Source organism: Mauremys mutica, chromosome 3 (assembly GCF_020497125.1).
Source record: "Mauremys mutica isolate MM-2020 ecotype Southern chromosome 3, ASM2049712v1, whole genome shotgun sequence".
Lineage (NCBI taxonomy): Eukaryota > Metazoa > Chordata > Testudines > Geoemydidae > Mauremys > Mauremys mutica.
This window is the reverse complement of record NC_059074.1, coordinates 157,501,904-157,623,799: the sequence shown is the minus strand read 5'-3', so window position 1 is coordinate 157,623,799 and position 121,896 is coordinate 157,501,904. Positions and strand designations below refer to the sequence as shown.

General features: G+C 43.9%; 2 protein-coding genes and 1 long non-coding RNA gene across 6 annotated transcripts; 2 read left to right on the top strand and 1 right to left on the bottom strand.

The window, feature by feature from the left end:
- Positions 1–4,176: 4,176 nt before the first annotated feature.
- On the bottom strand, positions 4,177–53,533 carry TMEM63A (transmembrane protein 63A). Of its 4 annotated transcripts, none has more exons than XM_045008342.1 (24): positions 53,444–53,533; positions 49,329–49,608; positions 47,920–48,114; positions 42,291–42,370; positions 40,853–40,913; positions 38,869–38,906; positions 37,381–37,523; positions 35,572–35,623; positions 33,888–33,996; positions 33,387–33,457; positions 32,040–32,120; positions 30,925–31,048; positions 30,428–30,561; positions 26,097–26,234; positions 20,465–20,618; positions 19,333–19,439; positions 16,678–16,764; positions 15,917–15,979; positions 14,806–14,968; positions 13,647–13,752; positions 12,372–12,539; positions 6,461–6,576; positions 5,981–6,043; positions 4,177–5,291 (listed from the first exon to the last, which is right to left on the bottom strand). In XM_045008342.1, the coding sequence occupies exons 3-24, from the start codon at positions 48,100–48,102 to the stop codon at positions 5,139–5,141; spliced, it is 2,394 nt and encodes a 797-aa protein (XP_044864277.1). In that variant the 5' UTR covers positions 48,103–48,114; positions 49,329–49,608; positions 53,444–53,533; the 3' UTR covers positions 4,177–5,138. The 4 variants fall into 4 exon arrangements, with proteins under 4 accessions (XP_044864277.1, XP_044864275.1, XP_044864276.1 ...); XM_045008340.1 differs by having other exon boundaries at positions 53,336–53,462; XM_045008341.1 differs by lacking the exon at positions 53,444–53,533 and adding an exon at positions 53,251–53,362.
- Positions 53,534–53,765: 232 nt separating this feature from the next.
- Positions 53,766–60,733, top strand: LOC123365859. The gene is made up of 4 exons (XR_006577796.1): positions 53,766–53,860; positions 53,957–54,156; positions 59,501–59,567; positions 60,139–60,733. It is a non-coding gene; the product is annotated as an uncharacterized LOC123365859 (long non-coding RNA).
- An 11,020-nt stretch (positions 60,734–71,753) lies between these two features.
- On the top strand, positions 71,754–76,757 carry LOC123365858 (left-right determination factor 2-like). The gene is made up of 4 exons (XM_045008842.1): positions 71,754–72,018; positions 73,046–73,292; positions 74,346–74,585; positions 75,544–76,757. Exons 1-4 carry the CDS (start codon positions 71,754–71,756, stop codon positions 75,881–75,883), a joined length of 1,092 nt encoding a protein of 363 aa, XP_044864777.1. The 3' UTR covers positions 75,884–76,757.
- Positions 76,758–121,896: the final 45,139 nt, after the last annotated feature.

The following is a 121,896-nucleotide window of genomic DNA, read 5'->3' as shown; positions in this document are numbered from 1 at the left end:
CGCTATCATGCTCTATCCACTGGACCATGCTGCCTCTTACCATTTTTTAGTCTAATAAATACAGGTAGGTAAATACCTACACGCTGCATAAAACTAGTAGTGGGCCTGACATTTAAAAATAAGTATATTTTTATACATGTAAAAAAGGAAATTCTAAATTCATCTAAATCTAATTGCCAGAATTGAGGCTAAATTGCACTGCTGCTTTTGCCATTTCTAAACAGGACTTTGCAAATCTATATTTAGCTTCTTTAAGGCTGTGAAAGCCATACTTAATACTACAAAAAAAGCAACATACTACCCTCTAGTTATAAACCTGGTCTCCAGGAAGGGATTTCAGTGCATTCAGGTCTGTGAAGATCAATGTTATGCTGTAGCAGAGCTTCAGGAAAGAAGGGAATAAGCAACCACAGAAGAAAACTAATTCTAGCCCTCCAGGAGAGGGGCTAGCTTATTGCATCAGCCAGGAATCCAGATGCATTGAACTGAGGATTGCAAGCTCCAAATTGGAAGAGATTAGTAATGGAGACACATTAAATGTGGAAGGGTAGTTTCAAGTACTGGGCCAGCTTATTCACAGAGCCCCATTCTCTATGTTCTGTCAAAGGATTAGAAGTTAATGCCTGGTGCAGACAGCAGAAAGACAGCTGGCCCCGATTCATGCCCTTCCCAAAGGGCAACTACTTATAGACTGTACTAACAAAGACCAATTCGAGATCATCCAGAAATTCTCTACTTGAGAGAACAAAATTGGGAAGTCACACGTGCTGCCGCTGAGATCCGAGAGCTCTGCACACAGACCTGACCAATTTGATGTTAGATGTTAGCAAGAGTCAGGAGACATATCAGCAAGCCAGAGACTTGACCTAATAGGTCAATTTTCAGTGCATCTGCCATTAGTGGTTTGTTCATTGTTATGACCTGGGGAACAGCTGCCCTCAGGATACAAAATACCCAAGCTTTGCTAGCTTTAAACTATCTGAAGCACACACTTGCAGCTGTTAGGGGCAGAGTATGAGCACAGCTGCCTCTTAAGTCACTTCGGGATCTAGCAGAATCAGGGCACAATAGGAAAATGGACATTGGGTTAATAGAGAGGGTTATAGATCATTAAAAGAAAAATAGTCTCTCTAGCAGAGGCAATCCATCCAGTAGAGATAAAAATCTGTATGTTTCCAAGTATTGTTCCATCCAAGATTAGGCAGAGACCCTGCTTCCACACTGCACAGACCGTATTTCATAGCCTTTGGTGTGATCAGGTTACTGATGAAATGTAGGCAGGAGAAAAATCTTTCACATAGATCCTACCCACCACACTTCAACTAATGGCTGAGAAAACTCCCCCCTCCATGTCTCTGCTTCTCCAAGAATGACTCCATCTTTTCGCAATACGTTCAGTTGTCAGTGCTTGCACTTCACTTTTTTCATCTTTCTAAACAGAATTCAGTCCTTGCACAACTGCATGAAGGAGAACAGAAGTGCATCCAGTTCCACAGGCTCCATACTTCCACTCTAGCTTCAGTCTAGGAGAATGTGGTTTTTGCTGTATGTACAGTATGTAGCATCTCACGCTTTCTAGCTTTTAGTCACATTTGAATGTCAGGCTTCCCCAAAATTCAAGTTCCATAGAAACACCAAGTTCCAGGCCACAGCTGCTGCTCAGAAAGCAAGTAATGACTTAGCAAGAAGTTAGAGGGTGAGGCAGTTGTTCTTTCTGAGCTATACCAGGCAGGTTTGCAGGCCTCGAATCTCAGGAAATACAGCTTCTGAGAGTTAGGATCGGCAACTCCAGCTAGGTCATTGCTTGCCAAAGTATTTAGAAGAGGCTCAGTAAAGAACGTACAATGCCTTTAAATATGGATTTCACATATGGTACAGTCCAATATCCATATTTGCTGAAGTCTCCATCCTTTACTGTGAAATGCTTTTTCTCTAAGGCTCATCAAGGAATGTGGGGAGTACCTATTACTTATCTAATTTTATCCTCTTGGAAACTTTCACCAGCACAAAAGAATGAACTACAATGAGTGCAGTTTGTGAATTTCTTCCAGCTCTGAAATAGACCCAAAGGACAACATAGCAAACTTAGTTATGTCAGAGCAGCCTTTATTCTGTGCTGCTAGGTAGGGATCTTGTAATTTACTAGTGGATGCTTCCATCCCCCAGCCAAACGGAGAAAGTGAGTGCACTAGGTCATGCTACAGTGGATACAAAAATGGAAAGGGACAATGGCTCAGGGAACTGGTAATGGATACAGAGCCTCTCACAGGTACAGTTTGTGAGTTCAGCATTATCATAGGTTGGTGGTGACCAAGAGTGGTTGCTACATGGTGGTTTGGTGGCATAGGTAAAATAAGCCTCTGCATCAGAGCCCTTGCTAGCACTCAGCAGAGGCCACATAATGACTACTCAGTGAGATGGAAATTCCTCCCCGCTTCAACTCTTGTTTTTGGTCTAGAATCTAGAGCAGGTCTGAAGCACATTGACAGGGCTGCGTGTGGAAGCTGGCACTATTATTGCCACTGTCCATGATGAATCTGTCCTGAAAATAAGAAGCTTCATTGTCAAGGACTGTCAGCCTCCCGCCTTTCATGAGTGCAGAGAAGACAGACACCAAAGGAAATTAAATACTAAGCTAATGCTTGTCCTAGATATCAGACCCAGGACCTCAGTAGATCAGTGGCAACAAATGTGAAAGAACTGAGTTTTACTGTGGAAGACAAGGATTCCTGACTGGTGTCCAGCCACAGCTAACAGGACAAGTGTGGGAGTCAAACCCTTCAGCATCATGATTACCAGTGAAGGTGCCTACAAAAGGGGTGAGAACTGCTTACACAGATGCATGTGAAGAGGATGTTAAAGTTTAACTTGAACCAGACAATTGAAAAGTCAGTGGGATGGCAGAAATTACCAGGCTTCCTTCTGGTATTGCCTCTAACATGGCCATGAATAGAAGGATTCCCAAAACTAGGGCCCTACCAAATTCAAAGCCATGAAAAACACACCCTAGGGCGTGAAATCTGGTCTTTTGTGTACTTTTACCTTATACTATACAGATTTCACAGGGGAGACCAGCGTTTCTCAAACTGGGGGTCCTAACCCAAAAGGGAGATGTGGGGTGAGGGTGTCAAGATTTTTTAAGGGGGTCACGGTATTGCCATCCTTAGTTCTGCGCGACCTTCAGTGCGGGGCAGCTGGAGAGCGGTGGCTGTTAGCCGGGGGCCCAGCTCTGAAGGCAGCGCCGCCACCAGCAGCAGTGCAGAAGTAAGGGTAGCAGTACCGTAACCCCTGCTACAATAACCTTGTGACCCTCCTCGCCTCCTTTTTGGGTCAGGACCCCTACAATTACACCACCATGAAATCTCAGATTTAAATAGCTGAAATCATAAAATTTACAATTTTTAAAATCCTATGACCATGAAATTGACCAAAATGTGAATTTGGTACCACGTCTTACCTGCACAAGCCAGAATGTGGAGTAGAAGCTGTAACTCAGAATATCCTTTTTTACTTGGTTTCAGTCCAAACCTTAAAGTAGTGGTTTGCGTCCAATGCACATTTCACTTCTGGCAATTCTATCAGTTTTAAAAAGGAAAGGGTCAACATATAATGACTTAAGAGAGAAGAGTCTGGCACAAATGCAGCCCTTTTTAATAGGAGGGTCCCTTCACTTACTTCTGTAGAACTAGGTGTTTTTATGTATCTTCCAACTCACAGGATAGGACTCTTCTCCAAAACTGCCAATTTGTTCCTTCCATCATCTCCTCTGACATTCTCAGCATTAGTCCAGCAAGAGAGCAGGAAACAGATCTTTGGGAATATAGAGCTAATCCGGCAAGACACTGAACACCTTTATTTGTGGTACCACTCAAGCCATAGAATGGTTCGTCAGTCATTTTTCAGACATTGAAGAAACAACAGTCCTGGCCTGAGGAGTTCACAGTTTAAAGAGAGACAAGTAGAAAACTCAGAACAAGAACAAAAGGATTTTCTATACAAATCAAGATTCATTCTCAGAATGTCAATGGTCCTCACTTTCTCAGCAGCCACTTAGCATGTTGCAGGATTGGGCCCTAGAGCTCCACTCACTTATTAGTGTCCCAACAGTGGTAGGTCTCTGAGGTGGCACATGAGTGTTTAAATATGCAAAGAAAGTCAGTAATGACAGCTCTCGAATTTCGCTGAACTCAGTGTTTTATTGTTATGTGATTATTGCTTAGTTACGTTTTGACACAATGTAGCTTTAGGATAAATTGGCTCCTACTACATAATTTAAAAATGGTATAACATCTTACAGTTCATACGATTGGCACTTACCAGGGAAGTGCAGAAATTTGTCACTGTAACCAGAGAGATTAAAAAAAGAAAAAGATAAAATGTTTACATCCTTTATTGCTGGCAGGTGAATGTTTCTTGTGCAAGGCCCCTAACATAGTCACCAGAAAGTAACTAATGCATCCCCTGCAAAAATATATAAAAGTTATAGCAGATTTAATCCCTTATTCACAAAAGTCCTCTGGGTTTGGTACATTCACAATCAAAGTGCACAATAAAGCCCTCACCTCTTTCAGAAAAGTAACGTTGTGTGGACTGGGTATTTTGGGGTGGTGGGAGAGGAGACATCACTACACCACAAGCCTTTTTCCTGGCTCTCACCAGTAGGGGTAGTATTTGCTTTCAAGTTTTCATCAAAACTGACAGTTCGGGATTTATCAATCCCAAGTGGTTAATAAATCCTTGGCGCTGGTTAAAATTAAAGGGGAGTCATTTCAAATAAATTGACACCTGCAATTGTGGGGCTGCTTTGCTTCAGTGACCTTTTATCTCTGTGAAGAGTGAAATCTCTCCATAAGGCAAGTGATTAAACAGTAAACCCAAAGTAGTAGTCCCTCAGGATTGTCTCCTTCATACTATTCAGCACACTTGTTTCACAATGTGTGTAGATGGCCTGTAAAACAATCGGTCCCACGGTGGCTGCTTTTTAATCTCCAAGCAGAGCTGCAGATCACACACTGAATTATTTCTGTGCCTCTTTGGCAGACAGGGTAAATAAATCAGAATGCTTGAGGGATCAGTTCTATTAAAGCTGGACCAAGTGCACCACCTTGTGTTAGTCCTGGAGATCAGCAGAAATACTTCTATGCCTCTTCAATTGCAGCAAGTCCCCCAAAGTAGGTCATGCTGTCTTCTGCCTGTGCATCAGCACCCATGGTGCCATATGATTGCTGCTCCTTCTGAGCCAGTGCTGTCTTTTCCGTAGGATAACTAAGCAAGACCCGTGGGACATACATCTGAAATTGCAAACAAACATTCGGAGTTTTATTATTTAGTCTCTAGTATAATTTTAAAATATTGGGATAATTTATTATTTAAAATCTTTCCCCCCCAAATTCCTCCTTTTTACTTTTGTTACCCCCACTCTGTCCCCTTCATCTTAACATTGCCCTTTGTCCCTCAAAATAAATTCCCTAGTGCAAAACTCAAGTGTGCCTGCATATCACATGGGCTCTTGCACACCGAGGTATCTGTATTCACCCAAACAGTATTTCAAAACCTAGTGCAAATATCAAAGGCTTGTGGTCATTTTTTGGTGACATGACATTGACGCTCTGCTGTGAATATCACACCTCGCATAGTCTCCAAGCAGTGTGATTGCATAGTCAGCATTCAAATGCAACTAATCTTCTAGTGTTTGGTGTGAGACCCAGCTAATCAAAACACAACCCATGTAGTTATTGGAAATGAAGGGTATTTAAAATCTCTCTCTGTTATTCCTATCACACTTAAATCAAAAGGTATTTTTAGAGCAACGCTTTCAAATAGGTACGCGCAGTGTTCTGATCATCTGACCCTCAAGTCCGTTCATACCTACCCTGACACCATTCAGACTAGCAATCTCCTACACGATCCCTTTTCGGGGAAAGGTCAGGAGTTTGTTTTCCTAGAAAGGGTAAAAAAATACTTTTTGCTAAGAGCTTACAGCAGATCTTGGAGCTGTTTCTGCATCACTGTCACTTCCTCTTCCACTTGGCAATTCTTCTATCTATATAAAGACACCAAGGACGAAGTATTAAACTGGTAAATCAGCCAGTTACATGGAATTGATCATAAACATCAGGTTATTAGTAAACAGATTTAGTACAATGTCCCCATTATACATTACACTGAAACCTCAGCTGCTGCCTGTGCTCCTCCAAAGCCTCCCACTTCGTACCTGCCTCCCATACCGCTCTTCACGCCTCCTTCCCTCCCTCCTTCCCCTTGTGCGCAAAACAACCTGCCTCTTTATTCAGCAGCATGTTTTCACCGTCTCAGAGGACTGAACCCTTGTGGCTAAATCCTGCTCCTACTGAAGTAAACATGAATTTTGCCATTTGTTTCCCTGGGACTAGTTTGTGCAGTACCAAGCACAGTGCTAATGCTGGTGGTTATTTCCCCAATACATTCAATAGGAGTTTACCTTGTAATTCAGTGGGCTCAGGTACTTGAAGCAGACAAAACAAGTATAAGCTAAACAGACGAGAATTGTGATGCTGACAACTAGGAACGTAAAGAGGGTCGTGGGAGCTTTAAAACCTTAAAAACAAACAGAATGCAACACTGAATGTATCCATCACTGGTTCAAGTAGGTAAAAGCAACCAAATAATAAAAAAATCACACTGATCACAAAATAGCTTATCTGAAAAGAGCGCTCACTTTCTGGAGAATGGAACAAAATAGAAGAAAAACCCTACAGAGGAAAAAAAAATAGCTAACAAAGCACCATATGGGACACACTGATTTAATGACCTGCTCATTACATACAGCACGATAGAAGGATATTTTCCTGACCCTTATATAGAGGAGCTCTCCAAGTCCACATCTTAACCTATAAGACTTTTCCCAGTTCTCTCTCCCCCATCCTTCAGGCATCATCCTTAGGGTACTAGACAACGCTGCTTTCAGTGCCAGTCAATACCACCTGAGAATTCACAGCAACCGTTGTGGAGTGATACAAAACACTCTCTTGAGCCATGTGAGCTGCTGTCATTGCACTCTCAGGCCTGGTCTACACTAGGCGTTTAAATCGGTTTTAGGAGCGTAAAACCGATTTAACGCCACATCCGTCCACACTAGGAGGCACCTTATATCGATTTTAATGGCTCTTTAAATCGGTTTCTGTACTCCTCCCCGACGAGAGGAGTAGCACTAATATCGGGATTTACATATCGGAATAGGGTTAGTGTGGCCGCAAATCGACGGTATTGGCCTCCGAGCGGTATCCCACAGTGCACCACTGTGACCGCTCTGGACAGCATTCTGAACTCTGATGCACTGGCCAGGTAGACAGGAAAAGCCCCGCGAACTTTTGAAATTCATTTCCTGCTTCCCCAGCGTGGAGAGCTCATCAGCACAGGTGACCACGCACAGCTCATCTGCACAGGTAACAATGCAGTCTCCTGAGAATCGAAAAAGAGCCCCAGCATGGACTGCACGGGAGGTACTGGATCTGATCGCTATATGGGGAGAGTGCTAACAGAACTGCGTTCCAAAAGACGAAATGAAAAAGTATTTGAAAGAATTTCTAAGGCTATGACGGATAAAGGCCACAGCAGGGACTCAGTGCAGTGCAGAGTGAAAGTTAAGGAGCTCAGACAAGCCTACCAGAAAACCAAAGAAGTAAACGGAAGGTCCGGGGCAGGTCGAAAAACATGCCGCTTCTATGCTGAGCTGCATGCAATTTTAGGGGGCTGCGCCACAAGTACCCCACCCCTGACCGTGGATTCCGAGGTAGGGGTTGTAATCTCTGCCATGGCTGAGGACTTTGCGGACGGGGAAGATGAAGATGAAGGAGGAGGAGGACGACCTAGCAGAGAGCACACAGCACTCCGTGAGCCCCAGCAGCCAGGAGCTTTTTCTCACCCTGACGGAATTACCCTCCTCCCAGCCCTCCCAAGCAACTATCCCAGACAATGACGCCATGGAAGGGAGCTCTGGTGAGTGTACCTTTGCAAATAGCAAACATTGTTTTTTAAGCAAGCGTTTTTTAATGATTGATTTGCCCTGAGGACTTGGGATGCATTCGCAGACAGTATAGTTACTTAGAAAAGTTTGTTAACATGTCCGGGGATTGAGCGGAAATCCTCCAGGGACATCTCGATGAAGCGCTCCTGGAGGTACTCCAGAAGCCTTTGCAGAAGGTTTCTGGCAAGGCAGCCTTGTTCCGCCCACCATGGTAGGACACTTTACCACGCCATGCATGTAGCAAGTAATCAGGTATCATTACATGGCAAAGCATAGCTGCGTATGGTCCCGGTGATTGCTGGCATTCAAGAAGCATCCGTTCTTTATCTCGCTGTGTTATCCTCAGCAAAGTGATATCGTTCAGGATAACCTGGTTAAAAATCAGGAATTTTCCTACTGGGTTCGTGGACTGCAGCAGCTTAAAAAAAAAAACCTTTCCTGCACGTAGCCAAGAGCGGGGAGGGGAGGAGTGAAATGCCGATGATCTTTTTCATGTTTGGTCAGCGGGGATCTTCCCCAAGCTACCAGCCACGCAGTGGGTGGGGGGGTGGGAAGGGTGTTGATTAGCAGGGAGCTAGCGTGGTATTAGCCATGCATTGGGGGGAGGGGTAAATCACTACAGAAGCCGAAAGACAGTGGCTTACCATGGCCGCATGCAAGCTGAATTCTGATGCCCGGACCTGCGTCTGTGAGATCTGTAACTCCAGAGCTGCAGGCACTCAGTATTAAGATGAAAAATGCGACCTTGTAGGGAAATCACATGTGCTATGTAAGGTGAATAGTGCTGTTCACTGTGAAAGAGTATAACCATTGTTCTGTAAAATGTATCTTTAAATATTTCTCTCCCTCATGCAGCTGCAAATTTTTCAAGCGTCCCTCCTCCATCCCAAAGGCTAGCACAGATAAGGCGGAGGAAAAAGAAGACGCGAGATGAAATGTTCTCGGATATTATGGAAGTTACACGCAAGGAAAGAGCTCATCTGAATGAGTGGAAGGACGTGGTATCAAATTACAGGAAAGAGGCCAGTGAACGTGAGGACAGGAGGGACACCCGAGATGAGAGGTGGCGGCAGGAAGACCGGCAGGAAAATCAGCGGTGGCGGCAGGAAGATCAGCAGTGGCGGGATGCAACTCTGGGGCTGCTGCGTGATCAAACTGACATGCTCCGGCGTCTGGTGGAGCTTCAGGAACGGCAGCAGGATCACAGAGTGCCGCTGCAGCCCCTGTATAACCACCCTCAACCCTCACCATGTTCCACATCCTCCTCACCCAGACGTGTAAGAACGCGTGGGGGGAGGCTCCGTGCACCCGCCCACTCCACCCCCGTGGACAGCCCAACCAGAAGGCTGTCATTACTGTGAAATTTTTTAATGGCCTTCTCCATCCCTCCTATCCTGCTCCCAAACCACACCCTTACTTCTCTCCCTCTTTTTATAATGAATTAATAAAGAATTCATGATTTTTATACTATAGTGACTTTATTTGCGTAAGTAAGCTGTACTCGAAGGGGGAGGGTGAGTTGCTTACAGGGAATGAGTCAATCAAGGGAGGGGGAGTGTTCATCAACAAACACAGCAGTCACAGTGTACCCTGGCCATTGATGAAGCTCGTTTTCAAAGCTTCTCTGATGCACACCGCTTCCTGGTGTGCTCTTCTAATCTCCCTGGTGTCTGGCTGCGCGTAATCAGCGGCCAGGTGATTTGCCTCAGCCTCCCACCCCGCCATAAAGGTTTCCCCCTTACTCTCTCAGAGATTGTGGAGAATACAGCAAGCAGCAATAACATAGGGGACATTGGTTTGGCTGAGGTCTGAGCGAGTCAGTAATGTGCGCCAGCGCACCTTTAAACGGCCAAATGCACATTCCACCACCATTCTGCACTTGCTCAGCCTGTAATTGAACAGATCCTGACCACTGTCCAGGCTGCCTGTGTATGGCTTCATGAGCCATGGCATCAAGGGGTAGGCTGGGTCCCCCAGGATAACGACAGGCATTTCAACATCCCCAACTGTTATTTTCTGGTCTGGGAAGTAATTCCCTTGCTGCAGCCATTTAAACAAAGTAGTGCTTCTGAATACGCGAGCGTCATGAACCCTCCCTGGCCATCCCACGTGGATGTTGGTGAAATGTCCCTTGTGATCCACCAGTGCTTGCAGCACCACTGAAAAGTACCCCTTCCGGTTTATGTACTGGGTGCCCTGGCGCTCCGGTGCCAAGATAGGGATATGGGTTCCATCTATCGCCCCCCCACAGTTAGGGAATCCCAGTGCAGCAAAGCCATCCACTATGGCCTGCACGTTTCCCAGAGTCACAACCTTTCGTAGCAGCAGCTTAGTGATTGCTTTGGCTACTTGCATCACAGCAGCCCCCACAGTAGATTTTCCAACTCCAAATTGATTCCCGACTGACCGGTAGCTGTCTGGCGTTGCAAGCTTCCACAGGGCTATCGCCACTCGCTTCTCAACTGTGAGGGCTGCTCTCATCTTGGTATTATGGCATTTCTGGGCAGGGGCAAGCAAGTCACAAAGTTCCATGAAAGTGCCCTTACGCATGCGAAAGTTTCGCAGCCACTGGGAATCGTCCCACACCTGCAACACAATGCGGTCCCACCAGTCAGTGCTTGTTTCCCGGGCCCAAAATCAGCGTTCAATGGATAGAATCTGCCCCATTACCATCAGGATCTCCAAAGCGCAGGGACCCGCGGTTTGAGAGAATTCTGTGTCTACGTCCTCATCACTGTCATCGCCGCGCTGCTGTATCCGCCTCCTCCTCGCCTCGGTTTGAAGGTCCTGGTTCAGCATATACTGCACGAGAGTGCGCGAGGTGTTTAAAACATCCACGATTGCGGTATTGAGCTGAGCAGGGTCCATGCTTGCTGTGTTATGGCGTCTGCACAGTTCACAAAGCAAAAAAGGCGCGAAACGGTTGTCTGCTGCTTTCAGGGAGGGAGGGGTGAGGCTGTACCCAGAATCACCCGCGACAATGATTTTTGCCCCATCAGGCACTGGGATCTCAACCCGGAAATTCCAAGGGGCGGGGGAGGCTGCGGGAACTATGGGATAGCTACGGAATAGCTACCCACAGTGCAACGCTCCAGAAGTCGACGCTAGCCTCGGACCGTGGACGCACACCACCGATTTAATGTGTTTAGTGTGGCCGTGCGCACTCGATTTTATACAATCTGTTTTGCTAAACCGGTTTATGTAAAATCGGAATAATCCCGTAGTGTAGACATACCCTCAGTTACTGCTGCACTAGAGACCAAAACTCCAAGACTAAGAATGTGAGCTAACTGGAGCAGGGACCATCCTTCTAAGAAAGTGCTTCGCTCAGAGTGGGTGCTATCCTAAGTCAACGAACAGGATCAAACTGAGGTATCCAGCACTGCAGGGCAGATCGTCACACCAACAGACAATTTGATTAATCAGCATTTAGCTTCCTAGCTGCAAAACAAGACAATCTCATATCTTTAACTATTAGCCAGTGCATATCGTGGGCATTTGCCTTCCTCTGCAACATCAGGAATAGGCCTTTGCTAGAAGCAGGATACTGGCCCTGCTAGATCATACAATACTTTAACAGTAATTACAGTGTCACAAGTGGTTATGTCAAGGGAATGGAATCTCAATATTTTCCAGCTAGACTGAGGCATTTATGGACTATCCTGAACACATCTTTAATGAACAGTACAAACAAATTATTAATCAGGCTCTAGATTTAAAAAGTCACCTCCATCCCCAACCTAAAGGGAGAAGCTGGGGGAAGAAAAAAAAAAAAGATGCTGAATCTCCTTCACAGCATCAAAAGCCTCAAGTGCATCATTTGTAAAACAAAACCCCCAAACAATCTCCCCTACTGTTCTGGGTGCCCAAAGGTCAAGCCACCAACTTCCCCCAGCAACTCTGTTAATACAGCAAGTTTGTGGCACAATGAACGTTTATAATTTGAGGCCAATGTGAGTGGGGATCAGTGAGAGAATGTGTCAATTAACAGCTTAAAAGTTAAATGTAATAGAATCATAGGACTGGAAGGGACCTCGAGAGGTCACCTAGTCCAGTCCCCCCGCACTCAGGACTAAGTATTATCCAGGCAGGTGTTTGTCTCCTTTGCCCTCTCCTATTAGCTCCTGTTAGATGATCTCCAAGTACTGTGAAGACAGTAAAGCCTTGCAATAGCCCCATGAGGCAGGTAAGGATTATTATCCCTGTCTTAAAAATGCACAACTTGAGGCTCAGAGAAGTTAAGAAACTTCCCACATGACTCTAGACAACTTAGTGACAGAGCTGGGAGCAGAATCCTGGTCCCTCTGCTTTAACCACAAGATCATCGAGCAATATTTCAAGCTTATCACTGTTGGAGAACCCTTACCTAGTCGCAAAAATGAAAAAAAATAGAGCCAAAACAGACAGAGGATCGGAGCTGTAAGGGCCTGATTCACAGCTGCAAAGTGGATCTTCTTCTCCAGTTTAGCAGGGAGAAATGCATAGTAAAGATTGTGGCGATCAACCATATGCTTCAGCAGTATATATATTAAACCTGAAGAAGAGGATAGAGACAGGTTACTGAAAACTGTGAATATTTAAAAAAATAATAATAATAATCACAAATTGGTAGGGCAACCCAGACATATGTGATTCCTAAAACTACTATTAATTTTTTTAAATGACTATTTCAAGTCAACTGGGTCCCTATAAAAGCCAAAATGTTCCGAGTTCCAGTGGCAGCTAGGAATTGCAGCACTGTATGCAGTAGTACCCTCAAATCTTTCCAATATGGAGCACAGAGAATTGAGAGAGAGAGCCAAAATTGTCTTAAATCTATTTGTGTGGGTTTAGGCCAGATCTTACATGTTTCCCACTGCCGTTTAATAGATACAAAGGTTATTTCACTAACTTCCCCCCAGAAAATAGTTTTACTTTTATGTTAATTTGTGAGCTAGAGTAATGCCACGTTTGTGCAGCTGTATATTTGTTCTGTTCCTATCAGCGTTCAGGATTCCGACTAGCCTTTTCTTCTTTTATTATTCACCTGGGACATAAAAACATTCATAGATACCAGGACCAGACGCGCAACTGCGATCTGGTTTGCACTGTGTTTATTTTTATGTTGTATTTTATCTGTTTTGATGGAACTCGGGGGTGAGATTTTCATAAGTGCCTAAGGGATTTAGCAGCAAAAGTCCCCTTGAAAGTTTGGCTACTTTGCCGAACCTCTTTGGCTGAAAGTCACATGTAGACACCCTCTCTGAGAGCACAGAGGAAAGCAGAAATGAAAAGCTAATATGGTTGAAAAGCATGGTACTAAACCTTTTCAACTGAAAATTCCATCCTTAATGGTTAAAGCTGTACAGAAGTCAGAGTTAATATATTCCTCAAGCTGTAGAAATAGAATCATCATCATATACGTAGTGCTTTTCAGCTTCCAAACACTGTACAGACATTAATTCACCCCAACACCACATTGTGAGGTTGCTATTGCCCTATTTTTCACAACAGGGCAGATGTGTGTTTTGGTCCAAGGACACAGAAAGTCACTATCAGAGCTGAGATAAGACCTCAGGAATTCCTGTCTCTTGGTCATGTGCTCAGACCAAACCTCTCCCCCCTTCCCTGCCCTGGGCACACAACTCATTGGCAAACTTACCAAATGGGACAATAATGGGGCATGTAATGCTGTAGGCCATGATGACAGTGAATACACACAACATCCAGGCATACATTGCTCCAAACTCAAACTCAAATGCTTGATGCTAGGGAAAAAACAAACACAAATGTTAGCTTTCCAAGGAGTAAACTACATTCAAAAAGGGAACAATTCAGTTTGCCCCTTCTTTATTCTCGCCTCACAACAGAGGGACATGGTTTTTTGAGACACCCAGGCAAACTAGTTACAGATGCACAAGTGGTATGTATATTAATTACGTGCTTTCAACATTGTTGTATGCAGTGTTGTAGCCACATTCTCTCATATCCTGGGACCAAAGAAGTTGAAAGCTTACACAGAGCACGCTTGCAGCAAACTGATATTTCTGTCAAGAGAATTCCCCAAGGAGCCTGTTTTCAGTCTCCTCCTTAAATTCAGCTATGGGGAAATGCTATGCCCAACCACAGGGCAAAAAGTTATTGTGCCTGTGCTGTCAGCACTTTGATCTCTACAGCGATTATAGTTTAACCTCTGTGGTGCTGTGTGCATTGGCTTTCAGAGCAGACAGAGCTCTAGAGGTTCAGAGGTTGCAGTTTGGTTAGGTAAATATCTCAAGTGTTTGAGTGGTCAACTGATCCTCTCAGGCTGGAATCCTAGTACAGAAAGCCTCTCGCACACCCTCAGAGCACAGCAGAGATAAACAGAAGTGAAAGCTAATGAGCCAACTTTTTTCAAACCTACAAAGAGATCAATTTCATATGAAGTTTTAAGGAAAGAGGGGAAGAAAGTGGTGGCTACGGGTGGGCTTAAACTAAGCCTGTTTGCCAACTCCCTAATTAAAGTTCTCATTTTCAGGTGGTGTGGAGACTGAGAACCTCGTTTTTAGGCCCCAAGTAAGGACAAATGGGCCCTAAATGGCTTGTTTTAATCAGGCATGGACTCAAACTGTACAGTCTCCTACATATCCACACTGTGCTGCTCAGGGAAGGGACATGTACCTGTTAGTTTGAGCAAAAGAAAGGCCACAAGGAATGACCACAGCGGATAGTTAGCAGCTGTGAGGGAAGAGGGCACATACAGTTCTTGTGTAAGGATTGTAGTTTCTTATAGGCTGCTTAGGATTTTATTGCCCGCATGCTACTGAGAGGAGCTCTTATACCTGTTTAATGTTTTTCCTCTCAGCCGGGGACTTGGCCATTATCATGCGTATGGTGTAGAGGATGAGGCCAGGCAAGCGCAGTAGCTCCATCCCGTTGCCAATGAAAGCTGAGGCAATCACATAGTTCACAAAGAAGGCTCCCTGGTCAGGCAAGAAGACACATCTACAAGGAAACAGAGTCAGTGACTAGAAGGCAACGGGTTTGCTTTTGCAATGGGGACAGGTTACATTTGGAAAATAGCTCCTCTTCAGAACAAACACTGCAAAGCTTTACAAAAGATGGGTTGCAAAATCTTTGATGCAGTGGTTTAATTACAAGTGCCTACTGCTGAATTCTCTACATGCAGTTGTAAGGGCATATTTTGTAGGATGCCATCAAACATGGCTCTATAAGAATATAAACAGCATCTGAAGTTACACTAATTTTAAAAGAATATACAGTACAATCTGCTAGGTGGCTTATGTTGGATGAGGGAGTCATTTGATACTTCAAGTCACTGTTGGCGGCAAGATGCTAAACTAGTGGTTTCTTTCAGCAGAGACGCCTTAAATATTTGTTTTGTGATCATGCCTAGGAGCCCTAGTCATTGACCAGGCTCCCACTGTGCTAGGTGCTGTACAAAAACAGAACAAAAAACAGCCGCTGCCCAACATCTGCAAATGTTGATCTTCGATACCACTATGCCAAACAACATGAAGATTTCTTCTCCTCTTCTAAATCAATTTCTGTAACAACAAGATCTTAGTGCGGTTCTAGGGAAGATTCCTGTTCCAATGATATGGCACAACCTTCAACATACTGTCTTACTGTGCTCTCTCCTTGCCCCCATCTGTTTGTTGCATCCATCTTCTGTCTTATATTTCAACTGTAAGCTTCTTGTGGCAGGGACCATCTCTTTGTTAGGTGTTTCTCTACAGTGCCCAGCACAAAGGGACTCTGATCCATGACTCTTCTTCCTAATAACCTAGAAGGAGCTCACATCCCACCATTCATTCTGAATCCCCACATTATAGTATAGGGCATCCATAATGATGCACATTCATTATGCACTAAAAAAGGTTAGTTGGCAAAAAGACTACAGTGAAATATCAGAGGGTAGCTAATACTTACTCCAACCTGACTGCAGATTCAGCCGACTCTCTGTCAAACAGCCAGCGGAAGAAAAAATCAAGACTAGAAGAAAGATAGTTAAGATCATTCACTCTCCATAGTTCAACAGAGTGGTAACAAACAAAATGAACCAACCAAGGTCTTCTAAAATGGAGAGAGTTGTAACTGTATAAACTGCAGTTTGCTCTAGCCTACTGTAATGACTGAACATTGTTTGGTCAAAGGTGGGAAGGCAGACTTGGAATCCAATAAAACGGAAGTGTTTCATTTAATGCTCATGTTTCTGTTTTATCTTCAGCAGACAGTGTGCCGGAGGCAGACATTCACAGTGCCCAGGGAGACAGCCAGATGGGAGTTACAGGAGCAAAGAAGGTGCGCAACGAAAAGGATAATTTTGTGGCTAAAGCACAAGAGTGAGAGTCAGGAGGTCTGGGTTCCTGGCTCTGCCACTGACTTTCTATGTGACCCTCAGTGCCTTAGCCATTTAATCTCTCAATGCCTAATATTGCTTAGCTACAGAAAGCAGCTGGAAATACTTCCCAATCTCACAGGGGATTTGTGAGGCCTAATTCCTTATGTACATGTCAGTGCTTTGAGATCCTCAGATGAAAGGCAATTTGGGGTATTATGACTACAAAACACAGATTAAACAAACAACAAGAACAGCTATACATCTCTAGGAGGGCTGGTTACAGAAACAAAGCAGACCAACTCCAATTATAAAATATTCAAACTTTAAGATACAAGAACAAGGTGAATACCTGGTCAGACCAAGAGAAGGCAAAATCAAAACCATGAAGATCAAAAAAATGTACACTTTGTGCATCATTATTCTGTTTTCTCCAGACCTACCAAAGAGGAAAAGGTTATTGAGTAAGAGACTGTTATTGCTAAACACAAGCTTTCATCCTCTTCCAACTCCACTAGTTCTTCTGCCAGAAGTGGAGGAATCTATAATGTTTTCTGAACACAAACTAGTTTAGTTATTTTTGAATTTCCCCCCAACTTTTAGTTCAGCTAATTGAGGTCTCCAAGTATTCTCCCCTCCCCACCTCGAATAAATATATCTTTACATGGAATATACTACTACTCCTGAAGGACCTTGGCTGTAAAACGTTAGCTGCTGTGAGAAGTCTGAGTGCCCTTCACTGAGAGAAGCAGGGTCGATTTAATTTAAATCAATTTGATTTAAATCATGATTTAAAATCACTAGTCAGGAAGACTCAATTTAATCATGGTTTTCTACATAAAAGTGCATTCTTGTTAGCTGTTATAACCTTAATACATATTCTTCACAACTCAGAGATAGATGTAGGTTTCATTTTTAGAAGGTATACACTATACATTTTTAAACGGTGATTTATTTTGAAAACTTTTCTGATTAGTTTTACAGCTATATCAGAAAATTGGTGATTGTTTGGTTATTTCATTTACCAAAGGTGACTGAAGCAGATATTTATGAAGTCATTGGAAGGTGAACTATCTCCAATTCAACAGGTTAATCATTAGTACTTGGAGGATTTTCTTGTCATGCTGTATTAGATCATCACCAGACAGACATTTAATTGTTTTATTTAACTAAAACAATGACGTTAAGTAGTCTGGATTTTTTTCTTCAATAGCAAACATATAATATTTTAACAAAACAAGCATATGTCCCTCGCTTCTCACATTTACCTCCAGACTTCTTCTCCTTGTCCAGATCTATTCTGCCCCCAACAATCTTCTATTCATTGAACTTTTTGAAACTTTGCACTTTTAGAGAGGTAAGGGATTGACTGCGTGTACACAAATTTGCAGAGGGACAATAGGGTTGAGAGGTCTTATTTCTCACCTCTATAATTTATTTATTTATTTAAAAACATTTTTGCTGTTAACAAGCATGTTATCTCTGGAGACACAAATCCAGTTTGAGACCTGCAAAACTAAGCATCTCTGATGGTATCTTCTAGACTGAGCACCGAGTCCCATTGGCTAGATATAGAAAGATTGACCTAAATAATCTATACAAAGCCTGTGGAACCCCATAAAATTGGGACCCTAATTCCTGTACTATTGGAACTCATTTACAAAACTTTTCTTAAAAATTACATGAATATACTGTCTCATACTACAGAATTAGAATTTATAATCCCTATTCCATGATGAGATATCTCTGAGCTATAATGTATCTTAAGTAAAACTATCTTTAGATAGGTTTTTTTCCTCAAAAAGCATTTTATCCGATTTAAATTTAAAAAAAAAAATCAGATTTTTTTTAATTTAAAAATCATTGATTTTTATCCACCCTGGAGACAAGAGTGTCCAAGGGCCACCAGTGTATCTATAAACCTGAGCCAAGCAGGCCCGTGTCTCTCTTTACGGAGACATGGAAGTTGTTTCTGATCATTAATCCAGATCATAGCTGGATTAGTGATACCACAGCCCTCCACCACAGGCATGTAGACTTGAGACACCTGTCATCTGGATATTCAAGGCTAGTCTCTAAACACATGTGATGCTCAGAGCCTCTTGGTTGCTCGTATTCAATCTTGTCTTTCAGACAGCATTGTGCCAGTTTCACTAGAGCAGTGTGCCAAAAAAAAAACACACAGATTCAGATGGGCTGCTTGACTAACACGGTTAGTGTCATCTCTTCTGAGACAAAATGTTTTTTATCTAAGAAACATCCGTTACAAATGTTATGGGCAAAGGCAGAAAAAGAGATTGTTAATTTGGCTCCTATCCATGACAAGCCTCAGGTGGAAGTACATCAAAAAATCTGGTGGGCCAAACCCCAGGTATGTCCATTAGAGCTCCATCTACCAAAAGCAAGAACCATGCATTTCCCTTAGCACCACTGCAGCCCATTAGCGTTCTACGTCAGTGTCCCCAAGAACACTCATTTAAGACAAATGTACGTGACACTCAGTAAGGATGATTTTTCACATACAGACATAGGGGAAGGCAGTAATTTTGTAATTCAGATTAGTCTGTGACAGATCACCAGTGTCTGTAGTCAGAGGTCCAAACGAGCTGTATGGAGAGTCTGCTTCTGAATGACAGAGATTCTGTCAGTCAAGCACAAAGTTTCTCTGTTAAATAGCGGCCTTGCCAAAACAAAAAAAAAGGGGGGGGGAGAGAGAAGAGAGACACAGGGGACAAAAAAAAAAAAACAAGACAAGGCTGGATGCTATTCATTGGATCTACTACGAAACAGGGAAAATTCCTTGACTGTTTATCAAGAAGACCTATTAGGTTGTGAAATAATCTGCCAATGGATAAAGCTCTTGACAGAGGATAGACTTCCCTGTACTGGGCAAGGAATGGACTAGATGGGCCTTACTAGGTCTTTTCCAGCTATAATTTTTATGAAGTTTACCCAGTGACTCAGTTTATGGGACGAGGTTAAAAAGAGAGGAAAATCGATTGCTTACTTTGTCCAGTGGGATTCCAATAGTGTTGAGTAGTACACAATTGTTGGTAACAGAGCTGAAAAGGACCACAGGAGGAGCGTTGGGAAGAACTGACTAATGATAGGAGTCTAAAATAAATAAATAAAAAGTAAAGACTGGTGCAAATATTCTAATACCATTGTGGCTTAAGAATAGATGCTGCAGAAATTAGCTTTTATAGGTAAGCAACCCATTTATATTAGAGTTGGACAGAGGAAACTATGTCCTGATACAGATTAGGGTTCAGTTAGCAATCAGAGTTTTTGGTACAAGGAAAACCCAGAGCTAGGGTTTGAGGTTAGATTCCAAGATACTGAAATCTCAGTTTGTGTGAAATTTCAGCTGGAACTGAACTGGAATCAGATGTAGGTATCTTCCTGGTTTGGGATCCAACTTGAACCAAAATGTAAGAATGAAGTTTTATTTTAGAATTTCAGATCTGAGTTGTCATCCCCACACACACATAATTCTAAACTTTAAAAGGAGTTTGGATTGGAGGTTCTGTTTTTTGCTCCAAGTTACTATATTTTAAGTTGCAGAGTCCTGTGGCACCTTATAGACTAACAGACGTATTGGAGCACGAGCTTGCATCCGACGAAGTGGGTATTCACCCACGAAAACTCATGCTCCAATACATCTGTTAGTCTATAAGGTGCCACAAGACTCTGCTGCTTTTACAGATCCAGACTAACACGGCTACCCCTCTGATATATTTTAACTTATACAGTTTAAGATACATTTTTATTTTACATGAACAATTAAAATACAGAAAGTCTCAAATGAACTGATTTCAGGCTAATCCTTATAAAAAAACATAAAAAAACCACAAATTATGAGGACATCATTTTGAACTTATTTTTTAAAAATGTGCATCAGTTTCAGCCCTTGCTGGGGATTTGAACTGGTTGAGATTGACTAACACATAGGCATGGATGATCCTCAGCTGGTATAAATTGGTGCAGCTCCACTGGCTTCAGCTTTACACCAGCTGATAATGTTGTCCATAGTGTCTTAGTGTGAAGACATATCATCCTGGCCAGCTCACTTCCTTGTTCACTTTCTATAACACTTTGATATTGGTGTATTACTAAATTCAAAAACAAGTGATACTCACATTAAGGTAACGAATAGGTTTGGTGACATTGAACTTGTCCATGGTGGAGATGATTATGGAAGGAGTTGTCAGAAAAAACAGCACAATAAAAAGGAGCAAATTAATGCAAAACCATCTAAACCACCACCTTAGCCCACGCACTGAAAAATTGTTCCTGTTAAGCAAAAGGACAGAACAGAAAACAATCATTAAGTCTTTTTCTGGTACACAGATATACTAACTGTCAAGTGACAGGTGATTTTTTTTTTTAATAAACTGGGTTTTTCATATAACTAGAAATCATAATACAAAAAAACAAATTCACTAACCAAGCCCAAATTGCCATTAGTTATTAATTAGTAAATGAAAAATTAGCATAATTGCATGGGCTGGACTGCTGGAGGGTCACTTTTTAACCCCTATGTAATCAATAAAATGAACCCAAATTAAAAACCTTTTCCAGTTTGGGCTTTGTTTGGAGGGAGGGGGGTTTAATAGATTGAATTTTCTCCAAGTTTTATTTAACCAAATTGATATCACTGAAGGATCAGTTCCTTACAGCAATTTGCAACAGAACATCTAGCTGAAGACAATAAATGAGATATTCATGTCTGAAGTATTGCTGGCCAGGTTGCTGTCACATGCTGGCATGCTGTCACATGCACTCTGCACTGTGTCAGCCTTGGATGCTTTGTGAGCTGGAAAGCCATAGATACAGACATTGCATTAGGTAGCTTCTGTAGCTAGAGAAAACATTCCTGTGCATTCGGCAAAGTCTATGGCAAAAAAAGAGAAGCCCTGTAGTGTAGTGGTGATCATGTTCACCTAACACGCAAAACGTCCCCAGTTCAAAACCGGGCAGAAACAGGTCACTGTTCCTTTTTCTGACTCCCTACCTACATTTTTAGTCTTAGAACAGACTGCACTGCGAAATTTTACTTTGACTTATATCAATTATGAGTTAAATCATATGGAAGCTCTCTCTAAGTTATTGTCCCGGATTCCTTACCCTTTCAGCTGCTCTGATAAATTAACATTTTTGTTAGGGGCGGGGGAAAATTTTCATGAAGCCTGTTATAGGGACTAAATGCGATCTAGGACTCTGAAATAATCTTAACGTGGCCCATAGAGTGCAATCCTTCGTTCTGGATTTGTCATTCCACAAGTTGAACTGCTCCTTACTACTGTCCAGGCTTCATGAGCCATGGGAGCAAGGGGCAGGCTGAGGTAGGTGCGACCGCGCGGTGCTGCCGGCTGGGAGAGCAGCCTGAGGCAGAAGCCTCCAGCTCGCATGATATTCCAGGCGAGACTGAATCTCCATGAGACGAAATTTAAAGAAGAGAATGACCTGGAGTCACTCCCATTCGGTGCGCTAAGAGGAGGATAGCCATGTCTGTCCAGGCACCCCTGATTGACCTCACCGAGGTCTGCCAGCTGAGCGGGACCCCGGCTGGCAGGAGCCGGCGGACGGAGCCCCAGATCGGCAGCAGTCTGAGCTCTCAGCCTGCTGCCTGCCTGAGGCGCCGTCCGTCGGCCCCGCTCAGCCCGCTGCCTGCCTGGGGCTCCGATCATCCAGGCAGGCAGTGGGCTGAGCGGGTCCAGCAGATGGGACCCTGGAAAAAAGGTGCAAAAGGATTGTCTGCCATTGCTTTCATGAAAGGAGGGAGGGAGGGGGGCCTGACACGTACCCAAAACCACCAGTGACAAAGTTTTTGCCCCATCAGGCATTGGGAGCTTAACCCAGAATTCCAATGGGCAGCGGAGACTGCGGGAACTGTGGGATAGCTACACACAGTGCACCGCTCTGTAAGTCGATGCTAGCCACGGTAGTGAGGACGCACTCCACCGACTTAATGCGCTTAGTGTGGACATACGCAATAAACTGTATAAAATCAAATTCTACAAAATTGACTTCTATAATATCGACCAAATTTCGTAGTGTAGACATACCCTAAGGGTCTTTAAGGTGCTCAGCTGCTATGGTGATGGGGGCCATATAAGCAACTAAGTAGATAATTGGTAAGGTCTTAAATGTCCATGCTATAAAACAGAAAAACGTAGAACACCAGCTAAGAGTAAAATGCAAAAGCAGACATGGCATCAGCTCAGGAAAGTCTAAAGTGTTAAAGAAATATAATTGGTAATGTGGAGGAGGAATGGAGGTGGGAAGGAAAAACAGTAGCCCTTTCCTTGAATGAAGTAAAGTGCACTTTCACCAAATAAAACAGAATTAGAAAGCCTTTCAGCACCTGAGAATCACTTAGCCCACCACTAAAACGCAGCCACCTCTGGGATGAAATGGTATTGCTGTTTACCAGAACACAGCTACAATACACAGGAGTTTAACACAGGAAGTGACTAACTCCAGGAGGAATTTGAGTAGGCAGAATAATTCTGGAATCTGGAATCTAGAAATTGTGGTCAGAAATCTTATGAAATGAATTATGGGATCTTTAATGACTATAAAAGTCAAGAGCTTAGTTTTATGTGTTATCTGACTAACATGGCACATGCAACACCACCATGTCTGAAGTCAGTCACAGTAGCATTGTCTAGTAGTTAGAACAGAGGTCTGGGAAACAGGAACACCTGAGTTCTAGTCTCAGTTCCAACAATGACTCACTGTACAGACACGAGTAAGTACTTAACCTCTGCACCTCACCCTGTCCTTCTAGGAAAATACTTCCCTACCTCACAATGGTGTTAGCATTTCAGAAAGAATACTCCTATGTATAGGGCAGGGGTGAAAGTAACTTAAAGGACTTACTGGTACGCCAGAGTCCTGAGTGGGGGGTGGCCTCAACCGGAAGAGGCGGGGTCTTTCAAGATTTAAATCACCCTGGAGCTACCAGCTACAGAGGCAGCTGGGAGCCCCAGGGCTCATGGGCAAATTAAAGAGCCCAGGGCTCCAGCTGCCGCGGACTTCCGGGCCCTTTAAATCACCGCCGGATCCCTGCTGCCGCTACTCTGGGGTGGCAAGGCTCAGGCAGGTATTTAAAGGGCCTGGGGCTCCCCACAGTGGCAGGAGCACCGGGCCCTTTAACTCCCCGCTCAAGCCCAGCTGATGGAGCTCTGGTGGTAATTTAAAGGGCCCAGGGCTCCCTGCCATGGCTGGAGCTCTGGGCCCTTTAAATCACCGCTGGAGATGCCGGTCCAGTCCGGCACGGTATACTGGCTCTTGCCGGTACGCTGGACCGGACTGGACCGGCTTACTTTCACCTCTGGTGTAGGGCCCCTACCAAATTCAGGGTCCATTTTGGTCAATTCCTTGGTCAAAGGATTTAAAAAAAAAAAAAAAGTAAATTTCATGATTTCTGCTATTTAAATTTGAAATTTCACGGTGTTGTAATTGATGGGGTCCTGACCCAAAAAGGAGTTGTGGGGAGGGGGGTCGCGGTACTGCTACCCGTACTTCCGCACTGCTGCTGGTGGCCACACTGGGCACTGGAGAGTGGCGGCTGCTGGCAGGGAGCCCAGCAATGAAGGCAGAGCCGCCGCCAGCAGCAGCGCAGAAGTAAGGATGGCTTGGCATGGTATTGCCGCCCTTACTTCTGCGCTGCTGCCTGTAGAGCCGGGCCCTCAGTCAGCAGCTGCCTCTCTCCGGCCGCCCAGCTCTGAAGGCAGCAGTGCAGAAATAAGGGTGGCATGGTATGGTACAGACATCCTTACTTCTGGGCTGCTGCTGGCGGGGTGCCACCTTCAGGGCTGGGCACCAGGCCAACAGCTGCTGCTCTCCAGCCACCCAGCCCTGAAGGCAGCACAGAAGAAAGGGTGACAATACTGCAACCCTCTCAAAATAACCTTGCAACCCCCATGCAACTCCCTTTTGGGCCAGGATCCCCAATTTGAGAAACGCTGGTCTCTTCCATGAAGTCTGTATAATATGGGGTAAAAGCGCGCGCACACACACACAGAGATTTCGGGGGGGAGACCAGATTTCACAGTCTGTGGCGTGTTTTTCATGGCTGTGAATTTTGTAGGGCCCTAGCTATGTGAGTGCTTCCCCACCAACATCACCACTGCCGACTCAGAGGGAAGAATGTCACCTACTTAGCCATTAGTGTAACTATCTGCAGTACTGAGGTATTCCTTGGGGGTCTCCACTCCAAGTACTGACTAAACCTAACCCCACTCATTGCAGCTTACCAGAACTGCGTAATTCACATCTCAAGGTACCATGGTTGCAAAAATGAAGGTACAAACCACACTGTTAAATTATAAGACGCTAGATTCTGTATTTTATCCTGACGGTAGAATTGCAGTTATGGAGAAAATAAACCTCTGGAGCACCAGAATCAGATGGAACAACACTGCATTTTTTAAATAGATGCTCCAATATTAGAGAGGATTCAAACATCGGAAAGAATCACACAAGTTAAAAGGGAGTAGACTACTGGTATTTAATAAGGATATTTGCAATAAATCATGGCTCAACACTTCTACAGTATTATGAATAAATGTGTTATTGAAAACTCCCTGTGATTTTGTGGTGGACAGGGAGGAAGTCACACAAAAAATCATCAGTGTCTCATGATTAAGGCTAAGATTTTGTCATGGATATTTTTAGTAAAAGTCATAGACTGGTCACGGGCTTCTCCAAATTTTTCTTTATTGCCAGTGACTGGTCTGTGACTTTTACTAAAAATATCCATGACAAAATGGGGAGCTCAGCTGCAGGGTCCCCACATCGCCTGCAGAGGCTGGGCAGCTCTGAGGTTCTCCTGCCGCCTGAAGCGGCCAGGAGCTCCAGGGGGACCCCCACTGCCGCCTCTGAACTGCAGCCCCGCCGTCCGTGCTGGTCAGGAGTTCGGGGATACCCGCATGCCACCCATGGCAGCCAGGAGCTGGGGCTGAATTCACAGAGGTCACTGGAAGTCACGGATTCCATGACCTCTGTGAAAAAATCTGTAACCGGCATTATGAGTAAGGCTACATCACATACAAGCCACTTGCAAGGTAACTGGAAAGATTTCAATGATCTTTGGTGTACTCCTCTAAGCTTTTGAATGTGAGAGGAAGGGAGAAAAAAAGCAATTCAACAACATTTGCTTATTTTCAAAAACTTTCCCCCCGTCGCATATAATGGCTGGGAAATTTACTGTGACAGCAATAAGATTTTAAAAGACTGTATACTGAATACAGTGGGTTCAGCTATTGCTATAATGTGGCAGCTAATACTAGAAGTCAGATACTTTTATAATACTTAGCACTAATATAGGGCTTTTTCATCCATACATCTCACAAAAATAGGTATGCATTATCCCCATTTTGTAGATAAAAAAGCTGAGGAACAGGTATTAAGGGGATGATTTTCAGAGGTGCTGAGCAACCACAGCTCCCATTGATTTCAATTGTCCCTGAAGTCCATAGGAGATACAGGTACCCACAACCTCTGAAAGATATCAGGCCATGAGTGACTTGCCCAACGTCAGCTAAGCATTTCAGTGGTAGAGGTGGCAACAGGACCCAGATATCCCAACTCCCAGTCTTGTGTTCAATCCACTAGACCACAAGTGTTCAATGTGACAATGGTTCAAACTCTCAGTATCTGGGCAAAAAATAATTTTCTTCTGAGGAGAAAAATAACCCAACCCCTCCAACTCCAAATTTATATTCTGGATTATAAATTGATGTAAAGTGATCAAGAATTTACCAACAAATATTCTCTGGATAGGTGGCATATGTAACATTCCAGTTTGAAATGCAGAGTTCTTTGCTGTAGGCTGATGGCTGAGGTTCCCCTTTACATTTAAAACTCTGGCATTTGCAGGCATTGAAGTCTTTCAGAATACTGCAATAAAGAAAAAACAATGTAGTTTTGCAGTTGGAAATGTCATATATTTAAGCAGGGAGATTGCCAGTAAAGGGAAAGGCTTTTATCACATCCTCGAGACAGTATTTTGGACTTCACCATAATGTCACACATGCATATAATTGTCATCATTTAAACAATTACCTAAGTCTGGCTCGATCAGAGCTTATGGACACCTAACCAGTCTTGCTTTGAGCTGCACAGCACTATCATGAAAGTAGAGTTTGTGATGATGATTAATATAATAAATATATTTTAAAAAAACCTCTTCTCTGTGTTCTATATGCCTTAGTAAAAAGCTCTACAGGCCAGTAATTACAAAGCAGGGAATGTGTCTGCATTCTTACTGATGATTCTGAAACCAACATCAGCCACCAGTTTAGAATAGCACTTTTGAGCATGTTTTTACTATGCTGATTATTCTCACTGCCTGAAACCCCTTCTTCCCCTTCCCAAAGTGTAAACTTAAGACTTGATTATATCGTCTAGAGTTATGATTTGATTCACACCCAATCCAATTATGGCCACAAGCAGAGTGCTTATAACCTTCCCAAATGCAATAGTCTTAGGCACAAATTTCAAATGGTATGACTGTTCGTTTAATTGTTAAAAAATGCATCTCAGATGAGTTATGATATGTAAGCATGGCAGTGGTATGCATTATATTTAAACTGCATGCCTCTCTGAAGTTAGTGAATGTAATCATGACTATTTTTCATTTACATAAAAGGATACAGGGCAACACATATACAAATATCAACCAGGGAAAGAGGGATTTTTTTTCCTTACTGCAATAATAGTATTACCATAAAACTTCCACATCCTGCAGCAGAAGATACTTAATTAGTGACTGCTCTTGTACTTGTTTTAAACAATGCAAGCAACATCTGAAGGAAAATTTAGTATCCTCAGTATGTGATGCCCAAGCATCACGATGAAGCTTCCACATTAAAATGAATCAAAGCATCTTAATCCTGGCTTGCAACACCTTTGCTATTCCACTACTGTTTTCTCTGGAGCAGTGACTGCCACTGGTACTCAACTGCCTGGTCATTTGATGTGGAACTTTTATTCACGTATAATATAACCCAGGTTCCAGAAGAAAAAGTCCATTGCATCGACCCAAAACTAACTGAAACCACCAAACAGACTGCAACATCTTTTTCAGTTCCTCTTGATAGGGCTAATCAGAAATTCAAGTGCAAGCCCCTTGACCCCTCAAATTCCCACAAGAAACCCCACATCCTACACCTCTTCACACCCACATTCACGACCGGCTTTACAGCATGCCCCGAAAGTCAAGAGGTTATGGATATTTTTACAAAATGGGGCATGTATGGCAAAGCTGAGGGGCCCACAGAGAATGATCTGTTGTCCTATAGGAACCACATTTTTATAAAAGAAAGACCTTGATCTCCTTCCTTAATCATCTTTGTGAGCCTGTTAATAAGAGATAGGCAGACAGCTAATAGCCCACTAAGAACAATGGGACTAAGTTAATTATCCCTACCAATGACCCAATTCAGCAATGCTGAGCACGATCACTCCCACTGCAGTGCCGTAACAAGGGCGAGGCGAGTGAGGCACTTGCCTCAGGCGCAAAAAGTCGAGGGGCGCAGAAAGTGGTGGAGGGAAAAAAAGCCGCTGGCTGGCATAAATATTTTTATAACCGGGTGATCTCCCCCCACCCCCACCTGCCGCCCCCCGGCACCTCCCCCGAGTGTCCCCCGACCCCGGCTTGCTTCCCCCAGCCCCTTCCCGGCCCCAGAACAGAATGGCTCCATGTTGCCTCCAGGTAGCAACTGCTGCCACAGGGTCCTAGCGCCCCTGCATCTCACTGCCAGGGCAGACTGACTCTGAGCCTGCCCTTCCCCCTCAGACCCTTTCATGTTCCAATGGGACCCTCCAGCAGCACAGGGGGGCCCCCCACCTGCAGTCACTGCTCCTGCCCCATGCTGGGCAAGGAGGCAGCCCTATTCCTCACCCCCAGTGAGGCTACAGTCAGGGGCAACAGCAGGGGAGGAGGCGCACGCAGCACCCCCTGGACCCACCACAGGGGAAGTGAGGGAGATTCCTGGACCTGAGAGGGGCCCTAGGAACACATGCAGTGATGACTGTCGTGTGTGGGGGGGGAGTGTGCTGCTGGGGGGGTCAGGAAAGGGGGGGGCTCCTCCCCTAGAGTTCGCTGCTGCCGGCAGGGAAAGGGCTGGGGGAGGGGGAAGGGAATCCTCTCTGGCCCCTGTCCCAGAGCAGCCTGCCTGCACCCCAAACTCATTCCCAGCCCTGCTCCACTCCAGAGCCCACACCCCCAGTCAGAGCTTTCACCCCCCCCACCGCATCCTCAACCCTCTGCCCAAGCCCTGAGCCCCTCCAGCACCACAAACCCCTCATCTCCAGTCCCAGCCAGAGCCCTCATCCCCAGCCCTGAGCCCCTCCCACATCCCAAACCTCCCATTCCCAGCCCCAGATGGAGCCCTCACCCTGACTCTCGCCCTGAGCCCCCCCACACTCCAAACCCCTCATTTGCAGCCACAACCCACAGCCCTCACTCCTGCACCCCCTCCCTCTGCACCCCATCCCAGCCCCAAACTCCCTCCCAGAACCTGCACTCCCTCCCTCTGCACCCCATCCCAGCCCCAAACTCTTTCCCAGAGCCTGCACCCCAATCACCTACCCCAGCCTAGGGCCTGCACCCCACACCGCCTCCCTCACCCAAACTCCCTCCCAGAGCCTTGGGCGGGTCAGGGGGTGGAGTTTGGGTGGGGGCAGGTTCTGAGCACCACCAAAATTTCTACAAACCTGCCACCCCTGATCTTGCCCTGCAAACCTGAACTCCCAGCGTTCTCAGGACACATGCTGATCCCCAGTGGCCATGCTGATATCCAGCACCTCCCTCCTCTCTTAACCTGTGAGCCCCTCTCTGGATTGGAACTGGACTGGAACCAAAGACCATCTTGGAAGCAACATTACCAGCCCAAGCAGTCAAAAATCATGAGTTGACCCCCCAAAAATCACAGGCTCTACCACCACCCCAGTCCCTTCATTCATTCTTCAGCGGCAGGCCCTTCCCTCCGAGAGGGACTGAGGGACCTGCCGCCGAATTCCCGCTGAAGAGCCGGCCCTGGGGGAGGGCGCAATTTTATATTCTTGCCTCGGGCGCAAAAATACCTAGTTACAGCTCTGTCCCACTGAACTCAATGGGAGTTGAGGGTGCTTAGAAACTTCCAGGATCAGGTTGATAAATATCTAACGCTATAGTAAATGTCAAGCATATATTGAGTGAGAAAATGTAAGCTGCAGAGCTGAACTGTGAGGGCTGAGCAGTGTGCTGCAAACAGAAGGGATTTTGAAAGAACATGAAGTTGTGTCAAGTAACCGTCTATCCTTTCATCACAGTTAATAGTAACATCATTACTTAACAGTATTATATTCAGCCTTTTGCCTAACACTGGCCATTGTACATTTCTGTATCTTTAGGGCTCCCTGAATTGAGTTTATTCATCATCGCAGTAATCTGGATATTAATAACTAAAAAGAAAGCAAAGTTGCTATGTATGTAAATTTGGACACACACAAATATATACTTTAGCACCCCGCATCAGTGCAAAGTTCACTGAAGTCCTGTTTATCCACAGAACAAATGTAAGACAGCCAGCACAAAAATCTCCATGCTACCCTGCCAATGTTCCACCCCCCTAGCATGGACGGCGTACCTACAAAAGACAGAATAGTTTGGCATCTATGGCCAATTCAATTGCTGACTTCTCCTTTGTTGAAACTACTAACAAGGCTGCTAGTTTGCACCACTGTGATGGTGGGTTGGCGATTGGGTCATCTGCTCACTAGAAAACGAATGGAGATCAGTAACTCATTTCCCATAAGCCACCTATTCACCTAGTCCAAGATTCACTTAGATTGGAATCCTGACTGGAACTGAAAGGCTCTTTATCCCATGAAGTCCCAGACCCATCCAGTTCCTTGCTACGCTGATTTCTAATTCAAAGTCTGGGGACTATGTGCATCTCTGGGAAAGCATACAAGTGAGCAAAATAAACCAAATTGAGAAAGTGAATGAAGAGAAACTGACCTAAGTGTATAAGTTACACAAGTAGGGGCTTGCTCAGTCATAACTATGGTGTTCACAAAACAAAAAGACACTACACAAAACTTACTATGTTGCCATGGATTTCTCCTGGAATGTTACGAAAGCCATTCCCAGTGGGCTGTCATGAACAGTTTGTTCCTCTTTCAAGTACTCATCCTGCAGCCTATTTGTTACTTGGGTATAGTAATCTATAGCATCTACCTGTTGGAAAATGGATTCCTGTTACATATCAATACCAAATGGCTCATACATTCATCAAACACAAGCTCCACAAACTACAGTCCCTCCTCCCATTCCATGGATTACAAATCACATTGTGGTGTGGAATAAAAACAGGAAGTTTTTCTTGAACTATAGTAAGGTACCAGCAAAACCACACTTCAAATGTTCTTGGCAATTCGAGTTGCCACTTGCCAGGAAGGATGTTGCAAAAATTGAAACATACAACAAAGAGGATGCTAAATTCTTTGCACAAATCAGGAAGATTCCGTTAAGCTTTGCAATTTTTTGTTGCAGTTTTCCATTGTTCTGGCTAATAACTCAGTGATAGAAACTATCCCTTACCCTTTCACATCCTCTGATTTCACAGCAGCAGAATTGACCACATGGCTTTGGGTTGATTCGGACCCGCCTGCCATTCTTCTCATGTAAGTGCGTAAAGTATAGCAGACTTTTTTCTGCCTTTTTTCTGGATTAAAAAAAATACATATATAAGATTTTGCAATGGAACAGTAGATTTTTAACAACAAACCTAAGGAAAGTATAATCCTGGGAGAAACAAAGTTCGCCTAAGGATTGATAAAGAAACATCGTCTGAATAGAGGAGACAAGGAATAAACCTACACTCCCTTTTCCCACCCCCCAAAAATAAATAAATAAAATCTCCACATAAAACATTCTGGCTGCTGCTTTTACACATAACAGGGTTCTCCTTCAGTGCTTTTTTTCACTAAAATAAGAGCTTCTTCAGTAATACTAGTGCTTATTTTCAGAATTACGGTTAATTTAGAATGCCAGCCCAGATCTAACCTAGAACTGCCTAAACTGCACTCTGGACATTCACTATAGATTACCCTGGGTTCACTGTATTTAACAAATTCCTTCCTAAAATACTAAGAAGTACCAAGGATTATTATTTTGTGGTGCAAAACTATGTGCCAAATTTTGGAAAGATACTTCCAGGACGTGGCTTTTTTTCCTTTTTCTTTTTTAAAAAACACCAGTATGAGTTCTGTTCTAGTTTTCCCATCCAGCTACAAGTTTCAGTGGATCCAGCACTGCTTACTCAAGAGTTTTCAGTATACACAAGTTTAAATAAAGTTACTTCTCTACCAGACCAGGGCCACCTCAGCGAACCTTTCCACAAAACCAAGGTGTCTGGAGGACAATCTGGCTTTTGTTACTGAGTGTAACCCCCTCCGTGTGCACCCAGCCTCACTGTGCTGGGAACCAGAGTCCCAAAGTTAATAATTCAAAACTAAGATTTCATACCTTGACAATCACTATACTGCCTTGTCAAATCACCAAGTCAGGGCACTCATTCATGTGAAGCATGTAGCACCTACTGGAGATGGCCCGGTCAGGTTCATCTCTGGTATCTACAAGCTTTCTGCTTTTGCCATGTTTTCAATAAAGCTTGGCATTGTTTCTATAGCACTATAATAAACGTAGCTGGGTACCTTTCCTTGTGCAAACAGATAAGCCTAGCTACATCATAACACAGCTGGACCTCTAGCACATTACAGGTCGGATATGCAGCACTGGAAAGGAAAAGAGACATGTTAGAAGAGAGTGGACAATATGGAGAATGTCTCATAAGGTTATTATGATGTAAAGCCTCTACTCAAATGCAATTGTAAGATCTGTAACTTGTATCATTAAGTTCTGCAATCTTTTTGCAGACTTTGTAACTTCAGTTATTGTTAGCATAGTCTTTTAAGTTTTGTGACCTTTGCAAGCTCTGTAACCTTTTCAAAACCACTTGTATGAACTTCCAAGCTGTGTAATATCCCATCTCACAATCAGCAAGTGTGTGAACAAGGGAGTGTGTGGGGAAGATAAGGGAGAGTGAACAAGGGAGTGTATGTGGGACTGGGCGGAGAGGAACTGTAAGGAGAAAGGAGCCTGGAGACACATGTGTCTAATATAATCTGCCCTGAGAAGGCAATCACGGAGTGCAGTAAAGAAAAGAAGAACCTGGTATGCATGAAAGGAACTGGTCGGGGAATGCTTCTCGGTGATGGACACAGAAGGAAAACTCAGTGTACGTGACAGGAGCCGCCCAGTTCCAGCAAAAGGAAGCAGCCATGCACACAAGCAGCTGTTGCTCCTTGACCTGCTCAGCAGCCTGGATTCAGGACCGCAAGCGGACACACCAGATCTACCACGCTTCGGCTTCTCGGCCTCCATGCTGTCTCTGGTAACTCTCTGTCTGTGTAAGTGTGTGGGTGCATGAAGGTATGAATGCAGTGAATGTGTGCATGTATGAATAAGCTCCATCTCTTTTCTATCTGACCTAACAGTGGCATTGTAATAAAACTAATACAAGTGTGACCCTGGGTTGGTTTTTAGGGGAACAGAGGTAACAGTTATCACTGATTTCTAATTAACATCAGAATCAATCATTTAGCTCTCAACACAAAGTCCTGACAAACAGATATTGGAGAACTGGAAACAGTTGCTGTAATTTAATTTACAGAGATTATGATTAAACAGGACACAAACTGCTCTGCTTTCAAGCAAAGGCCAGGTGAGAGCATCAAAAAAAAATTAGTGTGAATATCCAGCCACTTCTTTGGCATTAAAATTAAAAACAACTAACTTTGTTTTTCCTTTGAAAAGCTGATAATTTGCATTCTATCCTCTTAATCTGACAAAACCAGATTAATAAGATTTTTCCAGATATGGCAATTAGAATACAGGTTTTAAACAGTTTAAAAACAAAGGACACATCTAGTTTGGATTGTTAAAACTGCCATGACATTGCTTTAAACCCCTTTCCCTACAAACGCTAGTTCTTAACTTACATGAAGTGGTTTTCTATAGCCTCTTTCTTTGCATTTTTGGGAAGGCCAGTTATAAACAGTGTGCGCCTGACCTGTAGAAGAAAAACATCTCAGTTTCTCACAACAAAAAGGAAGAGAGCCCAAAGGAACATGGGGTAGGGGGGCGGAAACTATGACACAGCACATCAAAATATCTTTATTAAATAAACAAACAGAATAGAAAACAGAAGACCACCTTCTGACTTCAGTGGGTGTTGCATCCACTTACAACAGCACTGAATTTGGCCCTATACTGGCAACAGGCCAAAACAAAATCTCAGGTTTGTTTTTACTCCTCTTGTGATTTACTCTACCTGGTCTTTCTGGCTGTGATTAGAACCTATTATATAGAGTGTTTACCTTTTATGGAGTCCTTCACATCTATTGACATTTTGGCAGGGTGGGAAAGTATTTTTGTATTTTATTTTTCAGCATTTTCCCCTTTCAAACGTGCTGCATATTTCTTCGAGTAAATGAACTTACTGTGTTTTCCTCTTTATACTTGATGTATGTGGTGTGATGTCTCATGAAGACAACAGTCAGAATCAGGTAAATAACAGCAAAAACAGTGTGCAACCACAGAAGATTGTTGCTGTGGAACAAAACATTTAAGAATATTAGAAGTGAATGGAATTTAGAGCCACATCTGCATGGGTAACTATTAAAATGCTATTAAGAATACAACAGTTCATCAGGCATTAGGGGAGGAAAACTGGTCTCTGATTGGTTGATGGGTGGTTTTGCCAATGCAGGTATCTGGTCTAACCACGTGACTTAACAGCCCATCATATAAAAATAGTAGCTCTCCAAGGAATGCAACTATTCTAGGAGCGACACATTTTTTGGGTAGCCTTTGAACATATGCCTTCTTGTCCAGCTGTGTATAGGCACACTTTGCCACACAGTTGATTTACAGACAATTTTTCTGTAGATATTACAATTCACTGCACTAAGTAATTAGCTGAATTCTCCGTGGGCCCAATCCTTACCCAAATCTAAAACATGATTTTGGTTGACCAGAAAAATTAAGAGAAACAGAATGAGTTATGGTCTGTATTAGGTTAACAACTGACCATTTGAGGAAAGATGAGTGAAATGGAATGAACTGAAAAAATATACATATTAATATACATATCTAATGTGACAGCCTATGCAACTTTAACTCTACTGAACTCCATTACCTTCTGTGTTTGTCAGCCTCTCTTTCAAAACGTATATAACAAAATGTGTATTGTCAACAATCTGCTTATCTGTAATAGGATCAGTAATTAAAATATGGTTTCAAAGCCTCTATTTGAAAAAGGATAAGAGACAGACAGATTTTTATATTTTAAACCTTTTAAAATACCCATTTACTAAGTATTATGTTACTAAACAAATATAACAAGTTGTCAATTACCCTAGCTGGGCTTTTTAGGAATGGGATTTTTTTTTAAGATGAGATCAATACATAGAATCATAGAATATCAGGGTTGGAAGGGACCCTCAGGAGATCATCTAGTCCAACCCCCTGCTCAAAGGAGAACCAATCCCCAAATCGACCCCTCAAGGATTGAACTCACAACCCTGGGTTTAGCAGGCCAATGCTCAAACCACTGAGCTATCCCTCCCCCTTCGCTAGCTATCCCTCCCCCTTCGCTAAGCTATCCCTCCCCCTTCGCTGAATTATGTTTGTATTTAGTGACCCAACTATTTTTATGGCATTTCTTCAAATGCATGACTGATTTTAATAGTCTTCTCAAGAGAGACAGGCACATAGGTCTGGTGTAAGAAAGAATTTTAATCAATTAAACCATACATTGTATTAAAACTGTGAGATCAAAACAATACTGACAAGTATAGTTTCTTCTAGCGTGGAAATTTCTGCCAGCAACATTGCTACATCAACATCTATTATTCAAGGGAAGCATGCGGTTTAGTAAAAGCAGATTGTAGAAACCAGGACTCCAGATTTCTCTTCCCCGCACCATAACTGTCTTGCTGTGTAGCCTCAAGTGAGTCGCATAACTTCTGTTTCAGTTTACACGCCCATAAAATAGCAATAAATAATACCATCACCAAGCATGTTGTAAAATTTTATGTTTTTAAGACTAAGGTAAGCCTCAGAAAGGCATAATATTTCCAACAAATATAAAATATCATCTAATACTTTCCAATATTTACATACCCAGTTTGTAAATTTGCTATAGTTGTTCTCCCAAAACTATAAGGATCTTTATCTAAAAAAAGGACAAAATACATGGCATATTTATCTGGTGCACCATTCATATGAAAAGTGTAAGGAAATAAAAAATAAAACACTTCAAAAATAAATTTATGTTTATTGTTAATGTTCATCACATTAAATGTTAATAAATATTCAAAATAAGACAGATACTTAATGCTGACCTAACCATGGTTTTATTTTAAAATTGAATAAAACAAGAAGATATTGCATTCAGACTGCAAAGGGAAACAGCAGCTGATTTTTTAACATTTGGACGCTGGCTATCTACAGGTTTGCAAAAAAAATCTGTTAGGGGACTAGTCCAATTTCCCATCTTTAATGATGTTTTATCTCAAATATTTGTTCAAATTACAGAACTATTATTTCCACAACTGTACTGACAGCATAGCTAATCATGATAACAAGGAAGCAGACAATCCAAAGAAACACTGGTTTGTCAGGGAAAAGAGAAAAAAGAGTAATAGTAATTCTGGAAAAACAAAAATACAATCCCATAACTAAGGCTCCGTGTTTGTCACAGAAATCATGGATTCCATGACGTTCCATGCCTTCTGCAGCAGCCTGCTGTGGCTGGCTCAGGAGCCGCCTGAGCAGCTTGGGCTGCCCCTGGGCCAGTCACACTGGCTGCTGCTGGGGCAGTCTTGGGCCCTCCAGCAGCAGGAGTTTGGGGGGCGGGGGGGCTCAGGGCTGGGGATTGAGGTGCGGGACGGTGCTTACCTTAGGGAAGCTCCCCGGAAGGACGACAGGAACTCCCCTCCCCCTAGCTCCACGTGCTGCCTCCACCTGCAGGCACTGCCCCCGCAGCTCCCATTGGCCGTGGTTCCCAACCAATGGGAGCCGCAGAACTGGGGCTTGGGGCAGAGTGGAAACAGCATTTGGAGCTAGGGTCACTGCTTCCCAGGAGCTGGGTATGGATCCTGCCTCAGCCCCATCAGCCCACACCCATGGCACCCTCCCCCCCGGGCCGCATCTTCGTGCCCCCCCCCGAGCACCCGCAGTGCCCTCAGGGCCACCAACCCTCCCCGAGCTGCTCCCCGCCTCCAAGTTTTAGTGAGGAGTATATATTAAAAGTCATGGACAGGTCACAGGCCGTGAATTTTTGTTTACTGCCTGTGACCTGTCCATGACTTTTACTAAAAATACCCATGACTAAAACGTAGCCTAACCCATGACCTTCCACTACAGATTGGATAACATACTTAATCACATCAAAGGTTGGCTACTCTCTAAACCACCAGACCAAAAAGCACCACGAACATACAAAAGTGACAAAATTTTGTCCACCTAGTATGCTACACATTGTGGCTACTCAGAACTTAATGCAGCAGCATGACCAGAACTTGATCCTCCTATTCCAGAAAGAACAGGCCCCCTGCCACTTGAGCTAAAAGAGAATCTCTGGCAGCAGTATAGGGCATATGACACAGTTGAGCAGTTCCAATTCCACCCAATGGAGGGCAGTAGTGCGCGTGTGCACGTGCGCGCACACACACCCCAGCCAGCATATTACAATATGTTTATTGAGGCATACAAACATAGAATTGCTACACCAGAAGAGGGAAATAAACCAGGTAGTCTGTCATCCTATTTCTGACAGTGGCCTTTGTCAGATGTATCTAGCTGCACAGTATTACACTACAGACTGGGGGACTACGTTTATCAAGTTTATCACAATAGTAGGTATCCTAAGAGCTCTGACAGTAACACAGAGTACACCCCTGTCTTCAGGAGATGAAAAGATTTTCTTACCAAGTAAGTCACCTGAAAGATTGACAGGCAATATGACACAAACAGACAAAATGCTGACAGCAACCAGCAGGCAAATTATGTGGCGCTGAAAGGCGAGGTAGTGCATGGCATCATCACCACATTTGTCACGAATCTCTTCATCGCTGCACCATAGACAAAAAGGCAGCAGGTCAGTCTGGATGCTTTACCAGTTGGACTGTGCTTATAAATACTGACTTCTAAATAAGCCCTCTAACTTCTACCTTCTACTAAACTCTGAGAAATGAAAGACCTACATGGGATGGTTTATTAAAATAAATGTGAGAAACAAGGTAGGTGAGGTAATATCTTACAGCACATACCTTCCACCAATAAAAGTTGGTCCAATACAAGATATTACCTCACCTACCTTGTCTGTCTCATATCACGAGACCATCACTAATGAGAGGTTATTCTGAAATCCAAATAGGCACTTACAGCAACATTCACATGTACATCTTCATCAACTGAATACACAGCAAAAGACGCAGAGTACTAGAAAAATGCTTTGTGCCACCAAAGGGGAAGAAGGGGTTTTATTTTGACTGCCTTCTACTGACCCATCTGGGGTATGAAATACATAAAGAATTAAACCAGGTCAGCAAAATTCTATTCCTTTGGGCTGGCAATATTTTTGACAAGTAAAATTCTCATTACCAGCCTGGAAAAAGAGGAGTAAATATATTTTGCACCGGTGTTGCTTTTCCATGGCAGTTTTGCAAGACTGAATTAAACTCAGACCTTAATATGTGGGATGGGGCTCCTATAGCAGAAGGACACTCCGCCCCAGGGAAGACTGAGGAGGAAGGTGACTACATGTTAGTCTTAGACCCACTCCCAACCAATTAAGGAAAGGCACTGAAGGGCTTTGCAAGAAACCACATCTATTGTCAGGAGGACAAAAATCAGTCCAGCATGGGTTCTTGGGAGGGGGAGAATAAATGGGAAAAATGGAGGACAGCATGGAAAAGGAGTCCCAGAGAATTCCCTATTACCTACCCTCAACAATTTCCTTTAAAAAGATCTGTTTACTCAAATAGGACAAAAAAATTAATGATTTCCTAGGCAGATAGGTACTAAGAATCAATATCAAATCTGAAATATTCAATTACTGAGAAACTGTTCTGGGGACAGATTCATTCCCTCTTTACTGAAGCACCAATTCTGCAAGGAGAACCCTGTGGGCAGACCTCTGTGCCTGCTTAGAACCCCACTGGCTTTCCTGGGGGTCTGCTTACACGGTTCTCTTTGAAGAATGGGAGCTTACAATCTTAGACCCACCTCATGCTCCCAGACTTCAAAGGGAGCCAGTTTGGGCTCATATACTGTCAGTTCTATCCCTACGCATTATGCCGCGATACAGTCTATCACTTTCCATCTTTGAAACTGCCTCCCTATTGTAAAAATATATACCCGGTACACATCAGAAACAGTAAACCATGGCTCACTGTTTCTGCTTCATATACTTACTGCATTCGAAAGGCAGATGTCATCCAGGAACAAAACCCCTAGAAAAAAAGAAGAAGTATGTTAGCTTCTAAATGTTGATTGCTTCCAAGAGACAACAGTATCTGTAATCTTTACAATTAATAGGAGTGTTTAATATAAACTAATCTCTTACTAGGTTAAAAAAAGAGCTGCTAAATTGGTCTTGATAATTTCAGGGCATCATATTTGATTTATAGTCTATAAACACAGAGAACATATGCTTTAAACTCATCCCAATAATCAATTTAAAATTAGCAAAACATTAGAAAGTCCAAGGGATGAATATTCGAGTAATTAAACAAGTGCAAAATCTTAGATGTGATAAATATAGGTTTTAGTTCCAATCCTGTTCCCATTAACTGCAATTCAGGATCAAGCCCCATAAGTAGAACTGGATTTAACTAATAGTTTCAGAACAAAAAAAAAAAAAAGATATTTAAAGACCTTTCAAACAGGGGCGGCTCTAGAAATTCCGCAGCCCCAAGCAGGGCGGCGCGCCGCGCCACTCGCGCCACTCTTTCCCGGTCCCACGGCCGGGGCAGAAGTGGCTGCGGATGGTCCCGCGGTCCCGCAGCTCCAGTGGAGCATCCGCAGGCATGCCTGCGGGAGCTCCGTCCGAGCCGCGGGACCAGCGCACCCTCTGCAGTGATGCCTGCGGGAGCTCAAGCGGAGCCGCGGGAAGAGGGGACCCTCCGCAGTCATGCCTGCGGCAGGTCCGCTCGTCCCGGGCTCCGGTGGACCTCCCGCAGGCATGACTGCGGAAGGTCCGCCGGAGCGAAATGCCGCCCTGCCAGGACAATGCCGCCCCACGCGCCTGCTTGGCGCGCTGGGGTCTGGAGCCGGCCCTGCTTTCAAAGGTCCTTCACAATTTTAAATAAAATCCACATGGATGAGTCCTATATAATTTAATAGGGATAAAGCCAGTCTTTTGATGACTTCAATTTTAACCATCTATGAAGAAGGTAATAGAAAATTACATCTTTCATATAAGATTTTGAACCATCCTTTAGAATTTTATAGCAGAGATATAATTCTCTATTAAATTCTATATTAGTGTTCAAAAAGCTACAGAAAAAAAAGTTATTTTTATTAAGTTCCCTAGGCCTTTTCCATAATAGAATACTCCCAAGCTAGATAAATATGTCTTTATTTAACAATTTAAATTATAAAGTTCCTCCAGAGCTGAAGAAAGATTTAAAATAATACATATTAAAGAGCAATCTTCAGGTAATAGCAAGATGCTCAGACAGTGATTTAGTTTCAGGGATTTTTTTTTTTTAAATTAAGCAGATGGATCTTTCAAACAACATTAAAACAGTAGCATTGCTTGGACAGCACTTCCATAGTTTGATTTTGTAGCCAAACATAGGATAACTAAGGCACTTTGAATCATAGCCGTTTAAAGAGTCCCTCAAAATCAATGGCCGTGGATGAGGCCAACTGAAAATTTGGCCTAAGAGTTGTTTTCCTTCTCTGTCCAGCTTCTCCACCAATTATATATGTCCTTATTACATGATTTTCCCATATGTGCCCCAATTTCCCGTTCTGTAAAACGTGGATAACACCACCAGGTACGTTGAGATGATTAGTAAACAATATTTGCCAAGTGCTTTGAACATAAAAAATACTGTGTACGTGTAAATTAGCATTTTATTTCTTCAAAATATTAATATATCTCTCTCAAAAATAAAAAAATATTTAAGTGATAACAGGATGTTGGTTTATAACAGTGTTTATCGAGGGCTGGACACAAGATGACATAAAGCCATCAAAAGGTTCCAGTATAAGCACACCTTTCATAATGTGTTACCGCGTCCTAAGTTGGAGTTGTAGAGATAACCCAACTCTGCTCAGAGGCAATCTATGCTAGGTGCAAGACTGAATTATGGCAGATTCCATTGTACCTGCATATTTTTACATACATACACACACCAAAATGCTTCATGTGTCTAATTCAAATACTGACACTGTCATATTCAGGATCATGTATCGATGATGAAAAAGACAATGGGCGATATCTTGATTCACTAAAAAAAAAAAAAAAATACATTTAAGTGACTATGGAAATACTGCAGTTACTCACTAGCTCTTAACCCAGCTTTTACAATTCTCAAGTCACCATGTGAAGCAACTTGAATACAAAGTTTGTATTTTCTTCCAATATTGTAGTATACAGAATTATACTTAATTACAAAAGCTTGTCCCTTTATTCAGCGTAAATAAAAGAGCATGTAACTGAACAAAAAAAAGGATAGAATACTTCACGGGACACTAATGTTAATACAATTTAAAAAACAGGTAGTTTGGAACCTGGTAGGACCAATTCTGCAGGCTTCATCCCTGCACAGATTCAGGTTACAGCTTTACCAGAGTTCCTCAGCTGCTCTGCTCCTCAGCTCAGACCTGTACTGCAACGTTACAAAAGCTAATCTTTTCTCCCCATCTCCTCTCCTTTACCCCACAACAGTTTCAGCCTCTTAGCTCAGACTCCCCCTGCAGCATTGCAATAATTCCTATGATTCACCTCTCTCCCAGGGCTCTACCACCCAGCTCACTTCTGTTCTGTAGTATTGCAAAAGCCATTAGAGAGTCTGGTGTCTTTGATGAAATGGGAAGTTACTGTTTTCAGTTTGTTCTTGAAAAACAAAATTATTTCATAACTAACACACACATAAAACGCACATGCCCTTCCTTCAGATTCATTTGGGGGTATGTTACATTATGTTACCCCTGCTTTCAAGGACAAATGCAACAGTGCTCAAGTTTAACCCCATTTTCCAAGAATAGTTAGATCACTAGCTTCTAAGTGTCCTAAGAAGACATCAAGAAATTTAAAATCATAGGCTCAACCTAGCTTCCATTAAAATCAATGCCAAAACTCTCATTGACTTCAACAAAAGCAGAATCAGGTCCTTTGACTGTAAACAGTAGATTGAGCCATGACAAGCTCTGTGGAAAGCTGCATCCTCTATATCAGCATGGGAAAATCTTGGGTTTGAACCCAGCTAAATATAGTAGCTCACATTCTTACACTGTATTTCTGTAGCAGAAGCACTAGTAAGTGTGCAGATGACATGTTAACAGACTTGAGCAGACTATTGCTTTTTCTTCTTCCTGACACTTCCTTCACCCATGAGAACTGAGAAAGTCTTAATGACAACTGTAAACACACAGCTTTATTTACTGACAGTGTCCTACAGTGAGAGACTGTTGGAAGGAGAGGTGTGTTTCACACAGTGAAATCAGGAGAGAATTTTAAACAGGAAAGTAAGTAAAGAAAAATACATGATTACAATAACACCTTATTTACGCAAAGTTCAGTTACCTAAAATCCCATTTATCTTACTTAATTCTATACCCACCAACTGGTTTCAACAAAGGGACTTGACTGTGCATCATTTTACCTTTCAGTTTCCGATATCAAGGCAAGGCGACCATAGTCCCAGAATTGCTTCCTTATAATGGAAAACGCTAATATTAAAATCTAGAAAATAAAAATAAAAATAAAAATCATTTATTTCAATTTTGAAACTGAAAATACCTTTCTTAGAAACATAGACTTTACTGTATCGGATTAAGCCAGTGGTCCATCAAAGCTGGTATCCCATCTCTGGGACTAACCCATACTGTGTAAGAGATCCAGTGGCCACAATGCCACAAACCAGTTTGTTTGGGACTACAGAGTCAGCAGGCCTAGAACTCCAGTCCTCCTGCTCTCATAACACAGGCCTGAAGTTTTAGCTAAAGACAAATTTCTCAACTAGACTTGTATTAATGCTTATGACAGACTAGGAACAGTTCTGACACAATCCAGTGGCAGGCAGTAGCATACATACACAATCAGTATGTTACAACTAAATATTTCAGAAGAAGCTAAAACTTTCATAATGGACCATTACTATTATTTAACAGTGCCCAAATGTATGATGAATGCTTCATAATGGCAAGTTTTACAGTGATGCAGATAGTTGTGGTGGGAGCAAGACCTTGTGCAGGTAAAGTTTGAAATCTGCTTACATCCCCTTCAGTGTAGATAATAACAATCATTATTATGGCTATAAAAGCCATCACCAAGGCCTTTTTTAAATCCTGCCCTTAAATTAACTCCTTTGTAGCAAGACAAACAATTAGGACCATGCAAGTTAGAAAACAAGCCATATTTCATAGATTTACAGAGACCTTTTAAAAAAAACAACTCTGAGAAGCAATCAGATGAGAGATGGAGTCCTTATTAAAAGAGGTCTGCAAATGTCTTTGTCACAAACAGAGGAACACAGGAGTTGTCAGATGAGTTCAGGTCATTGGACCTTCAAGTCTGGCATCAAGAGGCAAATAAGTGATAGCTGGAGAAAGGCAAAAATGCTCCACAATGTGCCTGGCTCACTGTGCAATGTTGTTCATGGAGGGAGAAGATACCTCCCTGTCCTCTATGGAAAGCAGCCCAAAAGCAAAGGCTCAGCGTTTTAAAAGTCAAGTGTCAGTCAACTGTACCCAAACAATGGCCAGCACAGAATTCTACAGGGTGGCTCACAGTCACCTTCCTATTTAATAAGGACTACAAGTCCAGGATTAAGTACTTCAGATCCAAACTGGCACCCATGCACACAGGGCCGGTGCAAGGATGTTTTGCGCCCTATGCGAAACTTCCACCTTGCACCCTCCCCTGTCCTCGAGCCCTGCAGCAGCTCCCTGCCCCACCCCGCCCTGAGGCCTACCCCCCTCCGCCCTGAAACGCCCCCCCTGCAGCAGCTCCCCAGCCCAGCTCACTTCTGCTCCACCCCCTCCCCGAGCCCTGTGGCAGCTCCCCACCCCGAGGCACCTCCCCCACGGCAGCTCCCCTCCACCCTGAGGCGCCCCCCCGTGGCAGCTCCCCCCCCCGGCCTGGGGATCCATGCAGCAGCTCCCCGCCCCAGCTCACCCCTGCTCCGTCTCCTCCCCGAGCATGCCGTCGCTGCTTCACTTCTCCCGCCTCCCAGGCTTGCAGTGCCTAAGCTGATTGGCACTGCAAGCCTGGGAGGCAGGAGAAGTGAAGCAGCAACGGCGTGCTCAGGGAGGAGGTGGAGCAGGGGTGAGCTGGGGCAGGGGGGAGTTCCCCTGCGTGCCGCCCCACCCCTTACTTGCTGCAGGTGGCCCTCCCCGCGCCCCCTTGCCCCAGCTCCCTCCGCCTAAATGTCGGCGGTGACCGGGGCGGCCAAAGATCCAGCCGCCGTGGTCACTGCTGAAGAAAATGCCGCCCCCCAAATCCTAGCGCCCTAGGCGACTGCCTAGGTCGCCTCATAGGTTGCACTGGCCCTGCAGGCACAGCATTGCACATTGGACTGTGCCTCCATACTGAAAATGAAGATAGCCACTAGCTGTTCCACTGCGTTTTATTTTAAACAAGTTAGGGGTGTCCTCTGGGTTCCTAGAGAATTGCCAGCACGGCCTTCAGATGAGCACAGTTTGGACTACTCTTCAGTACAGTTTCCTAAACTCAGTAATTGGATGATTCCTTGATTCTCACTTTACTACTAGGAACCTCAATTACCAAGTCTGTTTGCTGGTTTTAAATTTCTTTTCCTGGTGGCTTAAAACTATGTTTATTTAAGATATTGTAGCCAAATTCATCCCTGGTGTATATCCTTAGCCTTCACTGGAGTTTCATCAGGGATGGATTTGATCCTCTGTGTTCAACACACTTCCTATTAACTTTCACTGGAAAACTTGTTCCCAAACAATCCCTTATAATGCTGCTTATTTCTTATCAGAGGCTCTTAAATGAAACTCAGCATGCAGTCAGCATAAGTTATGCTCCTGCTTTGGAGGAGGTGAAAGGACAACAGTATTTTATGTCAAACCTAAAGAGCTCTTCATTGATGTTCTAATCTACTTTGCCACGTTCCAAAGGGGATCTGGAGCTCTCCTTCTTGGCTGGGAACAGGCTACTGTTGTGTCTTTTCAAGCGGCAATGATCTTAGCTTAGGAGGGGGGAAGTGCAGCCTGCCACAAAGTGATGCAGCTCAAGCATTAAGAACTGTAGTCACTGACCCCCCCCTCATCCTTGACCAGATTAGCCCAACAGAAATATGGTGAGGACAAAGTAGGTAGCAGCTTTTGGTCAGGGGACACGGATGCTAGAGTGTGGAACTTGCACCCACAAGTTTCTGCCTCAGCCCATCCTCCTCTACTTCCAACAGTCATCATCTGGGAAATATTTATAAATATTAGACATGCCATTACAAATGAAAGAAATTACAGCCAGTGTGGAGTGATATAAATCACTTTATTATTTTTAATCCACTTATTTAAATCAGGGTGAGGTTTTATAAGACTAAATTTAGAAAATTTTGCCATTGCAATTTTAGATTAAAATGCATAATAAATTGAATTGTAACATTGGTTGGTTTGTTTTTAAAATGCTACTGCTGGTAGGGTATCATATTTGAGTTCTACAAAACTGCTATAAACAAAAAACAAAATATTGAAAGTTAAGGCCCAGATTTTGCAAATATTTAAGCAGGAACATAATTTTACTCATATGAATTAGTCTCACTGATTTCCAGTGGAATTATTCGTGTGCTTAAGCATGTACATAAGTGTTTGTGGCATAAGGGGCTAACATTTTATTTTTATTAAAACTTTTTAGTGGCATAACACCAGGCACTTCAAAACTCCTTCAGTGTTAACAATAAAAAGTTATTTAGACTTCTAATACATTCAAAATGTTATTGTGAAAAATATATCAACAATTTCAAAAGTACTTTGGCACCTATGGGCGACATTTTCAAAAGCACCCCAGTGACTTAGGAGCACAAGTCCCATTGACTTCACACTGCAAACCCTAATGGAGAAGCGCAGCCCGATTGAAGTATTTAAGCTTTCTTGAATAGAGAAAGTTCAACAGATTGGGAGATGGTGCTGGTTAGCAAATAGCCTACAGCAGTGGTCTCCAACCTTTTTACACCCAAGATCACTTTTTGAATTTAAGGGCAACCCAGGATCTACCCCACCCCTTTCCCAAGGCCACACCCCTTCCCCAAAGCCCCACCCCACTCACTCCATCATTCCCCCTCCCCGTTGCTTGCACTCCCCCACCCTCACTCACTTTCACTGGGCTGAGGTAGGGGGTTAGGGTTCGGGAGGGGGTGCAGGCTCTAGGCTGGCTCCGAGGGGTTTGCAGTGTGGGAGGGGGCTCTGGGCCGAGCCTGGAGCAGAGGGTTGGGGTGCAGAAGGGGGTGAGGGGTGCAAGCTCTGGGAGGGAGTTTGTGTGCAAGAGAGGGCTCCGGGCTGCAGCAAAGAGTCAGGGTGTAGGAGGGGGTTCAGGGTGCTGGCTCTGGGAGGTGGCTCAGGGCTGGGGCAAGGGGTTGGGGTGCAGTATTGGGCTTGGGGTGCTGGCTCCAGGAGGGTGCTGGGGGTTGAGGTGCGGCCTCCTGCCTGGCAGCACTTACCTGGGGTGGCTCCCAGTTGGTGGCACAGCAAAGCTAAAGCAGGATCCCTGCCTGCCCCCAGCCGCTCCCAGAAGGGAGCAACACGCCCCTGTGGAGGGGTGCGGGGGGGGACGACGACACATGGCTCCGCAGGCTGCCCCTCTGCGAGCACCACCCTTGCCGCTCCCATTGGCCACAGCTCCCCGTTCCCAGCCAATAGGAGCTGCAGGGGCAGTGCTTGCAGGCAGGAGCAGCGTGCAGAGGGAGACCCCAGCTCCAGGGCCACACTGGCCGCTTCCAGGAGTGGTGTCAGGCCGAAGCAGGCAGGGAGCCTCCCTTAGCGGGAGCCACGCTGCACCACCAGAGATGGCGGTCGACTGGTTGATCCTAGAGGATCTCCTAGTGGATCGCGATCGACCAGTTGGTGACCACTAGCCTACAGGGTATTGCAATCAACAGTGTGTTTCAATTTTGTGCTGTTCTCATAGTAAGGATGCCAATGAGGCCCTGAGTGTCACTTTTTCAGCACCGATGAGCATTTTAAGTATATTTCTTAACAGAAAAAAAAAAACCTTTAGGTAAAATCTGAAATTCTGCTAACAATTAGGAAACTAGTTAAACAGGGACAAAATATCCACTTTAGCAATTTAAAAGCTATAAAATAAGAAGTAAAGAAAAGAACTAGCAATCAGTAAATAAACTATGATTTAAATTAAATCATATGTAGATGTTCAAGGAAATTTCTTCCCAATTGTATTTTAGGCCTCTCTTTGAAATTCTAGCACCATGCCTTGTCATCTTGTTCCTCCTTCTTCTAGTCCAGATTGTTCTGTACATTTTTTTCTCCACTGCTTTGTACACTCCAATTTGAAGGGTCTAAAGTGATTGAATTTCCACCTTCTGCTTCCTTTAGGAGACTATTTCACCATCTAGTATTTCTCACCATTAGGAAGTTTTTCCTCAATACAGTAACAGTATTCAGCATTAGCTTTCATTTCTTGAGAAATTTTCAAATGCCAGCTGACCCTCACATCCCATAAGAATGACGAATAGGGAGGAAGGATGTTCTTGTGGCTAAGGCACAGAACCAGTAGCTTACGGTGTTATTCCTGGTACTACCATTGACTAAGTATATAAACAGTGGCAAGTCCCTTAGCTCCTCTGTGCCTATCCATCAGAATCCCATCACATGGATATGGTGAAGCTTAATTCATTAATACTTGTGAAGTGTTTTGGAGTTCCCTGATGAAAGGTGGTTCAGAAGAGCAAAAAGCAGGACAAATGAAACTTATGAGGCTAGCTTGCAGTTCTGTCTCTCTAGCAACCTCCTAAAATATTTCTGTTCTAAAGATTCTGGGAAACAAATCCCTCTTTCCTAAATCCCCATCAGACAGCGAGAGTATTCTACACAATACAAGACTGATTCTTGCCTGCATATTTATACCTGCCTCTGGAAATGTCCATTACATGCGTCTGACGAAGTGGGTATTCACCCGCGAAAGCTTATGCTTCAATACATCTGCTAGTCTTAAAGGTGCCACAGGACTCTCTGTTGCTTTCTACACAACTCTAAGCTTCTGGACAGGCCAGAAGTATTACAGCTGCAAGAGTTAAAAAGAAAGCTTACCAAAAAGCAAGTAACATCAAGCAGCAGGACAGTAGGGATTCCACCAAAAGTTACTCCTTGGAGCACAGTACTGCCCTGTGCAGTGCTGTAGCAGTAAGTCTTATCTGCCTGGTGAGAGCTATTGCTATTCCTGAAGTAAACCTGACGGGAATGTCCAACATCCAGAAACAGGAAAGGAATCATCTCGTATCTCCCCTGAAAAAGGAAGTGAGCAGTCACATTAACAGCCTGCCTAATGGGTCAGGAGACCCATATTTGCGAAATGTGCAAACAGAACAAGCGTCCAAATCAGGAACATCCCAGTGCAGAAAGATTCAAAAGTGTCCTCATACAGAATGTCAAATATCAGAGGGGTAGCCGTGTTAGTCTGGAGCTGTAAAAGCGGCAAAGAGAAACTGTTGAGCTTCAGTTCATCTGCAAATTTGACACCATCAGCTCAGGATTAAACAAAAACTGTGAATGGCTTGCCAACTACAAAAGCAGTTTCTCCTCTCTTGGTGTTCACACCTCAACTGCTAGAAAAGGGCTTCATCCTCCCTGATTGAACTAACCTCGTTATCTCTAGCCTGATTCTTGCTTGCATATTTATACCTGCCTTTGGAAATTTCCACTACATGCATCCAACAAAGTGGGTATTCACCCACGAAAACTCAGGCTCCAATATGTTTGTTAGTCTATAAGGTGCCACAGAAGTTTTTGCCGCTCATACAGAATGAATATTTTACCATCATCCCCAATGACCACTGAGAAAAGATTTCGCAATAACTCCACTGAGCAGCATCTGTTACCAAAATATTCTTTGGTGCAGGATTTCTATCCATGTACTCTAAACATCTAACAAAAACATAGGCCTCCTAGAGATGAGGCATCAAAGCTCAAATGCTTAAAATACAAGTGCAGTCTAAGGAAGGTTGCATGAGACCAATGTGTAAATTCTGCTATTCTCCCATCTAGAATATTAAAACTACTAAGTATTTGAGCTTTGATTCCTGGTTCTTGGAGTGATATAAGAAGTTAGCTATTCCAATGATCTATGTTGGTTTGAAGGACTTTGCCTCCTGTTGAGGGCTCGTGGACATATGAAATTGTGAATTTTAGACTTATCAAATGTAAAGGCCTTGGAACTTAATAAAACTGACTATAAATTCCACAAAAAGCCACAAAACAAACCTACAACAGACATGTTGTGAGGTTTAATCAGTGTTTTTAAAGAAGTTAGAGATTGTTGGCTGACAGGGTAAAGTGTTAGATATGCGATATCTAACAAGAAAGAACTGTGCATGTTTCCGAGTTCTCTACTTTTGTAGAATTATTAAACTGCTCAGTTAACTAAGCAACATCTCGAAAATGGCAAAATTATTCCAGTCATACAAAGGTGTCTTTACAAGTGGAAGAAATTGCTCACTTACTTCTGGGTTTGCTGTTTTTAAAAGTTTCTTTTCAAATCTTCTAAACTTGATTCCCAGTAGCTCTCAATTACTTGGAATAAAAGAATATCATATGGAAGGTGTCTGTAAATGACAAATTAATAGGGAGAATACACCCTAGAGAGCTCAATTTCTTGGGAGCAAAGATTGCAAGTCTCTGAACCCGTGCTGAGGACGGTGACATCCAGTACATCCGATTGCAAGCATATACTTCTCACAAAAGTATTTCCCAGATTTGACAAAGGAAACACTGCTCTGGATCCTGAAAGAAACAAACAGAAATTATTCTTTCCCCCCCTCTTCCTTTTCTTTGTTTAGTGCTGGTGAAAGGTCCTGGCTTAACAATCTTGGAGAAGACTTCAGTGTTCTCTATAGAGCAAATACAGCATGAGCAGAGGTTTTTTTAAAATGTGCAACTGTGTCCACTAGGGTCCTCGATGGGGACCTCCAAATTCATTGCATATAGTCCCTTTCATAACCTTCAACTTGTAATGATTTTTAGGTCACTACAAACTGGTCTGAATTTATACTGGTGGCCAAAAGGTGAAAGGCTCTATAGCACATTATCAATACCCAGAGCCTCCCAGTACCCCCTTATAACGTTAAACGTCAGTACTACCGCCTGACCCATGAGCTACAGATGGTCTGCAAGATACCGTCATGCAGACAGTAAAATGTACAGCATTTCAGAACAAGTGACTTTTAGGCCCTATTTCTAGTAATTCTCTATTGGAGTTTGTAGGCCCTCAGTCCATCACAGTGCAGTGACATTTTCAACAGAGAGAGACGTGATTACCTCTGTTACAGATCATCAAATACATAAATGTTGCCTTGAGTAGCCTTAAGAATTCAAGTCAGAGTGTAACATTGTCATGGCATAGGAAACAGGCTGGATTGATTTAAGTGATTCAAGTGATTTACATCACTAATTTTAATCATGATTTAAATAAGCAAGCCAGAAACCTTAAATAATCAGTTTTAACAGTTTTGCATTTGTAGTGTTTAGTTATTTTTCTAAAGAAAGGCTGATTTTAATTGGCTGGTAACCATTAAATCATGTTAAATCAAGGCAACTAAATATAGCCTTTACTCCACATTACATACCACTTTTTTACTAACCAGGAAGATACACTATATCTATACACATTTATTTAAGCAGCTATATAGCTTAATGCATTTATTCAGATTTTTAATTTGTACATTATTTTACATTTGAAATTATGTTAAAAAATTGTAAGGTAGCCATCTAGCTGGTCTCATCACAGGAAACATGAGTTTTCTGCCATGAGATTGTCCATGCTCCTACAAATTGGGATTTGCTGCTAGACAGAAGGAAGTTAGGGCATTTTTTAAATTTATTTTGGGAATGAGTGCTACGGCAACTGTGAAGACTACCTGTCTAAATTAAAATACGATACTAGGTCTCGTCACAGATGGCAACCATACTGGAAAACTTGCCTGTCTGGAAACAGTAGCTAGCAGAAAGACCAATGGAGATGGCAAATATAGTGGCATTGCCCACAGGAATTCCATTGGGTTACAGCTGCACCATATTTTCACTGGGAATCTCTGCTGGGTCTGTTGATCTGTCAGAGCCTGAGTCCACTGGGTTCTAGAGAGAGAGGGCTGGCAGCAGCGGCTCTGAAGTACTTCTCCGGAGAGCTGCAGGGTTTTTGCACCTTTTGCTAGCTTCTCCAGTCCTGCCTGCCTCCTTTTCTGCCCAGGCAAGGCAATCCCGTCAGGAATGGGCTACTGAGATGGTGCCTGCACCTTCCCCAGCAAAATCAGCCTCTCCTTTCCTACCCCAGGAAGCAGGGGCTGAGACAACCCCACACAACCTGCACAGTGAGGGGAAAACTGCCCTCTGACCATGGAGCTGGGTGAGCTCCAAAGGGGACACTCTCTAAGGGGCGGGCAGCAGGAGACACAGACCTTTATTTTTGCCTCTGGCTTTCTCGGCCTAGCTCTCTGCCCGAAGCCTGTCGGGGCACCAGCTACTCCAACGCCTCAGCAGGGAAAGCGAAGCCGAGGGGACAATCTCCCCACAAGGCAAACACAGCCCCGGTCGCGGCTGGGGATTTGATGGGCAGTTCCGGATCCGAATGGCTCGCCAGCAATTAGAAACAGAAGGGTGGAGGCTTCCTCTGAAAAGCCAGAGCAGGGAGGGCTGGAGAGGCCTCCTGCCAACCTCTGTGGAGACAGAAAACTGGAGGGAACTGCAGGGGGCGGGGCATTCCCTTGCAGCTGGTGACTGACAGGACTGGCTCTGCCCCAAGCTGCAAGTAAGCCTAAGCACTTAAGCCCCAGTGAATTGTGGGAGAACTTGTCTGTCCTTTCTGGGCACAGGGTGTATTGTGGGGAGGCACTGGGGAACTACTAACACTCAAGGGGAGCTAGCCTGGATCCACACTACAGAGCGGTCATGTTAGCAGCTGACAAATTGCACTAACTTGAACACTAGCCTATGCCTTCTGCTAAGCCAGTCAACTTGAGTCAAAAGCACCGCTATATTCAAGGTAAAGGTTTGTGTGTGGCTGGGCCTCGAGCTGGGGCCAATGCAACTCCAATCAACTTAGCAATGAAGACAAGCCCACTGAGACTATCTCCTGCAGAGGGCAGTAGGGAGCCAGATTTGTAGCCAATCAGCCAAGTCCAATATGCTGTGTTTTTACCAGGAGAGCCCAAGTTTTCTGCCATGATGAGTGGATGCATAAGCAACCAAAAGTATGTATATTTGCATACATTTTTCTGTGAATCAAAAAAAATAAAAACACATTGCTAATATTTCCTTATGCTTTTACCTGCCCAAGAGAGACAAAGTGGGTGAGGTAATATTGGACCAACTTCTGTTGGTGAGACACACAGCGCTGACCTGAAGAAGAGCTTTGTGTGGCTTGAAAGTTTGTCTCTCTCACCAAGAGAAGTTGGCCCAATAAAAGATATTACCTTACTCACCTAGCGTCTCTAACATCCTGCAACTAATACAGCTACCTTTACCTGCCTTGGCAGATGACCTGGAGCTGGTTGTTGGTGGAATTCAGCAGCAATGGAAAAAAACAAACTCCCTAGTGCATGCCCAGAAGCAGCAGCAGAAGAATAGCAAATTTGGTATCTGCCTAGCTAGAAGTATTTGTAGTTTTCAGGGGCTTTATTTCCCATATAGGGAATAGGAATATACCCACAGACTGACTTCAACAAAAATGGCTCATTGTACATACACAACTTGAGAGCCACAGAATTTCACGAAAAAAGCTTGTTAAAATGGTGTGCGCGCACACACACATTGTACACTGATAATACTGAAGAGCCATACAAGAGCTTCTCTGAAGTGTTCTATGTTGACCAGTTAATCTACACAACACTCCCAGGAGGTAGGGAAGTATTACTGTCCCCATTTTACAGATAGGAAAACAGAGACTACAGGGAGGTGAAAGGTCTTGCTCAAGCTCACAAAGCAGGTCCAGGCAGAGCCAGATTAGTGCTCAGGGATTCCTAGCCCCTAACCCCATACTGTGTCCACTGGCTCCTTTGCTCCCGATCTGCACAATACAGTGGAGAGAGGGCCACCATCCCCCAGCGGCTCCCCCTGGGCCGGGAAGAGGGGCCAAGCAAGGCATGGTGGGCTCTGAGCACACGTACTGGGCGGCTGGTAACAACCAGGAACAGGGCCTGGGGAGCGGCTGGCCCTGGGTCTCAAGCAGGAACTGCAGAAAAACTCTTCTGGCTTTGATCAGCCACCGCCACCACGCGCCAGCCTGCACGGACACCGCACCGCGGCCAGGTCCGCGGGTGCTTAGGGGCCTGGAGGGCGCTCAGTGGGTCTCCCGCCCGTAAGCTTGGGGGGCGCCTCCCGCGGCTCTCAAGGTCGGAAGCCGCCCCTCGACGGGACGGGACCGCCCCCTACCTGGAGGCTGGAGCTGGGCTCCAGCTGGCAGCTCCCAGCACAGGACATGGCAGCCCCGGGAGCTTCCCAGCCGCAGCCTCATTACCTGCAGCGGCGTCTGTCCGCTGCCTCCGGCCGCTCCGGCGAGTTCCTCCTGCCCAGGGTCGGGGCAGCGTCCGGAGCCCAAAAGTAACAAAGTCAAAGCAACAAGTACCTGGAGCCGCGCATGCGCCCAGCCCACAGCAGCGGCTCCGCGTCCGGGCCGAGCGCGGCCATTGCCCGCCCGCGTGTCAGAGCTGGTGCCTGCCCGCCCCGCTTGGCGCCACTCTGTGCGCCTGCACCGCCCCCCTCATCTGAGCGCTCCCCGCGGCCCACTTCTCAGTGCCCTCCCCAGGCCGCGCTGTCCGCTCGCAGCCCCTCTGCCCTCCCCGTCCCCACGGCCCGCCTGGTGCTCGCTCCCCCTGCGCCCCCGAGTCTGTGCTGCCCTCTCTGTCCCCCTTCCCCCCCCACTCCCTATGGCCCCCTGCCACTCCTCCTGTGTCTCCCTCTCCCCCTCCCCCTCATGTATTTCTTGTTACTCCTTGTTTTCACAACGCTGAAATGGTAGCAGTGTCGAGAACATTTGGAAGAGGTAAAAGAGTTCAGTAAATAGTTCTGTTCCGTATTAGGGAGAAAAAGAGGATGTCCAGATTTACCGTGGTGATTAAGCACTTTCCACTCCCAACAGTGACTCAAGAGGATGTTCAACAGTAGTGGCTATTAAAGTTAGACATACTTCAATCAGCAGATAACTTACATCCTGAGTTTTAGAAGAGCTGACTGAAGCACGCCCTGGACCAATACTGTTAATTTTCAATAACTCTTGGAACACTGGGGACGTTTGAGAAGAATGAAAGAAAACGAATGTTATGCCAGTATTTTAAAAGGGTAAGTGGGACAACCTGGGTAATGTATAGGTCTGTCAGCCTGACATCAGTCCTCGACAAAATAATGGAGTGGCTGATATGGGACTAGATTAATAAAGAATTAAAGGATGGTAATATAAGTGAAGCCAGTCAACATGGGTTTATGGAAAATACATCTTCCCAAACTAGGTATCATTTTTTTACAAGATTAGAATTTTGATTGATAAAAATCATAAAAGTAATAATGTTGATATAATACTCTTAGTCATCTGTAAGGCATTTGACCTGGTGATAGGATGTCCGTGCAGGCTGGCGCATGGTGGCGGTGGCTGATCAAAGCCAGAAGCCAGGATGAAGAATGCCTTACATATGAAAACATATAGTGTAGTTGTAAAAGCGGACAGCTCTGAGCCATCAATGGTGTGTGTTTCTAGTGGGATCCTGCAAGGATTAGTTCTTGGCTGTATGCTGAAAAAAATATAAAATCATCACTGATAAAGTTTGCAGATGACACAAAGACTAGGGTTGTGTGTAAGTAAGCTGAAAGGTCACTGATAATGAATAATCTGATTTGTTTGGTAAAATGGACACAAGCAAATAACATGCATTTTAATAGTACCAAATGTGAAATCATACACAATGTAGGAACAAAGAATGCAGGCCACACTTACTGGATGGGGGATTCTATGTTGGAAGCAGTGAATCTGAAAAAGATTTGGGGGTCATAGTGGATAATCAGCTGAACATGAGCTCCCAATGCCACGTGCTGGCCAAAAGGACTAATATTATCCGTGGGTACATAAACAGGGGAATCTACCTCTGTATTTGGCACTGGTGTGACTGCAACTGGAATATTGTGTCCAGTGCTGGTATCCCCAATTCAGGAAGGATGTTGATACAATGAAGCAGGTTCAGAGAAGAGCCACAAAAATTATTATGGGACTAGAAAACATGCCTTATATGAAAGACGCAAGGAGCACAATCTATTTAGCTTAACAAACAGAAGGTTAAGGGATGACTTGATCATATTTTGTAAGTACCTACATGAAGAACAAACATTTGATAATGGGCTCTTCCGTCTAACAGACAAATAAATGTATACAGTAATACAATCCAATATCCAGAAGTTGAAGCAAGATAAATTCACACTGGAAATAAAGTGTAAATTTTTAACAGAGTAATTAACCATTTGAACAATTTACCAAGTGTTGTGGTTCATCCATCACTGGCGGTTTTTAAATCAATAGTGGATGTTTTTCTAAAAGATATGGTGCAGTTCAAACAGGAATTATTTTGGAGAAGTTCTATGGCCTATGTTACAGGAGGTCAGACTAAATGATCACAATAATCCTTTCTGGCCTTGGAATGTATTAGTCTATGAGACAGTTGCAATCTCCGTCCAAATTTATTAAGATTTCCCCACCAGGATTATCACATCTGCAGACACAGCCTTTAGGAACCAGATTCATAAGGCATTTGCTTCCTGAGAGCTTACTTCAAAGCCACCTCTCTCTGCCACTGAGAGTGCTCAGGATTCTGATGCCACAGGCAAACCTGCTGTGGCCGAGAGCTGGAGTTCTCACTATAAAGCGCAGCCTGGGGCCTGCTCCAATTATGCCATTTTGGCATCTCCCAACAGTCATGGGAGCAAAGAAAACCAGCCATGCTCTAAGCAGGGGTGCTTGTGAGTCAGTAGGGGGCACTCTTCCCTCTGAGGCTGTGTTGTGAATGTCATGCTATGCTGTCAAGGGATGCGGTGCTGCTAGAGGGGCTGCATTTTCCAGACTGAGGCAGAAAATCTAAGTTCAGATAACTGGCAGCTCTTACAGACCCTGCATGGTTCTTGTTATTAGGATTCCATGACACGTGTGCTGGCCAGTTTCTAATTCAGGACGTTACATTTTGCTTATGGGTGTCAACTTGAGGTTTGCCTCTGATGTGTATCATTGTGCCCCCGCTTAGCTGTACTTCTCATTGAAGAAGGGCACTTTAACAAATGCCCCTCAGCCTTTTGCTGGGCCGTTTGATGAAGCGTGAGTGGCCTCTCTGAAGTCCTGCTCCTGCTTTGAAGCTTCCTAGTGAACACAGTAGCAGCTTTTCCCACGTGAATTTTTCATCTGGAAGATGGCCATATTAGTTAAAAACAGCTTAGAATGGTACACACATAGTAATATATCTATATTGGGAGGGGGTTGATGAGTCTTATTCTTTTCTGTGTAATTTTGTGTGGAAGGGGAACATGTTCCTAATTGTCTGGGGGCAGTCCACAATTAAATAAGTTGTCCCATGGTATGAAAGCACTGCTTTCTGAATCCCCACCTCTCCTATAGTGTCTCTGACCAGCACCCTGGTTCTGCCCACGTGGGCACAGTTAGGAGCCAGATAGTGGGGATAGCTCTCCAGGTCAGAGCTCTGAGCCCTACTTTACCACATACTTCAGGAATGGAGAATGTTGATCACAGGTGCAGCAGGAGCAGCCCTCAGTTGTTAGAGCACAATGGGACACTGTCAGTCTGGCTTGGGAGAAGACAAACTAAGGGCTAACCAGGAGGAGGATAAACCAAAGTGGAAAGGAAGAGAGATGTGGAGACAAAACTGGGAAGCACAGGGGAGTGAATGTGGAACTAAGGCCTGGTCTACACTGGGGGGAGGGGGGAGAATCGATTTAAGATACACAACTTCAGCTACGAGAATAGCATAGCTGAAGTCAACGTATCTTAGATCGAATTAAAATTACTTACTTCGCGTCCTCGCGGCGCTGGATCAATGGCCACGGCTCCCTTGTCAACTTTGCTTCCGCCTCTCACACTGCTGGAGTTCAGCAGTCGACAGGAGAGCGATCGGGGATCAATTTATCATGTCTACACTACACACGATAAATCAATCCCCGATAGATCGATCGCGGGTAGTGTAGACATACCCAGAGGCTGGATCTCCTGAACCACCACTGCAGTGTACATAGGGATTAAGTCTGCTCCCAGCTACTCAGTGGTTAAAACAGATTGAAACAAGACGGGGAGCTTTCTTTGCTCCAGCCAAGGAGAAGTAGCTGTGGGGGACCTCTTCTCAAGTCAGGGTGAAGAGGGAGGGCTACACTCCACTTTTAGCAGAGGAAAGAGGGCTGTTCCCCGACTTCTAACTCTTATGATAATTGCTGGATATACGTATGTGCTTGCCACATACCTTCCACGTAAATTTAATCCCTGTACGTGAGCTAAAATAAAGTTAAGTAAATAAAGGTGCAGTTGTGTAATCATTACACTGTACACTGATATCTGTAGATTAAGATATATTTAAAGCAAAATACTGGGAGTCAGGAGACTTGGTTCTGTCTTGGTTCTTTACTGACTGCATACTCTGCATATGTAATCTGCATAAATCTCTTAATTAGAGATGGTCCCAAGTCAAAGCTTGGATCCAGACACCCCTTAATTTTGGGGCAGCGTGGCTCCAAACTGTCCATTTCCTCTTTAATGGGTCATCACTCTCCACAACTTATATGTTCTTGTTTTTCCATTAGTAACATTGGGGTGATCATGATTACTTGTGAGGAAAGTCCTATATAATAGTACCTTTGGGACATGTTGCTATTATTTGTCCTTCACTACATCTTCCTTTTTCATAATGGTGCCCATTAGCACTGCTATCATGGCAGCTAGGAGACTGTCATCTTACAGCAGCAGAATGCTAAGTGGTTTTATTCTTTGAGTAACCATGGGCTGGGTAAGGAGTTGTATTTTTCCAATTTGTCTTGGGCAGCAAAACACTTTGTATGGGAGTTGGGAGTCTGCCAGCATTTCCTTTAAAACACCTTGAAGCAAATTTACCCCTTGTATAACATCAGTGAAGTCAGTAGCATTACACCAGTAATGGCTTAGGTCTCTTTGTTTTAAGCATTTATAGCTTAGCTATAAAAACTTTACACTGTGCTGAATCTTGTTACAAGATCTCAGACAAGGAATGAAAAGGAATGGAAGTTTTTCTAACCACTTGGCCATTTATAAATTATAGCATTATAATAATGTAACTCAACATTTACTAGCTATTTTACTGTTTTGTGCTTCCATAATTCACAATAACAACCTACCTTTCTCCTCTCTCCCCCTCAGAAAAATGCCCCCAGAAGAGCTTTCCACTACTGAGATGGCAGAAAAGAGCAGAGAGTCCATGAAGGCCACTAAAGACTTCACAATTTCCAATCTAATTAAGTGGAAACTGCTCAGATATTATGGTGGTGGTCAGCAGTGCAAAACTCTAAGATAGATCAATCAAAAATAAGTTAGATATTGATAGTAATTAATTAAACTTATATTAATAAGTTACATAATAGCACTGTTATGTCCAAGGCTCTCAAAGCACTTTGCACATGTTAATGAATTCAGTTTCACCACACAGCTCTAGGGTAGAGAAGTATCATTCCTATTTTGCAAATGGGGAAAACGAGGCATAAAGAGTTTAACTGTCTTGCACAAAATTACTTAGGCTGTCTGTGACAGAACTGGGGATAGAACCCAGAACTCTAGACTCCCAGTCATCTGTCTTATCCAAAAGAACATCCTCTCTCTTTTGAAAATAAATTCTTGCCAGACAATAGGCCAGAGGCATAGTGCATATGTTCTCTGAGTTCACCTAAAGTTCTATGGTTCCACCCCTCCCTGGATCTCCTTCTCCCTTCCTCCACAAAAAGCACCAAATCATCAGCAGTAACAAGACACATGGCAGGGAAATTTTGAAATAGAGCTTCAGCATTAAGTCAACCAGGGTCTCCATTGTAAAGGTTGTTCTAGGGGATTTAGAAATTGGCCATAAACATTTATACAAATTTAAAACTTAGCACCAAGACAAGTGGGTCAAATTCACTGCTCAAGTAAACAGGTGCAATTTATTCTAAACTGGTAATGCCAATGGTGGAATTTATCTGAATGTATGTATTCTCTTCTAATTAGGTTCCCACACCTTAACCATAGCCATGGTATCAAAGGTCTTGGCTACACGGGGAAATTGACTGGCAGAGCTACAGTGGAATAACTATTCTGGAATAATTCCCCTGTATGGACACTCTATTTCAAAATAAAAATGAATTTATTCTGGAATAATCACTCTGCTTTGGAAAAGGAGTAATTATTCTGAAATAATATTGTTCCAGAATAGAGTATCCGTATGAAGGAATTATTCTGAAATAGATAAATTATATTGGACTAGCTATAGCAAGATAGATATTCCTCTATACTATTCTAGGAAATTATATCCAAGTAGGCAAGGCCTTAGTGTATGTATTTTACATAGTCTCAAAACCAAGACCCATTTGGTTGGTTGTTTTACTGATTTCATAAGCTATTTGTGCTCTTCTTTCTTGTCTTTTTTAGGATTAAGAAGATTTGACCCCCATAACCTCCCTTTGGCTAGAACATCTGATTTTGTGGTGTAATACAGGTGATGTTCAGTTATCTTGACATTGAACTGGATCTTGTTGTTAGTGCCTTTTGCGTATGTGTAACATAGCTTTTTTTCTCTTTCACAATGGTTGGTAACTTACAGCCTTTGCATTTGCTTTTTTCTTTCCCTGTCTAGACAGGCGTTTTAGCTAAGTAGTGTGATTTTGTTTATCTCTGATTTCAACAGCAGCACCACATTTCACAAGAAGGGGGGTTCTTGTAAACAGTTTTTTGTTTGACACTGTCTGTTCTTCTGGTGACAAAAGCCACATCCTTCCACTAGTTAACAAACATTAAATTTCACTGCTGGGGACATATGGAAACCCAGTGTAGGACCTGGGGAGCAGGTCAACAAAATTTGAAATCCTTCCACATTAACTTTATTTTGGATGTTCTCCATCCACTTTGACAGCTTTTTAGCACCCAGTTCAACAAGTGTGCGAGTATTTATATTTACATGTGTGACTCTCTTCCTATGTGGTTTTTATCCTTGATCAAGGCCACTCTCTATGCAACTGCCTTCTGGCTCAACTTCATCCTCTCACTTGTGGCTTTATCCTTCACGGCAGGACTTTCCTTGATGGGTGAACTCCCAACATGGACATAGATATGCTCAGGACCTTGGGCAGCAGGTGGTCTGAGGCTTTACCATGCATGGCAGCTCTCCCTGTGGTTTTGGAGTTTTCATTACTGCTGCTCTCTGACTGAAGAGAGCTATATGCCTGGACTGCTGTTACTTACACATCTGCCTATTCAAGTCTATCTTAATGGATGTAATTCAGGTTTCTAGCCTGATGGCCCATTGCTACCTCTTAATCCTTGCTTTCATCTAGCAATCTGTTTTACAAGCCTCTCAATACACTAAAGGATTTGATATAGCCACTATGGCTATGTCTACACTACACTTCCTATGCCAGCTTAGCTATGTATTCTTCCATTTAAAGACCCAAACAGTTATATGTAACAAAAAAAACCAAAAAACATAAAAAGTTACCTAAACAAAATTGAAAGTGATTTTGCTACTCTTCCTTTGTTATGGAGCGGGAAGAAACTTGCTGGGTTCAGACTGTGTGGATTTCACAGAACTTGATTTGAATTTTCAACTTAATATAAACCAAAGGAGAAAAGGCAAAACTCAAAATGAAACTGCTACATTTCATTAAATTCTGTGCATTGCTTATGGATTTGTAAAAGATAGTATCTGTGAGGTTTCATTTAACTTAGAGTCCTACCATGTGGCCATTAGAAATAGGCTTGAACTCTAACATTCTGATTTCGATTGTACAAAAGCCAGGAAATTCAGTGTTATGGTTCCCACAGCAACAGGAACTCTTTGCTGCTTTGCGCATATGCATTACTTCAGGAAGGTGGTATGAGGTCTCCACTAATGACAGCAGGATGATCCTACTGAGCATACCCAGGGAGCTGAGTGGCAGGAACACACGTCAGGAGTGTCACAGGCAGATTGGCAGCAGGCTTCCTGGTGACAGGATGAAGAATGCCTTACATATGAAAACATATAGTGTAGTTGTAAAAGCGGACAGCTCTGAGCGAGAGCATTGTGCCTTCATCCGGAGCAGAATGTTCCCCAACCCGCAAACAGATCTGGTTTTATTAAAGCATTTGCAAAATGTCTGGGGCCCAGGCATCAAGCCACCAGTTGCATAGACCACTCCCACTGAAGCCAACTGACAGGATGCTCAGGCCCCTGGTGGGCACTCACTAACACCTTCACTTCCTTGGAAAGGAGGACGACAAACATGGAATGAAGAAAGAAGAAAAGACAACAAAGACTGTCCAATGATTCTCACACCCACATACAGCTTTCAAAAATACATGTCATTACCTAGCATAGATTGAATTGTTTTTCAATAGATTTTTTTTTCTCTGTAGTGTTCTGCTTTCTTTCAGTACCTCCTCTTTCTCTCTCCCCCCTTTTCTTTTTGTACATATCTTTTCCTTCTCTGAATAGCAGCCGTGTTAGTCTGTATCCGCAAAAAGAAAAGGTGCCACAAGTACTCCTGTTCTTTTTCCTTCTCTGTTTCCAATGTTCTCTCCTTTTTCCTCTTTTTTGTTACTTCCCTTCTGTTCCCTCATTTTTATAGTATTCTCTCCTTCTGTTTCATTCTTCCTTTCTCATGCCTACTCTTTCCTTTTACTGTGATCCTTATTTCTCTGGCTATCTCTCTCTTTTCTGTTCCCTCCTCCCACATCTGAACATAAAGGAAGGGTGCATACGTGTTTGATGCATCTCCTCCAGCCATAAGCAGCCTATTTCACCAGATTGTGAGCCATGTCTGGCTTGGGAGCAGTAGTATGGTCTGCTTTGTATAAAGGGGAAGAAAATGGAATGCAGTAATTGCAAGCTGAGCTCAAGCATCTCACTTGTCATCTGTAAATTCATGGAAGAGAATAATATCTTTTTCATAAATAAGCAATAGCAGCTTGCAAGGTGCATATTGTTTATCTTACCAGGATGCTTTGTGTGCTGTACCTTGTTAGAGTTCATTGCTTAAAAGAGCTTTGTCAACAAAAGCTGAGTTTGTTCAGCAACTTTGAAAATCAGGTTGCTCATTTAGGTGTCTAAATATGGACTTAATTTTGGCCTGCATGATTTGCTCAAGGTTTTTTCCTGACAGAGCTGGGAAAAGTGACCAAGTCTTCTAGACTCCCCATTCCCAATGCTACACAACACTGCTTCAGAAGAGCAGATGGTACTAGGGGATGCTAACTGGTTATAATTAAATTTACCTAATCAAGAAGACTTCAAGCAAATTGTGAAGACACCCACAGTGTGATTCTGATAGCCATCCTGGGGGAGAGAGTTTCATGAGTGAGATAGGCCCTAACAGTGAGAAGACATTGTCTCTAACTGGTTAACTAGTTGTCCATTATACTTGGGAATGGCAAGAAAGGATAAACCAGTCAATCTGAATTGCTTTGGGGGTATCTTAGGGTGATAGATGGGTTCACAAAATCTTTCTCCTAGATTTGGGTTTTATATATCAATAATAAGCTTGTGGCAGCCAGTGCATTTCATAGAGGGCAGTTGCCACACCCAGACACTTATATTAAGGAGTAAGCAGGCAACTGCATTCTGCAACTACTGCAGTTTCTGGATCAATTTCCAGAGAAGCCCAAGAAGTAGAGAATTTAATAATCTAGCATGATGACTGTGAGTCCTGATATAAGAAATTGTCCCTATGTGCAATATACCAGCATGTGCTAAAGTGCCTTCCTGACCCAGGCCCATAATGAGATCCACAGCTGAGCTGGCACTGTCGTGAAGGGCTGAGAGTGAATCAAGCTGTGAAAAGATTGAAGAAGACTTTTGGGGCCTAATCTCGCAAAGCTGATGCATGTGGAATTCCTGCTGAAGTCAACTGAAATCCTATATGTATTGGATTTGCCGGATCTGGATCTTATTGAAGTCACTATCTCCTGATAGCCTGTCTCAGGGGTGTAACTATAGGTCACAGCAAAAAATGGATAAGTGGCTCAAATGAATTTCCAGCTCTGACAGAGCCGTTCTGGTCTTTGGGAGCAGTGAGCTATTCCTACTTGTTTTGCAATTTTAGGGGAAGATTTAAAAAGCGCAAAGGGGAGTTAGGTACCCAACTCTCATTGACAGTCGGTGGGAGTTGGGCTCCTAACTCCCCTTTGTGCCTCTGAAAATCTCCCCCATACATCTGACTTGCTACAGGAGCACCTTTACTCAAGACTGGATTGGCAGTTATCCAGAAACCTGAGGGCTACAACAAGATTGCATAAAAGGGAGTAGATTACAGCCACAGTATCTTTATTAGAGAGGTGCTGCATGGGAAGCCCGCAGGTTCCAGCATTGGATGGATGATATTGTCTGCAGGGACTAGGGTGACCAGATGTCCCAATTTTATAGGGACAGTCCTGATATTTGGGGTTTTTTTTATATGGGCCCCTATTACCCTTGACCCCCGTCCCGACTTTTCATACCTGCTTTCTGGTCACCCTACCAGGGACCTATGGTTTCCATGGGCTGAACATCAAGATTAAGCATCAGGAACGCAGCCAGCTTCACTGTAGAACTCTCAGCTTGCAGGCTGCACTTTGGCCACTGCTGATTTAATACATTTGTATAAGCAGATGGTCAGGTAAGAAAATATTAGCAGCCGTGCTTGCATGTTTGTGTTTCACACATCAAAGGACCTGACAAAGCCTGGTTAGCTCTTCCTTTAAAAATCAATTGAGCAAGATGCATCTCCCTGGGCTTTATAGTATGGATGTTAAATGGATTAATTCTAGTGTGGGTTGCACAGCTTTATTTTTTGGCCTTGCAAGGACCATGTTAAATCCAGGGTTTTAGTCCCTTTGTTTTCACTGATGTAAGCACATGGCAGGAAATTGCACAATTTAACCTATGTCCTGAAATAAAATATTCTTTTGTGTTCTGGTTTAGAATCAAACACATAAAGAATTTTATTGTGATTCATTTATTTTATTTTTATTTCAATGAAAACAGTTTCAATTGTTGTTATTTGTTGGATATAAACACTCTGCTGAAACTTCTGCAACCTAAACATTGCAGCATTGTTCTAGGACATGAGAACCAGACAATAAAACTTCATATTAGGATTTCATTTTATTACTTATTTTTGTACCAGGCCCCAAAGTAGGTACTTTACAGAACAAAGGGAAAAGAAACTAGATATAGACAAAAGGGAAACAGGCCAAACAGTTGTCATTGTCCAAGATGAGTAAAAAGTATAATGGAAACAATCAGCATAAATAGTAAAAAGTACATTAGATTTTTACACATTGGTTTAGTTTTAATGATTTGACATGTTATTAACAGACTTAAGGTATTTTTTAAAAATACAGACTTTTTAACCAGACAATATCCTTTCAGGTTCATGGCAAAGAAAAGCTGTCTCTAAAATAAGAAAAATAAGAGGACTATTTCACATTTCTTTAACCCTATCCATTCTGAAGCCTTTCAAGCATTCATCCTCTGTATTACTTGGGTCTGTCCAGGGCTCAGACATGTTAGGTTTGGCACTATTGTTGGATCCATTCAGAACTCCATGTCATCATTCTTTTGATTATGGAGCTAATGTGCTGTTAAGAACAGGAAAAGAAGCCATGCACAAGTAATTATTTTGGTATTGAATAAATCTGGGTCCCACAATGTAAAACCTATTGACACATAGTCACATATGTTACTATAGCCACATATGTCAGAGAAAAGATGTATAAGCATATTTAGCTCACCTTCCTGCCAATGTAGGTTTATTTTCTCCAGTATACTTTCTAGTGCCTTGCCCAGAAAGTCTTAAATATCTCAAGTAGTGGGACTTCTTCCATTATTTCCCTTGGCCAACTAATCCATGGTCTACAGGGGTCGGCAATCTTTCAGAAGTGGTGTGCCGAGTCTTCATTTATTCACTCTAATTTAAGGTTTCATGTACCAGTAATGCATTTTAACATTTTTAGAAGGTCTCTTTCTATAAGTCTATAATATATAACTAAACTATTGTTGTATGTAAAGTAAATAAAGTTTTTAAAATGTTTAAGAAGCTTCATTTAAAATTAAATTAAAATGCAGAGCCCCCCCAGACTAGTGGCCAGGACCCGGGCAGTGTGAGTGCCACTGAAAATCAGTTTGTGTGCCGCCTTTGGCACATGTGCCATAGGTTGCGTATGCCTGGTCTAACAGATGTTACCATTAGTAATGTATAGCCACATGTATGTCTCAGTTCTTTTTTTCTATGTATATATTACAGTCTAACATCATCCTCTGCAATTTATCTTGATCTGACTTTTGCAGTTATCACCACAAAGAACTGCTTCTTTCTTTATTTACACTCTACCAAAGAATGCAAGTTATTTGCACATGAATCCTCATGGATGTTTAGCAGAAGACGCTCACTTAAAATTTCCTTCAGTTTGGCCTTTAATATGTATTTTTTGCTTACTGAGAAGACACCTCCTAGTAAATTTGGTAATGTAAATTATTTGCTGTTCATTAGCACGTGGTTTGTAACAGTTCTGCCATTGCAAGCTCTGTATTAATGGAACTAAATGACATCTAGCTGAGAGTCATGTGTTATACCAGTATAGAAGTATTTATATTCCAGGCCTTTTCTACACTTAAAAGGGTTTCCCAATATAGATACACTGGAAGAACTATACCAGCAAACTCCTCTAGGAGATGCAGCTTATATTGGCAAAAGGTTTTTTTAGCTGGTATAGCTTAAACTAGTTCCCCAAATGGAATAAGCTATTCTGGCAAAAGGACTTTTTTTAATGGCATAACTATGTCTATACTAGGGCTTTTGCTAGTGTGTCTGTTAAGGGTGTGTTTTTTCACACTCCTAACCAACATAGCTATGCTGGTAAAACTTTCTAGTGTAGACCAGGCCCCAGTTTGGGAACCAAACTAAGTTATACCAGTAGAAAGCACCTTTGTTTTAGTTCAACTGCATCTATGCTAGAGTTTTTACTGGCATAACTATGCCAGCAAAAAAAAAAAATCACATCCCCAATTGACAGTTATACTGTAAGGCCTTGTCTACACTGCCACTTTACAGTGCTGCAGCTTTCTCGCTCGGGGTGTGAAAAAACACCCTCCTGAGCGCTGCAAGTTTCAGCGCTGTAAAGTGCCATTGTAGACAGTGCACCAGTGCTGGGAGCTACTCCCCTCATGGAGGTGGGTTTTTTTAAAGCAAGCGTTGGTGCCGCGACTACACAGCCACGTTAAAGCACTGCCGCAGCAGCACTGCTTAATGTTGCTAATGAAGGCATGCCCTGAAACTTTTAAAGTGTAGACCAGCCTTATGTTGTTTTGAAAAAACAAAGTGGATCCCCATTGTTAAGATATAGGCAATTAAGTGTCTGCTTAGTAGACAAGTAAGTGGCACCTGCAAACCAGTCCCTCTACACAGGTACCAATTAGGGCCAGTATTGCAGTTCTTACACAGCCTTTCTGCTCAGCAAAACTCCCATTGTCTTAAGAACTGCAAAACTGAATCCTGAGAAAGAGTTTCTGAGTCATAGAGCAGTTAGTGACATAAAACAAGGTGTAATAAACAGGCTGTGGTATGCCACAGACTGTTTAAAGGTCATTTGACTGAGACATTATATGTATTTGATTTGACAGCATTCACCAGTATTTTGGCCTAGCACAGTAACAAACACAACTTCTCCAGCTACCAACTGTGGGGAATGGCTGGAGAGGAGGACACTGAAGTAAGAGAAAAAGCTGTATATTTAAACAGTTGTGTTTGTTATTGCTGTAAAAATAACAGAGAGAGACTTTTGTGCCAGGACTGTGGCACTTTGCAAATGCTGATAAAACAAATAATGTGAGCAAGCTATCTGACCTGGCTGGCATCACCTGATCTGTGGCACAGTAAGAGGCCAAACATTTCTATCTATTCCCACCATAACAGTCAACCTCTTGTCTGAGTTATTTGACTGGAGCAAGTCCATAAGGAAAAGCAGAACTCCGAGTATAGAAGCAGTGAATTCAGAGAGTCTGAATGTCAGAGTGATCTGGACAGCACAGTTAAAGGGAGACTGCCTTCATGGGAGTGCTTATGATATCCTGGAGTTCAAGGTCAGATGAGCTATAGAGCCTTTTTTACACTGAAATGTGGCTCTTGTTATATTAGTTAAATATACTTTTTTTTTTTTTTACTTTGTGGGACAGATGCAGCCCTGGTCTCTGGCATAAGTGAGCACAACTTCCATTGATTTCAGGGGCTTCACTAACTGAATATGGTGTTTTGTCTATAAGGAGGACTTGATGGGTTATGAGGCTGGCCTGGGCTACAAGACTTTCTCTGATGTAGAGTGCTGGTTCCAATCCAGCCTAGGCTGATAGTAAGTAAAGGCTGTTGTTCTCTAATGGCTCTTGGTGGCCTAGATGAGATGATTTTGATCCAGTTGTTAGCAAAGGATACGGAGCTTTTCTTTTCTTGGTCACCATTTTGAATTTGGCCCAAATCCATAATGACCTAACGTTTCTGTTAGGTGGTCTTTGTGAAATAAGCTTGATCGCTTCCCTTCAGTTCTTAGGAGCCGATCCTGGGCCCATTGAATTAAATGTCCAAATTCCCATTGACTTGCATGGTACTTTTTCTTAGTGGAAAAGTGTCACAGACAGCATTCCCAGAACTAATACTAGTTGGCAGTCACAAGAGAGATGCCAAAGACTGAATGCAAATACAACTCTGAGTCAGAATGTGAGGGGCTATCTTTACTAAAAATTAGGGGTAAAATACTGAATTGCCCCATCTTCCCCCCCCCCCAGGTCAGGGATGAAATCCCTTGATGAAGTGGGGGGAAGGGGGTAGTTTACACAGTTGCTACATGTACTGTACCTGTTCTGTGCATAAAAAAAGTCTGTTTTCAAAGGTGTAGGCCCAGCACTTACCATGAACATTACATTCTGTGGGTTTACTTGATAAATGTGTAACACTCAATGTGCTTTAAATTAAACAGAGACGAATAAGAAAATATTAGAGATGGGGATCAAACCTGAGGCCCCAAACTGAGCCCTTCTGAAATGTGGGGAAGTTTGTATATGGGCTTGAACATCACAGCTCCAGATCCATAGATCCAAACACCATATCCAGATATAATGCTGCACAGCTGCAGCCTGGCCCCACTTCTGTTCAATACACATGATGCACAAACCACACTTGGCATTTTTCCTAACATGCAGAAACTGTCATATTAACATTTTCTCAAACAGGAGCTGTTCAAACGTGGCTCTGGTTATGACACAAAATAGTTGTGTAGATGGAAATATAAATCTCAAAAAGTTAAGGACACAAATCTTCACCCACACTCAGCAAATAGACTTTCCTGCTGGGCACAACAAATCTGTTTGAAATGTCCATGTTGCTTAGGTTAAATCTGTACAATTAAGTCTAAGTCTTTCACACTTTCTCCTTTAACCCATTAGATTTATTTACAAAAGGCTTGTAAACATTGTGCAGATATGCCCAGCCAACAAAGCAGCCATGGCTGAGAGCTGCTTTGAAATGAAACAAAAATCTTGCACTTATTGACCCTTCTCCCACCAACTATTGACTTGTATTGAAACTGTCAGTCCCTCATATTTCATTCCTTGCAGCCACCTTAAATCCCCTGTCTGACATTTTAAATGCACCACGTAGGTTCCAATACACATTTAACAGAAAGAGCTATTATAAAATTCCTGACTTTTCTTGTTTGCATGACAAAGAGAGAATGGCAAATCCTGCAATTGGAGCAGATAATCACTATCCTGTGAAAAGCCTGCAATCCACATCCTTTTTTTTTAAAGCTGGGCTTCAACTGTGTTTGCTCAATAATTTTATGTTACATGTGGAGCCTATAAATCTGCTTCCAATACACATTTGACAATGAAGAGTCTTCAACCTAATAGGCTGGACACCAGCCATGAGAGAAATCACTTTCTGATGAGAAGATTTTTGCTGCTGAAGGATCTACCAGTAGCTTTCACTTTCCATAATAGTACTTTTTTGAATAGTTCTTACTAGTGACTACTGACATGAACAAGGACTGTGTGGGTAGACAAGGGTTCCAGGATCAGGCCCTCTGACTGGTTCAAAGAAAATCAGAATGCATGGACTATAACTATTTTACAACTGGTGACTCTTCTCACTCCCCAAACTTCTCCAAATTCAAGGTTATGAGTTCATCACTGGAAATGATTTGTTGGGAAATCTGTGTCTTAGGGAAGATTTTGTCAACTACAGTCTTGCCATTCCGAGGCAGTCCTTCATTCCGAGGCAACTCATTGCTAATGCTATATCTGTCCATGCTAGCATTATGTAACTCAGTGGTTCTCAACCTTCCCAGACTACTGTACCCCTTTAAAGAATCTGATTTGTCTTGCATACTGCCAAGTTTCACCTCACTTAAAACCAACTTGCTTACAAAATCAGAAATGAAAATACAAAAGCGTCACAGCGCACTATTACTGAAACATTGCCTACTTTCTCATTTTGACCAAATAATTATGAAATAAATCAATTGAAATATAAATATTGCCCTTACATTTCAGTGTATAGTATATAGAGCAGTATAAACAAGTCATTGTCTGTATGAAATTTTAGTTTGTACTGACTTTGCTAGTGCTTTTTATGTAACCTGTTAAACTAGACAAATAGCTACATGAGTTGATGTACCCCCTGGAAGACCTCTGCATACCCCCAAGGGTATACATACCCCTGGTTGAGAACCACTGATGTAACAAAAAAGGTTGCATCTTGATGTATCAGTGTTCAAAACAGCGTTACATTTAAATTGTGATGCAGTGTGGAATGCCAGAAGGAATGCAGGAAGGGGCCCAATTCCTACAAACACACCTTACACTTACACTCACTTGCAACATAACTCATGTAAGTAATCCCATTGAAGTCAGGAGGATCAGGATTGTCTTAATCTATATTTTGTAAACCACTGAGCACACTGATGGTGCTTAAATAAACTAATTAATTAGTGTATAATATCATACTTCATAAATAGAATCTAAACATCCCCACATTTTGGTTGGGAATCTGGCCATAGATCTGAATTTTATGGGTTATCCTATCCATGACAACATAATGGAGAATGTAAGTCTATAAAGAAAGCTGCTTATGAAAAGCCTTTTGAGACAATTTGGGCAGTTACTAAAGTAAAGTAACTTTACTAACCTTAACCTTTAGTTAGTAAAATAACTTTTTTCAAAAGGTTCTATTCCCTTCCTTCACCCATTTACAGCAGCAGGCTCAGGTTTATGTAAACTATAGATATTGGCTTGACAGAACCTTAGTAGTTGGGTCCTCAAACCAGGCCCTATTCAGAAAGAATCAAAGGGGTTGGGTTACATTTTTTCAAGTTTGCCTTATCTCTGGTGAAACAAGGAAAAACAATGGAGGCTGGTGACATCTGAAGGTGGGCTCAACTACAGGCCCATTTACAATTAGAAGAAATGTCAATGTCATGTGACCTCCCTGTCTGGAAAGGATGAAACCTTAGAACTTACAAAAAATATCAAGTTGCTCTAACATTTCATTGATCAAGATGCTATTTTTCAATTCCCTCCTCGTGGGGCTTGTGAGGAATTAGACTTCCAGTTGTTATGCGTGCAAACTCCAGGGAAGCAAATGATGTAGACGTTTCAAAGTTGAAAAGGTAACTTAAAAAACAACAACCTGATTTACCAGGTTAGCTTTATTTCCCACTGACAGCCATCTGCTGTGATAATTTATATTGCTGAAGCAATGAGATGGGTGAGGGGAACTGCTGGGCAGACAGTATCCCCCAAAAGCAGAGTTTGGTTTCTGACAGTTGCCAAAAGATAATCTTTGTTTGTATAGTGCAGCCTTTTTTAAAACACAAGCTATGTTTAAATCTACAAGAGAGAAAATTGAGGACACTTTTCTAAAATGTAGAAACAGTACATTTTCAGAGTTCTGTAATTCAGAAATATCTTGCTTGGTTTACAAGGCAATAAGCCATCAAAATGGTAGGATTTGTGATTATTTATCACTGAGCATGGGCTTGGCACAGTCCACAAAGATAAAAGCAGTCCCTGCCCCAAAGACCTTATGATTTAGAATTAAATATTCTTAATATCTGTATCATTTTGAGACTGAACTTTCACCTGTCCCACTGATTAATTATGCATCTTAAAGATATTGTCTGCCCAATTGTAGTTGTGAGCTCCTTACGGTAGGCACTGTGTCTTCCGGGGAGTTGTATACTGTGGTGGTGTACATAAATGATAATTTCATACTCTGCAGAAATGTTCCCTTTGACCCAGACTGAGCATGAGACATTTCAGGCTATTAAGAGCTTTGGAGGGCAAAAGTGAAAAAGGAGCTAAAAAGAATGGAAACCTTGTTCCAACCTAAAATAACTGGAGACTCTCCTAAATATTTCTTATATTAACTTCACAGCACATGAAGGTGTTAATATGTCTTGTTACTACCAATGTGAGAGTATCCCTTTCAAGTCCTCTGCTTCACCTCCACTTGTGGAATTTGTTGTGCCAGTGGGACCGGACTTGCTATAAAAATCCAGCACATTAGGTCCCTTTCCCATTCAGGCAGCTTGGGAGCTTGAAGAGGCATCTCTGCCAAGAGCAGCCTCCAGGGAGAGTGATCAGTTCATCCATTCTGATAAGCTGCTTGGTGACTGACAGAGGATGAGTGTGAGGCTTGGCTGGATGGTCTGTGTACTCTGCCTAGCCACCACTGCCAGTGGATTAACCCAGAAAAAGCTGAAGGAGGCTTTGCTGGAGAAACTGGGGCTTTCTGAGGTTCCAAAACTTCAGAAGAGAGACCTAGTGAATCTAGTTATCCCAGATCACATAAGGAACAAATACATCTCCATGTTGAGGCGCCACAGAGTGAAGAGAAGAGCCTTGCCAAGTTTGGCTGGCATCCTGAGAGGAATCCCGGGCAATGCAGGTAAAAATGCTAGTATTATTACAATTAGTTTAGCAAAGCCCCAGATCCAAACACCCACTGAATTTGAGTGAAGTTCAGATCCAGATATGCATCCAGACTTTCTGGATTCCAAATATATAATGGGCTGAACAAAAACCATAGTGCCAACTGCAAAACTTGGGGGAATTTCAGTTTGGATCTGTTTCTGGAGCTGAACGTTACAGCTTAGGACCCTTCTCTGTTTATTATTATGTGGATAAAATAGATGTGCATAAAGTAATGGTGGTTTAAAGACTAAAGCATAACAAGAAGGATTGCATGGTCATTACAACTGATATTGGAGCGGGTTGAAAAGTGGGTTTATTCCTATAGAAAATGTTGACAAAAATTTAAAAAATATTTTAAAATCAAAACCTCCTCCTCTCCTCTCCCCCACCAGTTTCTAGATAAAAACTGCAAAAATGTCAGTTTTCATTTTTTTGACAAAAAAATCAAAACGTGAGGAAAGCAGGTACTTTCCACACAAAGTTTTGTTTAGTCAAAAGTCAATTTTCAGTCAGAAAAAATTTCAGCAGGAAAGTTCTGATTAGCCTTACATGTTATATTAGTGCTCTTTATACCCAAAATCTCAGCATGCTCAGAATTCAAAAGATTTACATTGTTTTCCGGGGCAGTTACCAAAAGCCAGTTGTCTGTTTAAAACAGTCCAACAGCCTGTTTTCATACAGAGATCTGTAAAATAAATATGCCTAGCCGTTGGTGTTTTTGAGTTCTGGGGGAAATAAAATACTTATTCCTTCCCATTATCCAGCAGGTTACAGAGAGCCATGCAGAGGGAGATGATGAGGGCATTTACAAGGCATTGATTCCAATGTGCATTAGAAAAGACATGTTTAGTATCTGTGTAGGGACTAAGAGGCCCGCTCTTTGGAGTATGAGATGAGTGTGTTGTGATAATTAGGAATGAAAGGGAAGTGTTAGGGCTTTGCTTGTGTGGGATGGAAATGATGCTGAGCCAGGCTCTCCTTGTTGTTCCCAATGTACACAGATATTGCAGGAGAAGTTCTCTATTCTGATACCACACGCCAGAATCTGGTCTTTGACATGGAAGGGAGAATACCTGAAAACAGTGAAGTGACCATGGCTGAACTAAAACTTTTCAAAAAGCCCCTGAACAGAACGAACATGCCTACAACCAAGCAACCTCACAGGCCAGTCACTAACGCCAGAGTCAGCGTGTACTGGGTGCAGATCCAAGTCGATGGCACCAACAGGACTTCCCTGATTGATTCCAGGTAAGAGATTATCCTTTAATGTGGATATAGCTGCATTTTAGGGACTTGGTTTTACTGAGCCTGATTCTGATGTCACCTACACTTGCATAAATCAGGAGACACTCCAATGAACCCAGTAGAGCTACACCTATAAACAACTGATGTGAGATCAGAATCAGGCCCACTGCCCTTGCTCTGGCACAATTCCCACCTAAGTAAAGACTGCAGGCTCTGGCTTTGTATCCTCTTTTAATTCCATAATGAGTTCGTAAGAGCAAGGGCATCTTTATTTCTTACAAAGATTGCAATATTCATCTTGAAGTGGCTGAATTTCTGTAATTTGTCTGAAAGCTATACATTATAATACAGTTAAAAAATTGCAATCTTAATAATTAGTTCTAGTCTCTTGCTCTGGCATAGCCTTCTCTCTCTCTCTCTCTCTCTCTGTTTCCCATTTTGAAAATGCTGATGGTTTGCTGGCTTTTCTTCTTCTGAAGATTTCTTTCATTGGTCATTGACTATACAAATTCTGTACAGTGGCTGTGATTCTGCACCACTGAAGTCTATGAAAGCTTTGCAGTAGACTTAATTGAGGGCAAGATCAGACACAAAAGCTATTAAACTCATTTCTGCGTAGTAATTTATAGACCCAAATCAGCTCTGGCAAAAACAGATGTAAACGACATTGTTTTTAAAGGGCTTGCACTTGTTTATGCCAGGGCTGAATATGGTCCTGCATTGTCAAAACTCTGTCAAATCCTAAGGTATTCTTTGATGTGAATGGATATAGCAGTTCTTTAGTTAGTACCTCAACATTTGCTACATGAGTATATCTCTTAAAAATAAGTGTTATTATTTCTGATTAAAGTTTAATAATAGCTATCCGTTAAGAATTATTGTACAGTCAGGGCACATGGCAAACTAGAGGGACTAAATTAATCTCCGGTGTAATGCCGTTGTTGTAAACAGAGCTTCACCAGGCATTATCTGGCTGAAGACAGCTATGAGTTGCAAGTCCTATGGCTTCAATTCCCTGAAATTGACTCTTTTTTTTGTCCCCACCTTGTCACACAGGTTGGTTCCAATAATGGAATCTGGTTGGAGGAATTTTGACGTGACCCAGGCTGTACATTACTGGCTAAAAGCTAAGAAGCCGGGACCAATGCTCCTGGAGATTTGGATTGAAGGAGAAAGGCTAGGCAGCTATGCCTCGGAAATGGCCAAAGTCGTGAGGTTTACCTCTCAGGATCCTTTGGATAAAGCCCTGGGCAAACCTGAGTTGGTGCTTTATACCCTCAACCTGGAAGAATATGGGTATGTGTCAAATCCAAGTCTATGCTGCCTTTGGTATTTGGTTGCTAATTCATACTGAAGATAACATTTCAGGCCAGGTTTGGATAAGCCTGATTTAGTTGCAAAACTCCTAGAGTGGGTACAGTAGGCGAAAATGCAAGGTGGTCTTAAAGTTGCATAGTGAGGTAAATAATGTTTCACAATTAGAAATGAAATGAGCCACAAAGTTTGGATAAAGATCTGATTCCAAACTTCCCTAAAATTTGGACTATTTGGACATGGGGTTTTAGTTAGGCCCATTCTAGAGCTAGGAACCAGCTGTGAAATTCAGAGTTAGATCCAAACTATCCCAAAGGGTTTTGATTAGGGTCTCTAGTTGTAATATATTTTACAAATAATCATTCAGATCACGGAAACACAGAGAGAGTAGAAGAGACAAACATATCCGGGCTGGGATAGTATTGAATTTTTAGAGCCAGAGAACAGAAGGACTGATTCTCCATGGCCTTGCATCTTGTGTAGTCATTTACACAGAGGAAAAGTAAGTGCAAGAGTTTGTAAAACACTCCTGTTCTGATATGATAGCATTTTACACTTTGCACTGTGTAAAGGACTGCACAAGGTGCATAGCAATGGAGACTCGGGCCCAAAGGACGCAGCTTTCCCAGTTAGTAATAAATCGCTGCAAATGGAATAGCTAGGAAGTTTCTTTACTTTAAAGCCTCTCCTCTCCCCAGATTTACTGAGCTCATTTCTGTACTTAAATACTTGAACTAAGAATGGGTCTGAACCCTCACCTTGGATTTAAACATCCCTGAATTCTGGGGGCAGGTGGGGTGCTAATCCAGAGCCAAGCTTTACAGCTCAGGCCCTTCTCTGATGTTAATGACAAGGACTGTTCCTCCCCACCCCAATATTTCAGCATGAGTCCTGATTTTCAGTCACAGAGACATTCTTTCTTGGCTTTGCTTTTTGATAGGGGGCCTGGAGACTGCAAGGAGGAAAGCACGACGAAGAAACCCATCTGCTGCCGGCAGGAACACTACATCAACTTCCGAGAACTGACCTGGACTCAGTACTGGATTATTGAGCCTGCGGGGTACCAGGCCTACCTCTGCATGGGGGGCTGTGTGCAGGCCAAGAGCCACTTGCGCCGCTTTGGCTATGGAGAAAGAACCTGTGCCGTGGTGGAGAGCTCCCCACTTCCCATGATGTACCTCGTCAAGAAGGGAAACTACACGGAAATTGAAGTGGCTGAATTTCCTAACATGATCGTAGAAAAATGTGGCTGCATTATGGACAACATAGCAGTGGTGTAAAATAAGGACACATGGTGCGGGGCCTGGCTGCTCTTCAAGGGGGAGGGGACCTTCAGGAGTCCTTTCCTCCCTTACATTCCACAGAGGTAGGCACAGTCCCAGAGCTTGCACTCCCTGTGTGCAAGGTGCAGGCAAGTGCTGTCATCAACCCTAGATGCTGCAAAAGGGGTCCTAGACATGGCTCAGCTCCCCTCCCCGCCCCTTCATGCCAGCTGGTTGTCGGGGCTGGCGCAAAGGACTTTGCATATTGCACCCTGAAAAAGGGTTTGGCAGCTGCTTGGAACTGCATTTGCCCCCGTTGAGGAATTGTGCCTGCCTGTGTCCTCTGCTGGCCATGTGACTCTGGTCATTGCACCCAGTGTGGTGTCCACCACTAATGCAGCAATGGCCTATAAAGACAGTCCGTATATACACATGTATTTTGCTGCCCTATGTACTTGATAAATATGAAGCCTGGCTCTCTTCTTACACCGGTGTAACACCATTGACTTCAGAATCAGACTCATAGCGAACGCCTGCAGAGGAAAGCAGAACTAGCAGTGGTGATTTCCAGCTGAAGAATTCTTGAACCAATCATTCTTAACCATGTGTTGAAATCTCATGCCCAGTAATTTTGTCTGTGTGTCAGTCCTGACCATAAAAACATACTTATCGTGAATCACAGACCAGAAGCACTTAAATGTAAATACTTTACAACTCAAAGCTGTCTATTTCTCATCTTTATGCCATAACTTTAGGGTCTGATCCTTCAATCCTGAAGTCAATGGGGATTCTGGGGGGTAAAGACCGCTCTCATGATGAGTAAGGGTTTGCAGGATCAGGCCCTTATTTTTTCAAGTTGTATGTCACAATCATTCCAGAGTAGATTTTTTTCCCTTCCGTCTTGTATATTTTGAAACACTAGGAAAACAATAAAAGTGTATAATTAAAATGTTGATGTCTTTTGTTGGTAACTATTACTAGCTGGGAGGGTGCTTTATTGTGTGAAAGATTACTGACAAATCCACATTCATGTAAGATATACCTGTAATGATGAGACAAAATGTACATCTGGTAAATGAATATGCATATATCCTATATTTCTCTATAAGTCAAATTCTGTTTTCTGTTACAAATCTGGAGTAATTCCATTGAATTTAATGGAATTATTCCAGATTGATCTCAGTCTGAATGAGATCAGAATCTGGACCTAAGTATATATATGATGACTTTTTATATGTCTATCTATCTTTCTATGCACACAGCGGTTGGGTTGAGCCATTAAGTGGCAACACGCACAGCACAAGTGCTTCTCTCCTGACTCCATCAGTTTCTGCAGAATTTGAGCTTTTATTTTCTTTTAAAAAAGAAACTTTACACCCTTGTGAAAGGCAAAATCTTCTGAACATGAACCAATGCATTGCTAATACTGCCCCTGCAGCCAATAAGCCTGAAATAACAACTCTGAAAGCTGTGAACTGCCCCATTCATGGTTAAGGCTGTTGACTCTGAAGATTAATTGAGACACTTTTAAATAATAGGAACACAGGGATGGGCACACTGAATCAGACCAGTGAGCTGTCTATTGCAGGGGTCTCAAACACGCCTGTGGCCTGCCAAGCTCCCTGCCCCCCCCGAGTTACTTCCTGTCCCCCCCTAAATCCCCTCACCCTTGCCCCCCCCCGAGTTATTTTATATGGCAGCTAAGCTCCCCGCGCGCTGCTCCCCAATGTTTGAGGCTGGGTCTCTCCCCTAGCCCTGCCCCCACACACCTCCCCCAAGTGTCCCCCCAGCCTCACTTGCTGTCCCCTCACCACCCGGGAGCCTGCAGCTCATGCTGACTCTGCTGCTTCTGGCATCACCTGCTGGCGCAGGGTCCTAGCGCCCCCCTTCACTAGGGCTGGCCCTTCCCCTGCTCTAGTCCTGAGCCTCTCCAATGCCCCGAGCCTCTCCAATGCCCCAAACCCCTCATCCTCAGCCCCACAGCCCTCACCCCTGCACCCCCTCCTATCCTCAAACTCCATCCGAGAGCCTGCACCTCCACCCCCTGCCCCAGCCCGGAGCCTGCACCCAGCACCCAAACTCCATCCCAGAGTCTGCACCCCAGACCCCCTCCCTCATCCAAACTCCCTCCCAGAGCCTTAGGCAGGTGGGGGTGGAGTTTGGGGGAGGGCAGGTTCTGGGTACCACCAAAATTTCTACAAACCTGCCACCCCTGGAAGAGGCAGAGCAGGAGTGGAGTGGTGGTGCAGCCCAGTGCAGTGGGGCGGCTTTACTGAGTGTATATATTTTATTAAAACTGCTTGGAAATGACTTAGTTGAAAAAAAGAACACTCATGGAAGAAAAGAGAGTTTTTCAAGACAAATGGGAGAATTTATATTTTTTCACAGAGGTAAAAGATAAAATTCAATGCCTTATTTGTCAGCAAACGATTGCTGTTCCCAAGGAGTATAACGTGCGTCGGCACTACGACACGATGCACCATGACAAATATGATGCATTCACTGGAAAAATCTGAGAGGATAAAGTTCAGCAACTTAAAGCAGCATTTGCCAAGCGAAGAAATTTCTTTTTGGGGATTAACAAGTCTAGGGAAGATTCAGTAAGAGCAAGTTTTGTGATAAGCAAAATGATAGCTAAATCATCGCAACCTTTTACAGAAGGCTTATTCATAAAAGAATGTCTTATGAAGGCCAGCGAAATTTTATGTCCTGATAGGAAGAAAGTTTTTGAAGGCATAAGCTTGTCTGCCAGTACAGTTGCCTGCAGGATAACGAATTTAGCTGATAATGTGCAAAAACAATTGATTAAAATGGCAAAAGACTTTGAAGCATTTTTTATTGCTCTTGATGAGAGTACAGATGTATCAGATACCTCACAATATGCAGTGTTCATTAGAGGTGTGGATAGCAATTTGAATATAACTGAAGAATTGCTAGACTTAATGCCACTGAAGGGTACCACAATGGGACGTGACATACTTCAAGGAGTGGAAAAGTGCATTGAAAAAGCTGCGCTGCCATGGAACAAACTCGTATCTTTGGCTACGGACCATGCGCCATCAATGTGCTCTGAAAATGTTGGTGTATCAAACTCAAGTTAGATGGCTGAGTTGTGGAAATGTTTTGAAGCGTTTTTTTGCACTTAGAGAGGAGATTGATTCCTTCATGAAAATGAAAAACAAGGAGGTTCCACAGCTTGCTGATTTCACTTTTATCTGCAACCTTGCTTTTCTAACAGATGTAACTGATCACCTGAATGCACTGAACTTGAAACTTCAGGGTAGAAAACAGGTGATAACACAGATATATGACAGTATTAAGTCATTCAAAGTTAAGCTTACTTTGTGGGGGAAACAGCTGACTGCTGGCAATTTGGTTCATTTCTTGACTGAATTCCTTAGGAAAAGTTGAACCCAAATCCTTGAAAGAATATGCAGAGATCATTTCTAACTTACACAAACAGTTTGATGTGCGGTTTAAAGATTTCAAGGCACTTGAATTACATTTTCAACTTTTTTTCCACATTATTTGCTGTTGAAATTGACTATGTTGCAGAGGAAATGCAGATGGAGTTAGTGGCGCTCCAGTGTGACACCATTTTGAAGCAGAAGTCTACAGATGTTGGAATTCCAGAATTCTACAGGTTTCTGTCACAAGAAAGATTTCCCATGTTATTCTCTGCTTCCGCAAGGATAATGGCAATGTTTGGAAGTACATATATATGTGAACAGTTTTTCTCTTCCATGAAGATTAACAAATCTGTGTTAAGGTCAAGGCTCACTGATGAACATTGAAAGCAACACTGAGATTGGTTTTGTCTCAGGATATCAAACCTAACATTGATGCTCTGGTTGATGCAAAATGCTGCCAGCTAAGTGGCCAAAAATGAAATGACTCAAAATTAGCTCTGACTTTTCACATTACAGTTAAAGAAGTTGTTGAAAAAATTAATAAATTGACTTTTAATAGCATGCTATATTTTAATACTATACTATTATATTACTCTTCTTTTTTTTTCTGCCTACCTCCAGGCGCTTCCCACCGCCAAGTCGCCAAACAGCTGTTGGTGGCGCTTAGCACTTTCCAGCAGGGAGGTGGGAGGAGCGGGGAGCCGCGCGCTCAGGGGAAGAGGTGGGGAAGAGATGGGGCGGGGGCGAGGCCTCATGGAAGAGGTGGAGTGGGGGCGGGGCCAGGAGCAGCGAGTGGGGATGTCAGTGATGCGGCCCTCAGGCCAATGCATCCTCATGTGGCCCTCGTGGTCATTTGCGTTTGAGACTCCTGGTTTATATCCCTTCTAAAGTGTTTTATCCTATCTAATGCAACTGTGGATTTTCTTATTATCCATATAAAGGTCTAATCCTTTTTTGAATCCTTCTAGGCTCTAGACCTCAGTGTTAGCTAATGGTAATGAGCTCCACACATTAAGTTTATCAGTTTTAAATTGGTTATAAATTCTTGTTCCTATATTATAAGACAGGGTGCAGTGGAGGGCCAAGTTGTTAACTATTTCACTGCTGAACTTTTCAGGAGTATTGTCCAGCTGTTCCAGAAGTGTGAGTGGTGCTTGAGTATGGTATTAGCATGTGAGAATGTAAGTGGCCCAACTGACAGAGAGAGAGGTCTTTCCTCACACTGGTGAGACACAGAGAGTAGTTATAAGAAAGCTGCTGGGAAAAGGTGCATCTGATCAAAGGGTAAACATGCCTAGCCCGAGAGCACAGATCACAGCCCTCTAGGAAAAGGGGGCAAGGAAAGACTCAGTGCTGGGAGGGGGAAACACTGGGTAACCCCAAAAAGGGAGCTGGATATTTTGCATATGTACCATCCTGGGGTTGGGAGACAAATCCCCAAAGGGTCAATCAATATGCAGGATCCCCCTGGACCCCTATCCTTGCCAGACCCTGAGGTACCAAAATCCCAGAAACATGATTAAATTAAGAGGCCACATAGAGGGGAACACTGGAGGGAAAGAAAAGCCAGTAACTGATTAGGTGGGAGGAAGTCAAATGTCACCATGGGTAATGAACAAATCAACCTCAAACCAGACTGTCTGAACAGAGGGTGTGGGGATCATAAAGATACTTGTAAACACCTATCTGTGATAAAAATGTTAGTACTAATGTTTAAGTTTTGGGATGAGAATTTTGATTCTGATGTTAAACCTTATGATAATACTACTTCTCGTTAATACTTGTAAACAGATTTGACACTTACCATAGCAGAGAAACCATAATAAACCTGGTTTGCTGTGTGAGGGGGAAACTGAGGCACACCCACTCATGGCCTTGATGGCTGGATGCCAAGAGAACTATAAAATAAACTGCCTTCGAGTTAGTCAGTGACTAACCCTCTTTCAGTAAATTAAGGAGGGAGGTGTGACATTCTGTACTGTGGGGGAACACCCTGGACCCCCCCATATTCCTCACTTGTATATGGTTATGATCTTGCATATAAAGCATGCCTTGTAAGGTATCCGGAAAGGTTATGATGTGCTGAAAGTCATTTCTCTATCCATATATGTATTTCATTAACGCATATGGAGTTATGAAAATTATGTTGTATGGTTGTCACTAAAATATGCTGTAAATTGGGAAATCAACCAGATATTAACCCCCCAGAAGCAACAGCAAGGAAAGTAATCAACACTCGAGCTGGGTGCCTATCAACCCATCAACAACCATTGTCCAGCAAGGGAGCTACAGTGCATGAGGGGAAGCATGAGGCCACCCCAGTGGAATTGCTCAACCTTGCCTGGAGACTCAGCAATGCCCATTCAGACATGCCTGAACTTGTGTTTTCCAAGCACATGGACTGAGGGTATAAAACAGACACAGTGGGCACATGCTGGGCCTTTCTCCTTTAACCACCTACGCTGTAAGCAAGAAGGACACTCTGAAGACTCCAACTGAGGGGACTGGCCCAGATTTCAAGTGTGAAATCTGTATACTATGGACTGCAATATCCAGTGGGGTGAGAAAAACTACTTAATCTAGATGTTGCCCAGTCTACCAGGACTGAGAGTTTAAACTGTGTGCTTGTATTTTATTTCTTTTGGTAACTAACTCTAACTTTTTGCTTATCGCTTAATATCACTTAAAATCTATCTTTTGTAGTCAATACATTTGTTTAAATGTTTATCTTTACCAGTGAGTTTGTTTGAAGTGTGTGGCAAAACTGCTCAGGTTCGCAAAGGCTGGTGTATATCCACTTTCCATTGATGAAGTGGTGAACCAATTAATAAATCTGCATGGCTAGTCTTGAGCGGTGCAAGACAGTATATTCCTGAGTACAGTGCTAGGAGGTTCTGTCTAGTGCCTTTCTCTGTGTGATTCATGAGTGGCTCTGGGAGCATTCATGCAATATAGCTGGGTGTGGGGCTCCACATGTGGTTGTGCTGAGTGACCACAGTGCCTGGAGGCAGTGATGAGCTGCCAAAATCATAACAACCGGTTCCCTCCTCACCCCAGGAGGGATCATGCCCCCCCCCCGGACTCCTGCCCCATCCAACCCCCCGTGTTCCTTGACACCCCCCCACCCCAGAGACCCCTGCCCCATCCACCCTCCTTCCCTGTACCCTGAGTGCGCCCCGACGCCCTATCCAACCCCTCCTCTCATTCCTGATGGCCCCCCAGGACCCCTGCCCCATCCAACCACCCCTTCTCTCTGTCCCCTGACTGCCTCCCACCACCCCATCCAACCCCATATCCTTTCTGACTGCCCCACCAGGACCCTTGCCCCTATTCAATCCCCCTGTTCCCTGCCCTCTGACCCCCCACCCCCGAACTCCCCTACCCTCTCTCCAACACCCCCTCCCTGCCCCCTTACCGGCGCCGCTACAGTCCGGCCGCGGCTGGAGCCAGGAGCCCGGGGATGCGGGGCCGGGCAGGAGTCACGAGCCGGAGCCGGAGGATGTGGTGGGAGCCTGGCGGCCGGAGCCAGGCGGCTGGCCAGGCAGAGCCAGGGAGGGCCGCAGCCAGAGCTGGAACCGGGCAGCCGGGCCGCCGCCACGCCCGGACCTGCGCTGCCAGAGCCCGGCCCCGCAGGAGCCGGGCGGCTGGAGCCACGGGGCCAGGCCGGGCTGGAGCTGGGGGCCGTGTCCGGAGCCGGGCATCCGGGTTGGTGGGGTTGCGGCCGCCGCTGTGCCCGGACCCGCACTATCGGAGCCGGGCGGCCGGGAACGCGGGGCTGGGGAGGGTCGTGGCCGGGAACGCGGGCCCGGGCGGCCGGGCAGGGTCGGGGCACGGGGCCGACCGCAGCTGGGAACGCGGGGACGGGGACGGTCGGGGAGGGTCGGGGAGGGTCGGGGAGGGTCGGGGACGCGGGGCCGAGGTGGGCCGGGGAGGGTCGGGGACGTGGGGCCGGGGTGGGCTGGGCGGCCGGAGACGCGGCTGGGAACACGGGGCCGGGCGGCCGGGGAGGGTCAGGGACGTGGGGCCGGGCGGCCGAGGAGGCTCGGGGACGCGGGGCTGGGCAGCCGGGGACGCGGGGCCGGGGAGGGTCGCGGCCTGGAACGCGGGCCAGGGACGCGGGGCTGGGGAGGGTCGGGGATGCGGGGCCGGGGCTGGAGACCGGCGGGGGCACACGGCCCCCCTAGTTCCCTACCTCAGCGTCGTCTTCCTGAGCGGGAAGCCTGCTTGCTTCTCAGCCCTCCCAGGCTTCCCGCGCGAACAGCTGATTCGCGGGAAGCAGGGGGGGAGGAGAAGCAGGGCAGAGCACTCATGGCAGGAGGTGGAGGCAGAGCTGAGGTGAGCTGGGGCCACAGCAGGGAGCGCTTGTTAAATTTAAATGCTCTTTTAGAACCAGTTTGTCCCACGGGGAACAACCGGTTCTAAAAGGGCTTCTAAATTTAACAACCGGTTCCCGCGAACCGGTACGAACCGGCTGCAGCTCACCACTGCCTGGAGGGGTTTGCTGCTGGTCACTAGCAAGGCATTGTGAGAGACAGCCCAGGCTGGAGAGAGTTCAGGGGGCACAGTGGTCCCACGGTCCCAGGCTGCACCCCAGGGATCCCATCACAGGGGCAGCAGAGGGCAGGGAGCAGGCAGGAGAAGGTATGCTCCCTAATGGCCACAAGGGGTTGCAGGGGGCACGGGCAACTATGTTGCCAAAAGGGCATCAGGGGCAGCAGAGATAGGGGAGGCTATGCTGCCTAATGGCCACTAGGCGCAGCAGAGGACGGGGAGCAGGCAGAGGCGGATGTGCTGCCTACCAACCCCTAGGGGAAGCAGAAGGCAGAGAGTGGGCAGGGTCAGCCATATTGCCCAACAGACACAAGGGGCAGCAGAGGTCACGGGTGCCGTCCCTGGCCCCAGCTCCCCCTGCGAGCCTGGCTGGCCCCGCAGCGTGGCACCAGCCCTGGCCCCGCCCCAGAGCCTGGCCAGCCCCCCAGCAAGGCACCGGCCCTGGCCCCAAATACGGCGCTGGCCCTGGACCTGCCCCCAAGTCTGGCTGGACCCACAGCAAGGTGCCAGACCTGTGCCTGTTCCCAAACCTGGCCACCCCACCAGCATGGCGCTGGCCATGGCCCTGCCCTCAAGCCTGGATGGCCCCCCCAACAAGGCACCAGCCCTGGCTCCACCTCCAAGCCAGGCCGACCCCCAATAAGGCCAGCCCTGCCTATGAGCTAGGCTGGCCACCAAGCAAGATGCCCGCCCCCGAGCCTGGCCACCCCCCACCATGGCCAGGGCCGCCCAGAGGATTCAGGGGGCCTGAGGCAAAGCAGGGGAGCTGTGGTGCTTGTACGCACCCAGCAGCAGTCCGGGCCTTTGGCGGCATTTCGGTGGCAGGGGGCCCTTCAGTTGTTCCACGTCTTCAGCAGCACTGAAGGGCCCCCCACCACCGAAATGCTGCCAAAGACGCGGAGCGACTGAAGGGCCCCCCCGCCACTGAAATGCCGCCAAAGACCCAGACTGCTGCTGGGCCAGGGCTCGCAGGGCATTTCAGCAGCGGGGGGCCCTTCAGTCGCTCCGCGTCTTTGGCAGCACTGAAGGCCCCCCCACCGCCGAAATGCCACTGAAGACCTGGACCACTGCCGGGCCAGGGCTCGCGGGGCCCCTGTGGGGCCCAGGGCAAATTGTCCCACTCCTCCCCCTCTGTGCAGCCCTGACCATGGCGTTGGCGCTGACCCACCCCCGAATCTGGCTGGCCCCCAGCCTGGTGCCAGCCCTGGTCCTGCCCCCAAGCCTGGCGGCCCTCCCAAACTGGTGCCCACCCTTGTCCCTCCTCCAAGACTAGCCAGCCCCCCAGTAAGGTGCAGGCTCTGGCCCCGTCCCCAAGACTGGCTGGCCCCACAATAAGGTGCTGGCTCCGGTCCCACCCCTGAGCCTTTGTCTTTGGTCTCTCTAACTCAGGGGTTGGCAACCTTTCAGAAGTGGTGTGCAGTCTTCATTTATTCACTCTAATTTAAGGTTCCACGTGCCAGTAATAGATTTTAACGTTTTTAGAAGGTCTTTTTCTATAAGTCTATAATATATAACTAAACTATTGTTGTATGTAAAGTAAATAAGGTTTTTAAAATGTTTAAGAAGCTTCATTTAAAATTAAACTAAAATGCAGAGCCCCCCCGACTGGTGGCCAGCATCCGGGCAGTGTGAGTGCCACTGAAAATCAGCTCTTGTGCTGCCTTTAGCACGTGTGCCATAGGTTGCCTACCCCTGCTTTAACTCATTTAGTGAAGAGCCTAAGGCCTGAAACACTTCTCATGCCTTTGGGCTGGTCAGGTCTGAGACACGGGAAAGCTTGCATTGGTGCTGTCCATGCTCAATCTTTTCTATGGTTAAATGATGGCCCTCAGTTTGGTGTTCTGGCACCTTTCTCTGCCATAAATTTCCTTTAATAAAATAAAGGAACTTTAGAGAGAGAAAAAGAAAAGAAATAAACAGACTCATTAGTCCTCAATGAGGGGATCTGTGGCACTTGGCACCTTTCTGAGAGTTATTTGAATACAAATAGATGAGTCCCATTATCTCTGAACACCTTCTTCCCATGATTATGTAGAAGTCTGCCTTTATTGTCATTAAAATTCAGGCCCAGCTTCTTATTCCATTTCAGGGAGTAGCCTGAAGGCTCTGACAAACACCAAGACAGCATAACAAAGTGCAAAGTAGCCAATTTCTCAACAAACTAGCCACATCCAGTACTACCTGAGGGAGGAAGGGATTGGTTCCTTGCATGAGAATGAAGATTGATTGCCCTGGCTAAATCCTAATGTGGGTATTTCCATTGTGTTCAGCTAAAGAGAGGGGAAAGATGGTGGCTAAAGCACAGAACTAGGAGTCCCAGCCTGTGGGTGTATATATATGGAGATACACCTATCTCATAGAACTGGAAGGGATCCTGGGTCATTGAGTCCAGCCCCCTGCCTTCACAAAGATGTTGTGGGGCTCCATTCATTAGTATTTGAAAGTGGTTTGAGATCCTCAGATAAAAAGTTTTGCGTGCACACACATACACACACCATTATTATAAATTGTAAGTCAGTGGAAGAGTTGGGAATACAACCCCTGGGGCGTGATTTCCATTCCTTTCTATAACCACTGGACACAAGCATGATGATAAACTAGAAAGCACCAAAATGATATATGCCCAATTCTCTTGACATCCAAGATGTTTTCTCAAATCTCCTTTAACTCCATTCTGCATCTGTAACTTCAATATGCTTCACAGTGAAAAAGAGAGACAGACACCAGGGACTGTTTGAGGAGAACAGAGTTTTGGATGGGAGTTGAAAGGAGTTTGTGAAATACAAGGTGAGAAACTCATCCTTGCCTGGGGCAGTTTCACCTCCAGCCATTATCACAGCAGCATCTCCCAGCGCATCATCTTGCATCCAGAATGCCTTTTGCATGGTATCTTTTTGTGCACTGGCCTGCTGTTTTAACATCTGTACAAATTGTAACACATAAAAAGCTTGTTGAGCTGTCACATTTTTCCTTCTGTTTGAGTGATAATGGGCCTTCTGAGGAAAGACATGAAAACATTTTAGCTACACACTGTCATCTTAGTTTAGGCTCAACATTCAGGTTCTCTTATAAGAAAGGAAGGAGCAGAGGGAGGGGCTTCCAAAACTAAGTATGAACAGAAATGGTTCCAGAAAAGTAAGATTTTTTTTTAGAAAGTGAAAACAGGGTTTTCATTGTAACATCCTCTTGCAATGTTGAAAGCACAAAAACACTGGGTTAGTACATGAGAAAAAGAAAAAGTGAACCCTAGAAGTGGAAAGGGAAACTGCCTATACTGAGTAAAATGCAGAAGTTGAATGACTCTAATTAATATCAATAAGGAAAGTAGAACCTGATCCTGCAGTTGAATCCATACAAGCAGATCTGTGCACCCCCATTGACTTCAGCAGTGCTCCGTGAGGGCGTAAGGGACTATTAATATGGATCAGATTGCAGGATCTGGGCCCAGTTTTTTGAACATCTTCCAATGTTAGTTACCAGTGTAAAAGACAATGGCATATTAAAAATATAGTTTTTCCATCTTAACAGAGTCCCACTAATAGATACATTACAATCTAGTTATACAAATACAAGATTTTTCACCAACTCATTAGATCACTTGTTCCAGACTCATATTATGTTGGTCTTCACTGAATGTTTACCTCAAATTTGGCATAAAATGTCAGTTAAACCTTGATCTGTGTCCTAATTTTTCAAACATTAGAAAGACACTCTCTACTTTAAAAATGTGGGGCCAGAGCTTCAGTTGATGTAAAACAAATGCAGCTCTATTTGGCCCTAAGGAGTTACAGTGGGGTAAAACTGATGTAACAGAGGAGACTCAAGTCCTAAGTACAGAAAGATGTTATAAAAATCTTCTGCATTTCACTGATAGGTGCTGTTCTAAACCCCAATCCTGCAACTGCTTAACATTAAGCACATAAGTAGTCCCACTGAAATCAATTAGTCTGCTTAATGTAAAGCACAGGTGTAAATGTTTGTGGGCTCAGGACTTGCTGGCTATCATGAGGTTTTCCACTAGAACTCATTACTGTTGTACCTGAGTTAAACCTAATCTTCAATGTCATAAGAAGACTTGGGCTTCTTGATCTATACTTCTAAGACGATATTTAAATATGCAGTGCTGGCATGGGATCCTAATGGGATTCTGTTTTATGACTGTTCCCTCATTTAAGTAGTAGGAAGGTTTTTTTCCTCCTAATGCATGTATGTGACTTTATCAGAATAGATAAGATTACTTAACTTGTATCTTTGTATTACATTATTTCAGTATTTTGGAGGGGGAAAAAACAGAAAAACAGATGTTTTCATACCACATTAGATATGATTTTTTGATTAATTATATTGCCCTCACTGTCTTTGATCCTTAGATCTGTTATCATTTTAAGTTATGTTGCTCTGTTATTTGCTGCCTCAATCTACATTACTATGATAAGTCACAACCTTATCTGTTGTTGGGACCTTATTTTCTCTCCTCTTTATTTATTTATTGCATTTCACAAAGTCCTGCAAATAGTGTCTGACACTTAGCCTATCAGGGCCGGTCCTAAGTGGTAATCTAAGTAGAATGGCAAATGCCCAATCCACATCTGAACAAAGGTGGCGATCAGTGAAGTTCCACTGGGCTTCTACAAAAAACAGGCAAAGGTCTGGGAAAGGAGAACTCAAGACAAATACAGAGAGGAAAAAAACTGAAGGGGAAGTAAGCAGTTTTCAGGACACTGTGCAATTCCATCAGTGCTGTCATATTTTTAAAGAGCTATTTAACATTATCTTTATATGACATTTTACATTTGATGTGAATGTCTTTCTTGTGAAAAGAGCTGGATTGACAGAGATGGGCAGCAACTGTGCAAGTTCTACCACACCCTACATCAATGTACTTCAGCTGTGACCTGCAGGGACCACCTGTACAGAGGAGTTCACTCTTTATAATCCTATCAGCCTTGACTGCTCTCATGAGATACTAAGGGCATGTTTACACTTGCAAAGTTACAGCATTGGTAGTTACAGTGCAGCTCAGAGAGCGCTGAAGGAAAACCACTGTTGTGTGTTCACACTGACAGCTGCCTATGCAATAGTGTGTTCACACTTGTGGCACTTGCAGCGGTATTCAGATCAGTGCACTCTGGGCAGCTATCCCACAGAGCACCTCTTTCTCTTTTGCCACTAAGACTTGTGGGAAGGCAGAGAGGGTCGCAGGGCATCCTGGGCCCAGTCCCAATGCCCCGTGATGCATTGCTTCGCATCCCAGCAATCCCTGTGCTTCAGTCCGTATTTGGCGCCATCTTTCAATGGTTTGTGTACTGCACACTCTGCCTCTTTCAGGCTGCAGGAATGGATCCTGAACTGCTGACCAATATGCTGCTCACTCTGACCAACACGTCACGAGTGGCAGTGGAATTATTCCTTAAACTACAAAGGCAAGAGGAGTGCGACACTGATCTCGCCACGCGTAGTAGCTACAACACAAGATTGCTTGTGACATTCCCAGAGGTGCTGACCACAGTGTAATACCGCTTTTGGGCTCGGGAAACAAGCTCTGAATGGTGGGATCACATCGTGATGCATGTCTGGGATGACAAGCAGTGGCTGCAGAACTTTCTCATGAGGAAAGCCACATTGATAGGACTGTGTGATGAGCTCGCCCCAACCCTGTGGCACAAGGACACGAGAGTGAGAGTTTTCCTGTCACTGGAGAAGTGCATGGAAATTCAACTGTGGAAGATGGCTACTCCAAACTGCTACCGATCAGTTGCTAACCAGTTTGGAGTGGGAAAGTTGTGTTGATAGAAGGGTGCAGGGCCATTAATCGCATCCGAAAGACCATGACTCTGGGCAATGTGCATGACATTGTGGGTGGCTTTGCACAAATGGGCTTTCCTAACTGCAGAGGGGCGATAGATGGCACGCACATTCCAATTCTGGCACCAGACCACCTAGCCACCGAGTACATTAATTGCAAGGGGTATTTCTCAGTGGTTCTCCAGGCGCTTGCAGATCACCATGGACATTTCACAGACCTTAACGCAGGCTGGTCTGGAAAGGGGCATGATGCTACAAGTTTCGGAACACTGGCAAGCCGGGACTTTCTTCCCGGATCAGAAGATCACCATAGGGGAAGTCAAAATGTCCATTGTGATCCTGGGAGACCTCGCCACTTTGTATGGCTCCCAGGTGCAATATGACCAGGTCAAGGCCGCTCTCCAGCGACTCCCCATAACTGAGGTTCCGTTTCAGCATGTAGCTGTGGATATTCTGGGTCCCTTCCCTAAGAAGACACCCAGAGGAAAGCTATACATACTGACTTGCATGGCCGCAAGGTCAGGGCCGGCCGGTGCCGACTGTGGCCGCAAGTTTCATAAAGATGTGTTCAGCTATTGAGGATCTAATCCTTCCAGAAGAAATTTAACATTTTCATGGACTCTCATTGTGATTGTGATATGTTTTCACCCAACAGCATACACAACTCCATTGGTGAAATGCTGTTTAACTAATATGGAAGTATAATTAGTCCAAATAATAAGGGCCAAATTATGCTAATCTTTGCTTGTGGGGTACTTCACAGTGAGGCAGGGAGAGCTTGTATTTAACAAACTATTTATATTTAAACATAGTGGAACACAGTAACCAGGGCCTGCAGTTATGGTCTGCTGTTCCAGCTCTCAAGATGCAGGATGACCTCTGTCTGCAGTTACACCCTCATCCTTACGTAACAATAGCAGTTCCACACAGCATGGGTATTTCAAGCGGTGAATGGGGTGAAAGCGGTATTCAGAGCAGTGCACTCTCTGTAGTTTCTGTAGAGGGAACAGCCATAATAAGCTTGCATACACTAACTGAGGCTTGGCCTACACTAAAAATATAGGCCAACATAGCTATGCCACTGAGGTGAGAAAGAGCTATATCCCTGAGCACTGTAGCTAGGCCAACTTAACCCCCAGTGTAGCTGCAGCTAGGTCAAGAGAAGAATGAGCCTGTCCACCTAGCTACCATTGCTCAGAGATGGAGTTCCTACAGCAATGGGGGGGAAGAAAAACCCTTCCGTTGCTCTTGTCTGCCTACACTACACACTTACAGCAGCATAGCTACAACACCATAGCTATGCTGCTGTAGTGCCTATAGTGTAGACGTGCCCTGAGTGCAAGGAAGGCACTGTTGGTATCCATCAGCCCCACAAAGGGGTCATGTGTGGCCGGTGGGTGAAGAGCATGACCATAGACACACCCTTTATATGCACATGCAGTGATGGTGGGCAGGGTGGGGTGGCTATAACTCTCCAGGCAAGTGTGGTAGGCCTGCACCAAAGACAGCATGTATTATTGTCGGTCTGTAGATGCAGAAATTGCCACTTGAGGGGCACTGTGAGAGTATGCTCCCAAGACTAGGAATGCCTTTAGCCTCCACCACTCAAGCAGTGCAGCTCCCCCTCCCACTCTTAGAGCCATAACTGAGTCCCACATGTATGTATTTGTTATAACATTGCATTGGCCATGAAGCATCACTTTGTATTGTACATGCTACATTGGGACTATAAGAACATATTTCCTTTGGTAAAGATGTAACCATCTTATGTAAAATTGAGCAAAATGCTTAAAACAGTTCAGGCACATTATGTGAGGAAAATATACACACTGAAAATGTGTTGCGCTTACAGAAGTATTTCCCAGGCCTTCTCCTTCAGTCCCGCATCTCAGGATATAAGATACTCTAGATCTGCTATAAGGTGTACAAAGGGAGACTGTCTCTACAATGTAAATAGGTGAAGTGATCTAAGACATACTTGCTTTTTTTTGGGCAAGACCTCATAAGATCAGATTACATGTCCTTCAGTTTTGCTGGTAAAAGAATGAAAGCTGGCACCTCCTAGAGTAGAAAACCTCCCAAACATGTTAGAAACTAATCAGCCACTATATTAAGTCCCACATGCTGCCCTACCCTCTGTTTATATACAAAACCAGAATACAAGCAGAATAGCTGTACTGTGCTGAGAGCAGGGTGTGTGCTGGGAAGTCTCCATGCCCCTTGGACTCTGTCGTGCCTTTCTTTGCAACAGAATGGATGGCTGCGGGTGTAGCCACTAGACAGGTCTGTGCTATAGTAGGTGACAACCAATGTATGAGGTGTATAGGAACCCCATTTGTCTCTATCATTAGAGCACCAGTGCGCTATTCCATGCCAACCCAGAAGGCTAAGGGGCAACATATTCCACCCAAAGCCAGATTTTTGAGCTTTGTTGAGAGGTGGCCCCATTTAGCCCCATGTGTTCTGTATTTCTTGCTAAGGATATTTTCATACCATAATCTTCCCTTTTCTGTGACCTCATAACTTCCATAGCAAGTTGTTTCTAATATCATAAGCAGTGATGGTATGTGGTAGATAAGCAGCAGTAGATGAACTTAAGTTATTCAATGTATAGCATGTCCTCAAGCGTAAGGAAAAAAAGCCAGAGTATTGATTTGTTCCTAATCCTCATTTACAACCTTCTACCAAATTTTTCAAATTTATTTGAACAAATTGGATTAGAATGAACAATCCTGGATACTTGGATAATTAGGGTAGTTTAATGACAAATAGCAATGGAAACCAAGCGCTCCACCTAACAAAAAGCAGTAACTTGGGAGTTCTCAGGACTAGGCAGAAACAGGGCCAGAATAAGGTGTAGTGATCCTTTCCCCAAGTACAGGGTATATATATCTAGTGCTCAAGATAATGTTCAAAGGTGCAGTCCAGGTACCCCACACTACTATACTGCCCAAGGAAATGTGGTTCAACAACAAGAGGGCAAAGCTACGCACCAGCTAGTGCGTTCCAAATTGCTAATACATAGTCGTTGTCTTCTTCACAGAAGCACAATGTATGTGCATGGCCATGAACAAAATTATGCTTGTTTGACTAATAGCAAAACTGACAATTCCAGATCCATGCTGTTTTATTTTATCCTTTTGTCTGACCACTTTTCCTTGCCTACTCTAAATCAAAGATCAAGCAGAGTGCACGCTATCTGTTCTGAAGCACCAAGGTAAATCAGTTTGATGTCAAAATTGTAAAACCGATATGGAGTGAGGCTAACCCAGATAGGATCCCATACTTTATTGCATTCGATAACCTGCCACACAAAATTGAAAATGGTGGTATATTACACTATAATACAAAGAAGTAGCATCATGTTTTTTCTATATTTCCCAAACTTGGATGACCTGCTGAGGGGGAAAATTGGTCTAATGAAAACACTAGAGGTTAGCATATAAAGTGTAGACACTTTCCTTTGACAGAATGGGCAAGAAAAATATTGGCTCAGCCAAAGCATAGAAGCAACTTGCTGTAACTTCTCTTCAAGCAGGACATTTTAATTCTGCACGTTTACATACTATCTTTAGAGGCTTTATATAAACTCTGCATCAGTAATGACTAAACTGGGAAAAGCATAGGATAGAAAAAGCAGATGTAGATCATCCAAATAGACTGTTGTTGACACGTCTGTTGGCATCTACAGGAACCAAGAAAGTCAGCAAGGCCAGGGCCAGCACCGACTCTTTTCATGAAAAAACAAACAAACCCTTTTTAGACCCATTCATGAGATTTTGGCTACTTTATAACTGGACCTGGAAGAAGCTCACCTACTGATTTTTGGATCTGTTTTTTATTCTTAACCCTGGAGCAAATTCATATCCCACCTGTCAAAAAGCACAGAAAGCGAGATACATATTTTTTGTGGTGGTTTCTTTTCACAATTTTTAGTGTCTTTTTTCTTCATGTTCATCCCTGTATATTTATACAAGGCACCCAGTTTACTGATCCACCATTTTTGTTTTGGGGAGGATGTTTTCTCCATTCTACTAGACACTGTTATGTTTATTCTCCTGCCACCATCATAAAAACTGTTTCCCAAAGCTAGAGGTTTTATAAAATGCCAAACGCTGTTGGGCTGTCCAGGCAATAGATACCTTTTAGAAAAGAACAGATCTTCCAATGAGATCGAAATAATTATCTTCTATATTTCCCTTACTCCTACTGTTCATCTAACAATTATGTTAGATTCATGGCATATTTCCCACATCATTTCTCCTCCTTTTCCTCTCAGTCTGTGTCAAGCTTGTCTGTACTTTTCCTTTTGTGTACAGCTTCATCTCCCTGTTAGACCAAAACTGTGCTAGATAACCAGTCAGGGCATCAAATAAATCCCTTTAATCCTAATTTCCCTTCCCTTGAGAGGCTTTCCAACCTTGGGGAGCTTTTTGGCTAAAAGACAAGCTCATCTTGGCCTTTTTTTGGCCTAACTTCTGACAATGTGGCAACGCTTCAGCACGATTCCTTTTGCAAAAGAACAATTTAATATCTAGTGAGGTGATTGTTTTCAATCAATTGACTGTGTATTCATGCTGTTGATGGTCAAATGCTCAGATAATTGCAGCATGTATGCAACTGACATTTGCAAAGTAATAAAATGTTAAACTATCTTCTATGTTGAAATTTTATGACTTTAAAAAACATATACTAAATATACAAGTCAGAATGCATCAATTCTCCCCATGTATAAATCTGTGTGGTATAAATCTGCTCCTTGAACATCTGTCAGATACTTCTTTGTATAATGTATGAGAAAATGTAAGTGCACTGATATGACACACAGGATCACAACACAGACTGACGTACAAGCAGAAGGATATCAATAGACAAGACAGAGGTGCTATAGTTATTACCTAAATACAGGCTAAGTGTCAGACAAGGTGAAGAACCTCCACAGGTTACAGCAAAGGTGATTCCAAGTCACAGGAATGATGTTCTCATGCTCATACTCACTGAGTAAAATATACTCTTCAGTCTAGATTTGTTTTCATTTCAGATCAAGGAAAAACATCAAAGAAAGGGCTTAACCCTAAGAGGCACTAACCGCTTCCTGCAAGGTACTGAGCACCCTGAACTCCCACTGAAATAGTGGGTGCTCAGCACTTCTCAGAATCGGCTCCAAAGACTGAACAAATAGAAATTTTCCATGACAGAGAAAACACAGGGACTGTAACATGCTGCATTTTAAGGACAAGATGGCAGCTGCATTAGGCAGGGAGAAAATCTACTTTAAAAAGTGTAGTATTTAGAAAATAGCCTTTAATTTACATTCCTACACGTAGAAAGAATAGTTAGACATAATAGGCAAGATTCTGCCCCCCCTACTCACACTGAGTAATACCTCACTATCCTAACACCGATTTCAATGGGGCTTGCTTGTGGGGTATTGTACTAGCCAACAGAAGGGTGGCAGAATCTGGCCCAACATGAGAACAATAGGCCAGATCCTCAGCTCATGGAATGCAGCATGGCACCATTGGCTGGCCCAATATCATTAGAAGAATCCAGATAACCCAGAGCAGAAGTCAGTTACAGTGATTGGTGTAAGAGGGTCAGAGCCACAGCCTGACAATAAAATTCATATCTATCTATCTATCTAGAGAGAGATCAACACTCAGAGATCATCCAGAGCTCTGAGATAATAATAGAGAGCCCCTAAGTCAGCCCTGATTACAGAATGGGACCCACCTGACAGAAATTAGGTCATTCCAGGTTTAAGTACTAAGTGGGCCCAGCTGAGGAAGGGCTGGAGGCAAGAGAATGCAGGGAGTCAAAAGGTACTTGCAGGGCCTTGAGTGAGTAGGGAGGCACCATGAATAACTAGAGAACAGATTGGAAGACCTAGAAGGGAAGTAAAGAGGAGAGGAAGGAAATAGCACAGGGAAAACCGCAATATGGGTAGAGCATTTGACTTAGTACCGGGTCCTGGGCTGTAACCCAGAATTGGGGTTGGGACTGGATTCCCTACCAGTCCCAAGGAAGTGGTATACAAGGGTAGCAGCCCAGTGAGAGGGCTGCAGGCTGAATGTGACCTTGCTGAAGAAGAGCTGTGGTGAGGCTGGAAGCTTTTTATTTCTGTTAAGATAACTGACCCTGGAAGGAATGGGCTAAAGACTGTGCCCTGGCTGGAGGGATGAATTATCTGAAAGAAACTACCACAGCCCTAGGGTGACTGTTGACAAGGGCTGCTACTGCACAAGGACACTGTGATGCCATGCCTGGCCATGATGAAGTGCTTAGTGGTGAGTAAACCCTGTTACAATGCTCTTTTTCTTGCATTACTTTAACTGCAGCATGTCTGAAGCAGCTATATTTTTGTAGTTTTCCTTGTCCACTCTCTCTCTTTTCCTACACCTCATGGCAAGCACTGTATCTCAGGGTACGTCTACACTACGGGATTATTCCGATTTTACATAAACCGGTTTAGCAAAACAGATTGTATAAAATCGAGTGTGCGCGGCCACACTAAACACATTAAATCGGTGGTGTGCGTCCACGGTCCGAGGCTAGCGTCGATTTCTGGAGCGTTGCACTGTGGGTAGCTATCCCGTAGCTATCCCATAGTTCCCACAGCCTCCCCCGCCCCTTGGAATTTCCGGGTTGAGATCCCAGTGCCTGATGGGGCAAAAATCATTGTCGCGGGTGGTTCTGGGTAAATGTCGTCAGTCACTCCTTCCTCTGGGAAAGCAATGGCAGACAAGCATTTCGCGCCTTTTCTCCCTGGATTGCCCTGGCAGATGCCATAGCATGGCAATCATGGAGCCTGTTTTGCCTTTTGTGACTGTCACCGTATGTGTACTAGATGCTGCTGACAGAGGCGATTCAGCAGCGCTACACAGCAGCATGCTTTTGCTTTTGCATGACAGCAGAGATGGTTACCAGCCATACTGTACCATCTACCATACCATAAATTGGTAATAAGATGATCATGGTTACCAGTCCTTTTGCACTGCACCATTTGCTGCTGTCGTAAGTGCCCCTGGCTGAGATCAGCCAGGGGCGCAAAAGCCAAAATTGGGAATGACTCCCTGAGTCAATCCCTCCTTTTTGGTATTTAAAAATAGAATCAGTTCTGCCTAGAATATGGGCAAGTGTACTAGAGAACCACTGTATCATAGAACCAGAGAGCACAGCTGCTCTGTGTCAGATCCTGCAGAAATTATGAGCTGTATGCTATTCACAGGGGGTGCTCCTGCAACAACCCCACCTGTTGATTCCGTTCTTCCCCGAGCCTTCCTGGGCTACCGTAGCATTGTCCCCCCACTTGTGTGATGAAGTAATAAAGAATGCAGGAATAAGACACAGTGACTTGTTAGTGAGAAATGAGTGGAAGGCAGCCTCCAGCTGCTATGATAGTCCAGACAGGACATTAAGCAGTGTGGAGAAGAGGAGTCCAGCATCCCACTGCTAGTCCAGGGGCAATTGAATCTTTTCTTTACACATGAAGGGTGGGGGCTGATGGAGCTCAGCCCCCTGTTGCTATGATGAAGACGGTTACCAGCCATACTGCACCATCTACCAGGAAAAATTAGGAGCAGGCACCCTTGATTGACCTAACTGATGGTAGTCGGCATGGTTACCAGTCCTTTTGCACTGCCCCATGTGCCAATAGGCTGATGATGACGATGGATATCAGTCATATTGCACCATCAGCCACCCATGGCGGGGGGGAGCAAGGATGTTGGTGTTGAGTGCTGCAGCATCGCGTCTATCTGCAGCATTCAGTAAAGATAGGGTGACATGTAAAAGAGTCAAGAGAGGATTGTTTTCCCTTTCACTTCTGGAGGTGGGTGGGGGGGTGCGTAAATTGCCGAGCTATGCCCTGACCCACCGCGGACACTGTGTTTGACCCATGAAGCATTTGGAGCTCAGCCAAGAATGCAAATGCTTTTCGGAGACTGCAGGAACTGTGGGATAGCTTGAGTCCTCCAGTCCATGAGCGTCCATTTGATTCTTTGGCTTTCCGTTATGCTTGTCACGCAGCAGTGAGCTGAGTCCCTGCTATGGTGTCTGTCTGGAGATTTTTTAAAAATGATTTTGAATTTCGTCTTCTGTAATGGAGCGCTGATAGAACAGATTTGCCTGCCCTTACAGCAATCACATCCGCATGGTCCATGCTGGAGCTCTTTCTTTATTTTGATTTTTAACTGCATCGCCACACGTGCTGATCGGAGTTCCACGCTGGGCAAACAGGAAATATTCAAAAGTTCGCGGGGCTTTTCCTGTCTACCTGGCCACTGCATCCGAGTTCAGATTGCTGTCCAGAGCGGTCAGTGGTGCACTGTGGGATACCACCTGGAGGTCAATACCGTTGATCTGCGGCCACACTAACCCTAATCCGATATGGTAATTCCGATACTAGCGCTACTCCTCTTGTTAGGGAGGAGTACAGAAATCGATTTAAAGAGCCCTTTATATCGATATAAAGGGCCTCTCAGTGTGGACGGGTGTGGCGTTAAATCGGTTTTACGCTCCTAAAACCGGTTTAAACGCTTAGTGTAGACCAGGCCTCAGTCATCCAGCAACTACTTCCTTCAAAAGCTGTCTCACTGATGATAGCACCTTTTGGCAAACAGTAAATGACTGACTGTCATTGGCCACTTTCATATTGTGTGAGCACATGTGCTGGCAGACCCCTGTCTGCAGAAGGGATTCTTTCAGCAGCAAGTTAATATGAAATGATTTACTTTGTCCATATTGGATACCAGGTTAAGGGGGTTGGGGGAATCACTCCAGGTTGCACTTGCTTTTGAAATCTTTACTTCCATATTTTCTTTAGAAGAAATTTCATACAAAATGAAACAAAAGATTGCCTACTTGAACTTCTGTTTTTGGAAGGGATAACTATTGCTGGCAAGTCATAAATAATTGTGCTGCTAAGATTTGAATTTACTTAGCTCCTGGTTGTGGGTGTGTGGGTTTGTGTGTGGTGTGTTTTTTTTTATTTTTATTTATTTATTTATTTTTAAATTCTACATAGATTGTGCTGCCTTGGAACAATAAATAAACTCCAAACTAGCAAAGGTGCATTCTGTGCATTAAGGGCTGGCTTACTCTCTCTCCTTTAATTTCACTGAGCAATACTCTTATTCCATGAGTCGTCCCCCTGATTTCAGTGGGAAAATTTACGAATAAGATACTAAAAGTGTGTGCTATAGCAGAATTATCCCTTGTTGCCATATTTTCAAGAGTTCCATTCCCATCTGGGTGCTTTACTGAAGTGGCCAGACTTTCAAAAGTGCTCCACACCTGCTAGCTCCCACCATTCTAGCCTTCTGAAAATCTGATGCTAAATGTTTGTCAGTGCCCCAGTTATGCTCTTCAAGGCAGAAGGAATGTGGGATATTTTATGGTAGAGTAGTTCTGAGACACTTTAGCTCAGGATAATAGAACAGACTTGATGCTGCAATTCAGCTAATTTAAAATGACTGTAGTTGTTTGCTGAACTATGTTTCCCAGGATTATTTCAACCTAAGATCAGAACTCTTCCTCTTCCCAGGTATAAATGCCAAGCCCTGGAAAGTCTTGGTAGAGGGTCTTAAACAGCATAATGTAGAGACCATCCAACCAGGTACACATGTATGTCTAAATGACTTAGTTTCATTAGCCCTGATTTAGCTACTCCTCCAAAAACTGTGTAATTTAAATTTTCCTGTAATTATATGCTTTCTTAAATACTCCTTTTTCACCAGCTCACTACCTGTCTGAGGTCATGAGCGGCATGGTTTAGGATTCCTTGTGTATTTGTCACTCTCAAGATGCTGGACACCCAAAAAAAAAAAAAAGGAGGGGGTGGTGGGGTGAAGCAGACCATATCCATGCAGACATCAGTTCATTTGTATACATGCATGTGCCTATTCATTCTCTCTCTCTCACACACACACACACACACACACACACACCTGAGATTGCCTGATTCATTTGCTCACTGGCATAGCAAGCTGTGATTTCCCCAAACAAGAAAATAAACGAATAAAGGATCACATTTCTCTCTCTTCTCTCCCCTCCCCCCCCAGTCTAATTCACAAAATAGAAGCACTAGGTAATTGTGCAGCTGGTGGCATATCCAGCTGCTGCTGAGTATGTATCCACCCTAGCCATGAGTATAACAACCATCATCATAGTACTCTATATAAGTGGCTAACACCATTATTAAAATGCTGTATAGAAAATGAGCCCTTTAGGATGCATTCTGTATTTATGGAATGGGACATATTTTGAAGTTTGCCCCATTGTCCTCTATTGGGGGCAGGCCTTCAAGAATGTTCCAGCATTTTATTTTGTAAAATATATGGGCTCTTCCAGATTGCCAGCAGAGAGATGCTCCACAGGTGAGGGCTTTCAGCTCCAGAGGGAAGTGTAACTTGAGCAGTGAGTGGTTTTTTTTTTTAAATTTATTTATCCATCCCCTCCACCCCACCCCCCTCCAAGCTCTGTCATATTTCTTGTGTGGTTGGTGTATTCTTCATGGATTGCACAGAGCCCCTGACCAAGCTCATAGTATTGGGGCATTATAGATTGGGGCTAGGATCTCAAAGCAAATCCTGCACTGGGGAGACACTGCAGTGCATTGAACATGGCCTAATAAGCTGTTGCCAAGATGATGCTGTCAGTTGTTCCAGCATGCTGGACCAGTTGAAACTTCATCTAGATTGGGCTGATTGAGGAAGTAGAGTGGAAGGTAAACAAGTATTGCTGCAGCCAAGGCTTCATCTGGGATGGGCAGGGGGGTTGTTTCCTGCTTCTGTTGTGCATACCTAGAAGTATAAAACACAAATCTGTTTCTTTACCGATTGTTTTCCCCTCATTTTAACATACACATGATAACTTCTTGTAGGGAGTTAAGACAACTCACTTTGATGGGGTCCCTTCTTGGCATGCAAATATTTTCTTTATAAAAATGGATATTATTGTTATTGACCTTCTGGGAAGACTAATGGACAAGCAGTAGATACTGAAGAGGTGGAGCCAATATTTCAAAGCCAGTAAATAAATTACCGAACTGCTTTAGAAGTAGGTTTTAGTTTCCCATTTGAGTGCTAGCTAACAAACCTTGGCATTTGCACAAAGTCTTATGCAAATCCAGACACTACATGTAACTGACCAATTTGTCATGCAAATAAATATGCCTACAAATGCTGAGGAGGCCTTTAAAGAGGTCTGTTGTACGACTCTCAGGGCCAATGTTTAAGAAAGGTAGAAATGTAAAAGTTTGCTTCTCTAATGTCCATATCCAACATATGTGCATGTGTTTTTATGATGACAGTTAAGGGACTAGGTGAATCTGCTTTAAATTGCAACATCTGTTGGAAAGAGGGATGGTGTCCCTAGCCTCTGTTTGCCTGAAGCTGGGAATGGACAATGAGATGGATCATGTGATGGTTACCTGTTCTCTTCGTTCCCTCTGAAGCACCTGGCATTGTCCACTGTTGAAAGACCCTGGTACTGTCTGGGCTAGGTAGACCTTTGGTCTGACCTAGTATGGCCATTCTTATGTTGAATAAGTTTCATAAAGATGTGCTCAGCTATTGAGGATCTAATCGTTCCAGAAGAAATGTAACATTTTCATGGATTCTCATTGTGCTGGTTCCCAACTCTGGCCACAAGGGTTTCATTACATAGTTTGACTTATTCAGCTGCTTGATGACCTTAAAGGGCCCATCCCAGGCCATGTATAGTTGTTCTTTCTCACAGGAATGAGAACCAATCACCTGGTCCCTGATAACACAAGAGCGGACATGTACTGAGCGGTTATACCAGACCTTTTGCTTCCCTTGGGCACTGGCTAAATTCTCCCAGGCCAAGTCCATGAGCTCAGTGAGCTTTTCCTGGAAAGTCAGTACATACTCCACCTCTGATTTTTTTTCTCCCCCGCCCATTCATTCCTCAACAAGTCCAGGGGTCCCCTTACTATCCTCTCATACAGCAACTTGAAAGGTGAGAACACGGTTGATTCCTGGGGTACCTCCCAGGTGGTAAACACTTGTCCCTGGCCTGTGGGTGCCAGTTCATAAAGGTTTTCAGCATCACCTTTATGGTCCTATTGAACCTCTTCCTCAGCCCGTTGGACTGAGGGTGATACACTGAGGCCCAACTGTGTCAGACTCCACGCTTCTCCCACAAGCACTGGAGGAGAGTTGACATGAAATTGGAGCCCTGGTCTGTAAGTTCCTCCTTGGGGAACCCCACTCTGCTGGAAAAAAACCCACTTTGCCTCCTTAGAGGATAAGGCCACTGCCTCAGGATAGCAAGTAGCAAAATCTACCCTACCCCGTCTGAGTTGCCTTGCTGAGGGGTCCCACTATGTCCACGGCCACCTTCTGGAAAGGCTTCTCTATGATGGGCAGGGGCCTCAAAGCTGCTTTCCCCTTGTCCTGGGCCTTCCCCACCCTTTGGCAGGGGTCAGAGAACCTGCAGTACTGCTGGATGGCATCAAAGATCCTGGGCCAGTAAAAGTTCTGTAGCAGCCTCTGCCTGGTGCACTGGATTCCCTGGTGTCCTGAGAGAGGAACATCATGGGCCAGGTACAATAGTCTGAGGCAGTACTTCTGGGGGACCAGTAGCTGTCTCCTGATTCCCCATGGTTCCACTTCTCCTTGGGGAGCCCATTCCTGGTACAGGAATCCCTTGTCCCACAGGAATCTTTCCCTGCAGCCTTCCCCCAGGGGTTTTGCCGTGCTCTGGCCAGCAAGTTCCCTTAGCTTTTCTTGGCCTGGAATTGAGCAGCTGGGGAAGGGATGGGGACTTATGCTCCCTCTCAGTGGCTGGATCCAAGGCTGCAGCCCTGCCAAATCCTTTCCCCAGTGACTCCTTTCCCGCCAGGTTAGGGGCCTGCACTCCCAGCAAGGCATCACCCCTGGTGTCAGGGCAGAGTGCCCTTCATTGGCTCTGGCTACAGGTGATGACTAGGGTGCTCCAGGGGCTGCCCGGCCACTCCACCAACTCACCCCGCATGAGCACCTTGGCTGGCAACTGATGGTGCACCCCCTGCATCTTTGGGCCCTTCTTTGGCCCCCCATTTCAGATGTACCCTTACAATGGGTACCTTAAATTGGGGCCCACACATGCCCATCAGGGTTAGGTAGGTGTTGGGCACCACCCAATTGGGGCCACCACCTCGGGCCATGCTAGCATCACTTCAGCGTCCATGTCCCAGTACCCAGTGACCTGCTTCCCATTCACCTCCCAGGGGAATGAGGGACTCACTCCTCAGGGCCACCCCACACCCACCCTGTAGACTGAGAACTTTGAATCCAGAGCATCAAGCCTCCCCAAAGAGCTGGCCTGGGAAACTCTTCCCACTTGAGCCATTGGTAAACTGCCAGCCCCTCCTGCCTGGGGACCCAGCACCTCCCCTGGCTGGGCTCCCACCCAGTTAACCCTTTAAGGGCTCAGTTTGCTCATCCTGTCCCTGAGTTTTTGGCACTGGGCCCATCTGTGGCCCCTCTGCCCAGAGCCACTGAGAGTGGGTTCGGGCCCTGGTGAGAATTTTTTCAGGCCCCCCAGCAATGGTGGACTGGCTAAATAGGGCCGATGAAGCTGGGCCCCAGGCCCCCTTCTGGACCACCAGGCCCTGGTAATTTGTACCGGCTTCCCCCCGCCCCCGTTGGCCCTGCTCTGCCCACGGTAATTACACCTCAGGTCCCGTGGGTCCCTTGGGGCTGGTCGGTCAGCTCTGGTATTGGCTGTGCCTCTCAGGAGGGATTTATCTGAGACTCCCCTCAGGGAAGCCCCTGGGTGACTCCCCCACCCCCACACACTGATGTGGGCCTGTCCCACTGGGATTCCATTCCATATCCAGACCTGCTGTCTATAAACTCATCAGCCAGCAGCCCTGTGTGGCTCAGGTCCTTCAGCCTCTTGTCCACGAACCACATCATCAGGTCAGGGGGACAGAGTCATATAGTCACTTCAGCCAGTAGCATAAGTAGGGAGGGAACAGCCAATTCTCCCACCAAGCACAAGTGGTGCCTTTTTAATTTTACTCACCCAGGAGCCTGGGTTCCAACTCACATCAGTGGGGGTGGGAGGGGAAAGGTGCCACCCCCATTGGTCTATCCAAACTCTCCCCTTCCCAGCCCCTGCCACTTGTATGACCCTTTAAAGAACTTTACCGACGCCTCCCTCCTTGCATTGGGTTGTAACATGAAGCAGCAGCAGCTGATTGTCAGAAGGCCCCCAAGTTATGATTTGATTGGCTGATACAGCACTGCCCTAGGACAGAACTCTAAGGAAAAGATTTGTACTGTACCTTAATTACTAAGGCTTCTAGTGAGTTTGTCAATCAGTACAAAACAGCTGGGTATTTCCATGCAAACGATCTCCCAGGCACACAGGCTGTGTGGCTCTTAAACGTGCCTCCAACTGCTGAATTTGCTGGTTAAAGTCCACTTTGGAACCTGACTATGGAAGTCCTATCCCAGGCACTCTGGGTGAGGCTTTTGCTAAAGATGTTGAAGATCTCTTGAAGGATCTTTTGGGTTGCCACGTTGGCATTCTCCTTCTGGGACACTGAGTTGGGCAACATCCTGGGTGGGCTTGAAAGCTGCCCTTTCATTTATGCATTGTGAGGGGAAATTTCCACTCCCCCCGCCCCCCTCAGAAGCTCCAAGCTCTCTGTTCGTTGTGTTCTGCTGGAAGTGAAGCATGGTACAGAGCTGAGATGAGATTACAGTGGAGAAAAGCCGTACGAGGCAAACATGCAGCGAACACCTGGTGGTCATGATGATGTCTACACAGTCCTTTTCTTTGTGTGGAATCTTGAGACTGGAGTTTGAGGGTCTTATTTAGACTGTGTCTTTCCTTTATGTCTCTGAAATTGTTTAGTTGGAGAATGTTTCTTTGATCATTTTCTATTTACAAGATTTTCCTTCTTGGAGGCTTCATAGTTTTTTGTTTTTGTTTTTGTTTTTTTTCCCTCGCTATTTTCTAGTTCTTTTACCACGTGTTTGTGTGGTGGGTTTTTTGTTTGTGAAAGTGACCACCATGACGATACACAACCCTGTTAACTCATGTTGCATCCACATACCTACAGGAGTTTTATCATACATTAATTTCTATAATTTAAGGTCATCCACAATTCCAAAGTAGTATGAAAAGACCTCCAATTCCTCACAGTATACTTCCCTTTCATAGCCTCCTTCATTTGAGAGACAGAAATAGTTTAGGAATATTTAAAGTTTGCTAGGCATGGAGGAAGTAAATGCAGGAGGAAAGCGTTAGGCCTCCCAAAAAATATTGGCAAATCTCAACTTTAACCATTTCCTCCGATTTAGAAGGCACATTTAAAATCTCGACAGCACAAACCATCGGTATCTTCCTTCTGTGAAACCATAAGAGAGAGTGTTCTGAGAAAATGAAACCTTAACTCATTGTTATTTCCAGGTCTTAATATACATGCTGGAGCTGTGTAATAGATGCAGTTGAAAGGTGTGAATATCTTGTCCTGTTGACCACTCCAAGTAGCTGACAATAGTGAAAAATTGAGAATAATTCATAAAATAGGATGACCAATTAGTATACTAACATATTCTAGAGAGGTACCTCCATGGATGACTATGATTTTACAATGTGGTCGGAAGAAGGCTATGCAGAGAAGTCACATTATGTGTATATATATATATTTTTTTATACCAAGTGTGTCCCTGGGATAAAAGAATTCAATTTGATTTTTTTTAAATGAAAATCAGTGTTCACCATTTTTGCTGGTTCCTTCTCTTTTTAACATTGGCCTTCCTCTTGGCTTGGGCAGGGACATTCTTCTGCTTTGTTTAATTTTCTGGATCTCAAACCCTAGAACAGACTGTTGTGCTGGAGTTTCCATCATGGCAGGGAAATGTTTTAATTCAACAAGAAAATGACTTTCACTGAAATTAATCACATGAAGAAACCATGAATTTTTTTTGTGCATATTAATTTTTTTAGTCTTCCAAGGTTTCCTGCACTTTTATAAGAGATTTGTGATTTTTTTTTTGTTTAAAATTTTTGAAAGACACTCTGCAAAGCAGAGAGAGCAGATTTACCAGAGCCCCCAGATTCATAGGCACCGACTCTGTGGATGCTCTGGGGCTGGAGTACCCATGAGGAAAAAATAGTGGGTGCTTTGCACCCACCAGCAGCCAAGCTCCCCACCCCGCACCTCACCTCCGCCTCCTCCCCTGAGCATACCGCGTCCCAGCTCCTCCCTCCCAGTGCTTGCCGCTGCCAAACAGCTGTAGCAAGGTCTGGGGGGGAGGAATGAGACTGTGGCACGCTCAGGGAAGGAGGTGGGGCTGAGGTGGGGATTTGGGGAAGGAGTTGAATGGGGTGGAGTTGGGGAAGGGGATGGGAGGTGGCGGGGAAGGGGTGGAGTTAGGGTGGGGCCAGGGCAAAGGGGGTCAAGCACCTTCTGGCACCATTAGAAGTTGATGACTATGCCCAGATTGTCTGGGGCTATACTCCCCATTCTCCCATTACTTTCCAGGGATGTTGGGCATCTGTATTCCACACCAGGGTGAAATCCCAGTGGAAGATGTTGCAAGGTACTGAAACCAAAGGAACAAAACTGCAAACCCAGTAGGTGAATGAGACCATGTTTTTGGTCGCTCTTATTACTTGAAGCTTCATACCCCCAGCACCCATTGTTCGAGCCTGGGCAGGGTGGCTGTAATGGAATCACGCTGATAGGGACTGGAAGGGAGGTCTGACAAAGCCCGAGAAGTGATGCAGACACTCAGGTGCACTGTGTGGAAAGATTTTGTGTTCTGTGCAGAAGCCATCGGGTCATCTATTTCTATGACGAAAGCTGGGAAAACTATTTCTTCCTGCCAGTTAGTGGAATGATAAGGGAGAGCTTAAGTGGGAATGTATTAGTGGTGGTTTTTTATCCACTTGTGGTTGGCTTTCCCACAGGAAGAACTAAAGTCATAGATGATGGATAACATCAAGTGGCTCTTAAGTAGATTAAAAGATTCTTCCACATAGCAGATTAAAAAAACAATGTGATGGAATGATTTGTCAGGAGGTTCTCCTCTGAGCTATAGGAGTAATGAAGAAGTTAGATTTTTTTTTTATTTATTTTTTTAAAGAATTTGTACTATGGATGCTTGACCTGCCTCTGCCCTGGCCCTGCCCCCACTCCACCCCTTCCATGAGGCCCTGCCCTGGCCCCGCCTCTTTCTCACCTCCTCCCTTAAGTGTGCCAAGTTCCTGCTCCCTCCCAGGACATCGCCAAACAGCTGTGTGGTGGCAGCTGGGTGGGAAATGCCGGAAGATAGGCGGAGGAGCGGGGACATGGTGCGCTCAGGGAAGGGAGCTTGGCTGCCAGTAGGTGCAAAGCACCTACTAATTTTTCCCTGTGGGTGCTCTAGCCCCAGAGCACCCATGGAGTTGGTGCCTATGCACCTACCTCTTAATGCCATGGCTCATGAAACCATACACAGGGCAACTTGACAGCAGCAAGGAGCGGTTCAATAACAGGCTGAGCAAGTTCAGAATGACTGTGGAGTGTGCATTTGGCCAGTTAAAAGCCCGCTGGCACTGCCTCTATAAGAAGCTGGACATGGCTGATGACAATATTCCTATGCTTATAGCCGCGTGCTGTACACTCCATAATATTTGTGAAGGGAACAGTGAAAGCTTCACTTAGGGCTGGACCACAGAAGGTCAGCGCCTGGAGGCTGTTTGAACAGCTAGAGACCAGAGATATTAGAGGGGCACAGGGCCTTAGGGATGCCTTGAGGCAGCAATTTGAAGCTGAAAGCCACTAAAATTTGATGCTATGCTCAGGATTGCAGTGCTTGTAATACTAGGAGGTGATTAGTGCACATGATGCAAGAAGGGGCCTTAACATTATTGTATGTTGCTTTGAAGTGCTATTTTTGCTTTCACTTAAATGAATAAAGATTGCTTTCAAACAAACACAATTATTTTAATAAAATACAACAATCGGAGGAGAGAGTCAATGACAAAATTCATCAGCAGGAGGTGGAGGAGGCATGGGGGAAGGGCAGGTCTTAAGAGGAGGAGGGGTCCCGGGATGGCTACAGATGTGTATGTCCTGGGATCATACCCTGCCTTCTCCTTTGGAGTACAATGCACCAGGTGCTGTACTTCAGCAGGGCCAAACTGTAGGGAGGGGTGTTGTGGGTAGTGGGAGTCCACAGGGCTGGACTGTGAGGAGGGAGGACTGGAATGCTGGGGGTAGAGTGGAGCCAGGAGGTTGATAACAGTGTGTTGGCAGTGTCTGGGGGGTGCATGGGAAAGAGTTTTGCCACAGCCACCGCAGGGGAGGGCTGGCATGGAGCTGCTCAGTTTGAAGAGCTAGTATTGCTTGGAGCATGTCCATTTGGTGCTCTGTAACTGTTAGGAGCCGCTCCATGGCTTCTTTCAGGTGTGCCATGTTCTCCTTTCAGTCCTCCTTCTTGCTGTCCTGCCACTCCTTCAATTCCTGTTTCTCGGCAACCGAGTGCATCATAACCTCACACAAAGTCCTCTTTAGTTCTTCCTGGATGCTTTCTAATTCTGTGCAGCCGTTCTGCCGCCGATAAGGGAGACTGGCCTCCCAAGGTGCTTGAAAACACAGCCAGTACGCCTACACTTGACACTAACTGGCTGACCCCAGGCAGGCACACATGAGCCACAAGACCCCCAAAATGGTAAGCAGCTCTGCCGAGGAACCTGCAGCAGCAGAGTGCCCAGTATCTCCACGAGAGTTTCCTGGAGATCTCTGAGGGAGATTCCCATAAGTGAGGGAGTCTATCAACAGCCTGTTCCACTGCTCAGACTAGGCATGTGGTGAGAGACAAGCCTGTTTCCTGCAACCCTCCTGATTACAACAACTCGCTTCAGCAATTACCCAAATCAGATCAACTTCCCAGGGGCCTCCTCTCCTGTTTGCGATTTGACAAGCTCCAACTGCTGTGACTGGCTAGGCTCCTCTGGGATAGAAAAGAGCTCCTGACCATGCATCTCTGGCCTCCGAGTTGTCCTCTGCCTCTGGGTCTCCTTCTCCCTCTTTGTCCAAGATTTCCTCCTCCTGGCTCTGTCCACTCTCAGCTGGCACATGAGCCAACAAAGTATCCGCAGGGGCCTTCGCAGTGGAGGTGGGGTCGCCACTGAGTATTGCGTGCAGCTCTTTGTAGAACTGGCAGCTTGTGGGCGCAGCACCGGAGCGGTGGTTTGTCTCCTGCGCCTTGTGGTAGGTGTTCCGCAGCTTCTTCACTTTTACCCTATACAGCAATGTGTCCTGGTCATGGTCCCTTTCTATCATGCATTATGAAATTTGTGTGTAGGTATAATAATTCCTACAGCTGGAGCGCAGCTGGGACTGCACAGCTTCCTCTCCCCAAATGCCGATGAGGTCCAGCAGCTCAGCATTGCTCCAAGCTGGGGATTGCCTGGTGCATCGAGCAGGCATGGCCACCTGGAAAGATGCACTGAGACCACTGCACACATCACCAAGCAAACAGGAAGGGGACTTTCAAATCTGCAAAGGAATGTACGGGGTGGGGCTGACAGTTGGTGACCTGAGAGCAGGGCAATAGAGTTCAAACCGATGACCAGAGAGGTGAGAACAGGCATTATGGGACACCTCCTGGAGGCCAATTGCAGCACTGTAATCGCCACGGTGTCTACACTGGCATCGCAGTGCTTTAGCCCCGGCGCAGAAAGCTGTGCAACTCTTGTTGGGGTGGTTGTTTGATTTATTTATTTATTTTTATATAGTGCTGCAACTGCAGTTTCTGTGCACTAGGTGGCTTGGCAGTGTGTACACCTCAGGAGTTACAGCGCTCAAAGCTGCTTTAGTGCGCAGAAACTTGCCAGTGTAGATGGGGCCCAAGGCTATGTGTGGACTACAGCCTATGTTGGCATAACTTATGTCACTCAGGGGTATGAATAAACCACCCCTCTGAGTGACACGTTAGACCAACATAAGCACTCATATGAACAGCGCCATGTTGGTGGGAAAGCTTCCCCCATCGACAGAGCTTCTGTTTGTGAAGGTGGGTATTTTTATGCCAACTCCAATGGAAAATCAGTTTTCCCGTCAGCATACGGTGTCAGCATCTTCACTTATTGCTGATGCCTCAATGATGGGCATCAGTTGTTCAAGCTTTTTGTAGCATGGACATCAGCCCACTAGGCAGTCAGTGCATAGGTTTTTATGATAATAGCTCCTATGGAAATGTTTTAGATACTGTACCGAGACCCATCAGCTCATTAATATCAAACACCAAGCAGCCAACTGATTTTAATGACTTTTTTTTTTTTGGGTCACCACCAACCTGGGCTGTATTTGAACAAAGATTCCATAACCCATTTCTAGTCCCTGCACATCCAGTCACATTGCAGAGGGAGAATGATCTAGTCATCTACCATTGTGAGGATTTATTTTGCTCATGAGCTACTTAAAAAAACTGCTTGTGCTGGTGATTTTTCCATGAAGTCTTTAGTTTCTCTTCTCAAGTTTCTACACTGTTTCTAATTTATATTGATTGTTAGCTATTTAACTTTTTCCTTTTATTATATATTTATTTCTAATTGCTGCCTTCACTTCACCTTGTAGCCAGGATGAGCTTTTAACCAAGGTTGTCATCTTTTGGGATTGGGACTTTTTGGCTGCCTAATAAACTGTTTAAGAACACCTAATTTTCATTTTATAGTCTGTTTTTCCCCTCTATCAATTTTGCTCATAATTTTCCTGAGCTTTGGGAAATTAACTCTTTTGGAGCCATATTACTGGTTGTCCTCTGTTTGCCAGTAATGAATGTAATCGGGCCACGCTCACTGCACCCTAGGCAACTGCCAACTTCAAGTCCCCTGATCAATTAATGTTTTCCCATCATAATGAGGTCTCATATTGGGTAGAATACCTCTTGTGTTAGAAATCTCTATATTTTTTAGAAACTCCCATGATGCTTTACTACTAGCTGCAGGAGCCTTTCGGCATGTCTCAGAGTGACTATTCCTCATGATTACACAATGTTTCTTTCCACACATTACAAGAAAGTGCTTAAAAAGTACATTGCCCTCTGTAGTAAGATCAGGCTTCTTGTATGTTTCAAGCCTTTGTGCCAAGCAGAGCAGAGGGAGGGCACTAAGTGTCCACAGACATTCATGCCATTTGGGCACCTCCAAAAGAAATCACAGCTGCTCTGTCTAATTTCAGACCAACCATTTTGGACAGTGTGTATGTATCCTGCTTAAAGCTGCAATGATCTGCAAAAGTAAAGCTGCAGGTCTAACCCCTCCAATAGTCAGAGCGATTTAAAATAATTGACACCTCCTTATCTTCCGGCTGCATTTACTATGTTAATCAGCTAGAATTGAAACCAAAGCTGTAGCATAGCTGTATTAACCAGAGCACTCTTTCTAACAACCGGAGCTGCTAAAAACTTTACAGGAAACTTTTCTATTTAAAAGTAGAGCTGTATGAAGAATGGAAATTCCATTTTGCAAAGGATTTTCAGATTTCAAAATTTTGTTTTCATTCTGATTAGGAACAAAATCTAAATACTTCAAAATGCCTGATGAAAGAATTCTGAAAAAAGTTTGCTTTGAATGGTTGGTTTTGATTTTGACTTTTTAACATTTTATTATACATAATAGAAAATAAAAAATTGAAGTAGTTGTTTTGAAAGGGAAAACAGAAATATTTAATTCCTGAAATGTTAAAATGTGGCATTTTAACATTGTTGGAACTTTTTTCCTCCTTTCCCTCTCCACGGTGAAATTTTGGCAACATCAACATGATTTTGCAAAGTGGTTTGATTTCAATGGAACTGCATTTTCCAACAGTAAATGGTTCTATCAATTTTTTTTCCAATCAACTCAATTTAAAAGGAGAAATTGCAGGCAATTTCAGAGTTCTGCTCTATGATAGAAGATTTGTTAGTGTCATGGGCTGTAGCTGTGCTCGGAATAAGTTAACTAATTTCATATCTAAAACTTTCTTTTCTAGCTTCTCTTTACTAGATTTTACATTTAACTTTATTCCTGAATGATTAATTGCTATGATTTATTATGTGTAAAGCACCAACAAAGTGCAAGCTGCCTTATGAATATACATGAAAACAGATGTAAGAAGAGATGGTCTACATGCACAACTTGCACTGGTTTGACTACAATAGCTTTGTAAACTAGTTCTGTTGGCCTAAGTGGGTTTACGCAAGGTTTTGTCTACATGAACATTGTATCTGTTTAACTAAATCAGTTTTAGTTACTTAAACACAGAAGTTGTACCGCTTGAACTATACCAATATAGTTTTAAATGGTACAAGCCCTCCAGCATGTCTGCAGTTATATCAGTGTAAAGGTGGTTTATCCCATATATAAGGCATCGTTATATCGGTTTAACTATCCACAGTAGGGGTTGTAGTGGTATAGCTATTGCATGGACAATGTAACTAAATCAGTTTCTAAACAAATTTAGTCAAATTGATACCATTTGCTTATGTAGCTAGGCCCTTAAATTGGTTTACAACTGGCTTATTACTTAAGGTAAATCTTACAAGCCAATTGTTAACTAATTGTTCACACAGGGCTTTGCAGCAGTTTAACCAAATCAATTTGAAAGCAGGTTTTAGTTAAAATAATGCAAGTTTTGGGTGTAGATGAGGCCTAATGTCCCAACCTTGCAATATTAATTTTCAGGATCAGTGCCTATAATTATACCTCTTGTTCAGCTATATGGAGTGAAGAGGAGATCTCATGAAGGTTGTGGAAAATCCTAGAATAGATCCAGTATGAACAATGGCAGTGTAAACTTTACTTCACTCTACTTCACAAATTGTGCCTCAACCCTACCAAAGGTAACACCTCTATTTGCTGAGAGGGTGGTTCAGGGCTCGTCTACAATCCAGGTGCTATAGCAGCAAGGCTATGGCACTATAGCTATGCTGTTGTAGCACCATAGAGTAGATGCTTCCTACAGTGATGGAAAAGATTTTTCTGTCGCTGTAGGTAATCTGCTTCCCTGAGCAAGGGTAGCTAGGTCAAAGGAAGCATTCTTCCATTGATCTAAATGTATCTGCACTAAGGGATAGGTCTGCATAGCTACAGCGCATGTGAAATTTTCACACCCCTGAGCAATGTCAATCTAAATGTTAAATGTAGACCAGGCCTTGGTGACCACACTCATTTCTGCTGAAAGTATCCTTGAGGGTGCCCCATATCCAGTAGGCACTGAAGTGGACTTCAGACATTACTAGACACTGGGAGATTAGGGAACCATTCAGAGGATGTTAGTGTAACTTCCCCTTACAATATGTTCTTTTTGCTGGTGGCAGTTAAATAGTCTCCTGTGACTGCTTGAATCTGGATTCGCTATGTGCCTTGGATGACTTTCAGAGAGCCCAGAGCACTTCCCCTTGTCACTGAAGGGTCATTTTTATGTTGATGTAACATTTTATGTTTGGTCTTTATATCACACAATCTTCTGAAGGCTGCCAGCTGGGCATATAACATTCTGGTCTCACGGCAGAGAATACTCAATGGGTTAAACTAAATAGGGACAAGGCACTTTTATTCCAGAGTAAGTGTCCACACATGGAGCTAATCATAAACAACTCCATGTGTAGACCAGTCCTTCCAACAATACAAACAAGTGTTTCCTTCTGGGGAAAAGGGGAACTCTGATACACCCTTGTCTCTGAGCTCAATGGTGCCAGGATTTCACCATTGGTTTCAGGCCCCTAGTAAAACACATGCTTGGAAAACAAGACAAGCTTCCTTGTCTCCAGCGGCTGTCATGGTCCCTACAGGATGCAGTTTTCAAATGGGCTCCCCTGCCCCCAGACTTGAGAATGACTGACTAAATGGCTCTTTATGAGAGTAATTTCAAGTCTGTCCTTTTTTGCCACTAAATATCCATTTTCCTTTGTAGTCATCTGCTCAATCTAAGTAACTGCTCCTCATGGCAAAAACCGTCATTACACTTTAAAGCAAATGGGATTATACTAGTGCTAATCTATTCAAGGGCACACCCATTATCTTTAGATTACATACATATGTAAAAAAACACAGATTTCCATGTGTTAATAGATGGGCACTTAAATATTACACCCTACATTTTCAGAAAACCGTATGCGCAAGTCAACTTCCTATAACCCAGCAGTAGCTGTGATGATAGACTCATAGACTTTAAGGCCATTGATCTGGCAGGCATAATTAACATTAGTGAAAATGTATGTATATCCTTTTGTACCTCAGGGTGTCATGAAGCTTAATTAGTGAATGGTTGTAAAGCTCTCCAAGATCCTCAGATGAAAGGCCCCCTGTGAGTGCCAAGTGTTATTATAGAATACTTCACACTTCTATAGAGCATTTTTTCGATGGCCTTATGTGTTTTCAGATGTATTATAAAGATGGTGAAACCAAGGCATAGAGAAATGTAATTACGTGCCTCATACCACTCAAGTTAGTTGCGGAGTTGATCTTCTGACTCCCAGGGCCCTGTTTTAACTCCATGGGAACTGTAATACACCCAAACTGACTCTAGGAATATTAGCTCAGGAGTTCTAATGAAAAGTACATGTCACACCTCTAATAGTCCAGCTCTAGACTATTAGGAATAGTTTCCTTTCTATAGAACATGGGTGCCCACACCTACAGCCCGCCAGAGCACATCATAAGGCCTGCAGCCTGCTTCAGCACTATATACTAACAGCTGATTTATTAGCATTTTAATCATCATGTAAATAGGTTTTCTAGGTATAGTATTGTCTATCTCAATGCCTACAAAACAAGCTGAACTTAAAATATAAATCAGTACAGGTGAGTTTAAATCTTATTAAAATAGGTAGAATCTGTTTGGCCCACACAAGGTTGTGCTTAGGTTTATGTGGCCCTCCTGTGTAATAAGGTTGGGCACCATTGCTGTAGAGCATATTTGCCCACAAGCCACTTGTGAATCCTAATGGCCAGATTTTGATTCTAGGTACACTAAGGTAAATCCAGATAGTTCCACTGAATTACTCCTCAGAGTGGAGTTACTCTGGATTTACAGCAAGAGATCAGAAACTCTAAGTTTATGGGTCAGGTTAATATTTATTAACTCAATATGGAGTCTAACCAAGTTTTCATAAAAAAAAAATTAGCCAGACAGAAAAACAAAATCTCTTCTGTATGTGAAAATGTAACTCAGACCTATTTCCCCTCTTCAAGCTGCTGTGCAATGCAACAGCCTTCCTTATGTTATCAGTCCACAGTGACATCTAGTGGAAGAATGATGCTTCTCTGCTCTCCTACTATGGGAGCAGGGCCATGTGTCCATTAATATCATGGTATTAGCAAAACAAGACTACTGAATGATACAACTTGTACTAAAAACACATCTTCAGACAAAGCACTGGTGAATGATGGAGAAGGTTGTAGTCATGGTAGGTGAGGTGGAGAGGAACTAGTAAAAGGTCAGTTTCCACCATAAATTATTCTAGGGCAGATTTTTTTCTCTGAAACAAGAAGTACACCGCATATAGATTTTCTGTAGAATTAACTCAGGTGGTCAGCATCCAGCTGTGAGCACCTGCAGTGGCCTATCTCGCATGCATCCACACTGCTGCTGTACTACCTTGTGTAGGTTCTAGGACTTCTCACTGCAGAACGGTGGGATATACCGTAAGCTGTGCTGCTTTAATTCTTTCCCAATGAGTCATGGGAGAACTTGTCTGTCTGGTCACACAAGGAAAAGTGTGGGAAAGCACTGGAAGACTGCCAGCACTAGAACTGTGTGAATAACTGGTTTTTCAGTTCTGAAAATAAATAACCTAAACAATTTTTTTATTTAACTTTAAACTACAATTTTTCAAGCCAACCAAAAAGTAGAAAAATTTATTTCCAGTCAAATTAAACATTCTGTTTAGATTGATCATTTAGCTTTAAAAAAAACCCCACAAACAGAACTGAAGGTAACTCCAAAAGGTATTTCAAATAAATTAAAATGATTTATTCTGTAAATGTCAAAAAGAATTTGATCTCAAAGTGCTTTTCAAATATTAACTAAGCATCACAACAGCCTTAAGATATCTCCTACCCACATTCGATCAGGGGCGGCTCCAGGCCCCAGCACGCCAAGTGTGTGCTTGGGGCGGCAAGCCATTGGGGGCGCTCTGCCGGTCACCGTGAGGGCGGCAGGCATGCACGCCTGCGAGAAGTCCGCTGAAGCTGCAGGACCAGCGGACCCTCCGCAGGCAGGCCGCCGAAGGCAGCCTGCCTGCTGTGCTTGGGGCAGCAAAATGCCTAGAGCCGCCCCTGCATTCGATAGATGGATAACTAAGATGCAGCAAGCTTACACATCCTGGCTAAAACCACACACAGAAGCAGTGGAAAAGCCCCCAAGTTAATTCTTAGGCTTATCTCTAACTGCTACAGAAATAATTAAACTTACTAGAGCACTATTACTCCTTACAAGAAACAACAGTGCCTGTCCAATAAGCAATGAGGAAGAGCACTCTGACTTTCATATTCCTTTGGGAAATGCAAGAAATACAATATAGGGCATGCTACTGAGGGGAGCGTAAGGCCACACGCTTACAACTAGTTCCAAAGCAGCTGCATGAACATTGTATAGCTCTGTGGCTAACTGGGAAAGAGGTAAGGTTATTCCTAGACTAGAAACAGGGCCGGCTCCAGAGCCCAGCGGGGCAAGCACCCGCCTGGGGCAGCCCTTTCCCAGGGGGGCGGCAGGCTGGGCCGGCGGACCTGCCGCAGTCATGCCTGCGGGAGGTCCACCGGAGCCCCGGGAGCAGCGGACCTGCCGCAGGCATGACTGCGGAGGGGACGCTCGGCCGGTGGCTCCAGTGGACTTCCCGCAGGCATGACTGCGGACGGTTCGCTGGTCCCGCGGCTCGGCTAGACCTCCCGCAGGCATGCCTGCGGCAGCTCAACCGGAGCTGCCGGACCAGCGAACCGCCCGCAGCTGCGGGAGGTCCAGCCGAGCCGCGTGACCAGCGGACCCTCCGCAGTCATGCCCGCGGGAGGTCCGCTGCTCCCGCGGCTCGGGGGCGCCTCCCGGGCATGACTGCTTGGGGCGGCCAAATTTGTAGAGCCGCCCCTGACTAGAAAATTCAGTTGCTGATGACTGAATATTGCGAAGGGGGCAGGAGCTGGAAATGGAATATTGATAAACAAACTGTTTATGTTAAAAGCAATGAAGGTGAACTGGTTGCCTGATACCTATTTCGTATTAGTTACTGCAATCCCCGACTACACCTTCTTCTGAAGCAAACCCTAGTACAAATAAACTGCCCATAGTCTCAGGGCAGAATGTGTCAAATTAAGCAAACCAACTTATTTGCTTAATTTGAAGATAAACCCACCCTCTGGCACGTGGCTCGCTAGGGTGAGCACTGTGGTGGGCTGGGCCAGTTTGTTTACCTGCTGCTTCGGCAGGTTCGGCTGATCGTGGCTCCCACTGGCCGCGGTTTGCCGTCCCAGGCCAATGGGAGCCGCAGGAAGCGGCACGGGCCGAGGGACGTACTGGTCACGGCTTCCCGCAGCCTCCATTGGCCTGGAGCAGTGAACTGCGGCCAGTGGGAGCGGTGATTGGACGAACCTGCCAATGCGGCAGGTAAACAAACTGGCCCGGCCTGCCTGGGGGCTTACCCTGGCAAGCCACATGCCAGAGTTTGCCAACCCCTGATCTAAACCATTTGCACTGGATAAAGATGGGACAGGATGCTAGTGAAAACCTCCAACACCAGCTTAGTACATACCACCTCAGAGCCCCAGCCACACAGGAGCCGGCCTAGGTGATGAACTCAAGTGGTGTTTTTTTTGTTTGTTTGTTTGTTTTTCAATCACACATACACAGTGTATATACCTAAATGGTCACGTTTTCACCCTCCAAGTTGCAGTACCTAGCTTCAAAACATAGTAGGACAACTGCTCTCACTCTACATTCAGTATTCCCTTGTTTTATAAGTGACACTTATCTTAGACTATTCACCCAGTTTCCCCATGTTTCTGTAATTAAAAGCCACTGTTCTGCAAAGAATAGGGTGAGCTGGAAGCACTTAATGAGATTGCCTACTGGGCTAGAAAGATTCACCTTTCTGGGAAAGCGTTCATAGCATATCTAAGACAATCATCAACTGGGAAATGCCCTTCATAGCAGGACCATACTCAGCTTGGAGACCTCTCCCATGCTGAGCTTTTGAAGATCAGCCTGATCTTCAAAGAGCCGTTTCTATCTGTATGGTCTGCCCATCACTCAAATGTCCATCACGTACAGGGTTTCTTGCTGATACTTTACAATCAGCTATATATTTTATTTTCTATAGTATTGCCTCTAGCCAATACAACTATATTTTGGATTAAGGAAGTGGCAGCGAATGCAACAGAGCTCCCAAGCTGGATTGTAACCTACATATTACTCTAAGAACATAAGAACGGCTGTACCGGGTCAGACCAAAGGTTCATCTAGCCCAGTATCTGTCTACCGACAGTGGCCAATGCCAGGTGCCCCAGAGGGAGTGAACCTAACAGGCAATGATCAAGTGATCACTCTCCTGCTATCCATCTCCATCCTCTGACAAACAGAGGCTAGGGACACCATTCTTACCCATCCTGGCTAATAGCCATTTATGGACTTAACCACCATGAATTTATCCAGTTCTCTTTTAAACACTGTTATAATCCTAGCCTTCACAACCTCCTCAGGTAAGGAGTTCCACAAGTTGACTGTGCGCTGCGTGAAGAACTTCATTTTATTTGTTTTAAACCTGCTATTAATTTCATTTGATGACCCCTAGTTCTTGTATTATGGGAATAAATAAATAATTTTTCCTTATGCACTTTCTCCACACCACTCATGGATTTTATATACCTCTATCATATCCCCCCTTAGTCGCCTCTTTTCCAAGCTGAAGAGTCCTAGCCTCATCTTTCCTCATATGGGACACTCTCCAAACCCCTAATCATTTTAGTTGCCCTTTTCTGAACCTTTTCTAGTGCCAGTATATATTTTTTGAGGTGAGGAGACCACATCTGTACACAGTATTCAAGATGTGGGCGTATCATGGATTTATATAAGGGCAATAATATATTCTCAGTCTTATTCTCTATCCCCTTTTTAATGATTCCTAACATCCTGTTTGCTTTTTTTAACCGCCTCTGCACACTGTGTGGACATCTTCAGAGAACTATCCACGATGACTCCAAGATCTTTTTCCTGACTCGTCGTAGCTAAACTAGCCCCCATCATATTGTATGTATAGTTGGGGTTATTTTTTCCAATGTGCATTACTTTACATTTATCCACATTAAATTTCATTTGCCATTTTGTTGCCCAATCACTTAGTTTTCTGAAATCCTTTTGAAGTTCTTCACAGTCTGCTTTGGTCTTAACTATCTTGAGCAGTTTAGTATCATCTGCAAACTTTGCCACCTCACTGTTTACCCCTTTCTCCAGATCCTTTATGAATAAATTGAATAGGATTGGTCCTAGGACTGACCCTTGGGGAACACCACTAGTTACACCTCTCCATTCTGAGAATTTACCATTAATTCCTACCCTTTGTTCCGTGTCTTTTAACCAGTTCTCAATCCATGAAAGGACCTTCCCTTTTATCCCATGACAGCTTAATTTACATAACAGCCTTTGGTGAGGGACCTTGTCAAAGGCTTTCTGGAAATCTAAGTATACTATGTCCACTGGATCCCCCTTGTCCACATGTTTGTTGACCCCTTCAAAGAACTCTAATAGATTAGTAAGACACGATTTCCCTTTACAGAAACGATGTTGACTATTACTCAACAGTTTGTTTTTCTATGTGTCTGACAATTTTATTCTTAACTATTGTTTTGACTAATTTGCCCGGTACTGACATTAGACTTACCAGTCTGTAATTGCCGGGATCACCTCTAGAGCCCTTTTTAAATATTGGCGTTACATTAGCTAACTTCCAGTCATTGGGTACCGAAGCTAATTTAAAGGACAGGTTACAAACCTTAGTTAATAGTTCTGCAACTTCACATTTGAGTTCTTTCAGAACTCTTGGGTGAATGCCATCTGGTCCCAGTGACTTATTAATGTTGAGTTTATCAATTAATTCCAAAACCTCCTCTAGTGACACTTTAATCTGTGACAGTTCCTCAGATTTGTCACCTACAAAAGCCAGCTCAGGTTTGGGAATCTCCCTAACATCCTCAGCTGTGAAGACTGAAGCAAAGAATCCATTTAGTTTCTCCGCAATGACTTTATCGTCTTTAAGCGCTCCTTTTGTATTTCGATTGTCAAGGGGCCCCACTGGTTGTTTAGCAGGCTTCTTGCTTCTGATGTACTTAAAAAACATTTTATTACTTTTGGAGGTTTTGGCTAGCCGTTCTTCAAACTCCTCTTTGGCTTTTCTTATTATACTCTTGCACTTAATTTGGCAGTGTTTATGCTCCTTTCTATTTGCCTCACTAGGATTTGACTTCCACTTTTTAAAGGAAGTCTTTTTATCTCTCACTGCGTCTTTTACATGGTTGTTAAGCCACAGTGGCTCTTTTTTAGTTCTTTTACTGTGTTTCTTAATTTGGGGTATACATTTGTTGAAGAAAAACTTAGTTTTTGCTTTTTGTTTGGGTGCAGCAAGATTAAATACTTTATTATTTTTTTAGTAATTACCATGGAGGGAGAGAGTGCCATAGGACACAGGGTTCTGGACAGGTCTTTTAACTGGTAAACAATTACATTAAGCCTTTATACCTTTGTTGCAGACAATTTTTAGTAATTATGGAGACAGTAAAAAGCAACACATACATTTTGTTTATATATAAGCTTTTTTGCTATTTTACTAGAAAAACAAGACTGCAAGACTGCATATTGCAAGGTCGTAATAACTTTTACATAATTTACTTTGTTTTACATTATTTTGCTTTTTTACGTTACCAGGGTCACAGTTAGCCTAACTTATGCTAACTAACATTTATTAAGATTTTTTTAAAACCTTGTTAATTATTTACTGGCTTTTACATTCCCCCCTTTTGTACTTTTAGTACAACAAATATTTTAAATTTTAATTTGCATTAAACTATGGATGTTAGATTTTACAGCAAATATGTTAAGCTTAGGGGTTTTTATGGGATGTAATGATAATGCATGATTAGCATGAACATGAAAGGTATTATTATTAGCATTATATTTTTTATAACAATAAGAACACAATTTTAAACTAACAACACTACAAACAATAATATTTTTATAGGAATAAAATGGTGGTGTTGTATAATTTTGGTTATAAAGCACAATATACTATACTTAGTATTTAAAGTAGCCTTTTTAGAAGCTGTATGAAAGGCATATTATACAGCATGATATACATATTTTGAAGCATATGAATTTGCTTTTGCAACGCAGAGATTTTTTGAATTTTTGGTAATAATGAAAGCAAATTTTGAAACTGATTAGGCAATACTTTAGTTTAAGGAAAATATATTTGAAATTTAAAAGCTATTGGCAACATTTTATTTGCAGGCTAGGAAATGATAGGATTGCTTGCAGCAGTGGTAAGATTAATATGTATATTTTGTAAAGTGGTGGCATTAACGCACATACAGCTATTATTAGCTTGAAAAAGTGGGTGTTTTGTTAGGGTAGTTTTTTTATTTTTATTTTTTTAGTAAATATTGTTATAAACAGTGATAACTTTTTTGGCTTTAGTTTTTGTATATATTGAAGTTGTGGTGGTTTTAAGGGCCAAAATGTTTATAGAGTTTTTAATTTTATTTAAATATTAGCTGTAATTTTAGGAGTACTAATTAAAAATTGATTAGGAGTATTAGGCGGTTTTATTTTTTAGATATTTTGGTGAATTATTTAATTTTATATGTATATTTTTTTATGGACTTAGCAGGATTTGGTATGTGGGAGCCCACATTTATTTTAATTGGTTTATATGCTTGGAAGGAGCATTGTGAATGTTTACACTTTTATTTAGAAAGTGTTTAAGTATGTTTTTATGACTATAGATTAGATGGTATTTTTGAAGCGTTTGTAAGGGCAGTGGGCTAAGTTTGGTTTAGATTTTATTGCAATGCTTTTTTAGCTTTAGTGATATTTAATATTATTTTTGTTAGTAATTTTTGGGTTATAGAACTAAGGGTGGAAATGATATGTAATTTATTAATTTTAGCTTGTATTTAAGATAGCTGAGTTTTAAGAATAAGGCTAGTAGCTTGTTTTAGTTGGCTTAATTTTGTATTATGTTTTTGGCTTTTAAGATATTGGCTTATAGGGATTTGCTTAGTTTTTTTTTT

Coding starts and splice junctions, on each gene's coding strand:
- TMEM63A (XM_045008342.1), bottom strand. CDS start 48,102: ATGATTCCTTTCCTGTTTCTGGATGTTGGACATTCCCGTCAGGTTTAC. Junction 42,371..47,919: donor TTGATGTTACTTGCTTTTTG/GTAAGCTTTCTT, acceptor TTTATTTTCTAG/ATTTTAATATTAGCGTTTTC. Junction 13,753..14,805: donor AGAGGAAAAACATTAAACAG/GTATAAGAGCTC, acceptor TTTTTTCCCTAG/CATCAAGCATTTGAGTTTGA.
- LOC123365858 (XM_045008842.1), top strand. CDS start 71,754: ATGAGTGTGAGGCTTGGCTGGATGGTCTGTGTACTCTGCCTAGCCACC. Junction 73,293..74,345: donor ACTTCCCTGATTGATTCCAG/GTAAGAGATTAT, acceptor CTTGTCACACAG/GTTGGTTCCAATAATGGAAT. Junction 74,586..75,543: donor CTCAACCTGGAAGAATATGG/GTATGTGTCAAA, acceptor GCTTTTTGATAG/GGGGCCTGGAGACTGCAAGG.